Source organism: Cibotium barometz, chromosome 18 (genome assembly GCF_041138505.1).
Source record: "Cibotium barometz isolate CiBa-2024 chromosome 18, ASM4113850v1, whole genome shotgun sequence".
Taxonomy (NCBI): Eukaryota; Viridiplantae; Streptophyta; class Polypodiopsida; order Cyatheales; family Cibotiaceae; genus Cibotium; species Cibotium barometz.
This window is the reverse complement of record NC_141063.1, coordinates 34628001-34772179: the sequence shown is the minus strand read 5'-3', so window position 1 is coordinate 34772179 and position 144179 is coordinate 34628001. Positions and strand designations below refer to the sequence as shown.

The 144179-nt window shown below is 42.5% G+C and overlaps 4 protein-coding genes and 1 pseudogene across 5 annotated transcripts in view; 1 reads left to right on the top strand and 4 right to left on the bottom strand.

The window, feature by feature from the left end:
• The window catches only part of LOC147629244 (protein trichome birefringence-like 26), a 7149-nt gene extending 1043 nt beyond the window's left edge, over positions 1-6106 (bottom strand). The window contains exons 1-4 of one of the 2 annotated variants that reach the window (XM_086812501.1): positions 5824-6106; positions 4809-5132; positions 4158-4435; positions 1-98 (exon numbers count right to left, since the gene is read on the bottom strand). The exon at positions 1-98 is cut by the window's left edge and continues 1043 nt beyond it. In XM_086812501.1, the coding sequence (XP_086668627.1) occupies positions 1-98; positions 4158-4435; positions 4809-5132; positions 5824-5833 (710 nt within the window). In that variant the 5' untranslated portion in view covers positions 5834-6106. Of the gene's footprint in view, positions 99-4157; positions 4450-4808; positions 5133-5823 lie in introns of both variants that reach the window. The other variant, XM_086812502.1, reaches the window with a different exon arrangement.
• A 4156-nt stretch (positions 6107-10262) lies between these two features.
• LOC147629243 (linamarin synthase 2-like) lies at positions 10263-12192 on the bottom strand. The gene is made up of 2 exons (XM_086812500.1): positions 11617-12192; positions 10263-11519 (listed from the first exon to the last, which is right to left on the bottom strand). Exons 1-2 carry the CDS (start codon positions 12110-12112, stop codon positions 10612-10614), a joined length of 1404 nt encoding a protein of 467 aa, XP_086668626.1. The 5' UTR covers positions 12113-12192; the 3' UTR covers positions 10263-10611.
• A 3700-nt stretch (positions 12193-15892) lies between these two features.
• LOC147629242 (anthocyanidin 3-O-glucosyltransferase-like) lies at positions 15893-16611 on the bottom strand (annotated as a pseudogene).
• A 29360-nt stretch (positions 16612-45971) lies between these two features.
• Positions 45972-49823, top strand: LOC147629241 (putative inactive receptor kinase At3g08680). Its single transcript, XM_086812499.1, has 2 exons — positions 45972-48611; positions 48893-49823. The coding sequence occupies exons 1-2, from the start codon at positions 47201-47203 to the stop codon at positions 49627-49629; spliced, it is 2148 nt and encodes a 715-aa protein (XP_086668625.1). The 5' UTR covers positions 45972-47200; the 3' UTR covers positions 49630-49823.
• A 21584-nt stretch (positions 49824-71407) lies between these two features.
• Positions 71408-138255, bottom strand: LOC147629240 (AP-2 complex subunit alpha-1-like). The gene is made up of 27 exons (XM_086812497.1): positions 137924-138255; positions 111861-111992; positions 102509-102634; positions 79427-79489; positions 79231-79328; positions 78906-79113; positions 78689-78760; positions 78502-78594; positions 78285-78386; positions 78083-78180; positions 77262-77343; positions 77014-77102; positions 76714-76819; positions 76527-76592; positions 75952-76058; positions 75708-75812; positions 75491-75611; positions 75231-75407; positions 74781-75002; positions 74536-74616; positions 73153-73317; positions 72923-73009; positions 72684-72809; positions 72438-72518; positions 72198-72266; positions 72031-72110; positions 71408-71943 (listed from the first exon to the last, which is right to left on the bottom strand). Exons 1-27 carry the CDS (start codon positions 138053-138055, stop codon positions 71826-71828), a joined length of 3006 nt encoding a protein of 1001 aa, XP_086668623.1. The 5' UTR covers positions 138056-138255; the 3' UTR covers positions 71408-71825.
• Positions 138256-144179: the final 5924 nt, after the last annotated feature.

Below are 144179 nucleotides of genomic sequence, written 5' to 3'. Positions count from 1 at the left end.
GGAGCCCATAAAACCGCCAATGTGAAGTTGTAAGATCGGAAATACCAATGAACAGTCCGATCCATACCATCCGTATAAATGTTCTCAGGAATTTCAACCTGCACTTGCCAACAGAAGGTAAGTTAGCTCTCTTGCACTAATTGATGGCATCACAAACCGTGTAATCTACACCTTCCCACACTACATGACCTTGCCCCTGTTGTGACATGATTGCTGAAGCTGAATAGATTTACACTAAGCAAAACATAGATTAACGCTAATCAACTATGATACACAATAGAGAAGACCATACAGACATAAACAAGTATATATTGCCAAAACAAGAATATATACAATGATGCCACAGATCGTAAGTACTGTGTGTGCTGATGAGATGCCTCTGTTGCTGCCTGGGACTCTGTCACTCTGGCCTGCAATCCTATCTCACACTTAGGATTGACTCTCGACCTGCCTATTTATAGGTGTTTTCAAGTCTGGTTGGCTTATCTTCTGTTGGTCGGCCAGTTGGATAGCCCATGTCTATATTCAATGCATCTATCTGCTGCCCACACGTGACACACAGCTGATCCATGGGCGCCTAGCTGCCCAAGAACACTGTCCATCAGCCCAAACTCAGCCTCTAAAACTGCAGACCATGTCCATTAGGGCATGCACATAACATCCCCTTTGGCTACTAAACTTGGCACTTGATGGACCTTAGTTCCACTCCCATCAGAATTTGTCACTCCCGGTTTGTGGCACTGCCCTGTGGGAAGGATCTTGGAAACTAGAATTACTTTGACACTTCAACTTTAACTTTGATTCTTAACACCTTCCACTTTTGATCTCCACTTCCAAGTCTTGCTGAAGAACTCCCCATCTGATCCACTGCTGTCCCCAGGCCTGCTATCCCTAAGCCCTTAACACAGGGGCGGGTGACCTTCACAAGAACTGATCATGCCTGTTGCTAGGCCTTTGGAACTGATCTAAGAGCTTAATGATGTACTAGTTCTGCATACATACCCTCAAGGAATGCGTCCTCTAGCTTTGCCTGTTGCAAACCACTCCATCTGCTACCCTGCTACATTCTATTGCTAGAATTGTGCACCTTCCTTGGGACTATGCTTAGTGGCTAAGCTTGAATGCTCTGATACCAATGTTGCATGCGCGGAAGCCTTTGGTGTACTGATCCACAACCCTAAGCTTGATTAAAAACAAGATGCTAATTTAAGCATGATTAAGACAAAGGAGAGATAAGAAGAGAGTTTTTCTTGTATTTCATATGGTACAAAAAGGTGACTTTGTCTGTACATGGTTGGGTCCTTGTGGATGGCAAAGTCACGCAACAGCAGCACGGACACCACCCTAGGACACTGAGCAACGTTGACCGATAGGCTCCCATCTCCCAACCGTTGCTCCCCCCAAAAAAACCAGCCGGAGGAGATATCTATGACAAGGTGCCACCACACTCTATATATGGCTCTTTGACTTCCCATGCTCTTGCATATAGAATAATCCACCACAACTTCCAATCATGCGATAACCCGAGAGTAGCTACGAGAATTGCCACCTCCAACAACAGTGGAGGGGTGACTTCTGGTCCCTACACGACTTCTACTCATGACTTCAATGATGAAATGATAAGAATATTGAATTATGAGTGATGCTTATATATATGCTGAGAGGGGCTATGGGCTACTGTCAGCTTGCTCTGGACAAAGCATTCATGAAATAGCTGCACTTATCTTTAATGCTGCCCATGCTGTTGTCCAACCTATGATGCTTGGTCGACTGGTTGTTTGGATGCTCCAAAAGGTTGCCGACTACATCCATGCCCTCCATGATGCTGGTGTTGATGATGATGATGATGATGATGTTGATGGTGATGATGTTGCTACTGATAATGATGGTACTGATGTTTTATGTTGATGATAATACTATTGATGATGGTGACTTTGAAGATGACCTAAATGCTGTCCTAACTGCTTATCCCAATCAAGGATTATGCTCTTCATGCCGGAAATTAGCCATGGCACGAGCATGCGCATGACAAACTGCTAGATAATCTCCTCACCCCTCTCTATCCTATATACTCTTGTAGAGATTGATGTTGGTGGACCATGTTTTCTCCCAAGAATCCAAAGAGCTCTCTCACATCTGCCAAAACTCCATGTTCTACACACGTGTACTTGCCGCAAATGTACGTGAAGAAAAAACACACACACCTTTGTGGTCAAGGACTAGGCGAAGGTTTCATCACTTCGTGCTTACATCAAAGGGGTGTGTCTTTCTCGTATGGAACGCCAGAGATTTGCACATGGAACCAAGTCTCTCTAGATGCTTCTAACCTCCAACTCAGGGGTGAGCCTAATTGGGTCTATGGTTGGGCACTGAGCTAGATGCCACTATCCTTATTTTTCATTATTGGCTAACCATAGGAGATTTATACGATGTGGTCCTACCATTGGGAAGTAGCGAATCTGCATGTACCAATAAAACCCTTTGAAGGACAAAAAGTAAGAACCATATGGAGCATCACAACCAAGTCAATCACACACCAATCCCAAAAAGTACTCTGAAGGAAGTAAGAGACAACTTGGGCAACATATAATGAACAACTAAGGAAAAAAATTAAAAATATATGTGAAAACTGTGATGTATTTCCTATTGAGTTCGTGATGGTGTTTCTCTTGTGAGAGCAATAGACAATTAGATTGAGTTATTGCCAAGAAGTCATGCCATCTCCCAAGACCTTGATCAATTTAGCAAAGGGAAGAGGACAAGATAGTTAGGCAATTACAAGAGTATCTTAAAAGGGGGGAAATTCAGCCAAGTAAGTCTCCACAGGGTGCACCCACTCTTTTGTGAAGAAAAAAGCAATTGTATACATTAGTAGGTTGAAATATTTTGGTGATCTTATGTCAATGTGTTGAGTGTGCATCCAAGAGTTAGGAATGCAATAGTCTTGGTGACATAACTCCCTTGGGACATAGGTTCCTAAGGTTACTCTTTGGGGTAATGTAACAAGGGTTCACTCTTGGGTAGATGGAACCTCCCTATCATTAAATGACGATCAAGTTCGCAAATGGCTTTTGGTAAGATATATATACATGTACCCCTTTATGGCTAGAAGAAGAGATCTAAGTGATTTTCTGTGGACTTGTGTCAAGCATATCTCTATGCTTGTTTAATAAGTTCTCTTAAGCACGTTTAGGATGTTTAAACACTTGTTTAAGTCTCTCTTAGTGATTGGCATAAGTTGCTTCCTTATTGATTGATTCTTGCTTAGTGGATCTAATCTTGCTTAGTGTTAGAGATTAGGCTATGTACGGCACCTATTTATTAGGTGGCCTATATCTGTGAATTCCCATGTCCACCTGATATTCTTTCAACTTGCAATTTTTAGCTTGCACAAAACGTGGAGAGGGTTACTATGAGAGTATATGGCTATACTTAGATGAATCTAGGAACATGCTCAAATTCACCCTATAAGAAAGTGCAATTTATAACCTCATGGTAGTCATCCACAAGACAATAAACCATCAACTCCATCATGCATAGTATGGACTAGATGTAAATTTCCATGTCCACTTGATGTTCTTTCAACCTGCGATTTTTAGCTTGCACAAAACGTGGAGAGGGTTACTATGAGAGTATAGGGCTATACTTAGATGAATCCAAGAACATGCCCAATTCACCTTATAATAAAGTGCAATTCATAACCTCATGGTGGTCATCCGCAAGACAAAAAACCATCAACTCTATCATGCATAGTATGGACTAGATACTACAATATCCCCACTAACGTTATCAGTGCCCAATAGTGGGTGTAGAACTTGGTATCATTATATGCTCCCACACACACACCCCCCACATGCACACACACATAAGAGCATACATTCATACAAAGGTCTGTGTACTATGAGAGTATAGAGCCACCAAAGTGGCCCTCTGCACCAGCAGGTATGCCCGCCAAACAGCTCCGTTCCGAGAGAAGCATGTGTAAAAAAAGCCCTGCTTTTTGGCTTAACATCTCCAAACAGCAGGGTCAAGCTCTATTCATGCCATATCTTTGAGGACACAACATTGGCATATTTTCCAGCCAGAAGAATATGTAACAAATCATATTATACTATTTGCTCTATGCAATATGCCAGTGCAGATTGAATGGATGTTACCTGGGCAAGAGAGCACAGAAAAGATTGAAAATGGTTCCGGGCTATAGAATCTCCGATGAAAGCCCAAGACTTCCCCGTGACAAGTGTCAAGTAGGCCCTGGCATCAAACAAAGGCAGCTCACAATCATTGGGTTTCCATCTCCAATACATATAGTCATGATCTGGCCTTCCATTCTTTATACAATTCTGATGCTCCTGGATGAACCAACATGTGGTATTTGTGTAAGCCGGCCCAGAAGGGTGTGGGATCCAGTCTCCTCTCCATATGTTGCAACCTCCTAAATTTTCAAATCTGATAAAGTCGTTAGATCAGAGCCCACTTTGCCTCCTTTGCTCAGGATTAGAATCCTCAGAAAATAGATTAAGAAGAGGGTAAAGCAGCATTGCCTAATTGTTTCCATTCATCATGATTAAAGCACTAAGTCCAGCATTTATAATCGAGAAAAGGGTAGAGCTGCATTGCCTAGTTGCCTCCATTACTCGGGATTAAACAGAAAACAGTATGGAAAACTTGCTTGAGAAGAGGGTAGAGCTGCATTGCCTAATTGCCCCCGTTAATCAGGGTCAAAACAGTAGAGGTTAATCAGGGACAAAACACTTAAAAACCTTGTTAAAAACAGGAGATTAGGAAGAGGACAGAGCTGCACTTACCTACAGAGAAGTCTATAAGCTTTGTAACATCTGGTGTGGGCGGAGGTGGGGTTACCTCATAGGGGAGATTGAATGGGGTTTCTGGGTACTCTTTTGCTTTGTAGTTGACTGGAGTGTTGGAGGAGAAAATGCGAGTAAAAATGAAGGGGAGGACGAGCACTAGACAGGCTGCCCAGAGAAACTTCTTCTGGTAGAGAAGCCTCCATAATGCCGAATCTGTTATTGGTGGGGGACGCCCATCCAACCCAACTGGTGCATAATTGCCTGGATATCTGTGATGGGTTGTCATCCTCTTCTTATCCGATCCACAATAATGTAGATTGTCTATAAAAGTTAACTTGCAAATGAGTTTTCCTCAGTGATCAAAAAGATTGCGAGCTCTGTAAAGTGAGCTTTAATGATTGATCCTACAAGTGGGTCGACACAGAAATAACGAAATCTGTGGATTCTGTGTGCTTTGGAGAAGGGTTTTGACAAAAATTGAAGTGGGTTGTAGCAGAACCTGAAGAATGCTATCTCTAATTGAAGCAGTGCTTAACAGTAATGAAGACATCTGAAGTGGGTGCTATCAGAGATTGCTCTCTAACTAAGGAGTTTGACAGAGATTAGGAAATCTAAGGTGGGTTCTGGGAGAGACTGGCTGTGATTGAAGTGGGCTTTATGAGAGATTAAGAAATCTGAAGTGGGTTACAAAAGAAGTTGACCTCTTAATCTGATGGGGTACAAGGCTTTGCAAGTATGATGAGTATGGCATAGGAAGCCTATTTAATTGCTGAAACGGGAGGCTGGTGATAGATTGATGCTCTAGGAAAGCAGGAGATGGGGCATCATGATAAGAGTGTAAAGGTGATGGTGATGGGGTGAAAGCGTGGAAACAGAGAGTGCTAAAGATAGGGAGCTTGCAAAATGTACGATCATACAATTTTTATTTTATTTTATTTTGGCTATGGTGTGGTGAAGCCAAAACACACACACACACACACACACAGAGGGGGGGTGGGACGAGGACTCTCACCTGCCTGCATTCTTTGTATTTACTAGAATTCCCACCATGGCTATGAAAGACATCGTGCGAAGGTGCCAGACTCCAGTCTTGCTCTCGCGTGCGCACACACAGAGACGGACTGTCGGTGGTGGTGGGGAGCAGCTGTAGAGAACCCTTGAGCCTTGTGTCAATATAAAAAAGCTACTATATATTTTTAAAACAATTAAAAAAGAAGGGCAAATTCTGCCTTCACACGACAGCAGGGCAGGCCAAGAGATTCTGCCCCCCACACCTTCACACAAGAGCGCTCACTTGTATGATCTGTTTTTTAGTATTTGAAATCAATTGTAAGTTCGCTTCAAAATGCTTTCTGAAATTATATATTTCATGGTCTCAATTTAAGGTATTTGTTTTTTAAAATTATTATTTTCTTTAAATACTAATTTTAATTTTTAAGGTGTTTGTGTTTTATTTATAAAAAAAATCCGAGTCAAGAGAGAGTACCAAGTGCATGCATGCCCTCTCCAAACCTCTATCATCATCGCCAAGCCAGTAGACCAACACCGAAGTGTGGGGAATGGGACTTGAACCCAAGATCTCTTGATTAACGTGTAAAGCACTATGCCAGCACTCCTTTGTGCGTGTGTGCGTGCATGCGTGCGTGCGTGAGAGAGAGAGAGAGCCGCTACCAAATCAACGAAGAGACTTGAACCTAGGTGGGTCCATGTCATCCCAAGGGTAATCCCACTAGCCCACAATGGGTGGTAGAAAGGTAGTGAGAGACGAAGAGAGAGAGAGAGAGAGAGGAAGAGAGAGATGCAAGTGTAGCTATGATCAACCTCCCCTTTCACTACCTCTACACAAGTGTTGCAAAATTACCATTTATGGTAGATTACACGACATTACATTCTTGAGAAAATATACTCTCTACACATTAAAAAACTCATTCTCTCAATGGCATATTGCCTATAAATTATTTGAAGGTGAGAAAAGTATTCCCTTTGGATTACATTCTTAAGAAAAAATACTCTCTACACATTTAAAAACTCATTCTCTCAGTGGCATATTCCCTACAAATTATTTGAAGGTGAGAAAATGAACAAACTAGGGGACCTATTTGACATCCTTATTCTCAACTTTGAAAAAGATTGTACTTAGTGCTTTTTGGGAGACCTATGAAATATTAAATTTTTAGTTTTTCTTAAAATCTTTTTCATTTGCCCATATATGAGAGGGCAACTAAAGAATTTTATCCTTCCTTCAAGAAGGTAAACTTTCCAACAAACCTTCCTACAAACGATTGGGCCATATTCGATAAAACTAATGTTGCAACCATGATGATTCAAATTAAGAGGTTGGGAGTTCAAACCCTACACCTTAATGAAAAAACAAAAGAGAGAAAATTACAAGCTCTTTCTAGTTTTGCAATCTAGCTAGCCACCTCTCAAATGCAAGAATCTATCTAGTTTTACAATCTAGTTAGCCCACCTTTCAAGTGTAAGAACCTTGATTGCAACAGTACCTTGTCCAAGTCTCTCATTAATCAAGGGACACACACTCTCTCTCTCTCTCTCTCTCTCTCTCTCTCTCTCTCTCTGTGCATACATGCGTGTGTGAGAGAGAGAGAGAGAGAGAGAGAGAGAGAGAGAGAGAGAGAGAGTGTGTGTGTGTGTGTTGGTGCACGTGCACACACATGTTTATAGAAGTTTATGTATTGGGCTCCTAGGTGAAAGATTTTGTGCTCAAGTCATATAAATCATATACCACTCGCTTGATTGTGGCATTGAAATCATCATCATTGTCATCTCTCTCTCTCTCTCTCTCTCTCTCTCTCTCTCTCTCTCTCTCTCTACACGTGCATGCATGTGTGTGTGTGTGTGTGTGTGTGTGTGTGTGTGTGTGTGAGAGAGAGAGAGAGAGAGAGAGAGAGAGAGAGCGTGTGTGTGATGCGTGCACGCGCATACATGTTTATAGAATGTATTGGGCTCCTAGAAGAAAGATTTTGTGCTCAAGTCACATTCCCTACACTTTGGTGTCACCATATAAATCATATACCACTCGCTTGACTATGGCATTGAAATCAACATTGAAATCAACATCATTGTCATCTCTCTCTCTCTCTCTCTCTCTCTCTCTCTCTCTCTCTCTCTACGAACAAAGACACGTCACTTTTGGAGAAACTCTTCTCTTGTCTCATTGTCATTTGTAATGCTCCTAGCATCTTACACAATTTGAAATGGCTTGTTTCCACTCACAAGATTCTTACCTTTAATTTAGTCTTTTAGAATGTTTCTCGTACCTTACACTATTTAAAGTGGCTCCTTTCCACTCTCAAAATTCTACTTTGCCTTTTTATTCATGCAATCACATTCACAGTCTTAACCTTTCTTACCACCCTCACAAAGTCCTACCTTACTTCATACGCCATGCAACCACAAAGTAAAGTCATAAAATTCAATTTTCTTTAATCGCCAACAGTTTCCTTAAAAATTGATATTCTTTTCTTTATTTTAGGTAGATATCCAAACGTTATATACTAGGTAGATATCCAAACGTTATATACTAGGTGCATATTAATTGATATCCAAACGTTATATACTAGGTGCATATTAATTGATGGAATAAGATATTCTTTTCTTTATTTTAGGTAGATATCCAAACGTTATATACTAGGTGCATATTAATTGATGGAATAAGATCACTTATGCTCCTTCCCCATTTCCCTCTTGGCATAAACTTTGTATAATAGGTGCAGATTAATTAGTTAAACCAATGTCATCATGTATAATGCCCCCCCCCCCTTGCGTGAGCGGCATCCCCACACTCTCTCTTTCCCTTGCTTTCCTTTTGGCCTCCACCATCCACATTCTCTGCATTGGTCCTAGTTCATTCAACCTTATGAAAATAGCTTGGACCATATAGTGTTGTGATGGTTGAGAGAGAGAGAGAGGTTTTTCTTTAATTGATGCATAGAAAGTTGATCAACTCTCTGAGTAAAACTTTTTTTGTTAGGTTAATTGGGAGGTGTTTTTAGGGCCTTTTATGTCTAGAAAGAGAAGTGGTGCTAATGAGAAAACATCATCAATTATCATTATAATAAGATGGAATTATTATTGAGGTTAGGCTCAACATGGATGTACAATGGCGTGGATGAATTGCACCAGCAATATACTCCAGGTTCACCGCTTGGTGAGGAGCTATTGGTTGTGTAACCAAGCTCTGAAACTAGCTCTGAAAAGCACAACATGTGGCCATGCCAATGAGAAGAGTATCAAGGCAAATGGCAGGAAGTCGAGGCAAGAACAAATGTGAACATCAATGGCAAGTGCCGACAGTCTTGCTGGCAAACTTGTGAATAACCTAGGCAAGGAGAGGGGTACCTTTAAAATTTAAGGTTATTAATTAATGACCATGAATAGTGGGCATTAGTTAAAACACAAGTAGAATTGTGTGAATAGCATACACAAATAGGATTGGATGAGCTGTGACATTTCAATTATGATTGCATCCCTTAAAGTTCATCTTTTTAATTTACAATGTCAAATGTTTTGTGTTCTTCCATAACATTTCCCAAATCATAGGATATACTTCATGCTCCACTCTTTTTTCGTAGCACTTGTTGGAAATTAGGGGCCACTTCCTAGGAGGTCACCCACCCAGTAGTGTTCACGCCACTGCGCACTTAACCTCCACCACTCTAATCCATTCCAAACCATGAAAATTGGTGGTGGAGGGATGAGAATGGCCCTAGTCTTCTATTATTTATAGATGATCCCATTGCTTAGGAATCTATGCATGTGGGATGTAGGTGGCCAGGCCACAACCTTCCAACACCAAAGGCTCTGATGATACGAGGCTTAGTGGCTTCTTGCACTGTCAGTGATGTCACAATTGGTACCCTTAGGGTTTATCTACATAGCCGTCTTTTTGGCACGTGATTACACTCAGCATGCTAGCAAGCTTGTCCATCTACTCATACACGTATTCGGCCTTCATTCAGCTCCATCAAGAGGAATTGGTAAGTCAACGAGCTCCGCTAACTGTTAACATCCCAACATGCCCTCCCTGGCTTTGATACCATGTTGGAAATTGGAGGCCACTTCTTAGGAGTTCACCCATCTAGTAGTGTTCATGCTACTGCGCACTTAACCTCCACCACTCTAATCCCTTCCAAGCCATGAAAATTGATGTAGGAGGAATGAGAACGGCCCTAGTCTTCTATTACTTATAGATGATCCCATTGCTTAGGACTCTATGCATGTGGGATGTAGGCGGCCAGGCCACGACCTTCCAACAACACTCCATTGTGGTCTCGTACACTTTTTCCCAATTGTGCTTGGCTCTCCAAATCTTCTCAAGTAAAATCCAATAGTCTCGCACACAATTCTCTCTCTCTCTCTCTCTCGCTCTCTCTCGTGCACATGCATGCGCATGTTCACACGCAAACACACACACACTCTTAAACCTACCTCTCTATAGCCATGGTCCCAATGCTTTGTTCATACAACAAGGGAGAAAAGATCTATACATTATGTATAAAAGTAATCACCAAGATGACATTATTCATGCTTAATCATGAAGAACACAATTCCCCAATGACTTTACTTGTAAACTATACATTGTTCTTTAAAAAACTCAAGCTAGAGTATGCATGCCTATTTGAAGTACTATATGTATAGGTTGGCTGAATCACCTTCTATTAGAGTCCTATTATATATAGTAGTCTTCATTTAGTCGACTTCTTTCAAGGGATGTCATTAATAATCGATTCATTCGAAGATCACAATGTCATGAAACCTTTGGATCTCATTCGAGATGTTATATGAAGGAGCCTTGAGAGAGTGTAAAAAGATCAGACACGAGATGCTGAAAATTCTTTTTGGAGCTTCCATTGGGACCACAAGTGTGTTTGGCAAGGGCTTGGAGCTTGGCCATGTTGAGATGGTACATAGGTGAGCTCATTATGGTGGTGATGGCAGATGCCACATGATTAGGGGTGAGGGAGCATCGACGATTAGTAAGCCCTGGGGCAATTTTAATGCCAGCTTGCCAGTGCTCTACTAGGAGATTGCAATTGAGGAGTTGATCTCCATACAGGGGCCAACAAAGTACAGGGATCCCCATGCAAATGCTCTCTAGGGTGGAACCCCAACCACAATGGGTTAGAAAAGCGGCAATAGCCGGGTGTCTTAAGATGCGACGTTGTTGAGCCCATGTGACCACAAGCCCTTGGCCTTCGGCCCTAGTCTTCTCCTTGAATCCCGGTGGAAAAGGGTCAAGGCTACCGGACACCGAATCCTCTCTAAGCGCCCATATGAATGGTCGCTTAGTTTGCTGGAGTCCACCGGCTATAGCCCAGACCTCTTGTTCCTGGAGATTTGTTAGAGTGCCAAAAGCTATGTATATAACTGAATTGGGCTCTTGCTTATCTAGCCATTGGTCACACGCATCATCATTATCATGTTCCTCTTCTTTGTTGCCTAGTAGAATGAGAGGGCCAATCGGCTGTATTTTAAGCGTCTTTGAAAGGGCTTGGATCACCCAGCTCTCAAGATCTTCAAAAGAGGCCACCAGCAACCGTTCAGCATCTGCAACTCTTGCAATCTGGCGCATGAAGTACTGAAACTCGTAGTCGGAGCTATCCTCGACCTGCAGGAAAGAAGGGAAATCTGTGCGGGGGGTGGGAGGGAGACCTGGGATGCAGGAGATCACATCGCAACTGCCCTCTGCAAACAAATGTTGAACTTCAAGTTATGAGCATGCAGGCATATAATCCAGCTACAGAAAACGATGCAAAAGGATGTAAACGAATGGCAAACCCACCTTTGAATGGAAGAAGGCCTTGGGCTACAAGCATGGGCTGGTGAAACAGAACAGAGAATTCCGTTGTAGAAGAGGTTAGGAAACACACTCTAGGCAATTTGAACTTGTCGGCCACATCTTGCACCCACCCCAAGTGCGAATCTGATAGAATACATGTGATCGGGGGAGATGCCGAGTCAGCTCTGATTGTGTCCACGAGGGCTTCCAGCGGCGACCTCAGCATCTCCACGTGGCGCAAATACGTGGGGATGTCGTTCACGCAGACGCTGTACTGCTGTGGAAGCCCGTCGTGGAGGAGGGCAACGCGGATGTGAAGGCCCTTCTTGAGGAGGTCTTGGATGATGTGGTGAGATTTGGGTTGGATGCGAGGGGTGGTGACAAAGGTAATGGTGAAACCCTCACTGGCGAGAAGCTCACACAGGTGAAGGAAAGGGATCGTGTGGCCATGAAAAGGGCATGGAATGGCCACAACATGGGGGGAAGCTTCAGAGCCCATCCTCACACACACACACACGTCTCTCTCTCTCTCTCCCTCCCCCTCTGTATGCTGTGTATCCACTTACAACCAGGCTTGACGAAAAATGAGGGGGACGAGGAGTAGCTTTATGAGCATTAAGAGCCCACGCTCTCCTCGTTCCCCTCACTAGACTTGTGTGGACTCGTTCCTTTCTAACGTCCCCCTCTGTGTGGACTCGTTCCTTTCGTTGATGCTGATGGAATATCCCGTGACGTTCACGGCCTGCGTAGTCTTGGTGTCGGCCATTGGGTTGTTGAACTTGTTAGTCGCGCCCTAGAGAATCTTGAGCGTGCCCAACTCATGCCAATTTCCCACTGCCAAAGTACCTTGGCTGAATGTGCTTATTGCATCTGTACCATGCTATGGAAGCAAATATATCTCATTCTCACAAATGATATGACCAAGTTTTCTAAGAGCCGTGTCCCGCTAACGCATGTAGCGCATAGAATTCATGCATTGTAAAAGAGGTCCAAAAAAAGGTGAGGGGTTTCCCACAAGCTTTAGCTGAGGGTAATTTTCTGCTACACAGGATTATTAGATGGTGTAATTGTCAGAGGGTGCAAGCAGAGAAAGTGATTGGTGCAAAGCTCTCATGTGCTGCTAAAACTTAGAAATTTCAAGACTCTTACAATGCATAGAGAGATTGAGAATGCGCTACAAGTGCTGCACTATGGGACACTGGTACTGTAGAGCTCTAATCCAAAAACTAACTGTGCCACTTCAGGCACGGCGGCTAGAAGCTCACTTCAGGCACGGCGGCTAGAAGCTCATGGCCAAGTTGAATTAAATGGTTTTGGTCAAGTTAACTTCCCTCGTGCGAGAAAAGTCTATAATCTAAATAGTGTTATTTATTAGACTTATGCCAAAATTCTTAGTATATTTGTTGTAGCCTATGGGTGCCAACTAAGTATGTAACCCCTATGTCGAAAGGAGAGTGTAATAAGTAACCAATGTCGACCCCCCTTAAGGTGGGGGCCTGCATCTTTGAATCATAGACACAAACAACAACTTTTGCATACAAGCGACAAGCAACCTTTAACTATGTGTGCCTCCTACTCTCTCTCTCTCTCTCGGTGGTGTGCCGATAGTCGAATGCGTGTAGGCTCTAAAACCAAGACACTGCTCTGATACCCATGTGGATGAAGGTGTAGATGCTCTGTACACACACACAGACACACATGCACACATAATCAAATCAAGCTCGAAGAACGAGAGAGAGAGAGACTAAAAGCGAAACTAGAAAGTACTCAATGATAATGATATGAAATGAGTGGAGTACGTGAGTACAAATAGCCCTAGGGCTGATGTGCGGCTAACACAGAGAAGAGGGTGCTCACACAGGGAAAAAACACTGCCAACACAGGGTAAAAAGTGCTCGTGTGTAGGGTTGTTCACACCAAGGACTTCCAAGCTAACACCTCTCTCTCCTCGTGGTACTGTGCAAAGAGGGGAGAAGGAGGTTAAATCTCTCTCTCTCTCTCTCTCTCTCTCTCTCTCTCTCTCTCTCTCTCTCTCTCTCTAGCGTAGTGATTTATCGCACTCTCAAGGGCACCCAACTCTCTTAGGATTTGCATGGATGGGGTATGTACATGCATCTCTCTCTCTCTCTCTCTCTCTCTCTCTCTCTCTCTCTCTCTCTCTCTCTCTCTCTCTCTCTCAATTTCCTATAGAAGAGCTAGGGGACTGTAGGAGGTCTACTCTTTGTGGCTCTCTCTTAGGCTGAGAACTCCATGAGGGGGGTTACCGATGTAGTGGGGGACAGAGTGATGGTAGAGTGGAGGTGACAAAGGTGAGTGATGAGGAGAGGCAAAGGCATAGGAGGAGGGCACAAGGGCACGTAGAGACATGGAGGATAGTAAGGGACACAACAAAAGAGGGTAGATGTGTTGTGGGGGGGACGGGCCTATAGGCATGAGAGGAGGGGGTTTGTTGGAAGACCCGTGAATAACCTAGACAAGGAGAGGGGCACTTTAAAACTTTAAGGTTATTATTTAATGACTATGAATAGTGGGCATTAGTTAAAACACAAGTGGAATTGTGTGAATAGCATACACAAATAGGATTGGATGAGTTGTGACATTTTAATTATGGTTGCATCCCTTAAAGTTCATCTTTTTAATTTACAATGTCAAATGTTTTGTGTTCTTCCGTAACATTTCTTAAATCATAGGATATACTTCATGCTACACTCTTTTTTCATAGTACTTGCTAGAAATTAGGGGCCACTTCCTAGGAGGTCACGCGTCCTAGTAGTGTTCATGCCACTGCGCACTTAACGTCCACCACTCTGATCCCTTCCAAGCCATGAAAATTGGTGGAGGGATGAGAATGTCCCTAGTCTTCTATTATTGCTTAGGAATCTATGCATGTGGGATGTAGGCAACCAGGCACGACCTTCCAACACCCTCCCTCGATGGCCAGGACGTAGGGTACCCAAAGGATTTGTAGCACTTGTTAGAAATTAGGGGCCACTTCCTGGGAGGTCACCCATCCTAGTAGTGTTCATGCCACTGCACGCTTAACCTCCACCACTATGATCCCTTCCAAGCCATGAAAATTGGTGGAGGGATGAGAATGGCCCTAGTCTTCTATTATTGCTTAGGACTCTATGCATGTGGGATGTAAGCAACCAAGCACGACCTTCCAACACCCTCCCTCGATAGCCAGGACGTAGAGTACTCAGAGGCTCTGATGATACGGGACTCAGAGGCTACTCACACTGTCAGTGATGTCACAGTTGGTACCCTTAGGGTTTACCCACACAAGCTTCTTTTTGGCTTGTGATTACACCCCCCATGTCAGCAAGCTTGTCCATCTGCTCACACACGTATTCGGCCTTTGTTCAGCTCCATTGAGAGGAATTGGTAAGTCGACCAGCTCCGCTAACAACATCCCAACATGCCCTCCGTGGCTCTAATACCATGTTGGAAATCGGGGGCCCCTTCCCGAGAGGTCATCCATCCCAGTAGTGTTCACGCCCCCACTGCGCACTTAACCTCCACCACTCAAATCCCTTCCAAGCCATGAAAATTGATGGAGGAGGGATGAGAATGGCCCTAGTCTTCTTCTATTACTTATAGATGATCCCATTGCTTATTAGGACTCTATGCACGTGGGATGTAGGTGGCCAAGCCATGATCTTCCAGCAGCACTCCATAGTGGTCTCTTTACACTTTTTCCCAATTGTGCTTGGCTCGCCAAATCTTATCAAGGTAAAATCCACTAGTCTCGTACACAATTACTTTTTCCTCTCTCTCTCTCTCTCTCTCTCTCTCTCGTGTGCGTGTGCACATGCATGCGCATGTGCACATGTATGTGCATGCACACACGCACGTATGCAAACACACACAATCTTAAACCTACCTGTCTATATCCATGGTCCTAATGCTTTCTTTACACAACAAGAGAGAAAAGATCTATACATTATGTATAAAAGTAATCACCAAGATGACATTGTTCATGCATAATCATGAAGAACACAATTCCCCAATGACTTTACTTGTTGCGAACAATACATTGTTTTTTTAAAAACTCAAGTTAGAGTATGCATGCCTTTTTGAGGTACTATATGTAGGTTGGTTGAATCACCTTCTATTAGAGTCCTATTATATAGTAGTCTTCATTTAGTCATCTTCTTTTGAGGGATGCCATTAATAATTGATTCATTTGAAGATCACACTGTCATGAAACCTGAGGATCTCATTCAAGACGTTATATGAAGGAGCCTTGAGAAAGTGTAAAAAGATCATACACGAGATGCTAAAAAATCATTTTGGAGCTTCCATTGGGGCCACAAGTGTGTTTGGAAAGGGCTTGGAGCTTGGTCATGTTGAGATGGTACATAGGTGAGCTCATTATGGTGGTGATGGTAGATGCCACATGATTAGGGGTGAGGGAGCATCAACGATTAGTAAACCCTGGGGTAATTTTAACACCAGCTTCCCATTACTCTGCTAGGAGGTTGCAATTGAGGAGTTGATCTCCATATAGGGGCTAACAAAGTAGTGGGATCCCCATGCAAATGCCCTCTAGGGTGGAACCCTAACCACAATGGGTTAAAAAAGCGGCAATAGCGGGGTGTCTTAAGATGCGACATGCTGGGCCCATGTGACCACAAGCCCTTGGCCTTCGGCCATAGTCTTCTCCTTGAATCTGGGTGGAAAAGGGCCAAGGCTACCGGAAACGGAATCCTCTCAAAGCGCCCATATGAATGGTCACTCAGTTTCCTGGAGTCCACCAGCTACAGCCCAGACCTCTTCTTCCTGGCGATTTGTTAGAGTGCCAAAAGCTATGTATATAACTGAATTGGGCTCTTGCTTATTTAGCCATTGGTCACACGCATCATCATTATCAGCTTCCTCTTCTTTGTTGCCTAGTAGAACAAGAGGGCCAATGGGCTGTATTTTAAGCGTGATCGCCCAGCTCTCAAGATGTTCAAAAGAGGCCACCAGCAACCGTTCTTTTGTTACTTGTACCATTTTCCCACTTCTTGCCAAAGTAACTTGGCTCAATGTGCTTATTGCACCTTTACCATGCTATGGAAGCAATGTCTGAATGTGCCCATGCTATGGAAGCAAATATATCTCATTCTCACAAATGATATGACCAAGTTTTCTAATCAAAAAACTAATTGTGCCACTTCATGCACGGCAATTAAACTAAATGTAGTTTCACACTTGAAGATGTGAAACTACAATGATAAATGTGAAACGTATATTGATGCCTCACCTCATGGATCCCTTGTTTCTTTTATTTGATTACTATAGAAATAATTTAAGAATTCAAGGAATTAAACACAATTTCTTTGAACTTAAATTCATACATATCTTTTTAAAGTATCCCATAAGACTGGTAGGGACACAAAATCACTTGTCTTTAACCTCTCTCTCTCTCTCTCTCTCTCTCTAATAAGGGGATGAAGAACAATATATAGTGAAACTTCTTTCAATGATTCAAATTTGGGGGCTCATGCACACCGCATTACTTTTTAGTGAAACATATTATAGGCACAACAATCCACTTTTGTAAGAGTTGGTCTACTACCCATACTTTAAAAGTGAGGTGACCTTTTCTTTAATCATGTGTATGTCATCCCCTATCATTTGTTGACCGTGAAAGAGCCTCTTTCTCTCTCTTGTTTACTTAAGTTGTATCCATGCTCATTTGCAAGGGTTCTAAAGAATTATAGTATGTAGGATTAACTCGCATATAATCAATATTCTTCAGATTATATGTTTGTTTGAAAAGATATGCAACCTCCATCTTGACAAACTCTCTCCCCCCCCCCCCCCCCTCTCTCTCTCTCTCTCTCTCTCTCTCTCTCTCTCTCTCCCTCCACATTTTTCACTTACACAACACTACTTTGTAACATTGACATTCACGTGGTTATTTTGTTTCTTTATGTACTTTACTTTGTCTCTTTTCTAGGACACATAACTACTTTATGGATGTATTTTAACACTTTTTGACCTCTTTACACTTTTTTATCTTTTTATAAATGTTAATATATTTCTTTTTTTTTTCTTTTTTTCTTTTCTTCTTCTTCTTCTTCTTCTTCTTCTTCTTCTTCTTCTTCTTCTTCTTCTCTCTCTCTCTCTCTCTCTCTCTCTCTCTCTCTCTCTCTCTCTTCGTGTGTGTGTGCATGCATGTGTGGGCACACATGTGCTAATGTCTAACTTATGCAAGCCAAAATATATTCTATTTGTCTTATCCTTTTCCATTTAGTATCGTGACATTTAATTATATATTTATCTTATCATTTTACCTTTAGTGATGTGAATAGATCATACATGTTCCCCTTGCCTAGCTACTACGACATGAATTAGTGGACGTGTGTGTGTGTGCACACGTGCGTATGTATGTGCATTCGTGTGTGTGTGTGTGTGTGTGTGCGTGTCAGAATTTGGGTTTGCATTTTAGGAGAGAGAGGATATTTTCTTGACATTATGTTTTTGAAGTGAGGCATGGTAGTTCTCCAATTTGAGCTTAAGGGGAGACATCGGGTATGTGGTCACGAGGTGGCAAGAGTCCACATATATATAGTTCATGGTTGATTCTAGAGAACGATGTGCATTGAGGTTGGGGGTGTCGCTTTATATATATGTAACATAGCAAGTTCGTGCACACACGCACACACACACACACACACACACACATATGTATGTAACATCTATGTAATTCATGGCTCAATGGTTGATTCTAGAGAATGGTGAATGCATTGGGGTTGGAGGATGCCACTTTATATATATGTAACACACACACACACACCCACACAATTAAGGGACTCGCATGCCATGTATATGCAGATACATGCAAGATGTGATAAACTAGATTCTTCTTCTTCTTTTTAAATGTTCGTACATAGTTTTAAAAAAAAATCAAGGTACTTACATGCTATATACATGCCTGAAAGGATTACATATCGACTATTTTAAGTAATTAATTTATGTGAATTTATAGAGGGGGTTCAATTTAAAATCCAAATATGTATATTGATAAAAGGGGAGTAAACAATTGTCTAGAAATGTACAAATTAAAAAAATAGTGGCTTCCTGAATGCATGTACTAACCATTTCATAGGTTGACACATGACCTCTATTAAGGCACTTTGCCATCTTACCCGCTCGACCGGCCACCTAACTTTTGTAAGTTGGTGCTTGACTTTATAAAGCAGCCTTACCCACGAGCTTAATGCCAAACATAGAAGTCATTAACTTTGTGTACATACTTGCTTTTGACTAGAACAACTAGCCCAAGACTATTTTAACCTTTTCTTCATCTAGTGTGAAAGCTAGTCATTTGTATATAAGTCATTTTTTACATTGAGCAATGGACATCCATTACCTTGTAATAGAATAATTGTGAGCTCTCCTTCTTCTCCCTACCCTCTTGCTTGCGTTCTATTAAATCTTGATTGCTTGGTGGATCCTTGCTAGATAGGTTTGATTATAGGATTATCCCTCTCATTAGCTTCTTCCCCATCTTCCTTTTGTGAAAGAGAACCATGGCAAAGGCTATCTCCTTGCCTCCATTTAGGCAAAGGAAGGCCTACCTTCACCCCCTTAACAACAAAGGACCATTTTGATGTGACAACAAAGTGAGGACGTGACAGATAAGATAGCATAACCTCACGGGAAGTTGCGTTTATGGATCTATGGCAAAGTCCCAAATGACACTTGATTTGGAAAGGTTAAGGTAATCTCTTGACTTAAAAAGTTGACGGGAAAAACCCTAGGGATTAGCTCTATTTATTTGTCCATTTCAATCTATTCAAATCACCCAATATTGCTTGGTGTTAATTAGGAGGTCACATGGAGCCTTGGTGGATGTGTTAAGTTATTGTATTTTATAATTTGTTTTGAAGTTTGTTTGCATTGGGGATTTATAATTGCATATCTTAGAAGGGAAAAAACTTGGTTTCTTGGTGGTTTAAATGATTTGAGGCCCATAAGGCTTAGATCTCATCGCATTGAATCAAGAAATAGCCTAGCATTTGTGATTAGGAGTGGAAGCTCCATTAGGTGTGGATTAGAGTGGGATTATTCAGGTATTTTATATTTACTCATGCACATTAGAAGAATAAGAATGTAAAATTAACCAAAAAAACTCTTAATCACTTATATCAATATTTTAAACTAGTTTTAGGAACCTTAATTGCCTCTCATCTAGTCAAAGAAACCATGAAAAATCTCAAAAATTAGGCAAACACACCTATTTGAATAGGAAACATGAGTTCACTATCACATACTATATTAGATGTGAATAATAAACGTGAAGGCATAAGCACAAGCTATAACAAATGTGGGCGTGAGCTATAATAGAGGAGGATGTGAGCTATAGCAAACAAAGCATGAGCTATAATAGACGTGAGGAGATGTGAGTCAATGAGGATGTGAGAATGAGTCAATGAGGATGTGAGAATGAGTCAAAGGTAGGTGAACCTAATATTGTATCGGCCAATTAAACCTACTTAAACCTACCTTGAAGACTTGAAAGGACACATCTACCATATCCTATCAAGATTTAATCTTTACTTGCCTCCATTTCTAAGAAACATTCTTGTCCCCTTATAATTATTGGAGCTGAATAATTGCTCACCAACCCTGACTAAGGCATGAGGCTCGACACACTACTTTGAATCCGTGCGTGAGCATGCTTATTTCATAAAAGAAATAATTTAGTAACCTTTTTTAGAAAAAAATCCATGAGTCCAACTAAATGTGAGACATGAGACATGAAACGTGAATCCATAAAAATCATGACCAATCATGAGACGTGTGATGAGCTGTGAGTCTAGCTCATTGAACCCTCATGAGTCGTTTCATAAAAATATGGGAGTCATGTGTCGTGAGACTAGCTAGCCATGTGAAATGTGAGACTCGTGAAGAATAGGTCTAGATCACCAAATGGTGAGATGTGAATCATTTCATATAAAATTATAACATGAGCCAAGTAGCCGTGAGACATGAAACTTTGTGTGAGCCAAGTTGCTCTGAATTAACATGAGACGTGAGTCAACTAGGACATGTACCACCTCAAACCTTACGGTTCCACACGAGTAACCACATAAAGTGTCTTCATCTAGCAAGTTTGGCATATGATAAGTGCCATATGAAACTAAGTAGCCCAACCCCATGGGGAAAGAAACACCAAACCCTGAGATAAAGGGTTTTGTACAACCTTTCCCTTACATGCCATAGGAAACCATATTGCCTATCCCCATGGGATAAATCCTAAGATAAAGGGATTTATGAAACCTTTCTCTTACATTCCATTGCCATGTGAATATGTAGAAGACATGTTAGGGATGTCATTTGGAATGAGAAGGAGGGTTCCCAAAAACATACCACCTAGAGGCTCAGAATTAGGCAAACCAATGCTAATCCATATCTTAGGATGATAACCAAATTTGATGGAATTGGAGATCCAATTCAATACCTAGAGAAGTTTAATCAAGTTTGTGAAGCCATGGGAAGGATTGATGATCCCACCAAGGTTTTCTCATTTGTACTTTGCTTTGAAGGCAAAGTAGGCCAATGGTTTAGGACACTAAACCCACTTGAAAAGGCTAGCTATGAGGTCTTGAGACATATCTTCATTGTCAAATTCTCACCAATGGAGCTAGATGGAGCCCTAAAGCACAAATCTATAACCTCAAGCATAAGAGAAAGGAGAGACAATGTGGGACTACATTGCTAGAACTAAGTATCTCCATATGCATGAAAGACTAGATAAATTATCGCTCGTGCGATGATCAATCTTAAGAAAGAGGCTTCATAGCCATCTCTACAAGTCTAGACACTACATCTTTGATTAGTGTTGTTGTGAGGCAATAGACCTAGTAGACAATCTACAAGATAGGGATACAAATTTTATCCACCCAAACCAAGAGATAGGGGATGAATCATCCAAAGCTTCAATGGCTAAGGGTGCATGAGGATTCCTAGAGTCAAGGACATGAGCATGGAAGATTCGGCAAAAAATCTACTTGAATAGGCCAACAAAACGGTAGGGCCAGCCCCAAAGGTGACCTCAAGGCCTGGCTCCTCAAGTTGGACACCCACACTTATTTCCATGGAGGGATATGGTTTGGTATAAAATTTGCCATTTTAACCCCATTTTTGGCAGTTAGCTAGGTGGACGACTCTGGTGGGCCCCCATCAAAAATTATTTTATTGCAAGAGTTGTGGACAAAAAGTGACTAAGATTCAAGAGAGACAATTTTTTAGTGCTTTGTAATAATGTCCAAGCTACGACGCGGACACTAGCCACTTAAGGATGGTTAATAAGGTGGATGACTTTCACGGGATCCTTCAGCAAATTTTTTACTAAGTCAAAGTCATTATGAGTGATTGGCATCAACAAATCTATTGATTTTCATCACTTTGTAATTTTTCTTGTCCGAGCCATTTTTAACACATAGTGAACATCTCATGATTTTTTTTGCTCTAAGGAGCTGCACATGATGTAAATAAGGAATGATTGAGCTAGGTATAATGCCGACATAAAAGTTCACATGCATACGAGTAGTCTAGCACACAATAGATTAGAGATTTACACTATGGCCTACCTGTGCTTGGGTGCCTAGAGATTTAGTAAGTTTATATAAAAGATAATTCAACTAATGAGAATGGACACTTCCCTTGTGTGAGATTGAGAGATCTTGTGTGCTTCTTCTCCTCTTCTCATTATCCTCTTGTGTGAGTGAGTGGGTGAGAGTGAAAGTTTTCCCTTGTTTATAGGTTATTTATCTCCACCACCATGGCTACTATGCTATGAGGGGTTTTCCCTTGGATAATTATTGGAGTGACAGCAATGGGAGCTATCAAAGAGAGCTAGCTACACATGCATGGGCCTCCCTTGGAAAGCTAAAAATGGATTCACCGAGCCATCCACATGATAAAAGGTAAGCATTTCTCATTGAATCTTGGTTCTACACTTTAGAGAGAATACCATCTCTACTGGTGACCCATTGTTTTGTTCAAAGATAGGATTGACATTGGTGCTGCCATTGTCAAGGAAGCATGGTGTGGTCTTAGCCTTCTTGACATTTCATTAGGAATCTCTATTCTTTGAGCTCATTGTGTGGAGAAGGAAAAAAATAAAGGACACGGTTGGTTCACTCATTGATTTGAGTGGGTTTTTTGAGTTCACTATGTGGAGAAAGAAAAAAAAAACGACACGGTTGGTTCACTCGTTGATTTGACTGGGTTTTTTTTTGGGTTTTTTCAAGTTGGTTTTATGTTTTTGAGTAGTATAAAAGTTTAATTTGTAGATTTTACATGAGATTTAGGGTTTTTTTGGGTTGTTTTTTTGATTGGATTATGGTAGAAAAATAACTATGTTGAGCTCTCTGTAAAGAAATGTATAGTGTTGTGTGGTTTCCAATTAAGCTTTAATTATGGTCATTAAGGAAAAACAAATAATTAGCATTGTATTCTTAGGTTAATTGGGATTAGATTAGTATATTTTATTTATTGATTTTATTAGGATAAGAGATTAGTGTTAATCTTTCACTAATCACAATCATCGTCTCACTGTATAATCTCTTTCCACTGGATAATATCTTGTGATTTCGAACTCTGATTTCAAAGCCTAGACCATAGTTGGAATCAAGAGATTGAGCGCTAAAACCCTAGGGGTTCAATTTGGGTCAATAAAGGCTAATTTTTTTATTTTAAATTCCTAATCCTAATTAGTAAAGCACATCATGTTAAACTAGGTTGCGTTAGCTTCGATTTCAGACTGCAATTTCAAACCCAAGATTGAAAATCAAGACCATCGCTGAAATCGGGAGATCAAGCACTAAAACCCTAGGGGTTCAATTTGGCTGATAATTGCTTTAAAAATCTATTTTTAGAGTCCTAATTCTGTTTAGTGAAGCACATCATGTTACAATAGGATGCATTATCTTTGCATTGGTGTAATTAGATCTAATTTTTGATTTAGTGTTTACATTCTAGGGGTAGATTCAGCTTACTACTACACTCTACAAAGAATAACAAGAAGCTTAATCTGCTTGGTTTTAGCCATAATCAAGGGGTTTTTTTACTTGATCTTTTACTACTTTTGTAAAATCTATTCTTCCAAGCATAATTGTGATGATTTTCTTTCATTCATTTCCAATGATGATGGCATCCATAAGATGCTTCATGGTTGGTCATTAATTTCTTGAGACCTACTAACTTGTGTATTAAGTGTAAACGGTATTGATGTATGGGCTACAAGCCAGCAAGAGGGAGTCTACATCCTAAGATTAAGCTGAAAAACTGGTAAAAGTATTTTCTATCCTTATCTCGAAGTGGATATTTTGGCTTAGGAAGCTTAGTCTTCCTTGGCTTGCAATCCATCTCCTTTAGTGTATGCGAGTGGTTTCATTTGCATGCACATGTTGTGTTTGATGTGATGTGTTGTCTAGTTACACTTTCTGTGACTACCACACTTATACTAGCATACCACAAGTAAAGCAGAGACCAAGTGATGGTTTTGGAAGATTGAAAGAGGTCATGGAAGATCATCCAAAGAGTCCTCTCAGGCTTAAGCAAAGCTTTGGAAAAAGCCTTTCCATGAGTAACTAAGTCTTCTTTTATATACAAAACAAGGAACATAATCTTATGATCATGTACCATACAACTATGACGATACTATAGTTTTACACATTACTAAATGTAAACATTTTATTGCAAAGGGCAACATAATTTGTAGAATTTGGATGTAAACATGCAAAAGTGAAGGCTGCAATGTTTGCACATAATAGTACAGGTGTGATTACAGACATTGACATTTGGCATAATCATATTTGTTATGTCCATATTCAGTGGGTTAGCTGAAAAATATACAGGCCTAAAGCATTGTTACATGTTTCCTAAAGTTGAAAGTGGACAGAATGCACAAAGTATGCGAAGCATGCCAATTGGGAAAATAGTCTAGCATGCATTTTCACATGATAGAAATGTGAGTCAAAGACCTCTAGATGTTATACATTTTGACGTTTGGGGACTAACAAAGACGACATCAATCTGAGGATGCCACTATTATGTATCTTTTATTGAGATGATCACACTAAGAAGGTCTAGGTATACTTCATGAAAGAGAAAAGTGAAGTGTTAACACACTTTCGGAGCTTTAAGGAAATGGTTGATAAAGACAAAGGTATGCACGCAAAGTGCCTAAGATTAAATGGTGGGGGTGAATATTTAGAGAGAGCATGGGATAAAGAGGTAGTTTACATGTAAGCACACTCTGAGGAAAAAGAGGGTTGTAGAAAGGAAGAACGTGAATGTTACAAAAGTTGCCTGAAACAAGAAAGGAACATTCCTCATTATTTTTGCACTAAAAAGAAGTAACAACTATAGATTATATTATGAACAGAACCCACATGGCATGATGCCTGAACAGAAGTTTATTGGAAGAAAACTAGCTTTGGCACACTTCAAAGTGTTTGGATGCATTTCATATATACATGTACTAGATGAGGTGAGAAGTAAACTAGATCCCAAGGCAGAAAAATCTATCTTTATTGGATATTCCCCTGAGCAGAAAGGTTATAGATGCTTTTATTGGATATTCCCTTGCATGGAGATGCGAGTGAGTAAGGATGTCATTTTTTATGAAATGAGTAGCTGGTATACACTAATGAAGGATTCTATAAAGGTTGACGTAAACAATAATGTGACTACAACAAATGAAGAGCAGCAAGCACATGTGCTTAGTGGACATGGAGAGTCATGTAGTAGCAATGGGCCTACTGTTATACCTTGGTCAAGAAGGTTGAGGTAGAATTCCAAGAAATATTATAAATTGTTTTGTGGTATTATAGGAGTTTAAACTTCAACAAATTCACATGTATCATGAAAGGGAAAGAAGAAGATGGATCAACCTTTCATAATGCTAGATGTTTTAGCAAGTCATTCATGTGTTGAAGGAATAGTGGCTCAAAACATAGCCTTGATGTGGAGTTTAGGATCCCGACTATTGTTACACTTGGTGTACAAAGAGCCAAAACATTGTTGAGAACGCCTCTAGGTGTATGCAAGACTACTACGGTTAGATATCTAGTAGACAGAATGAGATATGATGGGTATACAACCCTATCATTATGTTTATATGGTCAAAGCAATATAAGAGATAGAGCCCACATGTTTTGAGAAGGCACTTAGACATAAGCATTGGGAAGATGCCAAGGATGAAGATACAACTTCTTGGATACAAATGAGACATGGGAGGATGCCATGGATGAAGATACAACTGCTTGGATATAAATGATACATGGGAGTTGGTGTCTTTACCTAAGGATAAGAAGGTAATTGGATACAAGTGGGTCTATAAGAAGCCAAATTCAAATGGGTCTATGACCATGCACAAGGCAAGATTGGTAGCCAAAGAATGTGCACATACCTATGCCATTATGTTATTTACATCAAATAGATGTAAAGAAGGCATTTCGGCATGGAGATTTACAGGGGGAGGTTTACATGGTGTAGCCACCATGCAAAACAGGCACCTAGAGCATGGCGGCTACATCTAAGAAATGGTCTTTACATTAGATGGATGTAAAGAATACATTTCTACATGGTGATTTATTAGAGAAGATTTACATGGTGCAGCCACCATGTAAAACATGCACCTAGATCATGGTGATTGCATCTAAGAAATAGTCTTTACATCAGATGGATATAAATCATGCATTTCTTCATGGTGATTTATAGGAGGACACTAGGCACATCTAGGTTTTGTTTCCAAGTTGTGTAAAGCCTTGTATGGCTTAAAAACAAGAATCTAGTGCATGGTCAAATAAAAGGAGAGTATCTTGTCACTATTGGATTTCATATATCTATAACATTTCATTATATGTGAAAAATACTAACAAAGGTAATGTTTTAGTAGTCATCTATGTTGATGACTTGATTATCATAGGTGACAGTGATGTTGACATTCATGAGATGAAGATGCTCCTTAAGAGAATTAAGGATTTAGGTGAGCTACAATACTTTATAGGTATGGAGGTGATTAGATCACATGTATGCTTGGACATGATGTCCAAGAATAGGATTCAAGCTATAAACCAATCTAAGTGCCATTGGAGTAGAACATAAAATTGGTTATAGATAGAGGTGTCTTTTTTATAACTCTACTATGCATAGGTGTATTATAAAGAATTTGATTTACATGACTACCACTAGGCCAGATTTAAACTATGTTGCTGGGTTGGTAAGTTAGTTTATGTAGGCCTCGACGAAGCCACACTTGGATGCGGTTAGGAGGATACTCAGATACATAAAGTCCATAGTACACTATGGAATTTTCTAAGAGGATAGATCATAGGTACAAGTATATGGATATATAGATGAAAATTATGCTGATAGTGTCTCAGATAAGAGATCCAATAGTAGCAGCTTTCTGTTTTCTTTTGGGAGTGCTACAGTTAGCTAAAGCAGCAACAATAAGAAACCAATGGTTTCTTTATCAAGCATAGAGGCTGCGTCCAGGGGCACTACTATGGAGGAATGTGAGATAACTTAGTTGCAAAAGTTACTGTGGCAGATATGGGAGAGCTCATGTGGATAGGGTTGTAATTATCATTCATTGTAATAACATGAGTAGCATATAATTGGCTAGTAACCCGATGTATCTTGCTGGGACGCGAAGTACATTGAGGTGCATTATCACTTTGTGAGGGAGAAGGTTCTAGCATGTAGATGTGGCATATGTTAACATAGAGGATCAGAAAATTGACATCTTCACAAAGACATTCATACAGAGAAGCTGTGTAGGTTCACGAGCTTACTTGGAGTGCAAGGTATAGAGTTGAGGTCGAGGGGGAGTGTTGAGATATCGAGCTCAACTAGCGTGGATAGGTGACATGCCAAGATAAAATCCCCGTACTTATGTCACTGGATTGGTTGGTGAAATTACATCGCCAATTTTTTACAGGCTATGTGATAGCCACTTTGGGGTACTAGAGTTATGGCATAGTTATAGCACTAACTCATGTAGTCATGTTCATAATGGACTAACTATTTTTATGTTATAGTAGGAGAGTACTTTCCCTTACAGTTTATACTCTTATCTTTATGTTATGGTTATAGAGAAGAGAATTGAATAGAATAAAATTTAGCCATCCATCTCTCGTTCACTTGCCTTCTCTTGTGTGTGTGTATGTTTACTTGCAAGGAGCTCAAGTTCACCCTCTCCCCTACATTCTTCTCATTAACCATCTGGTCACACTTGGCCACATCCAATGTCTCAATTACAAAATTTTTATACCCGAGTGCTCACCCACAATGACTACTTCTCATAAAGGTTGGCTTACAAAATAGAGCACATCTGTCACCCAAAGTAATAACACGAGGATGATCCATTGAGAAAATGCTTTTCCAATACCCCCCCCCTCAATGTCCACCCATAGGTGAATTACCTCTTTGGGCCATTGGTGCTTTAGAAAACTTCTCCCCATAGCCTTTATGAAAATGTGTACACAATTCTTTGTTGTCTGGCACTAGACAAGCTCCACCTCTCCATACATGATAAGATCACACACATAATCATAATGTATATCGATGTTCTTCGTGTGAGCATAAAACACCATGTTTTTTTAATTAGAGTGGAGATCAAAGTAGTAATAGACACATAGATACTGCAAGCAAGAAGAGATAGATGGAAGCACACAACAGTTAAAGTAGATTGATGAGAATGAGTGAAGTATAAGTGAAGTGACATGATAAGGTCATGTACACACGCTCATAAGAGTGCGTACATACGCTTAGGGAAAAAAACCTCCTAAAGCAAGAAAAAGTTCCTTGGCTCATTATTACCCTACACCCACACATCACTATATATAAATGGCTACAAATCCCCCCCTGTACTTATTCTTCTTCTTTTGGCACTTCGAGTCATCTTTTAGATGAGATCTCTTTTGAAGATGTTTTAGTTTGATCATTTGCTGGCTCCTCTGACTGACTTGAGGGTTTGAATAGGAGTGATTCTATCCAAGTCTTCTCCAAGAGTTTAAACTAACTTATCATAGGATTGCACAGTGCCCATACATTGTAAGAAATGATTCTCACTTTCAATATCAAGGTGGGGGCTTGGCCTAATCCTCAAAGGCTTGTTCCTACTTTTACCCAGTTTCTTTTTTGCTCTTCTTATTTTCTTATAAAGGATATCTTCGCAGTCACTTCCACTTGAAGCTTTATCAAATGCGGGATTCATCATAAACACATTAGCTTCCATGTTTTCATCCTTCCAAAATTGGGTTCCAATTTTCTAGGGTACTACATCCATGGTTGCCAATGATTGCATCCAGTTTTCACAGTAAGTTGGATTTGGAATGGACACTATCTCATGGTTATGTTTATCAAATTTTGTTATAATTTGTGTCTAGGTATCCATTTATAACATGTGTTTTTTCCAGCAAAAATCTTCTTCTCGAGACGATTAATATTTTCTTTGCACATAAGACATACAATGTAGACAATAACTCCTTAACACCGAAATAAATCAAAGTAATAACTTGTTGAAGAGATCTTCAAAAGAGTTGAAAAATTGTCGAAGAAGATGACCGAGGTAATAATTTCTTGATGTCGAGCTTTGCGTAAAAACCACCTCTTTTGCTAGATTTTTTAAAAATAAAAAATTTTGGTGCTAAGATTTTAGATGCGCACAAATTTAGATTTTTGATGCCCATAACTAAGATTTGAAACCCCCTTTTAAGAAGTGAAAAAGATTTATTTTAAGCTTTTTAAGCTTTAACTTTTAAAGCTTTAGAACTAAGCTTTTATCAAAGCTTTAGTAAACCTTGAAGTTGAAGTTTATGAATCTTTATAAAAGGGCTTCACCAAAACGAACGACGTCTGACGGCCCTCAAACTGTGCACAACAAAAATTCAAGAAAATCAAAATTATGCATCGTGAATTTGGAGAGAAAAAAGAAGAAGAAAAACGTCTGCAAAGGAGACGCCGTCGCCCAGGAAAAGAGAGAGAGATGGCAATTAACAATGTTAAAGCAATTTGAAATAATTTGATAAAATTCCAAAACTAATTTCTCCCTCTCTTGAAATAGGCACACAGAGTCTTTTTCCCATGAGGGTGATTGGAAAATCCTTGATTTGAAAGATTAATATGAGCCCTCCATTATACAAATTGAGCTGAGTGTAGGTTTAGTAATTCTGAAATTAGACCAAGAATCACTTGAATAAGACGATTTCATCTATAGGGATGGATTATGGAGAGGATTAGAATTGCGGAAGGTGGTTTTGTGGTTTTCACAAACACACTAATGGTTTTCTACCTTGCTTTACCCTTTGGACAATGGATTGATGGTGTCCAGTGGTTTAAAAAAAGTCTTCTTACATAACCATAAATGTATTATTCAAATTAAATCACCAAAATCACCAAAATCACCTCTACCATTGTCTCTTTCACCTCTTTGTCGACAAGTCTTTAACCGGCTTCAAGAATATTTCAATTAATCCAAAGCTCTCATACCACTATCAGTGGACCTTTTGTACTTCTTGAAGAAATAATTAAAAACTCACAAATTCATCAAAGACTAAAGCATATACTTGTATCAAATTGATATGAAAGAGCAAAATATAGCATAAACAAGAGAGATAGAACAACATCACCATCAAGACAAGATTGGGTGTAATCTCCCCCCTTATGCATGTAGCTCCACTTCCACTACATGAGTATTTTTTAGAATTGTATTTAATAAATAGCCCAAGGAGCTATAGTTGTGCATACAAAATTGGGCTTTGCTTTTACACTTTTCAAAAATAGCTCAAGCACTAGAGCTTGTTCACACACTAAGTGTAAATAATCAAAACTCTTCTAGCATATGTCCTAGGAATATAGCAACGCCATGCAATTTGTACAAACATTTGGCACGTGGCCAAAAAGAAAAACTCATAAAATAAACTTGTTCTCATTCACATATATAATAACCTTGTGCATATTTGCATATTCTATTAAGCTGATTTCTGCATACATTAAATCAAGCATATTTTTCTATGATTATTATGCATCAAAAATCTGATAAAATATATACCTGTAACAAATCTAGACCTGAAGACCATAGGATTGAGATTATACCTCGTAGCATGCCTCCTTTTAGAGCATGTTACAGAACGAATGTCATAGAAAAAAATGAGATTCAGAGATACATAGAAGTCTTGCTAGAGCGAAAGCTAATTTAAACTAGAAATTCAACACTTCTTGTGAAAAGAATAATGATACTTATCATATGTACATTGACTAAAGAGCCATCAACAAGATCACCATAAATAATAGGTACCTTATTCCTAGAGTCAACGATGACCTTTTAGATAAGTTGAGAGCTGCTAGCATCTTTAGCAAGATCAAGGCTATCATCATTTGAGAATGGCTGAGGAAGATGTGTATGCAACTACTTTTCTTATGTAGTTTGGTCATTATGAGTTTTGGTGATGTCGTTTGGACTCACCAATTCTCCAGTGACCTTTAGAAAAAAGATGAATAGATTCTTTCTAAATATTTATTTCATAATCTTGGTACTAGATTAAATTTCACTACTACTACTTTCCATCCCAAAGCTAATGGTCAAATTGACATAGCAAATAGCACTATTCTTGATTTGTTATGAGCCTATGTTTCTAGTCAATCAAAGTAGTGGGATAAGAACTTACACATTTAACACCATATTAGATAATTTCGGAGAAATCCCATTCCCATTTGAAAAAATGGGATCATGGGTGAACCTATCCAATTTTTTGTCAAAACCCCCTCATGTAACATATTGCTGGAAATATATTTAAGAGTAGAATCTAAATCTATAATCTCCGATAAATTTGGAATTAATATGTTCAAGATATGGAAAAAACTATTGAAAAGTTGATTCCCAAAGGGAGAGATTTTTCCCAAATTATCTAATATTGACTTATTTTGTAATTTGCTTACAACACTCCACACATTTTGCAAAGTAGTGGGATAACTACTTACACATTTTGCAATTTGCTATTAGTAGATCACCATTTGAGGTAGTTTATGGCAAGTTCCTTCCTACACCCATTACTCATCTTTCACATATAGTAGAGACTATTGTTTAGTTTACTAGAGATTTCTAGAGCATTTATGAGCAAGTTTGCTTAGCTATCAAGAAAAATCAATAGGAATACACTTATTAAGCAAATAAGAAATGTAAACATGTCATATATAATAAGGGAGAGTATGTTCTTTTAAGGATAGAAAAGAGGTGACTAATGAGTGTTGAGATCAATCTAGTTGTGAAGTTAGCGCCCAAGTTTTACGGCCCTTTGAAAAGAATTAATGATGTGGCTTATAGATTAGAGCTCCCTTAAATTAGAACATCTTTTCATATCAACCTTTTAAGACCATTTAGAGGAACACTCCTAGCTCATCCTATTCATGATTCCCGACCACACTTAGTAGATGTTATGTAAGCAATTTCAACCTGAGGCCATATTTAATCATGACAAAACCACAACTAGGAATGGTAATGTATGCATTGTATATTTTGTAACCTTCAAGAACCATCCTCAAGAGGATGCCTTTTGGATGCATAAAAGGTTTTCCATAGTTGCCTAGAACTCATCACCTCCTCTTATAACCAAACAAGAAGCAACTAAGGTGCAAACGAGAGGGATGTTAGCACACTACCCTTCATGACCATTGGGGATGCCTAGGACGTCATTTTGTCATGTGTATGGCTTATGAGTGATTTTTTTATTTTTGAATGTATGGCATATGTAAGAGTGGGGCCAAACTAAGTGTTATGAGTGATACTATGTGAAACACCACAATCGTCAAGTGTACATTTGGGCCTAAATCATCGCTCGTTAGTGTGTGATTTATATTTAAAGCTTTATGTAGCATTCTCTTTGTGTGTAATAAATGACGTATTCATAGATTTGTGTAGCACTGAGGTGATTATCTGTGTTAGTAGAAGAAAGAGAGGCATAGTGATGCTAAGTGTATGTGTACTGTGATGATGATCTCGATAATATATGTGGGACACTTATTGGATGTCCAATGGTATTTTTGATGGTGGTGTGACTGCCATGATTATTTTTTTGGCCATGCACCATTATTTTTACATATTATTTTATCCTCTTTTTGCGACGCTATATTTGTATTAGCGTATGTGAACTAGATTCTTAGTTTTACACAACTTATGTGTGAACAACTCTATTTTTAAAAAGTGCAAGGCCAATTTTGTATGAGATAGTATTTTTTAGCTCCAAGGGCTAATTTTTGAATACATATCCAAATACTCATGTCCTGAAGGGAGCTACATGCATGAGGAGGAGACTCAACCCAAGGGCTAATTTTTTAATACATATCCAAATACTCATGTCGTGAAGGGAGCTACATGCATGGAGGGGAGATTTAACCCAATCTTGAGTAGATGGTGATGTTTAATTTTCTAATTATTATCACCACAAAAGAGTGGTATAAACTTAGGCTAAAAGTTTTAATTCCCACAATAACCCCATGGGCATGGGTCAATACACATACTACATGAGGATGGGAAACCACAACACTATCCATTCCTACAAAAGTTAGCCTTAGAGGCAGTAGCAATTGATGGTTGCACTAGCTCCACCGAGCCAATACCTGCCTTGCTAGCTCCACCTAGCCAATACCTGCCTTGCTAGCTCCAATGGCAACACCCATGCTTGCTAATGCACCTTACCTTGGGAAATATGTGCTCCAAAGGGGAGATGGCACAGAGTAGGTTTCACTGAGAGCGGGTTTTTTTTTACGACCACTCTCTCTCTATATCCATGTCTTCTCTTTCCTCTCCCCTCCTCCTCCCTACTCCTAGCAGCCCAACCAAGCCCAGCCCACCTCCTCCCCCCCTTCATACTCTCTCTCCCCCTCCAATCCACTGCAACCAACATGCTCTCCCTCTACACACTCTATCTCTCTCCGTGTCTTTCTCTTCCTCCTTCAACACGCATCCTCATGCTCTCTCTCCCCCTCCAACCTGCTACAACCAACACGCTCTCCCTCTCTTTCTCTTCCTCCTTCAACATGCACTCTCACGCTCTCTCCACCTTTGTCTATCCCTCTCCCTCTCTCTCTCATTGCCACCATACACTATCTCCCCCTATCTCCCTATCTCTCTCTCTCTCTCTCTCTCTCTCTCTCTCCACACTCTATTTCTCTCCCTCTCTTTCTCATCCTCCTTAAACATGCACCCTCATGCTCTCTCCACCTGTCTATCCCCCTCCCTCTCTCTCTTTCTCCCTCTACACATGCTATCTCTCTCCCTCCTTCAACACGCACCCTCATGCTCTCTCCACCTTTGTCTATCCCTATACCTCTCTCTCTCATAGCCATCATATGCTCTCTCCCCCTGTCTATCCCTATACCTCTCTCTCTCTCATAGACATTGTATGCCCTCTCCCTCTCTCTCTCCATGCCCTCCCTCCCTCTCTCCTCTCTCTTTCTCCCTCTCTCACGGTCCCTCTACACACACACACACACACACACACACTCTCGCTCTCTCCCTCTACACACACACACTCTCTCTCTATTTCCTTTCGCCCTTCAAAACGCACCCTCATGCTCTCTCCACCTCTATCTATCCCTCTCCCTCTTCCTCTCCCATTCCCTCTCCCTCTCCTCTATATGCCCTCCCTCTCGCCCTCTCTATATTTATGTATGTAGGGAGAGCGAGAGAGGGAGAGAGAGGGAGGGGGAAATAGGATTGATCCCACCAATCTCTCTCTGGCTTTCTTGTTAACTAGCCTTCCCCCTCGTTTTCTTATCCCCCCCATCCTTTGCTCTCTCCATCTTCCTTATACTCTCTCTCTCTCTCTCTCTCTCTCTCTCTCTCTCTCTCTCTCTCTCTCTCTCTCTTCCCCCTCTTCCTTATGAGTATGCTCTCTATCTCTCACTCGTACGATTATGCTCTCTCTCTCTCTCTCTCTCTCTCTCTCTCTCTCTCTCTCTCTCTCTTCCTTATGATTATGCTCTCTATCTCTCACTATCTCTCTACGTCTCGTTCTATTTGCTCACGAATGATACCATACTTGCTCAAAAAAAATCATGTGCATAATGAATTTTTCCTTAGTAAAGAAAAACTCCATTCAAACGAGAGTTCTCTAACTAGAAAGAGCAAATTTATAACTTTAAGGAGAGGACTGAAATTGAAGGAAAAAAACAAATGAAGCATACTTGCTCAAAGAAATTCATGTACCACTCCTTTTTTCTGCTTGGCCATGCAAGAATTACCTCTCATTGACTGGCTGCATGTAGAAAGGAACACCATTCCTTTAAATGGTTTGCCCATGCAAGGATTACCTCTCATTTTTTAGGTGCATGAAAAAATGAACACCACTCTTTTATTGGGTGTGCATAAAGTGTCTCTCGTTATTCACAAAAGAAAAAGTGATTTCCCTTTTCAATATTAAATTAATCAAAGCTCGATACTGCCACACTAATTCAAAAAAGAATAAGAAAATTCTCTTTATTCGACAAAGTAAAATTGAATTCCATTCTATTCGATAATTGAATAAAAGTTAACTATCGCCAAACAGTTCACAAGGTTGTTTTTTGAAAGAAACATAATCGCCAATCGTAATCTTCATTAACATCATAAAAAACTTCTATTTTCCTCCTGAAAAAGATGGTTACAAGACATGGCTTTCACAAAATGAAGAACATTTATGACACTATTCTTAAATAGAAAAGAACCATCCTTGAAGGCATGAGATGAGGCCATTTTCAAGGATAGATACACATAAATGATCACTCGACACCATATGCTTACACTGGCATTGACCTTCTGGCACTCACAATCTTGACAAGTTCTTCCTTCTTCAGATGTGGCTGGTGTATGAACATGTTATTGTTTGCATCAAGCCCAAGTACACATAGGTAGACAAAATACATGTGCTTACATGCAACAAATGGACGTCCACCACCTGCTCTCATTTGAAAATCTAGACATGTACACCATGGTAGCTTTGCAATTGTCATATCATACCTCTCACCTTGCATCCTTGAAGAGTAAATCTCTAATACAAACACCTCATGTTCCTTTTACTTCACAACTCTTTATGCAATTATTGAAGCTGACAAAGTGAGAGCATTGTCACATCATACCTCTCACCTTGCATCCTTGAAGAGTAAATCTCTAATACAAACACCTCATGTTCCTTTTACTTCACAACTCTTTATGCAATTATTGAAGCTGACAGTGAGAGCATTGTCTATCCTCTTTGTTGCTATTTGTGACACTTCTGTCCTGTACCTCGGGGTTCTGCTTGTTGTTATGTTCTCTTCTTGAAAAATCTCCTTTTGTAGAAAAAATCCCGCTCCTTCTAGAGCTTGCACCTCATTGATCATAAGGTTTGTGCCCTTTTGAACTGGCCAGACACTGGGAGGCTTTATGGGTGCATTTGTGATGTTGGTTAAGTATTTAAACAAAGACGTCAATTGAAGTTAAACATTCAACCTGGAAGCTTTATGTTTATTGGTGATAGAGGACCTGATGTTGTTCGGAGAGGACCTGATGTTGTTCGGAGAGAAGCCAAGGGAGGCTTTCCTCTTTTTTATTCCTTCTTTCTTGCTTCTCTATTCGCAAAGAATCCATATGTTAGTGATGGAGTATTGTATAGAAAAATTCATAAAACAATTTCTTGACTTACCTGTGTAGGTACCTTAACTGCTAGAGATTACAGTGAGGTATACAAGTCATCCTCATTCCCACTACCTTTGCCCTCCTAACCATCATCATCCTCATCCTCTTCTTCATCTTTGCCGGAGTCACCCTTGAGATCCTCCTCTTTGTCTTCATCACTTTCATTGATTCTTTCTCTTGCTCTTCTTTGGCCTGAATAGGTATTTCCTTACCATTTCCCTTCTCGCTTCAAAGACTTGCTCCCTAAACATCAATGTCGTCCTGTATTAGTGGTCGATAAGCCTTGTGTATGAAGAATACTTCTATTAAGAAGACTACATTAAATTTTCTACCTGTTTCGTCCTTCTTGTCCTCAATGCATGAGCGTATAACTTCTCCTCCTCTTTTAGAAAGTGATCTTTATGGAAGTCAAGGAAGAGTGGAAAACTTCTATATATTGTAGACGACCACACATCTTGCTTTTATGCTTGTGAGTACATGGTGTTCACATGCTCAATGTCACATCATTCCTTTAAAATTTGTGTGGCGAGTGTGGAATGGTCTTACTTGCAATACAACTTTGTATCCATTTGTGAAATAATAGTTTAAAAACATTATTCATCTAACCATAATGTAATCAATTTAATGCTACCTAAGTTGTTAAGGTACTAGGCATTGCACCTATAAACACATCTTGTCGTAAGCTTGACATCCAGATGAGAGTCAATGCTCTAGTTTGGTCAACCTTCACTGCGCACGCCTTAAACAAATTCTCTCTATGTTGGCATTTTAACTTGAAGATATCCATAGCAAAGGTGGTTGGTATGACTACTCTGTAGTACGTGTCTTTATATATCTGACTGATAGACATCCGTACTCCACTATTTGATGCCACATCGCCTCCCTCCGCAGCTAGTCACATGGAATTGCATTGTTCCAGCTATCATGCATTAAATGCAATTCAATAACAATTACAAATTATTCATATTTATGTCACATTCAATAACAATAACTTACACTTAGGTACTCTGAAAGACGCAAGCCTTTGTGCGTCTCCTAAAATCATAACGCCTAACACATTTTTCTTCTCAGAAGGTGGCAAGGTCGAAGAAGCTAAGTTGTACAACCTCTCCTAGTTCAAGCAATCAGGCTTCTCCTCCTAATTCATTTGAGATAGTAATCTTCACAAAAAGAGAAAGAAGAAAATAAAATTTAGGGTTTATTTATCGGACTAAACACAATAAAGATTTATAGTACATTATACCTGAAGAACTCTTCTCCTTCTTCAAGACTAGCGATCACCACATATCTCTGGGTAGTTTTCCTCAGCTTTGGATTAAGCTTGTAGTATGCAGCCCTCCACCGTTCCTTGAATCCTTTCGAGGAAGATGATCTTTCGATATCTCAAATTCTCTTGTTAGTGCCAAGTACTCATCCTCTTGGAACACGATATGATATATGCATGCAGCATGAGTTTATATATGAGTCAAACCATTGAAAATATGGTGGAGTTTTATGATTATATTGTGGTTACCTAGATCACTATTTGTGTTGACTAGCTCTTCTTTGGGTCTTGAAGTACTTCTCATTCCACGTCTTATTCAACTTTGAATCTTGTTGAAGTATTGTCTCCTTGTTGGATTGTCCCAATGCTCATATCAACACAATCTTGTCAATGGGAGAGGAAGGAACATATCCAACCTCATTCATCCTAACACAGCAAATTATTAATATTGGATCACCAAAAATGTATATACATAGAGATACATGACATGCTTAAAACATGCATACCTATTCAATCTAGCAACAACAAGAGAGAGCACCTCCCCCTCTGCCCCCCCTCCTTCGAACTCCAAGAGAACCATGTCCACAACTAGGTGGTAGTCCTCTCTATGTTTAAATGCTACATTTTAAACCTCAAAATCTCAGGACATTCATTGCTCATAAATTTCAAGAACATTTAGACAAGTGATTGATTTAAACGCATACTTCTATTTATATTCTCCATCCACGCAACTAACCGCTGGTTTCCATCCTAAACGTGTAGAACATTTACTTTGAGAGGAATGACCACTCTATATCTTTGATTAGGTTCTCAAAGTCCTCGTTTTTCTTATTCCATATGTCATCCCAATATGCCTTGTCAGCTTTCGTTATGTCTCTCATAGGCAGCTTTGATGACTTCAATGAGCATATAAACTTCGCCTTGTTCCTCGCATATCCATAATTAAAAAACTTCTTCCTCTTGGTCCTGCTCCAATGTGTTTTGGGCGGGGCGGTCTCCTCTCTTCTTTTTTGTCCTTTGGCTAGTTGCAAATTTTTCATGCTCTTTTCCCCTTTGTCTCTTTGACTTCTTTTTTTGTTCTCTTGTACCTAATATTCCTCATCATCAAGCACCACATGCTTCTTCTCCTAGCATTTGTGAGAAGTAGTACATCTCAAAGAAACTTGCTTCCATTTGCAAGCTCTCATAACTTTCACAATGGCTAAGTCTCTTTCCCAACCCTGGACCTCTTGTGCAACGTCATCTTTCTCCATTTATACCTACATAACAATGTACCATAGAATGTCACAGATTGACAAAGCAAGATAGACAAAAAAAACATAAGAACATAATACTTCTCTTACCAAATTTTTTGTAACATATACACATTGATTGGAGGTGCCACCTAGATATTGCACATGGCCAAACAATTGCAAGCATATTCACATTAATTGATGAGGGGCCACTTAGCGATTGCACAAGTAATATTGGTGTTAAATTCTACACTATAAGTATTGAATCCATTGCATATAGAATTATGTCACTCTTGTGGTTTTAAATTTCAGAGTGTTATTTGACTTTGGAAGAATAATAATGGTGCTTGGAAATCCTATTGAGATAGGAAGGGAATTTAGAAATAATATAGTCCTTGATGAATTTGGGCGCCTTCGTGAGTGGCAAGGTGTGTGTACCACAAATGACACATTCACAATTCAAGGCATTACTTCTAACTTTGGGTGCCATGCTATTATATAACGAGGCTTCCCACATGTGGATCTATTTTTGGGTTAAGTGAAAATGAAGTCCTAGCATGGAACGGCATAGAAAGTGAGCCTTGATGTCTAGTACTTCTAAGTTAGCGGTCTCTCTCCCTCATCATTTCTTTATATCTTTTTTATGCATTTCTTATTGCCATGTTTGCGATGTAGATGGGGACAAGTAACATATCTTTGACCTAGCTAGTATTTTCCTTGACAATAATGGCACCTTGGTTGTCATTGGAACAATGGCGTAAGTTATAAATCTAGTGGCAAAAGCACAAGTACATGGCTACATAATGGTTAGTCTCTTGAATGTTCGGTGTAGGACTCAAGTAGAGTGAGTGTATGGAACTTTGGTGAGCTCAACTCTTGAAAATGTTTGGTGTGCTTAGAGCATGTGCATTTCATTGGTTTCCTATTTATTGACACGTGACCTACGTTAAAGGTCTATACTCTCATTTGTGCGACCTTCACAAGCATGGTGGTGGCAAGAATTCATCCTCCACCACCCATGATTGATTTTATTATATCGATAATAGTGTCCAAGATAGCTGGGTGAGGCCAAGAGATGGATGCCCTTGGCGAGGTATGAATTAGCATGTTGTGCTTATTTTATGTTTAGAATTGAAGGATCTTGCTATAATTTGGCTATTGGAATTGATTGCTTACAGGAGGCTATTAACGTGGAAGAGAGTCATGGGAATTCATTGTAAAGTCATGTTCAAAAGTGGGAAATGTAGTTGTTGAAATATATTCAGGAGCAAGAGATTTTGCTCTAGTGGCCCGTTAAGGGCATACGTGTTATATGTGTGGAGCGTGATGAGGCTATTGTAAATGCCATTCTATATACATTGGCTTCTAAATATCACAACAAATTAATTTGTATATCTTGCATTCCTTTTGATCTCATGTATTTGAAAAATATAAGGTAGATGACATGTTTCATAGCATTCCGACATGTTCATTGCTATTTGAAAAGATAAAGATGAGAGAGAGAGAGAGAGAGAGAGAGAGAGAGAGAGAGAGAGAGAGAGAGAGAGAGAGAGAGAGAGAAGGGGGGGAATAGAGTTGAAGGGACAGAGAGAGGGAGGCCATGGACAAAGAGAGGGAGGGGGATAGAAGACAAAGGGAGAGAGGACAAAGAGAGGGAGAGGGATAGAAGACAAAGGGAGAGAGTATGGTGGAAATGAGGGAGAGAGAGGGAGAAGGATACATAGATGTGAAGAGAGCATGCATGAGAGTGCGTGTACAAGGAGGAAGAGAGAGAGAGAGTGTGTGTGTGTAGAGGAAGAGGGAGAGGGAGAGAGAGTGTGTGTAAAGAGAGAGGGATAGGGAAGATAGAGACATGAGAGTAGGCAATAGAGGCATTGTAGAGGAGAAGAGAAATGAGAGTAGCACAGTAGATAAATGAGCATAAGGTAGGTGGAGAAAGAGAGAGGGAGAAGGATAGACAAAGGTGGAGAGAGCACACGTGAGGGTGTGGAGAGAGAGAGAGAGAGAGAGAGAGGGAGAGAGAGTGTTGAGGGAGAGGGCGAGGGCGAGGGAGAGGGTGAGGGTGAGGGAGAGAGAGAGATAGAGACACACAGAGAGAGGGATATGGAGAAGGAGTTGGCTGTAGTGGGTTGTAAATGGGGAGATGGGGGGAGGAAAAAAAAACTTGCTCCAAAGCCCACCCGGAAGAAACTTGCTTCGTGCTTACACTCCTCCAAAGGGGATTCTTAAGAGTCCTAAAATTACCCCTATTGCCTTTGGTATTACTATAGCAATAACTACCCATTCCTCGAGTGACACCCATAAACCACTTGATCCTGACAGAAATCCCTAAGGGGGAGGAAGAGGGAATAGTAGGGGACACTAACTACCTAGAATCACTAGAGGCTCAAAGTCCCCTAAGTTAAATACTAAGCCACTACATTCAAGATGGCGATAGTTTTTACTCTCTCTCTATATATATTGTTGTAGTGTAGTCGCATCGAATAGGGTTTACCCTATATGGGCATTGATGTACCTCCCCCTATTCGACGACCGACTGCAGTACAATAATATATATATATATATATGTATATGTATATGTATATATATATACATATATACATATATATGTATACATGTATACATATATATATATACATGTATACATATATATGTATACATGTATACATATATATGTATATATATATCTATATATATATATATGTATATATGTATATATATATATATGTTATATAGATATATACACACACACACACACACACACACACATATATATATATATATGTATACATATATCTATATAACATATATATGTATATATACATATATATCTATATGTATATATATATCTATATAACATATATATATATATATATATATATATATATATATACATACATACATACATACATACATACATACATACATACATACATACATACATACATACATACATACATATATATATATATATTGTTGTACTGCAGTCGTCGAATGTGGCGAGGGACATCAATGCCGTATGTCATTACAATGCTATCACTATAAAGGACCCCAAGGATAGTGGAGTGTCCTATCAAGAAGGCTATGGTTCCGCACTAACTAACCTATAATCTTTAGTACTAATCTATACAGAATGTGGCATTGACCATATGTACGAGGTTCATTGACAATGGGAGCACTATGGCAGTTGCTGTGCGAGGAATCCAGTTTTTCATGCTCGCACAAAGCACATTGAGGTGCACTATCATTATGTCAGGGAGACATGCTTACAGGGGAAATCAGCTTGGCTTATGTACCAACACAAAACAACTTGGTAGATTTGTTCACAAAGGCTCTCCCACGAGAGAAGTTTGAAGCTTTTCGCAAAGCTTTAAACTTACTTACCTTTGGGGACTATTCTGGGCTCCCTATCATAGTCCAAAGAGCTTGGCACATCTCTGTACTTCTAGTGCTAGCTCACTCCTTGTTCACATCATCACTCTCAAGGGGGATTTATAGCCATATTTAGTAGTGATGTATGTGAACACACTAGAATCAAGCCAGGGCACTTTTTCCCTCTTTAGGAGGTTTTCCCCCCTGTGCTAGTATACTCCCATCTTGGGATATACTTATCTTTTTTGTACACCACACATTCATTATCTATCTATCTATCATCTCATTGTATGCTCTCTCGAGCTTCTCCACACTGTGTGTGTGCGTGCGCACGTGCGCATTCCTGCTGCAACCCTATTTCCAACATAGAAACCACTGCACACGTTGGTAGTAAGTTGAAGATTTGTTGCAAATTAGGGCCTTTGTTGATGTTGAAAGCAAGCTTGATAGGATAGGTCTCCTTTGCATAGGGGTGGAAACTTAAGGGAGTTAAAGTGTTCTTGAACAATGCGTTGAGGTGGTGAATCCTATAATCTTTGCATAGGGGGATAGTGACTAAGGGTGTTGGAGTGTTCTCTTTAGTAGACACTCATCAATAATGAGTCGTATAGGTGGTGAATGCCACAAACTTAGGGGTCCTACAAGGGCAGCAACTAAGTGTTCTTGAGTAGACACTTAAGAAATAAAAACATTGTAAGGGATATCTTTGCATAGAGATTCCCATAGTGCGAGCACTAGTAGGTGTTATGGATTAAGGTGTGGTGGGGCAAGAAATTGGCCTCAAGGGTGAGGTATTGTAGTAGGACAGCATGATGGTGCGGTGTGGGACATTGCAGAGCGTAGTGCCCTAAGTCCCAAACAATTACAACATTGAGCAAAAAGCACCGAGGAAAAAGGAGGCTACTCATGATCTATTTGATGTGTAGAGATACCATCACTCCATTCTATGAGAACAGATATGCTGAGCATGGTTGTGCAATGCTTGTGCTTGTGTATGTGCCATCTTGAAAAAGTAGTAATTCATTATTTTGCAAGATGCAATAAAGTGGTAGCACACCACATGCTTGAGGGAGTGAGGTCGTGGTACCATTGTCATGCTTGCTCTTCCAAAACCCCCTTCCTAAAGGTGTCTCACCATGCCTTGGCACATCTATTTGTTCAAAGGAAGAGTAGTGCATTTGCAATAGGTTTAGGCCAACAATTAGGGGTCTAGAAGTGATTGTGGGGTGCACAAAACCTTTAGGTAGAACACCACTCTTGGAGAGGAAATCATGAGAGTTTCTCCCTCTAGATCATGTGTAGACATTGAGGGAATGGTCGTAAGTTGAGTACATGGCCCCCTGTGGTTCGAAGAGAAGGGATGGTTTGATGCCTTCTCCTCTAAACATATATCTTCTCCAAGACTATGTTTGTACAAGAGGAGTTTCCTTAGCTGGAGTTTGCCAAACAATTTTTGCTTGCTAGGACCTTGGGTTCCAATAAATCAACTTAATCTCCAACACAATAAACCTTTGAGATTATTCTTTTTTGAATAATCAATCAACCATCGATTATATTACTTACAAGTTTTTACTACCTTTTTCTTTTTCCAAACTTGATTAATTAGTACTCATTTAATAATGTGTTGATGAAATGTATCATGACAGTTCATTGGTGCCTACTATCTTGAATGCATTACCGGATTCGTATGAAGGTTTTGCTTCTACTATCAAACTCCATAATGAAAGGCAATCCAAATGCCTTGAAGTTTGAGGAGTTGGTTTCTATACTCTTGCAAGAAGAGAAATCCAGGTAAAATAAATCTGTTATAGATCAGGTTTTTGCTGCCAATCAACAAAGAGGCAAAGGTAAATCCTTTCCTTAGGGTAGCTACAAGCCAAAATTAGAGTCATCGGGAAAGCTTGCAGACAAGGAAGGTGACAAGCCAAAGAAAAAGAGAAAATGAAAATATTGCAAGAAACCTGGTCACTACATTAATGAGTGCAGAAAATGGCTGGCCCGAAGGAGAAAAAGAAAGACTCAGGTATGGCTGTAGCTAATGCATCATCATCCAATGCAGAAAACAAAGAATTTGCAAACTATGCACATGATTATTGGGCTTTCATTATGTAATGCAATTATGAACCTTCGTATAAGGATATATGCATGGCTGTTAATACAAATGTACATGTCTTGTATTTTGATATTGGTGCTAGTAAGCACGTTACTTCTCATCGCAGTTTATTCTCATCACTTGAATATGCTCCATAAGGAAACACTGTAACATGTGCAAACAAACCCTCATATCTTGTAAAAGGAGTTGGTAAAATTGTTCTCACTATTGCAAATTATGGAACAATCACACTTTCAGATGTATTATATGTACCAGGGATCAAGAAGAACTTGTTATCTGTCTCTGTCATTACTAAGGCTGGCTTAGTGGTTCAGTTTGAGGCTGGCAGATGTATTGTTCATGATCATAGTGATGGCAAGACAATTGTTGCTTCTAGTACTTTGTCTCATGGCCTTTACATGCTAGATGCATTTGAAAGACAAAGGCATGCTGCATGTACAGTTTCTTCCACAAAGGTAATGGGTGATGCTAAGCTGTGGCATGTACGCTTTGGTTACTTGAACTTTGGCAGTTTGTTGTGTTTGCATAAACACGATATGGTGTCTAAGCTGCCACATCTTGAAGCCCCTATATCACATGTTTGTGAGGGCTGTATTCTTGGCAACTGCTCCTTAAAGTCCTTGATTTTGTAAAGAAACTGTCCATGGACTCTCCCTCATCCATATGCTCTAACTCTAATTGCTTGCATATATAAGCAACACGTGCTTCATTACATACTTGGTACAATGATGCAAGTGTATCCCAAGCATGTTTAGCAGTTTTGCATGACTGAATGTGAGAAATGATACTCCTCTTAACTGACAAAGAAAGCGATGCATGTGCTTGCGCATCACTTCCATCCCACTTTGTTAGGAGGTATGTTATGCTGTGGTAATGCACCATGTGAAATTAAGTCCTTGTCTGCAGATGTGCCTTCTACATCATCTTGATTAGAAGAACCAGGAGTTTCTCAATGCCGACTAGCCTATCACATCATCAACTTCGAAGATATGTTCGACACATCTTTTTATATCCGCGTTGAGTGTATGTAATAGATTTTGGGATATCTTCGAGCTTACAACTCCTCAAACTTCAAGACATTTGGATTGCCTTTCATCACATGAGTCTGATGGTAGAAGCCAAACCTTGATACGAATCCGGTAACGCATTCAAGAGAATAGGCGCCAATGAACTGTCATGATATATTTCATCAACATTGGCCAACTGCTCCTTAAAATCCTTGATTTTTGTTAAAAAAATTATCCACGGAGTCTCCCTCCTCCATATGCTCTGACTCTAATTGCTTGCGTATATAAGCAACATGTACTTCATTACATACCTGGTGCAATGACACAAGTGCATCCCAAGCATGTTTAGCAGTCTTGCATGACCAAATATGAGAAATGATACTCCTCTTAACTGACAAAGCAAGCAACGCATGTGCTTGCACATCTCTTTCATCCCTCTTTGTTTGTTCTTGTGTAGGAAGTATGCTATGCTGTGGTAATGCACCATGTGAACCTGAATCCGTGTCTGCTGCAAACGTGCCTTCTGCATCATGTTCATTAGAAGAATCAAGATGTTTCTCAATGTTGACTAGCCCATCGCATCATCAACTTCGAAGATATGTTCGACACATCTTTTTGTATCGGCGTCGAGTGCATGTAATAGATTTTGGGATATCTTCACGGTTACGCTTTCTCTCTTTGATGCATGCTTGCTTGCTAGTGGATATTGTGTGAGTGTAGGAGTTCTTGATACCTTTGTTGATCCCTACCCTATGGGAATTGTCATGTTGACCCATTTGAAGGTGCTCCAATACTAACCCATATGCCATGCCCTTGCCGTTGTATTTTTTTTAAAAGCCATATTTACGATTTATACCATACAACGTACTTTTATAACGTGTTGGTTAATTAATTAATTAAAAAAATATTTTGCCTACACATTTTTGGCAACTATCAATCCTAACATTATTTCGCTACTTGCATCGTAACTAATTGTTTAGAGACTCTTCAAGAAAATAGGTGATGAAAAACAAAGGCAAGCTCATATCTCTATGTTATATAAAGGAAGAGTTTCATGAAACTTCCACATGGCAAGAATTTGGAAGTTCAGTAGACAATTTGGAGGTTCAAGGAGAGGTAGGCTCCTATCACTTTAGAAATTTGGAAAATGTCAAACTGGGAATTATATACGAGCACGGCACACTTTAGCCCACTAGTATTTATTATAATAGTACTGAATCAGTTGTATAATAAAATAACCTTGTATACTTACATGATATAATATAATACATTAAATTATAATCAAATTTATTTTTAATAAGATGAGCAGGCTGTTTAGAGAAATTCGTTAATCTAATAAAATATATATTCTGTTGTTTGTACCATAAATTGATCAAAGATTAACGAAAAGGCAGCGTTCTAATCAAATGCATTCTGTGCGACGACAAGCCCAGCGATGCCTTCGAGGCAGTGCCGACCTCGCTTCCTTCTTTTTCTCATTCTCGTGTTGGGCGGAGTCCTGGACGGCACCTTTGGTTTTGTTAAATTAAACTTTCTCCTTTTTAGACTTTGTCTAACCCAGCTTAGATTGGCTAAGCTTAGCTCAGTCATCTGTGTTTGATTAAATGTCGGTGATTTCCCTTCTCTGATGTTTTCGCCACAATGATGACAAAGATGGGCTCAGCTCATTATGCTATGTTAATTAGGGCAAATGCCATTATTTTATATGTGAACTGGGCAAAGTAAGGCCCATTGTTTTGATCACAAGGGGTTTCCCTAAGCTTATACATAGTTTAATTTTGCCTAAATTAGTTGTAAATTCAAAAACTGACCTCTGCTACATAACTTCTCTCACTGCCCACTGCATAGTTTAGCCCATTTGATTTGTGAAAGCTTAAGTTGCAACCCCAAACTCATCAGAACTTTGCTCAGGCTTAGCAAATCTGTAAAGCAATGCTCTCCAAAAAGAGAGTATTGCTCATGAATGAAAGGGCCAAAGCACCACATGGGCGGTCATGGAGAACCATAGATTTGTTTCATCTAATATGGTCGATTTGGATCGAAGTTTCAATTATCAGCATGGGTGTGAGAGGTGATCAAGCAGATCATCAAGGGTTGATTAACTTCATGAATGCAGTGGATGATGGGCATGTACTAGTAAAAAGCTGGCAAGGGGATGATCCATGCAATTTGAATTGGGTTGGAGTGCAATGCAACAAAGGGAGGGTTTGGAATTTGATCCTAGAATCCCAACAGTTGAAGGGCACCATCCCTGATGATGCTTTGAGTAAGCTTGACAAGCTCAGAAAGCTCAGCTTGAAAGATAACGCCCTTGCTGGCAAGCTTCCCAGTTTGAGTAGCCCTTTCTTGAGGGCAATTTGGCTGCAAGACAATGCGTTTGAAGGCCCTATCTTTGACATCTTTTCCACAACTCCGCGTCTCAATGTGCTCAGCCTCTCAAACAACAATCTTACTGGCTCAATACCCAACTCCCTTGCCTCTCTTGCCGACCTGCGCGAGCTTAGCCTCCAGAACAACTCGCTCAGCGGTAGTATTCCAGCTTTTGATCAGCCAACTCTGAAGGTTTTCAATGTGTCTGATAACCAGCTTAGCGGAGAGATACCAGGTACAAATACCATGCAGCACTCCTTCAATGGATCATCTTTCTTGCACAACCCAGGTCTTTGTGGGATTCCTTTGAACGTAACTTGCAGGGGGGATCAGAAGAAAAAGAAAGGGTCGTTGGTAGCAAGGGACATTGTGGGTATCGTAGTGGGAGATTTTGCAGTATTGATGCTGATAACGCTAGCCTTCCTCTGGCACTATAGGAGGAAATCTAAAGCCATGGTGACAAACGATAAAGGGAAGAAGAAGAAGAAGAAAGGGGGACAAAGTGCAAACAGATCAGAGAATAAGAAGAGCAAGGTGGTAGAGAACAAAGGAGAACAAGCTCAAGACCGTGACCAGGAGTCAATGAAGGACTTGTCAACTACAACGAGTGAAAGCCCTGAACGGTATGACATGGAGAAGAGCAAGATAGTGCTCGTCAGTGATGAGCTGAGATCGAAAGATGCCTTTGAGCTTGAAGACTTGCTAAGGGCATCCGCTGAGCTGCTTGGCAAAGGGGGCTTGGGGACATCATACAAGGCCATCCTGGAGGAGAGAGGACTTACTGTGGTTGTGAAGAGGCTGGGAAAGGGCTTCAATGCTTGTGAGAAAAAAGAATTTGAGCAGCAAACACAGCTCTTAGGAGGCCTCCATCATCCCAACTTGGTGCCCATCCTAGCCTACTATTATGCCAAGGATGAGAAGCTTCTTGTCTACTCCTACATGCCAAAATCCAGCCTCTTCACCTTTCTTCATGGTGAGTTTATGTGATCTATGCTGGTGCCATGATAGCTTCTTGTAAGTTTTCTAGGTTAAGGATGCTGATGTATGCATCTTGGTTGCTGTGTGATGTATGTAATCAGTAAGTTAGGGTTTTCTAGGCCATGAATGCTTGTGTTCAACTAGATAAGGTTAAATAAGGTTTGGATGAAAACCATGGTTCAGCACAACAATCAGGGTTTCTAAGCTATGGATAGTAATGATGGTTTATAAACAGCAAAGTAGGGCTTTCTAAGAGTGTACCAATGGAACCTGCAGGAAAACGCAGAAGAGACCAGGCTTCACTAGACTGGAGGTCTCGCCTAAAGGTTGCACGTGAAGTTGCCCAAGGTTTGGTGTACCTGCATAGGGAGTGCAAGTACCAGAAGCTGCCCCATGGCAACATAAAGTCCAGTAACATACTGTTTAACAAGGCCATGGAAGCGTGCCTCACAGACTACGGACTAGCCCCTCTTCTTCATAACAACCTCTCACTAAACTCTTATCACATAGTGGCCTGCACTGCCCCAGAGTTCATCTCCTCGCACAAGCTCACCTACAAAACTGATGTTTTTTGTTATGGAGTCCTCCTTCTTGAGCTTCTCACAGGCAAGCTGCCCTCACACTATGGCAAAGGAGAAAATCAACATGCTGCTGTGGACCTCCCTGCCTATGTGAAATCCGCAACACAGACAGAGTGGAGTACAGAGGTTTTTGATGTGGCCATGGGTCCTGCAATCGCAAACCCTGCAGATCTGGAAGGGATGATGTCCTTGCTAAAGCTTGCAATGGACTGTGTGGTAGTGTCCCCCGATCAACGGCCCAAAATGAGCCACGTCTACAAGCAGATCCAAGAAATCAAGGATGCGTCTGATTCCTTTCCCCTCCACAGCTCGGATGAGTTAGCTCCACCTGCCATGTCCTCGGAGTCCACCGGGGAACTAAAGAGTACCCCAGAATCTACCACTGCTCTACGAGGAAGTACTCCTGAGTCCATCTCCCAAGTCCATCTCTGACTGATTTCATTATCCACTGAAGTGAGCATTGCTTGCTTGCACAATCAAGCTATCCTTTGGCATGACAAATGAGCCTTAAAATGATACCTTACCCACCATGCCACCCTATTCTTTCCATCATCAACATCAATTTTTAGTACACATTCAATTTGTGAAGAAAACGGTTTTGTGCTAATAGAGTGGAGTTTGCAATCGATTCAGGTCATTATGGAAACCATCTTCATGCACCTTTCTATGGGTCCCATGAGCCTCATCACTATGAATACATCTAAAGATTACCTGATGGGCCTCTGCAGAAGGGAGCTGCAAGGCACAGAAGCTGCCCCACGGCAACGTTAAAGTCCATTGATATCTTGTATGAAAACGCCATGGAAGCTCATCCTCCTGCAGCACCTCGTTAAACCCTAGCCGCATAGAGGCCTCATCTCCTTCTTGCAACCTCGACAGCAAAAAAAGAAAAGAAAAGAAATTGTCAGCTATGACGCCGTCCTGCGTGAGCTTCTCGCTGCCCTCACATTATGGTGGCCAGGGCGGGGGTTATATCAGTCCTGCGCTCCCCGATCCTGCAGGTTGTGATCTCCCTGCGCAAGCTTGCCAAGGACTAGCAGCGTCTCTTGATCCGACGGCTTGAAGTAGAGAAAGAAATGTACATTTAACTCGTTTATAGGAGTTGCTATGAAGTTTTGAAGGTCATTGGTGACCTTATAAGAGCCCTTTTGTGTGCAAATCTTCAGCCCCCATTCAAGGAGGAAGAGCTAGTTTATTCATTCCCTAAGAGCCCTTTTGTGTGCAATCTTCAGCCTAGTTTTGGCACCTTCCCCCCATTCAAGGAGGAAGAGCTAGTTTTGGCACCTGCACGCATCCCTATTCGGAAACCACCGACTCGTCCAAAGAGACCCAGACGGAGCAATGACAATTTGCAGAAGTTGTTGGGGGGGTTAAAAAGTAGAAAAGCATTGAGAGAATTTTCGAGAGAGACGCAAAGTGAAACATACTTTTCATCCAAAGCACAACCTAAGTCCAAGAATGCCCTTAAGCATTATCACAAAAGGGTTCTTGGTAAACCCACCACCCAACCATAGCTCCTTGTAGCACCCACAAGCATGAGGCTACACGTGTCCCATACAATTGGATCCCACTCTCCAAGGTCATCGCTTGATCTAGGTCTTAATCTCCTAGAAGTCCTTACAAGTGGAGATCATCCATTATGTGGAATCCATCACGTATATAGTCTTGGAGTCTATAATAAAAAAAGCTTAAGTCAATTTAGATTGAGCCTTATAATTGTTAAATTAGCATCATTAATCAATCTAGTTATGTACTTTAATCACATAACATATTCTCTTTTGCTTTAAATTATAACCTCCTTATCAATGTACATTGTTATGGCCCCTTGGGTCATAACACCTAGCATGTATATTTGAGGCTAGGTTTATGCCTAGGGAAACCTAAATGGGGTGGGAACAAATAGGTTATAAGTGACTTATGGTGGGCACTTATGGACGTGAAATGGTGTGCAATCCTATAATGATTAATAAGTGAGCAATTAATCTATTATTGTATCCCTAGGCCTATATATTTGATTTGAGGGCTCATAAGTGACTATCCTTCCAAGGGGGATCATGAACGACCTAAGCGAGAACTAGACCTTGGATCTAGCCGACTCCTCAAATGGGTGGGTAGTGGTGGCATGCGACACCATAGATTTGGTGCAGGACAAGGTCGTGGTGTTGGTGCTCCATGGAGCTATGGTTGGGAAGTGAGCTACCAACAACCAATTTATGTGTTTGTTCTTGTGTGTTTTGATGCAAGGGATGCTCTTGGAGATTAGGTGGCAGTTTTAGTTGGTGCTAGAGTGAAGTTCATAAAAATGAAATCCACATAGAGAAACATTACCATTTGCCAAGAAACTATCCTTCTTAGAACAATCCCTTCATATTTTGATAAACATTACCATCTGCTAAGAAACTATCCTTCTTAAAACAATCCCTTCATATTAACAACTAAATTATTCCAAGATTCTCAACAAGAACCTTGTGAGGTTCTCACGAGGGATGAATTGCAACCAAATGAGCTCACATACGAAACAATCTCTAGCCCTTGGCATTCATTTTAGCCTATTGACTTGAAAGACAAGGCCAATCATCACCATCACCAGGGAGAAATCTTGTGTAGTCTTGTAGCTCTCAAATCACATCAAGTGTTCTAAGTCAATCACATGGCATTTATGTTTTTTGAAAAATCATTTTCCACAAAATCCAAAGCTCAGTGGAATACCTAGATGTCGAGCACATGGGCTCTCATGAAATACAAAAGAGGATAAAGCGAGCACACCATCCCAAATCATTACAAATGAAGAATTTATATTTTTTCTAAATTCCTCCCTAAAAATTTAATCCTCTTAATATTATGGGCTTCCTCGACCCGGACCTTGTGCCATTCTTGGCTCAAACAAGTAGTCTGAATACGCCTTCACATAATAAGTAAAATCATACCAAATCTTAGTGAAACATAATATATTCACAAAACTAATCCAATTCAAGGCATCCATAACCTTATTGCATGAGTTTTTTAGTAATGTTTCTCAAAGTCAAAGTCTTGTAATAACTTTAGCCATCATGCTTTCAGATAATGTACTAGATTTACTCAAGCAAAGATATACCTACACATACCACAAAACAATATGTCTCGACCTCTATGGTAGCATAAAGCTCCTTACCATGTGTAGTGGTCCCATGCATCATTGAGCTTAACTTACAAAACCTAGAGGAAGCTATCCATACTCAAATAAGGCATAATTAATGGCATGCATACTCAAACAAGGCTCCACCTATGCACAATTAATGTCATCCATTTGAACTAAAAACTTACTTAGATCCACAATGTGCAGTGTAGACACTTGGTCATGCTATGCTTCAAATCCTTAAAGTAAGCATTCACTTACTTGTGGAAAGTATGGTATGTACTTGATATGATTGTATAAAATGCCCACTTTGAAGAGGTAACAAAATTAATGTAAAGCTTTGATTGTTGTATGAAACTTGAAAAGACTTCACCTTTATGATAGTTTTGAATAATTTCTCATTCAATGACTACCTAAGCTTTTATATGTACACCATCAATCTTGATAATATGATCACTTAAAGAACTCACACTTACTTAAAAATCAATTCTTTCCCTAATAGTCTCCAAAACAATCCTCAAGTGATTAAGGTGCTATATTGGAGTCTTACCCTCACTAATGATATCATCTAAGAAGATAATGATAATTTTCTTCATAGACAAGTGATATCAATTTTCATCATCCTTGTTTATCATGAGAAGAGACTAACTTCTCCCTGATAACTATGATGCAATTCCTTTGGCACCTTAGTCTTCTATTCTACCAAATGGTCTTGATGAATTAATGCATTCAATGGGATTCCTTCTTTAAATGCTTTATTTTGTAAATGAAGTCCTTCCACCAAATGGTCTTGATTTACATCGTACATCCCGATCATTCTTTGATTTTAATGGAATTTCTTCTTTAAATGCTTTATATTGTAACCAAATGGTGAAATAATGTAATGGAATTCCTTTTTAATGGAATTTCTTCTTTAAATGCTTTATATTGTAACCAACTGGTGAAATAATGTAATGGAATTCCTTTTTTAAATGCTTTGTATTGTATAGAAAGTCCCTTCCACCAAATGGTGAAATAATTTATACCATTGATACTTGGTATAGAATATAGTGCTCAATAAACAACAATGCCATGATAAGTATAATGTATGCATAACTACCAAAACTTCTCCTTCTTGCCCATGAAAATTATTAATGCTTCACTATGATATTTGCTTAATTTAAATTCACCCACTTTGTTTATTATATATACCATCAAAATTTTGAATTTCTTAATATTTTTTGTAGTTTCCTTGTTGCTTTTCTTCAACTTTCTTCTTTGGCTTATCTTGCCCTTTGTGATTGGGTTTTGTCTGTCTTGTAAGTGGCTTATTTGCCCTCCTTTGGTTGGCTTTGTTGGTGAGCAGCATTGGTGTGTCTGTAGGGTTTTTCGGGTATTCCCCATCCTCTTTTGATTTGGTATTCACTTTTTTGTGCCAATTGTCTCATCTCTCTCTCTCTCTCTCTCTCTCTCTCTCTCTCTCTCTCTCTCTCTCTCTCTCAACCTCTAGGTGATATGTTGTTACAACCCCCCTCCCATTTCAAATGCCATCCTAGGCATGTCTTCTACATATTCATGGAAAAGAGGTGGAATGCAAGGGAGTGTTTGCACTATCTATTCTTACTATTGGGTGTTTTTTTGTGGAATCCTCATCCTTAATGGTATAATACAAGAAACATGTCCCGAATACTATAACTATGGTTATTGGACTACTTGTTAGCCATGGCCAGCTAGGGGAAAATCCAACTCACGATTGACACTAAATGTTTTTTAAACATTATGGCATCAGACATGGTTTAAGCACTTCCTGATGTGACAGACAAACCTTGAGGTTCCCAATATACCGCTTTTGACCCATGGACACATGGAAGCTAACATGCTAGAGCCGCTAGAGGCCGAGGCAGAGTTGGAGTATCCATAGAAGGGTGGCGCACGCGGCCCCACTAAGGGAGCCAATCAGAGTGACTCCTCACATGGGAGTCACAACATCTTCCGACCTATTAAGAATGGCTAAAGAAATAGGTAAGGGTTTGCTAGGGAGTTAGGTACCGTACTAGAAGGGTGGCGCACGAGGCCCCACTAAGGGAGCCAATCATAGTGACTCCTCACATGGGAGTCACAACACCTACCGACCTATTAAGAATGGTTAAAGGAATAGGTAGGGGTTTGCTAGGGAGTTAGGCATCGTACTATTACCACAAAGGGAAACACTAGTCAACAAGCCCATGCATGTGGCCAAACTGATGTAGAAATTCCTAGGTGATAGTGTAAAACTTGTGGGCCCCTTAGCGACTAAACAAAAATCTTTGCATTCTCTCTTACATTAGAAGGGAAAGCACACCAATGGTATCGATCTCTTAAGCCTAACGATAGGATTAACTTTACATAGCTTAAGAATGTGTTCATACCAAATTTTACATGAAGCGGAGACAAGTGGAGCCCTGTAGCTCAACTGTACAACATTAAGCAAGAAGAGCACAAATCTATGAGAGATTATGTCTCGCGTGTGAAAAACCTAAATTCAAGGTTTCCACCTCGAGAAAGGTTAACAGATGAGTAATTGTTACCTTGCTTCTATATGGGAGTGAGAGATACCAAAATGCACAACTATTTGTTATTTGCTATGCCAATATTGCTTGATTGTTGCCAATTAGCCATCGACTTCAAGGACAATATGCTCAAATTGCCTTAGCCTGATGACACGTTCAATCCGTCCCTTCATAGTTTCTTCACGTGTTGAAGTCAAACAATCATGATAACCTCGAAGAGATAAATTAAGGATATGGCCTTAGAGGAGCTAAGTACTGCGTAACTAGACAAAATAAATCTAAGGGAGGTAAGGGATGACCAACATCTATACCTGAGATGGGAGTTGGTATGGTTTTCAATATTCCAACAAAATCAGATGAGCATTGAGTGTCCTCAGTGAGGCCTCACCCCCTAATGTACTGTGCACATTATATGCAAATTGGGAACCATGATATCAACATGTGGGGGGTTTCTTTATTGTGAGAAATTTCTCGCAGAGTGATTTTTTAGAATCGGACGAGTGGATTCCAAAAATATTCCCTTCCTCCATTTCCTCCATCGAGCGAGAGAGAGAGAGAGAGAGAGAGAGAGAGAGAGAGAGAGAGAGAGAGAGAGAGAGAGAGAGAGAAACATGTCAACCTTACATCCTCTAAATTGAGGTTGTTGCTACCAACAAGTGAAAATAAAAACAAGTTCATTTACATACAACTTCCAAATACAACTCTTTAGTCATAACTATTGTTCAGTCTTGGTATGCAAGATACTAATAAGAAGTACACAACCTTGTTGACTTCCATGGGCTTCACTTATCCTCCGGGGTGAATGCATAAAGTAAGCGACGAACGACGTTCATTCCCTTCTGCACTTCCTTAAGAAACATATGCTTGAATGCATTATCAATCAAACCATGGGCTCGCCATATCGCAATTAAGCCCACCACTTTGGTCTTCACTTGAGAAATACCATCATCACTACCAGGAAGTGTTAAGGATGTGAGACTTTTCCATGCTTGTGCACCATCTACAGTCTTTTTCTTGACCTCCGCATTGGTGGCCTCCCTCGCGATATGCCCAACAACAACTTCAATGCTAACACTTAATGCGGCCATCACAAGAATAATGTAGGAGGGTTGTGGGTGGTGTACTCTACTAGCAACGCTTAGCTAAATGGTAATTGACAAAGTGCTATGGAGCTTGTCTCTATATTTATAGGAGTGGGAGAGGTGCATAAAGAGCTTTTCCTTGTAATTTTGCAACCAAAAAAATAATCTTTCTTCTTTTTTAATGACAATAATAAAGACATCTTTTCTCATTTTCTAGATCATAATAATAAAGGCATCCTTCCATTTTTTGGGGAAGAGCATGTATTTTTTTGGTTTGTTACTTATAATTTCAGAAAAGCTTTCTTGCCTGCTTAAAGGCTTCATGTGATTTGTGGCCCATAATGCTTCTCTATCTCCCTCATTCTTCCCCTCTCATTTCCCTAAGATTTCTAAGCCTTTAATTCTTATAACGCGATTACCACTCATCAATAGAAGACCATGTTCTACAATACAATACTTACTAAAAAATGCAATGGACTAACAATATTCAACAAAACTCAACTTTAATCTCATAATGCAATATGAGAAGCTTAACAAACTTTGTGTAGAAGCGGGATCGCAAATTTTGTACACATTCCCTCCATCGAGAGAGAGAGAGAGAGAGAGAGAGAGAGAGAGAGAGAGAGAGAGAGAGAGAGAGAGAGAGAGATTGCACTCTACAAAATGAGGTTACAGAAGTCCCAAAATATGAAATAATAAAATTTGGCATGTGAAATTCCATGCATTCAATGGTCTAAATTAGGGCGGGTTGTCCTACGAGACAAGGCATTGTAGAGCTCCAAGTCCAAAAGGATAGGTTGGTGGACAAACATATTCTCATTCTGGCTCAAGGACAAGAACACTCAAATATATGAAGTACATGTGCTTGCATACAAGGTAAGGCTTCTTCTTGGATTCTGTATTTGTAAAATTTGGACATGTACAACATGGTTCATCTTTCACATACACATTGTATTTTCTAGTGTGTGCATCATCCCTGTGCAATTCGATCTTAAAAACTTCATGCTTGTGATCTAGCCTTTGCACTTCTTCTACCAGCCTAGCTTTCATTTTTAAAGCGGCCTTTATTTTTTTTTCGCTTTCTCTGATATCGACATGTAGTACTTGACTCTTATGCCATTTTGCATTCTTGAGCCACCTGCCTATGTGTTCGTAGTGGACCATATGGTGGTTCTTTATTACTTATTGTTTATTAATGACCTTGTAGCCCCGCCGCTACTAGGTGGGGTGGGCATGACACCTTTTGCATTCCTTCTCTCCACCTGGTATCCACCTTCCTATAATGAATAGACCTCCTTGTTTGTGAGGTCATTTTCCATAGCAACTGGCCATATCTTAGGTGGCATATTGGGCTTTGGGTTTATGTTGGCATCCACAATATAGTAATAAAGCACATGATCAAGGCAAAACCACATCCATTTTCTAATGAGACCATTTGGGTGCTTACGATACCCTTTAAATGATGGTGCAGGCACACCTTTTGCAGATCCGGCTATGTGTTTCCCACACCTCTTACCACCACGAGGAGTTCTGCTACTACACATGTGACCTTGCTACCAATGCATGTCCTTCAAATTGCCAACATTGCTTCATTCACCATGTACTTAATCACACTAAACTCTGTGGCTCTTGTTGTTCTTTGAGGAGTAGTGGTTGTATCATGCTCCTTAAAATTGATCTTCCCCCGGTTGCCTCCTTACATATTTGTGATCTGTACATGTGCAGTATACTCAGGATGATGTGTTGCTTCATCATCAATATCAATGACCACATGGGCTGGTCTCTTGTGACATGCAGTTTCTTCGTCATCGATTAGGGGGGTAGGCACCTTATACATGGGTGTTCCTTCGATTGCCTAATTGACTATTTGGACCACTTGGGCTAGGCTTGTAGACAACCGTTCCATTAGTTTCTCTAAGCTTGGTCCTCTCCATATGTGCTTTCCTTGAGAGTAAGAGACTGCCTTAGTGCTTTGCAAAATTTCATTTTCCATATCAGTAGTACATGCATCATAAAGAGAAATCTTGTGTCTATATCCTTTCCCTGCAATCCAACTCCCATGCTTGCTCTCTACTAGGTTTGTTCTTGGGTTATTTGGACCATCATTACTTCTCTCTATTGTTGTCATTGACTAAACCCCAATGTGCTATGCACACCTCCCCCAGCTCAACTGAAAAGATGCAGAGGGGAAGAGAGCTTGAGCTCTTGCAAGCACACACACACACACTCACAAAACCCTAATAGAGAACACACAAGGTGAGAGGCTGAAAATCTTCTTCTTCTCTACTCAACACTCAACACACCATATACAAGAATAAGAGTACACGCAATATGAAAGGTACTCAACCAATAAATACACGGGTTCTCTATAGTGTGAACCCGACTAAATGAGCTGGCGCTATAACTATGCTAGTCTCTAGAATGGCTGTCACACAGCCTGTCATCCCACTGGCCGCATATCACCCAAGATCTCACCAACCATGCCAGTGGTGTAAGTGTGGGGCCTATCCCCCAGGCGGGTCATCAGTGTCCACCGCCTCACTAGATGAGCTCGATATCTCAACACTCCCCCTCGAGCTCAACTCCATCTCATGTACACCAAGCGAAGCCCTGAATCTGCGAAGCTTCTCTGTACCCAATGCTTTGGTGAAGATGTCAGCTACCTGATCCTCTGTGCTGACATAAACAAGGTCAAGATCTCCTGCCAAGACCTTCTCTCTGACGAAGTGGTAGTGGACCTCTATGTGCTTCGTATGAGCATGAAAGACTGGGTTCCTGGCCAACTGTATACTGCTAATGTTGTCACAGAAAATGACTTGTCTATCCACTGATAGACCCAAATCTGCAAGTAGCTTTCTCAACCAAGCTACCTCACATGCTACCATAGCAGCTCCTCTGTACTCGGCCTCTGTACTCGGCCTCTGTACTCGAAAGAGCAACCGTAGGCTGCTTCTTGCTGCTCCAAGTCACAGCAGCACTCCCCAAAGAAAACATGAATCCACTGGTAGATCGTCTATCTGAGATACTACAAGCCCAATCAGCATCTGTGTAACCATGTACACATATCTCTGTCCCAGTCTCATAGAATAGTCCACAATGCAAAGTAGACTTCACATACCTCAGTATGCGTCTCACTGCATCCAAATGCGGTTTCCGTGGAACCTGCATAAACTGACTCACCAACCCAACAGCATAGCTCAAATCTGGTCTGGTGATCGTCATGTATATCAAACTTCCTACTATGCGCCTGTACATAGTAGGGTCCTCCAAGATCTCTCCTGAATCTGCACTCAACTTGCCATTCTGATCCAATGGCACAGAAATAGGCTTACAGCCTGTCATACCATACTTGGACAACATGTCCAAGCCATACTGTCTCTGCAGTAATCCAATACCATGTGGTGACCTAATCACCTCAATGCCCAAGAAATATCTGAGCTCCCCCAGATCCTTCATCTCGAACTTCTGTCTAAGCAAGAACTTTACATCAAGGATCTTTGCATCATGGTCCCCCGTAATGATCAAGTCATCTACGTAGATGACAACAAGCACAACTCCTCTATCACCATGTCTCACATAAAGCGAGAAATCTGCATTGGCTACATGAAAGCCAATAGTGACAAGATATTCAGAAATCTTGTCAGACCATGCTCTTGGTGCTTGCTTTAAGCCATACAAGGCTTTCTTCAACCTGCAAACATGCTCGGGGTGACCCACATCCTCATAACCAGGTGGCTACAACATATACACCTCTTCTTGCAAATCCCCATGCAAGAATGCATTCTTTACATCCATCTGATGTAAAGACCATTGTTTTGACGCAGCCACTGCTATCACAACTCTCACCATTGCCATCTTGGCAACTAGGCTGAAAGTTTCCTCATAATCAATCCCATATGTCTGCGCATATCCTTTGGCTACCAATCTAGCCTTGTACCTGTTTATGCTTCCATCACTGTTATGTTTAACTTTGTACACCCACTTGCATCCAATGGCTTTCTTGCCTTCAGGCAATTGCACTAAATCCCAAGTTTCATTTCCATATAGTGCATCCATCTCCTCATCCAAAGCTTTCTCCCAACACACATTTCCAATAGCCTCATCAATGCATGTGGGCTCAACAACCTGCACAACCTTTGCCATATATGCATAGTGATGTGCCACATAACCATCATATGTAAATCTCTGCACAGGGTTCTTCACTCTCCCTGATCTTCGCAGCTTTTCATTCATGGCCTCCATAGCCTTCTTTACACAAGTGTTCTCATAGCTGGGATCCCAAGCTCCTCATCAAGGCTCATATCTCAGCCACTAGACTCTCCATCAACATGAGAATGCCCTGCAAAAATGTCAGGCATACCAAGGGGCTCAACCACTTTCTCTTTTCCTTTACGTGATGTACTAATCACATTTGCAGGACTGGTATTATGACGCAACCTGCCACTCCATGGTCTATCAATAGACCCACTAGATGAGGACTCTCCTGGTCCACTCAAAGACTGTGATTGCTGCCCTGCATTCTGTGCAACCACACTTCCACTCACATCAGCCCCAACAGCTTCTTTTTCAGCAGCATACCAGCTGCTCATCTCATCGAAGACAACATCCCTGCTTACCCTCAACTCACGTGTAGCAGGGTTATAACACCTGTATCCCTTTTGCAAGGGAATATCCAATAAACACACATTTTTCAGCTTTCGGATCCAGCTTAGTTCTCAGCTCATCTGGCACATGCACATATGTAATGCATCCAAAGACTTTCAGATGATACAAATCTAGTTTTTTGCCAGTAAACCTCTCCTCTGTGGAGTTACATCATGTATGGCTGTAGTTGGAGTCCTGTTCATGATGTATACTGCTGTAGAAACAGCCTCAGCCCAATAGCTATGCGGCATATTTTTCTCTTCCATCAATGCTCGTGCAATCTCAGCAATGTGCCTGTTTTTCCGCTCAGCAACTCCATTTTGCTGCGGAGTGTATCTGCATGTGAACTATCTCCGAATACCATTCTTCTTCAAAAATTCAGAGAACTCATTGGAGAAGTACTCTCCCCCTCCATCTGACCTTAGGCACTTTACATATTTCCCTGTTTGCTTTTCAACCAAAACTCTGAAATTCTGAAAGTGAGTGAACACCTCACTCTTCTCCTTCATGAAATATACCCACACTTTCCTTGTGTGGTCATCAATGAAAGTCACATAATACCTGCAGCCTCCCATAGATATGGTCTTCGTAGGACCCCATACATCCGAATGCACAACATCTAGTGCATTTCTGCTCACATATCTGTTACGTGGAAACACATGCTTTGTTTGCTTCCCAAATTAGCATGCTTCACATATTTTGTGCATACCTTCCACTTTAAATTTTGGCAGCCCTGTCACAATTCCTTTTGTCTGCATAGACTTCAATCTCTGCACATTTACATGTCCAATCCTTTTATGCCAAATGTCTGTGTCTACAACAATTCCTGAACCATTTGCAAACATTGCAGCACTCATTTCAAGCATGTCTACATTCAACGTAAACATTCTGCCCACTCTGTTGCCTTTTGCAACCAACCTGCACTTGTCTTTGAAATCTTCAACATAACACCTATCAGGGTTAAACCGAACCTGCAAACCCTGCTCAATCATCTGGCCAACGAAAACCAGATTCTTTGTTATGTTCGGTACGTGAAGTACATCTGCAAGGTACTTCACTTTGCCATCCTGCATAGACAATGGCACATCTCCAATGTGGGCAATTGGATGAGCAGTGTCATCCCCTGGTTCCACAAAACCTGGTCTTTTCGGGTTTTTCATCTCCTTGAACCACTCCCCATGACTCGTCATGTGGTTCGAAGCGCCTGAATCCACATACCATACATTATCTTTTTGTGCTGCATCAACATTTTCAGACATGGCATTCACGACATGCTGCATAACAAACAACCTTTCATTATCCTCATTATTTCTGCTTGAGGATGCATAGTTGTTTTGCTGCACTTTCTCATTTTGCATGTCAGCCTGCTTCTTATAACATTCTGACTACACATGTCCAAGCTTACCACAATAATAGCATTCACGTGCATCATTATATTGCCTTTGCCAATTTCCACGGCCTCTTTGACTCCCCCTGCCTCTGAATTTGCCTCTTCCACCTGCGTGTTGTTGTTGTTGTTGGTTGTTGATTCTGGGACTGTTGTTGTTGTTGCTGCTGCTGGCCATAATTCTGATTACCCCTCCTTGACCACGTCCACGGCCTCCTCTACCTCGTCCTCTTCCTGAACTCGTGTAGAAGGCCTGTTGCTCTGAACTGTTTTGCTTTGTGAAGGCTGCTGGTCCACCCAAGCTCTTCTCTTCGCTCGATAATCAGCATAGACACCAAATCTGTAAAGTTGGGAATGTTTTCCCGAGTCTGAATAGACGTCTTGAACGCCTTGTATTGTGGCCCGAGACCACGTAGACAGACTTCCACCTTGTCATCATCATCTACTGACACACCAATAGATGCAAGGGATTCCACAATACCCTTTATCTTCACCGTATAGTCATTCACAGATATGCTCTTTTTCTCCACAGTATGAAGTTCATTCTTCAACTGTATCTTACGTGCCTTGGTATTTGTTTCATAGAGCTTTACCAAGTTGTCCCACGCCTCCTTGGGGGACTTGGCATCCTGAATGTGCCCAATCATGGTGTCCTGTATACTAATGGATAGCCAATACATAACCTTCCTGGCTCCTTGGTTCCAGTCTTTAAACTCTTTCACATCTGTAGAGCAGTCGGATTTATATCCGGTATCTCTGGTGCCTCTTCATGCTGCTCACCTTCTATGTAGTCCCAATAGCCTATTCCCATCAGGAAATTCGTCAACCTGAACCTCCAAGCATGGAAGTTATTCTTATCCAGCTTCTCAGCCACAATCTGTGTTATGCCATCATTAGACATCTTGCCAAACACACAATTTTACCAGAAACTGCACTCTGGTTTTTCTGCACAAACTGCTGTATTTTCTGCACAGCGGTACTGTAGTACTCTCAAATGTCACAACCAGTGACTTCAATGTGCATACATACACCCAATGGCAACTGTAGACCTCTTTGCAGCACCCACAGTGTCTGCACAGTCAATCTGTCTTCCTGCAGTTCTTAAAACAGAGTTCTGCAAAGAATCGATGACTTACCCGCAGTGCTCGAAATCGCCTGCTTTCTGAAAAACGGAGGTCCAGACGCGCCCGAAATGCGTTTTCGGCCCAGAATTTTGTCCAATAGGACAATATAGTTGCCCTATAGCTTTACTCCCGCGAAGAAAGCTCCTCAATCAGAGATCGTTGCCGGTGCCTCCCGTAGAGCTCCCGACAAGGGTGTAGTCACCAACACAAATAGGGAAGACTAGTTGAAGCTCTTAACCTCGTACCGCTTCCTGTGGTTCTCTTGCTTGCAGCTCATCCCTTAGCACAAACCAGGCTCTGATACCATGAAAAGATGCAGGGGGGAAGAGAGCTTGAGCTCTTGCAAGCACACACACACTCACAAAACCCTAATAGAGAACACACAAGGTGAGAGGCTGAAAATCTTCTTCTTCTCTACTCAACACTCAACACACCATATACAAGAATAAGAGTACACACAATATGAAAGGTACTCAACCAATACATACACGGGTTCTCTATAGTGTGAACCCGACTAAATGAGCTGGCGCTATAACTATGCCAGTCTCTAGAATGGCTGTCACACAGCTTTGTCATCCCACTGGCCGCATATCACCCAAGATCTCACCAACCATGCCAGTGGTGTAAGTGTGGGGCCTATCCCCCCCAGGCGGGTCATCAGTGTCCACCGCCTCACTAGATGAGCTCGATATCTCAACATCAACCAAGAGTCCATTTGTTGAAAGATTTCTATCCATCACATGAACATTGTGCCATCATTGATGTATTAATTGATCCTCTACTGATGTAGCTTCACTAGTAGGAGCCATGCACCACTTCTCACACATTTATTTGTGCTCAACTTGAGATGTGGTGCACACATACTTTGATGTGTGGACAACCATACTCTACTCCTAATGAAATAGGCAAGACCTTTCCTATCTATCAGGACATTATTTTTGCAACCCACCATTGTGAACGCATGCCGAACCATATTCCAATTAGCATGTGCCTCGTCTACCATGAAACCAAAGAAATCTTCCTTTTCACAACCATAGTTTTCCATCACCTCATTGATACAATCCCAAAATAGCCATTGGGCCTCTATATCCTCCTCTTTCATTTCACATGTTGTAATTGTTAGAAGATATGCATGCTACGTGAAAACTCAAGTCATTTACAATAAGTCATTTACAATGTAACACAGTTGAAATCCTTTGACTACATTTATTATGACATTTGTAATATTCTACCTTGGGTCGTACACATGACAAGACATGGTCACCCAATCTGATGTTCATCGGGTGTGGTCGAATTGTATCCATGCGTGTCATAGGTCCCCAGAGCCAATACATCGCATTTGATTCACCAAATCCAATCCAAAAGCGGGTCCAATAGTGTACATCTTTAAAACAAAGCACTTCTCACGTGCGGACTCTTACCACATATGTCCCCCATGGTTCCTTATATGATGCCCTTATCATGGGCACAACATCCCAAACTTGTGAAGCCGCTATTCCCACCTGCACCATTTGGTATAGCTCCCCATATGCAGCCACTTTACTTCCATCATCAACCTCGTTGTCGTGCCCTCTTTGATATGTAATCTATCTTGTAATGACAATAAATTATTGATTTTCACATTATTTTGATGCAATTTTGTACACTTAACTTGGTGCTATGACATTGTTTTTTGGTATAGCTCCCCATATGCAGCCACTTTACTTCCATCATCAACCTCGTTGTCGTGCCCTCTTTGATATGTAATCTATCTTGTAATGACAATAAATTATTGATTTTCACATTATTTTGATGCAATTTTGTACACTTAACTTGGTGCTATGACATTGTTTTTTGGTATTGGTGTAACATTTAAGATTATTGACTTAACAATAGAGAGAAATGGAGCAAGATGGAGAGATATGGAGAGGGACACACACACACACACACACACACACACACACACACATTGAGTGAAAGAGAGAAAGTTTGAGTGTGAGGGAGACTATGTTGTTGTCTTTGTATGCCGTAAGTCACGTGCATAGCCATTTGATATTTTTATATGCTTTCAAATGTTATTTTTATATTATATTTTTGAGACCTTATAAATTGAATAGAGATTTTCATGTTCCATTGCTCTTATTTGAGGGATACATCCCATCCCACCCACCCCTTATTTTTCTATATTGTTATAGATTGGATAAAAAACTCTATTTTCATGGATTCATCCAACAATCCCTCTAATAATATGACATTTACAAGCATCTTAATTAAAGGTCTTGCATCTTTCATGCACCTTAAAGAAAAATGTCCAAGATTAGATGCCCTTTTGGAGGCATGGACAACAATGTCTGATGTGTAGGAGCTCTACAAGAAGCTCACAATATAGAAGGTGGTAGACCTTGTAGACAAGAACATGGTAGAGGTGAAAGCGGCACCAGCATTGGGATGTGGAGAGCATTTGGCATCATTGAAGAGGCAAAAGAGGCTCCTTTTAAAAGAGGCAAAAGAGGCTCCTTTTAAAAGAGGCAAAAGAGGCTTCTTTTAAAAGAGGCAAAAGAGGCTCCTTTTAAAAGAGAAGTTTCCACTTTCATTACAAATTTGGGGTAGTCGGAGTAGTCCAAGATGATATTTAAGGTCCCACATGCTTTCATGTATTGTTGCTTGTGTTGTTCATCTCGTAGGTGTTTGTCATAATATGTTGTAGTCTTGTAATTTTTCTTTGGAATATAATGGAAGTTTCATCTTTTTATGGTGTCTTTGTAAAAAAGTAACAATGAAATTATAATAAATTGAGGGAAGATGGAGAGAGAAAGATGATAACTATCCCAATAGTATTACAAGGTCTCAAATGCTTTCTTGTATTGTTGTGCTGGTGCATAACATCTCATAGGTGGTGGTCAAAATATGTAAAAGTATTAGAATATATTAGAAGTTTCATCTTTGTATGGTGTCTTTTTTTAAAAACATGCTATGAAATTAGAGTAAATTGAGAGAGAGAGAGAGAGAGAGAGAGAGAGAGAGAGAGAGAGAGAGAGTAGAGAAAGAGATAAAGAGTAGAGAGAGAAACCCCTTGCCTTAAAACCAAAAAGCGTTCGCCAAAAAAATACACCTCAACATGTGTACGTTTCCATGTCAGCAATAAAAACTTCAATTGCCTCCTATGCAACAACAACCATTAGCTTTACCAGCACCACCTGGGCAACGGAATGCTATAGGGGCAAGTGTGTGAAATATGCAAATCCAAATGCCAGGAATTTATAGAGTACCTAAAGTGCCTATACCACCACAACCACAGGCACCTAGAGTAATGAATATATGATCATTTAAAAGAAGGAGATTCTATATGGGAGCCTCGACAAGTCATGGAGGAGTTAGATAACACTTGGGAGGTAACCCTAGAATATTTTCTAATACAAGTGAACACTCCAGTACTAGTGTTCCAAACTATAGTGCAACAATGGAAGGGAAAGGAGCTGAGCTATGTCTCCACCATGGATCCATGTTGCAATGCTATCACTGCCAAGGACCTCACCGTGTGGCTAAGTGTCCTCACAAGGTCAATACAATAAACCCGCAAACTACCCAAATAAGTACACACCCAAGGTTGAGTTGTGTTGTGAAATGCAAAATTGACCACCTGATTAAGGAGTACTGTCTTTGTAGAAGCACATGAGAGACTTCGACGAGACCACTAACCTAGCCATGGGACTCTGATTGATTGGGGTGAAATCAAGGGTGGTGGGGCAATACTTCTTAACGTCATGACATGTGCACAAGCACGAAAGGCCCCAAGAAATGACAAAGAATCTCAAGCTAAGTCTTTTACTCATACATCAAGAAGAATAAGGGCTAAGAAAGCAAAGCAAGGAGACTCTATCATGGTGATACTACAGGATGGTTCTGATGAGGAAATAATCGACACAATATCCTGAGTTAACAAGCCAAGAGAATGTGCTGACAAGAATGAAGGAAATCGTGATACATAAGAAAAAGTCGAACCAGCCCTTGAACCCAAAACACCAAGAGGGGTGGGTGAGTACCCAAATGCACAAAAGGAGAGAGAGAAACTGGAGGTCAAATGCACCCTAGTTCAAGAAATCCAAAAAAAGTTTAAGGAATGGTTGCAAGCCAGTCATGCCATTGAAATAGTCTACCCTGGGTGAAACATTGTAGAAATCAAAACATTTGAATGTGCCAGAGACTATGCAAGAACATAGCAAGGGTGATACTGACCCTAAAGAAGAGGGAAAGAACGATTTGTTCTCAAGGACATTTGAGGAATGAGGATACTATCCCCTATATAACTCGATAAATCCCAACCCCAAGCCTTACGATAATGATGTTGATCAAGTCTAGTGGGCAGGGTTGACAATGTTTCTCTAGCTGCACAAATAAAAATGCCAATTGGAACCTAGTTAAAGGGAAACCCCCAACTATGAGCTAGTATGAAAGACTGGGTGGAAAGGAGAATGCAAGCCAATCCACCAATCAAGGAAGAATTACCTTTGCCTCTGTTGATTTGCCTCTGTGGAGGAATATTTAGAATTGGTTAAAGGAAGGGAGGACCTACCAGAATTAGCTCAAATTCTGGACAACCGATGGGAAAGTATTATGAGACTAATGATACGAATGCAACACTTCTAGCGGTGCATAAGGGTTATCAAGCTCTTGAAATCCTTGATGGTGGAGAAAAAGTGAGCATCATCATGAACAATGTTGGAAAAAGTGGAGAAAACCATCCTTAGAGCGATCAAACCTCATTGTGAAAATGGTAGATGGTACCATGTCATGACCTATGGGGGTTTTATAAAACCTGAAGATGAAAATCTTCTCATTACTACCATATGTTTGTGATTATAAACTTTTTTGGACACACAAATTCGTACTTTGTGATACCAGGTAGACCTTTTATGAGGACTATTAAGCTAGTTCACATCTTGGTATACGGATCACATTTATCTATGAAAGGACTCACCAATCTTGAAAATAAATGTGCATACATGGAAAACTCATGCCATCATGGATGGAGGGTTGTTTGGAAATGATTATGATACCATGGAAAGAATAGCCTCGGTATAGTTATGTGCAACCAATGGACAATCAAGAGAATCATAGGAAGAGGACATATTGTATGCCTCACTTCCTAATGAGGATTTTTATGAAAGTTGGATGCATGTACTGGCAGTAACCAATGTCATGGGAAAGACTGGGACAAAGTATGTGGAGCCAAATTGGGAGAATGAAGATATAGTCCCACACTGCACATAATGAGACCATCTATGATGGACGAATCATGGGGAAAGATGGGGGTACCATGACACAAGCTAAGGTTGGCCCATGGTATAACCCATCACTTGGAAACCCTCAACCTTAAAAGTCCATAGCGTGTGGGTTAGCCCTTGGGGAGAGCCCTTGGGGAGGCTAGTTGTGTGTGTGGGGGGGGGGGGGGGGTGAGGGTCAGTCTTGCTTAGGTGAGGCTTTTGACATAATACCATGTCGTGCCAAGACATCATTGCAAACTACCATATAGCTATGTTAATCATTCCATGGTGATCCCCACTCATTTTACCAATCACAGGGTGTAAACTACCTAATTTTGAAGGGTACATTCCACTTCCACAACCAACGAAGGCCTCGCATGAAGAACATCTACATCGCATCTCCCCTTTCATGCCATCTCGACAAGCTACCTACCAAGTCACCATAGTGCGTATAATGAAACCGTCTATGATGGACGAATCATGGGGAGGCTCTTTAAAAGAGCAAGATTCTAAAAATTATTGTGGGGAAGAGGCTTCGGATTCAGCTACAAGAAGGCTGAAGTTTTGAAGATGGATGAAGAAGAAACGTTATCGTGCTAAACCACAACGATATTCTTAGAAGAAAACCCACAGATGCTTAATGGCTAAAATACATCAAGGCCACAGAAATTCATGAGAAGCTCTCTAAGAATTAGGGAGAAGAGTTAAGCCGGACAATGTTGCAAGAACCTCTAAAACATGGCATTGGCAAAGGAGTTAGTGTCCAAAAATCACTAATGATAGTAAGGTAAAACTTATATTGGAGTTGCCACCATCTACCAATTACAGAGGGGTGCAATGGTTTATGGGTCATGTAGGCTATTGCCAAAGATTTATTATGTTCTATGCTCATATAGTGTCCAAAAATGAGTGATAATATTAACATAAAACTTATATTAGCATTCTTGCTAATCACTATTTTAAAAATAGATTTCTCAGAGATCTGCCGACTCACAAGGTTAACAACAACATAGCCAAATTCTCATATCTCTGAGACCCAAAGCTGGAGAAATCTTGCTGAGTGGCAAATGATTATGCAAGTGAAGCCTGCATATAGGTACAACATGGTAGACATGCATAAGGTGTACAAAGTTGCGACACAAGGACTTCACCCGTTATCTTAGCAAGCATGGTATCAAGATAGTGGACCCTTACACCATGACCAAGGTGCTTAGGATTCCCCTGCCACAGAGATGCAAGTTCAAGAGCCTGAAAATGTACCAGTGGATCTAGCAACGCTACAATGGGGCATGGCAGAACATTCGATAGTTTTGGTAGAAACAAAAGATTGATGGCCAAGCTAGGGAAGCGTACCACACAACAAGAACAGGTGAAGATGAGGGGGCAACAGTAGAAACCGAGAGTGTAGACCACCCCAAAGACGTTCCTACCCTTTCCTACAACAACACAAGCTGAGGAGGATCCTGTATGCAAGTGACAATGTACTAGGAAGCCAGCCACTACACCACAAAATTACAATAGAACCAAGCACAATGGAGCTATCACCCACACAAGCTGTGGTCAAAGAGGTGGTGGACCATGGTGTCAATAATAGAAACAAAGCTTTACAAAAGGATGCAAGGCCCCCTAAGAGAAAGCCAAGTAGCTTGTTGACCAAGGCCTTTTGAAGACTTAACAAGCGAGGCAATTCAAGAGCGATATGCAAGTTCCCCATGACACTTGGTTTGAGCCTTTGCCGATTAGTTGGCATGAGGAGCATCCATAAATGGCACTACCGCCGTTGCTAAGGAATAGCTTGTCCGCCTAGCCACATTCCGTCTTGAGTACATTGTGTTTGGCCTCTTTTCTTTGATTCACTAATGAGGCTACTAAGGAGTTTGTAACGAGTTGCATACTAACAAAAACCTCCCAAAAATCATGTACTTTTATTAATTTTGCAGCAATTTCATCTTTTTGATTGCATTTATTATCTCTTGTTACCCTTGAACCCGTCAATTTTACCTTTGTTTTGTTAATTTTGTATTTTCCTTCTTATTAAAAAAAAGATAAAACAAAAATACTCATTTGAGCCCTTGGCCTAAGGAATCGGATGAAACAAACCCCACCATTGCGTCCATAGAATGTACAAATTGGCAACATTTATGCTTGATTTTGGTGCTTGGATTGAAGAGGTGAATTTTTTTTGGTTTTTTTGGGTTTTGTTTTTTTTGCATAAAAAAGGAATCAAGCATGCTGAATTGAAGTTTCAATCGGTGGAATTAGTCAAAGATAACACCTTCATCATGTTTGCAGCATTGGAATTCTTCAATTTGGTTGTGTGCGCACAAAATTCAGTGTGATGATTTGGAGGATTGCATTGCACGGCTGTTGGTGGTAAGCAAAATTTTGGGGTTTTTTTTTGGGGCTTACTAAGGTGATTAATGCTAATCAATAGTAGGCGCTAACCCCTCCATGCGAAGGCTGGAATGGAAGCGTGATCTAGCCAGCCATGATTGACTACTAGCGAGGTAAGCATGATGGGGGGACAATCTTAGTCGTCTAATAGACTTGGCTTTGTGGTGCCTCATCCGAGAGCATTGTGTTGCTAATGACCCCACAATCCACATCACATCATGGGAGCATTTGCAGCCTAAAGCAATCATTGTAGCTAAAGAAGAGAAGGTTTAAAATGGCATGCTCTCCCTCATCAGGGCTCTACAGGGAGGCCAACTTGGTTTTTGTCATCCTAATTATTAATGCACTAGTTTTGCAACCTTGTCACAAAATTATATGAGGTGGTCCTAGGTGGTTTCACGACCCTGCTACTCTTGATACCACCTCCCTTAAGCTTGAATCCTCCACTTGAGCTTGTTTTGCCACCCCCTTGGAGGTCATTCTACAAGACGAGTGCTTAGAGATAAATACTCCGAGGTAAGTGCATTTGTGGCTTAACCTGATCACTCTCACGCACCAGAAAAGCCTCGCATTAATTGCACTAACCATTACAATATATATCAAAGGCTTTGAAATCATTCGATTCATCACACATGACTACCAAAAAATGAACAGTTGTTGACCCTTGAAATGATCCTTAATTAGGCACTTCTCTTGACAAAACTTGCTATCTGAAATTGAATAATGTAATTTACACAACCTCAAAAAAATTAATTGGATAGCATTCAAAGAAACCCTGTTCTACTGATGTAAAAATGACAGCTCCAGCTCTCTGCGTTGTAGCAAACCGAGCATAAAGAATGTAGAGCTAGAAGCTCCAAGTGGAGAAAAAACTCCTTATTTTACATGGCAAACTGGACCAGCATCACTGAAGAGAAGACTACGTTGCAATTGGGCTTTATCGTGATCCATGTCATAATGATGATTGTGAAGTTCCTGCCAGTTAGGTGATCGAGAGTGGCATCCCAAAGCACTCTCTTGTGCAAATGCTTGCTTGGCTTCCAATAATGGTGTGTCATGGAACTTGTGGCATTTAACAGCATACAGAATCAAAACAATAAAGTCCATTTTCTCAAAGCAGACCTACAAGTGCAGCAGCTGGACCAGTTAGCCCTGAAGATACAGGCCCTGGAAGCTGTTGAGATGGTAGAGAATCATCAAGAAGTTGCTCCTTGATAAACTCCTTCAGCCTATACAAATTTCGAGTATATGTAAATCAAAACAACCGTGACAAGTTCTTGCCTGAATTCAAGAGGTTTAAGGAGCCCAACACTTACTCGAATGATGTAGTGGAATCTGAAGAAGCAACTGTTAGGCGGAGTTGCGTCCGATCTGAAGGATCTGTTTCAACTCTTACCTGGATACAGAAGAACACAAATTTCAAGTCATATCAACATAAAATCTTAAGTTAAACAAACTGACCCCAAAGCACTGCAGTCCCTACCAGACAAAGTGTTTTCCGGGCCTCTGAAGAAAATATTGTTCCGGCCACAATATTGTTTGGGTTTGGGTCCTGTACAGGCACAAAAGAGGCATCCAAAGTGAATCTGAAAGGATCCCTTACAGATGTTTTCACCTTAAGCACTACAGCATGGTCTGACCACATCTTAACACTGTTCAAAACCTTAACACCAATCTCTACAGTCATGGCAACAAGAATGCAGGTTGTAGCACCATTACTAACCAGACCAGAGGCAACCGCAATGTGTATACTGTTGAATAATCCACCCATTTCAAGAATGGGTAATGGTTTCACACCGCGAACCTGTTCATGACCATCATCCATCAAAAAATACTCCATACACAGGCGTATAGTCAATACTTTCTCTACTTGTTTGACATGACTCGTGGCCTCTTGACTATCTTCAGTTAGCAAATGCACTTTCAAAAAACGAAGAAGAAAGAGGGATAGACATTCGTCAAAACAGACCACTTCTTGAAGCTTTAGAGGAGGACCCGTTAAGGGTCTCCATTGATTTACAAAATCAGCTGGAGAGAGAGGTGCCCCTTGAAGAAACTTGCTCAACACAACTGGCAGCCGCAATTTCACATTAACCTGATATTAAACAAGTCTTTATCAGTAATATCACCATTCATTTCATCTAGAGTTGTTGCTGCTTTAACAAAGCTCAAATGTCTGACATGTTTTGTTTTTGCTCTCACACGTACCGGCACAATTGAAAAGCTATAAGAGAAATCAAGAACCGCCATGTCTCTGCTTGCTTGCAAATTTACTATCTCAAGGGGACACTGCACCTGCAAAGCATTCCATGTTCCACGTTACATCACTTGAGAATCTTCAATCCTCACATCTGTATAGAAAAACACTATAGCTATGGTTAAGAAATCCAAATCTTTTGTATCGAAGGACCTGTAATTACTAGTTTTCAAAAACCAACCTGTGCTCTGGGAGGAATAGTATCAGGAACTGGAGATAATTGCATCTTCAAATGAGCTGGGGGTAGTATGACAGCTCTGACACTATTGAGCGCTGCAACATGTTTGTTGCCCAAGAAAAGAGTAACACGTCCTTGATGACCCCGCCACTCTGCCTTAAGACCTATCTGAGGAACAGTGTGCAACACACATTAGCATCTACGGTAAAAGATAGAAGTATCACGAATGATTCATTTGAGACTTGAAACACCCTCATTTTGAAAGAGTTTATATTAACCACACTTCGTTATGTGTATGTTTGCATGAATGGAAGGGGCAATGCATGGTGATAACTCTTTCAAATCATGCAAGCTTTTGTACTGTTTCATGAAAGCAGGTTTCCTTTGTGGCATGGATAATCAAGATAGATGTAATGCTTCTACCTACCAGGTTCCAAACACCCTGCACACAGTGTTGTTTGCAATAGACATTATACAATTACTGCTCTAGAATCTGGAAAGAAAACACTTCTCACCCCTATCCAATCTACCGTCAGAGCATTTAAGCCTCAGCATGCTCTCGGCCCTCCCGCCTCTTCTATCACAGCATTCAAGCCTCAGTGTATACCTTATCTGCATTGCACATGTGTTATGTAACTATATCTAATGCGAGCTAAGAGCATTTCTGAGACTTGGCTGTATTTGTGATTAAATCAGAGTAATTAAGCCCAGGCCCCACGGTAGACTTCATACATAAATGTAACTTTGAAAACAGCAAATTTTTATTTCCAAATAATATATATCGCTCAATATAATGTTCTCTATTTATTGCAAATATTTGGGAGCTGACAACATTTAACATTTATTTTCAGGTCATAATAGACACCTACCATATGTACGAGTTTAAATTGACCTTGGAAATGATGTTATAGAAGAAAGACAAGGTGGAAGGAAGTTACAAAGGTAGGCCTAAGCTCTTCCTCACCTCAACATGACCCAATGAATCCCCAGGTGTGCTGCTCGTGAGCCTTTTCAGTTCTTCCTAACTAGCATCCAGCATAGATATGGTCACCTAGAAGCATCTATCCTGATACCACATGTAAAGTAAGGAGCACAAAGTGTCCTGTATAAAAGAAGAAAGATTATAGCGATTTTTTTGTACGACGTGGTTTCAGGTCATCTGAAACTTGTGAAAATGACCATCCGCTATTGTATGCCAAGAATCCAGATGACACTAAGTATAGATGCCATCACATAATATAGAACTGATGGCACACATCCAAACTCAAAAGTACATAGTAGAGTTAAGAGGGAAATTTCCCCAATTAAGGGAAATTTAAAATAATAACATTGTAGTTGTGCAACCAAATGCATAGCACTCGCAGGCGTTCGAGAAAGCAAAATGACCTGGATGTATGGATCTTCATATAAAACTCCACTATCCTTTGCACAGAGTGCATGGAACCAATCCTTTAAGCTGCCAATTGGCTGCATATCAGAGAATGTTCAGCAGATGAAAAATGTTAGCCTTCAGAGGTAGGCATATAAAACATAATAAAATGTGCTCAAGTGAGATCTCATGCATGCTCAAATCAATGCACATCATGAAGACATGTGCCAGCATTTGCTAGCAAAGTAAGTCTAAGCTTTACCTGCACTGATGGTGTAGATTCCAACAATGCTAAAGCTGAAGAATCTACCAAGGGGGCTTCCAAAGCTAGAGTAGACATTGTTGAAGCAGTTGAAACCGGGGCCGCCTCGATTGCGAGTGGTTCTAAAAGGCCTCCCAAAAGATCTGCAGTGGCAGGTGCCGCTTGTTGAGGAGCCGGTTGTGGCTGTGCCATTGTAGGCACTGTCAACGCTAGTTCACCGTTCTGCATACATTGAGAAGGCACGGTTACATGAAAATGCCACATGCTTTAGGACATGCCCGCAATATGGATGAAAAAGACAAAACTAACAATTAAAGACATCCTGTGCTTTACTTCAGTTCCCATTTTTCATTTGCCAACTTACTTATTTGATATAGTCAAACTTTTCATGCTAAAATTATATTTCTTTCCTCGAACCTGGCAGCCTTAATGATCACCCGTGATACATACCATCTCCCGTGGTGCAGAATAAGATCTAGTAAGTGCTCCAGGAAACACCGAGCCATTCGAAGGGGGCTGGTTTACCACAACCAAAGCATTTGAACTTTGTTGCTGAACACGCAATCTTGTAGCACTTAACTCGGCAGCATCCCCTTCTGCGTCTTCCGTCCTCTTCAAAAGTGCTGACTGTAATTCCAACACATGGCATCAAACAAGTGGAACAAATGTCAAGCTCCATACATGTTAAAACTTTATTAAGGGACCCAAACCTGGCGCTCTGGGAACTTGGGCATTTCAGCCATTATGTCAACCATGTTGGGCCCTTTCCTGCTTAATGCAAAGTATTCTACTGCACGTTGCTGTACCTCGGCATCAATGTTGCCTTCAAATCTGCCATATAGAAACTTTTTAAGCGACTTATTTGTACCATTCAATTGAACATAAAGAGGCACACCAATGCTTACTTGCAGAAAACACCATACTTACTTTTTAAATACCCTCCAGATTTGTTCTTTCAAATCTGGATCAGGAGGCTGTGAATGCAAGAGTATTTTGATATACGCTGAGAGAAGAAGTGCTTTTGTAGCAGTTCTGGAGCATATAACAAGAGGATAAGAAACTGATGAAGACAAAATGTATAATGTACGTGTGTACACGCATTGTGTGTATTGTTGAGTGCGTTTTTCAAATCAGATCTTGGGAGGAAAAAAAACGGGTTTAAGAAACATACGACACAGTCGGAAACTTGTCATGAATAATCAAAAAGATTTCCTTTGGACTGCAGCCAGGGGACCTGGCCAAGAGGTGGCTGTATTCTCCAAGCAAGTAGCCACCAACCTGCACTTGGACAAAGATAAATCCCTTCAGAAAATTTTACCACATAAATCAAACTTGTTCAGGCTGCTATAGCACTTCTGAATATAACCAGCTAGCAAGCAGAGTAATAAAGCATCATCTTCACAAAAAGCTACACACACACACACACACACACACACACACACACAGAGAGAGAGAGAGAGAGAGAGAGAGAGAGAGAGGCACAGACACAAGTGCATGCGCGCACACCCCCACCCACGCACACTTGCACACCCATATGCATGCCTGCACACTGGCAGACACACATGCACAAACCCGTGAGTGAATGCACACATGCACACAGAGAGATGTCCCTTCTATATCACAAAAAGCAAAGCTACTTCCTGCCAGTGTTGCCTTTTAATTTGACAATCGATAAGTAACTGTAAATAACTGTTTTTCTGCTTGTACACACGAGCTTCACTCTCTTTATCGCATAAGAAATTTTACCTTCACCATGGTTTCATGAACAGCTGGTTTACTCAGATAATCCTGTGCTTTCAATGCAGCATATGCCTGTTGCAAGTAGTGTAATACTCATCAGCTAAATTCCAGCTGCTCGATCCTCTGTCTGCAAAGCATTCCTATGTAGAATGATACTGTAAACATATATGACGAGTGTCTCAAGGCAATTTACCTGGAGGTCATCATTATTGGTCACAAACTGCACCACCCTGTACCATATATCATCACTGATGAAGTCTCCTGCCTTGTCTATGAGTTGAAGGATCACATCTACATACCTTGGCAGTAATAAAATTGGAGAAAGTAATGAAGTGTCAGCATAGGAGAGAAACACGGGTGCAGAGTAGTCCTTAGCATAAAACAATCCACCTTCCTTGCGAGACTTAGACACAAGACTTGAACACAGACTCATGTAAGAAATTCTCAAATGTGCACATATTTGGAAATGCATCCAACTCCCTTGGCTCAATACCATAAAAGATCGGGGGCAAACTTCTCAGCAAGTATTGCAGCCTTCAAAGCAAGCTCTTCTCGTATTCCAAAGTCAGCTGTTGTAAGGTACTACACAGCCAAGTGCAATCAATAAGAGCCTACAAAAGCCCGCATTCTGAACCCAACTTCTCAGGGAAAACCAAGGAAGGCTTCACCATCCTGCTTCAGCCAGTAAAATACAAAAAACAAATAACTTTTTGGTATGCAAAGAGCAGGTTCTCAAGATACCTGCAGCAGCTCCTCCACTATATCTTTAGCATTAGTGACATCGCACATTCCATACAATAAGTCCAGAGCTCTTCTCCGAATACTGTGACCATAACAAGTAAACGTAAATCTACTTGTAAGCAAGGACTCTCAAACCACTCTGCAGAAAAGCTTTCAAAGAGAGACACTATCATGGGCCGTTCTTAAGGACTTTATTTAAGGGGCAGTGAAACTTTGTGAACAACTCCTTCGAGAGCTGAGGTACTTTGACCAGCCACCGTACTTATTGTTCAAACCAATCCAGAAGCTCAAAACTAGTGACCAATCTGGAAGCTTGACAGAAGGATGCCTTAACCCACATTTTTTTGAGAAGGCATCTGTTATTGTCACACATCCCAATCAATCATTTACAACCCTCCCTTATAGAGAGAACATCCTCACTGTTAGTTCAACACTTTCTAATCGCTAGTAATCCAAGGATAGCTTTTCTATGTGGATCATACACTAATCGAGCACCATATTTTTACTTTTAAAAATGCTTTGTGGCTTTTGATATATTTAATCTTAGTGACACTATATTAAGTCTGCATATAGAACCGTCCCCGTCCGCACAAGGGGCAAAAACTTGGACCGGAAAGATTGCCCTTCTACCCCCCAAAGCCGGCAGCTATGATGGACCGCCTGTTGACAGGGGGCGGTTCTGTATCCAGCCTGAAAATTGTGACATTACAAGCTCAAATGTTGGGAGGTTTTTGCAGAATTGGTATGCATAAGAAAAACAGGATTTATTCACATCCTGTTTATAGCTAGCACTTTTATTGACTTGCAAGCTGGCAGTGCACCTGATATCAGGATCCTTCAATGAAGTAATAATCTGAGCTTGGTGTCGTTTGATACTCTCTTGAACATCCGTAACCAGCAACATTCTAGTCATGTTCTCCTGCAACGAATAGAAAAAGTTTAGTAGAAAAGAGAAGTTTTAAAACTCTTTCAGATACTAGTTTGTGAAACAAAATGCCAAATATACCGGCGAATTTAACTCACAAGGCCAAGGTATCGGATATTGGGCTCTCGAACAGCTATGAACTTTCCAAGAATAGCCACACATTGTGACATCATCTCCTTCTCCGCATCCAGATGCATAACCTTCATTTTCATCCCAACCAAAACAGTCCCTTCATCCACAGACTCATGTGCAAAAATGTGCAAGCAAGCAAGCACGTTGAGACTCATCAAAACTGCCAACGCTTCAGAAAACTACCAGTGCCAGAGCTTCAAAAAGCACTGCATGCGCAGCATTGTTCTTGTTCACATTTTTTACAACATCAGTTCCCATAAGGACACGATGAAGAACCTGAAAAGGCAGAAAGGTAATAAGCATTCAAAACATATGCAAGGACTATCCTTGAAAGTGGAAAACATAAATAAATTTGAGGTGTTTAACCAACCTCAAACAAAGATCTCCTTGTATTTGGATCTTCAATTGTGGGGAAATACTGGAGGGCTCTCATTGTTTTTACCTGATTATGAGGGGAAAAGCAAGAGGACAAATTTATGTACTGCAAAATATAATAGAAAGACCATAGCAGTAGCCGGAAATTCCATCAGAATGCATTCATCTACAGCAGAAGAAACAACTACTCCACTATCAAAAGGAGAACCAACCTGCAGCCAAGGGGATGGGATACCATAATAAGTATACTCCTGTGGAATATCTTGACCCCTTGTAAGGCGCTCCAGTGTTTTAACGCATTTTGGGACACAATTCCAATACCCATCAGGATTATTGGCCACCAAAGCAATAAGAAGACTCATCACAGCCGTTAAGACCCCTAATTCGCGCTCATCAAGGAGCTGGGCCATACGATCTGACCTGTTAAAAACCACAAACATTGACTTACAAAATTTTGCACAGATGACGGTGGATCTCCACCAAAACAAATGACACAAAGCAAAGAATTTACTGGGGGAATGTTTCTCTGCTACTTACCATCCATCTACGTTTACCACATCCGGGTTCTTTCTAAATAGACGAAGTAAACAAAGAGCCGCTTTTTTCCTCACAACTGGTCTGCAGGAACTAGATATCTACAGATACCAACAGATTAAAAATCATTGATACCAGGGCCAACAAAATAGAGCTAAAAGATTGAGAGCTTGTACTGTCACAAATCTACAATGCATACCAGCAATTTTTGGACATCAGGTGCCAGAGATTCAGAGAAATCTTTCCCACCAATGTTGCCAACCTAAACATCAAAAAAAGTGAGTGAGCCATCTGGCATGACATGTTTACTACTATCATTTCTACTCTTCGGAACGTTTTTAAAAAAATCATGGTGGTGATGGCTGCAGCGGCAGGTCGCCGTTTTTTTTTACCATATCGTAAAGAATCAATACGTACAATGCAAGCAAAAACAAGTACAACAAAAACCATCTTCCAAAGAAAACCGTGCATACTTGGGACTAGTAAACCTCTTTGCTCATATGAACCACCCTAAGGATCACACTAACTTTGAAACACAATCTCTTGAGGCATAGCCATCTTTACCTGATTCAGGGATCAAAGCTGTCTTTTCACCTTCTCTGTGTTTCTATCATGAGGATGCAATCCTCCTTTATGCTAAGGGAGTTCAATCCCCCAACTATCTTTCCCTCAATGGCTTAGACAATGAGTGTACTAAGTATAGCATAATAGGTTTTCTCCATCTCTGGACTTACCAGACTCACTACTTGAACATCATGTGATATCCTTTCTCTCAAAACTCTTGATGTCAAACAACACACAACTCACATCTCTTATAACTGAAGTTACCGTAACAATATTGAGTCAACTGTCAAGAAAGCAGGACCATTTGTAATAAAATCGCTGCTCACAAGTGCTTTCTGTTGCTGCCCACATATGCAGACGTCCATGTTATTACCTATTCCTGATCTAAATTTGTGTGAATTTCAATGCACAGGCTCCCATACTGATGTATGGCCTGTTCTGTACTAAAACTTGCTGGCTCCTCTCTTTCTTTCTTTTTTTTCCTGAGAAAAAGATCCTTCTATTAGTTAACAAAAAAAACCAGATACAAACTCACCTCCATGTACAGGGCGAGAAGGATCAAAGAACAAGCGGAGGACAGAGATGCACTTCTCCTCTGGCTGGCCGCTCTATGAGGAGAAGGCTATCTCATACAAGGGGAGGGGCAGGGAATAACCACACAGGTGGTCTGTAGTGCCAAGTGGGCTCACCACCTCTATCTATGAGAAAACGGGCAGGCCACCAGAGCCTCAAGAAGGCTTCCTGCTGCTTCCGCATAGGTTAGAGCCACCCTAAAACTTCCCCCACTAGCCGCGGAGGGTATGAATGATGTCGAGCCAACTGCTCCTGATGGACTCCGTAGGCGGAGTGTGGGTGCCTTCGATGACTTCACTGCATTGAGCTCTCTAGATGTGCCAAGCAAGGTGAGAGGCCTGAAGGGTCAGCCCCCCACCTTCCTCCTCACATAAGCCGTGACACGCTCAGCCTTAGTGGCCAAAGCGATAATGTCCCATGAAATGATATGGGTCGAGGCCCTGTCCATCGTGAAAATGCAGAGAACCCGCTGCCAAACCTACTGAGCCTTCGGGCAATCCCAAAGACAATGTCGCTGAGACTCCTGAGGGTGGCCGCACCTCGAACAAGCTACCGGTTGACCGCCAATGGCCAGCCACGTGCCAACCGCCAAACTCCTGTTTGTCAGCAGCCAAAGAAAGAGGGTAATCTTTCAAGGCCGAAAACTATCCCACAACCTCTTCCAAAAATCTGAGAGAAACCGCTCTGAGAGGCCCTGTGTGACTGCCAGTGTGCTGCTGCTGCCGGTGTGCCCTCAACGTCAGGCATTTGGATCCTGCGGCCTAGCCATGCGGTGTATGCAAAGAACGGGGTACCCAACGTCTCCTCCCTGTTAGCAAGATCACGCCAAGTCTACTCCCTCGGGTCCTACTAGAGGCGCGTGAGGGGCTAGCTCTCCCAAATCCATAAACGCCACTCTCTCCCCCTGGCCACCTTGGCCGAAGGGGGGTCAATGTGCCACTCATGTGCCTAAAATCCGATCACCCTCACCCTCTGTAAGGTGCATCCACTGAAGTCATCCAAAGGGGGCTCTAACCCCTCTAATCTACAATGGGGTCCAATCGAAAAAGTGAGCAAAGTCCAGCTCTCATTTGCGCCATGAATTGCCAAGAGAATATCATGCCTAGTAAACACACCTAGCCAGTACGACAAGGGGGTCCGAGAAAGGGGGGGGGGGGGAGTCGGGTAAGGGGTAGGGGTAGGGATAGGGGTAGGGGTCAACCACGGTCCACTCCTGAGGAATAGGAGAGTCAATGTTGAAGCTCAGTCTGTCTTTGCCTCGGATCCCAGGCAGGCATCTCTCCTGAGCCTCACAGGGAAGCTATCTGAATGCAAGCCAATCTCCAAGAGATCTGGCAAGTCCTATGCTCAACGCTCCCCAAGATACATGCGGACGGGCCCCCAGCATGTGGCCACTAGGTAAACGGATCAGGGGGTTGCATATCAGTGGGCTGCCGAAGGTGCTCCTCCGAGGCTACCGAAATCGACTACTGAAGGCCTCACCTAAGGCAATCCCAAGCTCGGAGTAGGCTGGCGAAAAAATCTATCCTCAAAGATTGGGCTAAAGCCACAGGGCTGCATCTCTGTGAAGATCCATCTTGTGCTGTGCAGCCAGGGACACCTAGAGCTCAAAGTACGGGCTGAAATCCTGGCCAAAAGGAAGTCTTTCCAAGGCTCACCACCTAGGAGAAGTCCTCTAACAATCAACTTGTAAAACAGGGAACGGCTCTGAATGGCGGGGTCAATGATGCCTGGGCCCCTCTGTGTCGCGGGTGAATGATCACTCTCCAAGCCACCTTGTCCCGGGCAGGCCTCCCATAACTGTCGGCCCAAAAAAAGTTTCAGATCAACAATTGTACTTGACCAATGCAGGCTCAGGAGAAGGCCCAATAAGAAGTAATATACCACATGGTGGCAAAAAGGACCTCGTTCGCCGCCACTACCTGGCCAGCTAAGGAAAGCCTCGTAGAACTCCAGTACAAAAGCTTCTTCCGAATGATTAAGAAGAAGAGCAACTAGCTGCTGCTCTGGGGAGATATTGATGCCCACCTGGCATTTAAGGTAGCGGACAGGAGTGCCCCTCGGGATCCACTCAAAAGCCTCAACTAGATGCGAAGTTAGGGCGGGTGGAGAGCCTACCCAAAAACCACACGACTTGTGTCAGTTGATTTGCACTCCTGATGTGCGAGAGAAGATCTTTATCGCCTCTGCCAATCTCTAGAGATTCCCCACATCTCCGGATAAGTATGCTGTCATTTGCAAACTCTAAGTCCAGCAGCTCCTCTTGAGTACAAATGGGTGGACGCAATCCCTAGGGCCCCGTCTCCTGAGCTGAGAGAAAACTGCTCATGGCCTCGACGACAAATACGAACAAGTATTGTAACATGTAGTGGAAGTATTCGTAATTAAGAATCCTGTCACACAAGTCTCACACTGCCTTACGTATCCTGAGTTTCGCGAGTTTAGCAACCCACTTTTATGACTTCAAACTTTAAGAGATTTAGAGAGAGAGAGAGAGAGAGAGAGAGAGAGAGAGAAACTGTAGACCGTATGGGGTCCCAAATACCCACTGAAGGGTCCCCTATCCCGTTACCGGAATAGTATTTGCTTTATTACTTTGAAGAGAATGACTTTGGACTGACGATAAGCCAAACACAAGATCAGGAAGGACCAAGAGTCGGGCTGAACTATACACGGCTGAAGAAGCACCAATAATGACGGATCTCGAGCCAATGCACTCTTCCCAATGGAATGAGGAAAGGCTGCAAATCTAAGGCTGAGGTATGGGCTGATTGGGACTGTTTCCAGGCTGTGAATGAATGCTGAAATGGATATGAATGCTGAGTTTTATCTTCCCCAAAGTGGCCAAAGCAAAACGATGAGTTGTATGCGGGCTGAATGCAGTTAGATGCTGAAAACGCAAGGCTGATGATGTACAACAACAGTCCTACAACAGTATTCAGCCCTACAGACCTGCGTTTGCAGATTCCCAGCAGTTTCAGCCTTGATTCATCAGTCTACATCAATATCCAGCAATCAGTGCATAATCCAGGCATACACCAATCATCTGGTAAAGGTATTCTTTCATTCATAAGCATTTACAGCATTCTAGCGTAGCTTAGAACAGTCCACCGCCTTCCTTTCTCAGCCTCAGGTGTGCAGCCCTTCCTCGTGCCCTTGGGAAGAGTGCATAGGCTCGAGATCAGTTCATTGAGGTGGTTCTACAGCCGTGTACAGTTCAGCCAAGCTTCAGATCCTCCGAGATCTTGCGTTTGGCTTATCTACAATCCATAGTCATTCTCTCTAAAGTAATAAAGCAAATACTATCTCATTATCGGGATAGGGGGCCCTTCAGTGGGTAATTTGGGACCCAATCTTGTGTACAGTTCTCATATCTCTTTAAAGTTTGAAGTATTAAAGTGGATTGCTAAACTCATGAAACTCAAGATACAGAAGACGGTGTGAGTATTTGTGTGATAGGATCCTTCCAATACAAAGACTTCCGTTGCATATTACATTGGTATGAGATTCAACTTGTCAACACACAACGTATCCTAGCGTGGGGGCATCCTTGGATGGTCAGATTGCGTTCCAGCACGACCACCGACTTCAGCATCATGTCTACAAAAGAGAGTACTCATCAATCGGAAGACGTCTCCCCCGAAGGAGACCATGTTCTTCCGCCTACAGCAGACACCATAGCTCTTCTTAGAGCTCAAAACCAGCTGGTCATGGAGCGTCTCCAACTCTTGGAGGCAACAGCAACACGTCCTCCTCCGCCTCCAACAGCACCCGACTACATCTCCCTCTTCTTTCAGATGGAACAACAAAGGAGAGAGGATGAGGCCCGAAGGAAAGAAGAAAAAGCAGAAAGACAGGACTATGAGGAAGCCCAGTGCAGGATCGACGAAGACCGGCGTCAGGCTGAACTCGCCGCTCGGGAACACCAACGTGAGCTTGATCGAGAACGTATGTTACTCGAGCACCAACGGGAAAAGGAGGCCATACACTTGAGGTATCAACAGCTCTCTTCAGTCTCCCCAGTCAGGTGTCACCAGCCTGCAGTTCGTAGCAGCATCCACCACCGTCATTCGCGATCAACCAAACTTCAGTAAGTATGATGGTAAGTGTGATCATTCATCAGTTAATCAATTTATTCATCAGTTTAATGCTCATTTTCCATTAGCTAGAATCACAGACCCACAAGATAAAGTCCACTTAGCGGCTCCCATCTCACTGGTGAGGCAGTCACTTGGTGGCAGCATTGGTCTAGTATTCCTACAAACCAGGCCACAGGTGTCACAGCCTTTGATTGGGACATCTTTGTCCATGACCTGAAGACCAGATTTTTTCGTCCATGACCTAAAGACCAGATTTCTCCCGCCCCAGTACATGACCGGTCTGGAAGATGAGTTCTATGGACTCAGACACAACGGATCCCCAGTGCTTCAGTTTTCCGGTAAGGTTATTACTTTAGCACAGCAGTTAGGGTTATCTGCGCAGGCTAAGATGGAGCAATTCATTCGTGGATTGGACTCTAACATTTGGTTCGCAGTTCATAACTTTGAACCAAGTACATATGACCGAGCTCTGACTCTCGCTCAAAATGAAGAAATGAAGATGAACGAAGGCAAGCCCAAGCAGTCATCACAGTCCAGTACCAAACCCCAACAGAGAAGGGTAATTCGTCTTCTAAAGACACTAAGACAGACAACAGTCCTAGCTCTAGTTTAGGGGGTTAAGGAATCCAAGCCTAAGAAAACCCCTGAGGAAAAGGCTCAAGCAGGCATTATTGGAGGCTATCTTCCTCCAAAGGAGCAAAGACAGTATCAGTTAGAAAACCGATGTTTTTTCTATCATACCATTGGGCATGGTAAGAAGGATTGTCCAAAAAGGCAAGCGGAGCAAGCCTCCAAAGAGCCTTCTACCACAGTTGCCGCAGTACCCCCCGCTCCTCCAGACCCGCCTGCTACCACCAATGCGGTTCAGATCTTACCTTCTATGCATCCCATGCCATCCGTGGTACTTGATGCTAAGCAGGAGGGTGAGGCAACAACCACACAGAAAAGCCTAATCCGAGCTTATGGCTCTGCCAAGGGCAGACAGTTCATCATCCTTTTTGACATGGGCAATTCTAAGGACGCCATCTCTCCCCAGTTGGCTACCAACATGAGTTGTACCTTAGTGCCCTATCATTTGGAGGTAGATGGGTTTACACCTGGTCTCCGCACTCACATATCTCAACAGGCACAACAGTTTTCTTTTCAAGTTCAAAAGACCTCGCTCCAGCGACATTTCATTGTCTCTCCTCTTTTGGGATGTGACATGATCTTAGGAACCCAGGGGTTTCGTCAGTATGAACCTATTCCCAATTGGGGGCAGGACACCTTTATCATCTCTAAAGGTTTTCCTGAGCCTGTCTTGATTCGGGGGGATAGAAGCATTCTTGGCGTTCCTATGATTTCTCATCTCCAGGCCCGACGAGCTATGTGCAAGGGAGCAGAAGGAGCATTGATTGATACTCACACAGCTTCTATCTCATCGATAACCACTGTCTCATCTTCTTCAGTCCCTCAGTTGGCAAATCTCCTTTCTCATTCAGACATTTTTAAGGATGATCTCCCACCCAGTATCCCACAGTTAACAGAAACTTATAGCAAGTTTCCCTCTTGTCTTTCCAAGACTTTCATGGGCAAGCTAGAACAACAGTCAGTTCGCAAACATTTGAAACATGTTCCTTATGGACGCATTTTCACAGTCATCACAGACCACCAAGCATTAAGTGGCTCCCGACGATGCCAAGTGCCCAGTGGAGTGCTCAGCACACTAGATAGGGTCAGCTCTTCCAACAGGTTGGAGGAATGATTAAGTACATCCCTGGTCACCATAACCCAATAGCAAATGTTCTTAGTAGAAAGACCAACATCCATACCAGTCAAGAGTCTACCATTCTCAACATTTCTGGAAAAGACTTAGAAGATCAATATGTCGATTCCGCAGAGTTTCCTCAATTTTGAGTCTGGCCATTATTCAGTTCACAAACAGGCAAATAAGTCTAGACAAGATATCCACTTCAAGGAAGGGGATAGGGTCTATCAGTGCATCATGAACCAAAGATTGAAACAAGTGGGCAAACATTGTCCCAAGCTTTCATTCCGTAGTTTTGGCCCTTTTTCAACACTTAGGAAGTTAAGTGATGTCTCTATGAAGTTAAAGTTGCCTACCAATTGGACTATGCATGATGTTTTTCATGTTTCTTGGCTAAAACCATATGTTGGTCCAGAAGTGTTTGATGTTTCAGATGAACAGCATCCAGATGTGGTAGATGAAGCAGAAGTTATTGAGCCTGAGCAGATCCTTCTTCATCGATGGAAGCATGGTTCCGGTCGATGGATACATCAGTTCAATACGAAATTCCGAGATCGAGGTACCCACGAAGCTGTATGGCTAGACGACAAGTTCTTCCAGGAGTACCCCCAGTTGTGGTAGACTACTTGGAAGCCATGAACCTGCCGCCCAAGCTAAGCAGGAGGGAATGTCACATGCACTCTGCACTCAAGTGCATGGTGACAAACTGGCTCATCATCAGCAGTGCAACATTTGTACATTATTAGAACCCAGTAGAATGATATTTGTCGTATGCCGTGACCCCATTGTACATCCTCAGTCCAGGATAAGTCAAGCATGAGCTACGTAGGTCATTCCTCAGCCTTAGCGGGTCAGTCAGTCAGTCAAGTCCCTTAACCCACTTGGAGAGAATCATTCATGCATGTAGAGTCAGTAAAAGCCTTAGGGTTTGCATCAGAAAGCACTCTGCATCCTGCATAATATGCATTCATATGCATGTGCATCATTTAGAACATCCCAGAAACCTCAGGGAATTTACTAGGATTTATTTGGTATTTTTTTCATATTTTATGGTATTTATTTAGCATTTAATTTCATTTATAAATATAAACTTTATTAAATAAATGACCAGCCAACTTGACCAACCCCTAGTTAGTATAAATAGGCTTGCATAGGGTTTAGTTCAGCATTCAGTCTGCAGTGTGCTAAGAGCTTTCCTCCTTAGCCCTAGGAGTACCCTTGCCTTCAGCCCTAGACTAATCCAACAACCTTGGAGCTTCTGTGTTTGCTTCTCCAGCCTTGAGAACGTGCATTTTTGCGTCAACAGCAAGCACCTCTGCGTTTTCTGCATAGATCACAGCCGGCCTGTGTTCAGTTCACTGCAGCCCTGTGTTTACAGTTCTACAGCAGACCAGCCTTGCGTTTTCAGTTCTACAACAGTCCTACAACAGTATTCAGCCCTACAGACCTGCGTTTGCAGATTCCCAGCAGTTTCAGCCTTGATTCATCAGTCTACATCAGTATCCAGCAATCAGTGCATCATCCAGGCATACACCAGTCATCTGGTAAAGGTATTCTATCATTCATAAGCATTTACAGCATTCTAGCATAGCTTAGAACAGTCCACCGCCTTCCTTTCTCAGCCTCAAGTGTGCAGCCCTTCCTCGTGCCCTTGGGAAGAGTGCATAGGCTCGGGATCAGTTCATTGAGGTGGTTCTACAGCCGTGTACAGTTCAGCCAAGCTTCAGATCCTCCGAGATCTTGCGTTTGGCTTATCTACAGTCCACAGTCATTCTCTCTAAAGTAATAAAGCAAATACTATCTCGTTATCGGGATAGGGGGCCCTTCAGTGGGTAATTCGGGACCCAATATGGTGTACAGTTCTCATATCTCTCTCTCTCATATCTCTTTAAAGTTTGAAGTATTAAAGTGGATTGCTAAACTCACGAAACTCAGGATACAGAAGACGGTGTAAGCATTTGTGTGACAAGATCCTTCCAATACAAAGACTTCCGTTGCATATTACAATTATGATATGATGGAATGAATGGTGCAAAGCAAGCCTATTTATATTGGTCAATTGGCACTTAATGCTCGCCAACTGTAGCATATATTGCTACACGACTTGTCTATCATGGATAATGATATTAAATGCTATAAAATATGCAAAAAAATGCAATATAAATGCTAATAAATATCCTAAAAATACTAGATTCTATTTCAAGGCTTCTGCTATGGTCTATATGCAATGGATGAATGATATGCAATATGCAGAGCGGTTACTAATGCAAACCCTAAGATTTCTACTGATTCTACATGCATGAATGATTCTCTCTAAGTGGGTTAAGGGACTTGACTGACTCACTCACTCACTATAGCTGAGGAATGACCTACGCAGCTCGTGCCTGACATATCCTCGACTGAGGATTACAATGGGATCACGGCATACGACAAATATCATCTTAAAGGATACTAATATTGTACAATGTTGCACTGATGATGATTAGCCATCTTGTCACCATGCACTACAGTGCAGAGTGCATGTGACATTCCCCCCTCCTCTGCTTTGCGGCAGGTTCGTGGCTTCCAAGTAGTCCGCCAACAACTGGGGGTACTCTTGAAAGAACTCCTAGCCAAACGGCTTCGTGGATATCTTGATCTCAGAACTTTGTATACAATAACTGACGTATTCGTCAACCGGAACCATGCTTCCAACGATGAAGAAGGATCTGCTCAAGCTCAATGGCCCTACAAAGTCCATAGAAATGTCGATGAAAGGTCTGTCGGGGATAGGCAAAGGTTGAAGTAACTCAGCCGTCTTTGTATGTGGAACCTTAACTTTTTGACAAATCTTACAAGCTTGAACATGTGAATATACATCACACCTCATTTTTGGCCAATAAAAGGACCGTTCTAATTTCTTGAGGGTACTTTTGATACCTCTATGTCCTCCAACTAAGGATGGACATCATGGAGAACAGCTAGTCGCTTTTCCCGAATGACAGAGAGGCGTTTCTTGAAGAACAACCAACCGTTCTGCACTGATGAATAATGGCCAGGCTCAGAAGTGAGAACCGATTTGTATTGAGTACCAAACTCACGGAAGTCGACATACTGGTCTTTCATGCTATCTAAGTCTTTCCCTGTGATTTCAAGAATGGTAGACTCCTGCACTGCCTGGATGCTGGCCTTTCGACTAAGAGCATCTGCAACTGGGTTATGCTTACCAAGATGTACTCGATCATTCCTCCAAATTGTTGGAAGAGCTGACTCCATCTGGCTTGCAGATCAAGACTTGACAAAGACCTAAGAACGGATCTCTTGGGTGGTCTTAGAGATGACACAATCCAAGATCTCTTGAACCTTTGAGGAGTCCAATCGAATCTCATTGGAACCGATGATATAGCCCAAGTATTGAATCTCTTTAATGTCGAATATAGGCTTTTTGGCATTTATGTAGGTCCATTATCTCGTAAAAGTTGTAAGACTTTCTCCACATCTTTCTCATGCTGCTCCATAGTGGCTGAGAAGACAAGTATGTCATCAAGAAATATGAAAACACACTTACCAATGAGGACTGAAAATCCTAGACATCATTTTATTGAAGGTTGCGGGTGCATTGGTAAGCCCAAAAGGCATGACTACGAACTCATAGTGACCACGCTCTGTCCGGACAGTTGTTTTTGGAATGTCAGCTTCGAAAATGCCGACCTGATGGTAACCACTCTTGAGGTCGATCTTAGTGAAAACTTTTGCACCATCTAAACGCTCCAAAATGTACTCAATCCTTGGCATAGGAAACTTATTCTTAATAGTGAGTTTATTCAATGCCCTGTAGTCTACACAAAGGCGTGCAGACTTATCCTTCTTTTGGACAAATAGGATGGGTGCAATAAATTGTGAGGAAGAAGGCCAAACAAATCCGGCTCGGAGGAGCTTAGATAACTGTCTTTCTAACTTGCCCTCTAAAGTCTTGGAAAGACGTAGGGGAACCTGCTAGGAGGTTCTGATCCAAGGACCAAATCGATATGATAGTCCTCAAGACGTGATGGAGGGAGCCTGGGCGAGAGATTGTCCCTAAGCATAATATCCTAATGTCTAGACAGGAGTTCTGTTGACTGTAGAACTGAAGATGAGATAGCTGCTACCAATGAGGTAGAGACTGTCTAAGCACAAACATAAAGTAATGCGCCTTCCGCTCCCTTGCAGATAGCTCCTTGGGCCTATAGATGAGAAATCAATGGGATGCCAAGAATGCTTCTATCCCCACGAATCATGACAGGCTTAGGAAAACCTTTCAAGATAGTAAAATTGTCCTAGCCCCAATCGGGAATAGGCTCATATTGACGAAACCACTGGATTTCTAAGATCATGTCACACCCCAAAAGAGGCGAGAGAATGAAATCTCGTTGGAATGAGGCCTTTTGAACTTCAAAGGCAAACTGTTGTGCCTTCTCAGATATGTGGGTACGGAGACCAGGTGTGAACCCGTCCACATTCAAATGATATGACACTAATGTGCAACTCATCTTGTTAGCCAACTGGGGAGAGATGGCGTCCTCAGAACTGCCCATGTCAAATAGGACTACAAACTGTAGGCCCTTGGCAAAGCCATAAGCACGGATGAGGCATTTCTCCATTTGTAGTAGTAGGCGAGACTGAAGGAGCATGAGATGCTGTCGCAACTGTGACAGAAGGTGCTTTGGAGGCTTGCTCCACTTGCCATTTGTGGCAATCCTTCTTACTATGGCCGATGGTATGACAAAAAAAGCATCTGTTTTTTTATTGGTATTTCCTTTGCTCCTCTGGAGAAAGGTAGCCTCCAGTAATGTCTACTTTAGCCTTTTCCTCGAGGGTTTTCTTAGGCTTGGATTCCTTATCCTTCTTACCCCTGAACTAGAGCTATTACTATCGTCCTTCGCATCTTTAGAAGATGCATTACCTTTCCCTGGCTGCGCAACAAATTGCTACTATTGGGGTTTGGTACTAGACTGTGACGACTGCTTAGGCTTGCCTCTGTTCATCTTCATTTCTTCATTTTGAGCCAAAGTCCAAGCCCGATCATAGGTACTCGGTTCAAAGTTACGAACTGTGAACCGGATAGTAGAATCTAATCCACGAATGAATTGATCCATCTTGGCCTACTCAGATAACCCTAACTGTTGTGCTAAAGTTATAACCTTTCCGAAAAACTAAAGCACGGGTGACCCGTTCTGTCTAAGTTCATAGAACTTATCTACAAGGCTAGTCATATACTGGGGAGAGAGAAATCTGATCTTTAGGTCATGGAAAAACGTATCCCAAGGAAAAACTGGGACACCTGTGGTCTGCTCTGTATGAAGACTAGGCCAATGCTTCCACCAAGTGACTGCCTCACTCGTAAGGTGGAGAGCCACTACGTGAACTCTATCTTGAGGATCTGTAATCCTAGCTAAAGCAAAATGAGCAGTAAATTAATGAATGAATTGATTAACTGCTAAATTTACTAAAATTTGGTTGAGTTTGAATGACGGTAGTCGATGTCGTGGCTGGTGGCACCTATGGCTGGGGAAACTAAAGAGAGGTGCTGATACCTCAAATGTATGGCCTCCTTTTACCTTTGGTACTCGAGTAATATACATTCTCGATCGAGCTCTCATTAGTGCTCCTAAGCGGCAAGTTCAACCTGACACCGTCTTCTTCGATCCTACATTGGGCTACTTCATAGTCCCATCTATCTGCTTTTTCTTGTTGCTTTCTTGCTTCAGCTTCAACTTTTTCTTCTCTCCATCGAACCTCGTCTTCTCTTCTTTGTTGTTCCATCTGAAAGAAGAGGGAGATGTACTCGGGGACTACTGGAGGCGGAGGTCGTGCTGTTGTTGTCTCCAAAAGTTGGAGACGTTCCCTAAGAAGCTGGTTCTGAGCTCTGAGTAGAGCTATGGTATCTGCGGTAGGCGGAAGAGTAAGGTCTCCTTCAGGGGAGACATCTTCCGGCTGATGTGTACTCTCCTCTCTGTAGACATGATGCTGAAGTCGGTGGTCGTGCCGGAACGCAATCTGACCATCCAAGGATGCCCTCACGCGAGGATGCGGTGTGTGTGGACAAGCTGAATCTAATACCAATGTAACATGCAACGGAAGTATTTGTAATTAAGGATCCTATCACACAAATCTCACACCGCCTTCTGTATCCTAAGTTTCGCGAGTTTAGCAACCCACTTTTATGATTTCAAACTTTAAGAGATTTAGAGAGAGAGAGAGAGAGAGAGAGAGAGAGAGAGAGAGAGAAAGCTAGCTATATTAACATCTACTAGAGGCCGAACTTGACCTATGAGACAAATCAATGTGCAACTGTCGATGTCTTCTAGATGTCCAGAAAAAAAAAAAGGACAAAATGAACATGAAATAAACTATGAAAGTACTGAGCTAGTGGGGGGGGTGTGATGGATGGAGCACTACTGCTAGAGGCTTAGTATGCAACCTATATGCGCAGGATATACAAGAATGCAATGCAGATCTGTCTAGCTCCAACCAATACCATAATGAGAAATGAAATGAAATAATATATTAACGTCTTCAGAAGGCCAAAATGACCTATGAGACCAAAAAGGTTACAACAATTGGTGGATCTGATACAATGTCTGTGTAAGGAAAGCTAAAAACAACTAAACAACTAACTGAAACTGAAACAACTATGAGGAAAAGTACGGTACTAGGAGCTCCTAATGGATAACATCTGGGAGGAAAACTCCAGCAACAAAGGTAAGCATCATACACATCACTATCCAAAGATGTCTCTCATCGGTCGATGGCGGATATCCTCAATGTCCTCCATGGTGAGTACTCTGACTGGACGTCTCCCATGCCGTGCTAGTATGGTCCTGATCCTCTCTTGTAGTCTCCGCCGATGTCGAGATGGGCCTCTCATCTTGGGGCGCCTGGACCGCCCCAGCTCTATAGCCCGATCAATTAGTACACCATATGGGTCCCAAATTACCCACTGAAGGGCCCCCTATCCCGTTACCAGAATAGTATTTGCTTTATTACTTTGAAGAGAATGACTTTGGACTGACGATAAGCCAAACGCAAGATCTCGAAGGACCAAGAGTCGAGCTAAACTGTGCTAGTACCAAGATATGAATCAATTCTTTGTTGCTCACGAAAATCTCACAAAGTACTCAAGAACGAGATATTCACAAAGATGCACGGTCTTCTAAGCTTCTTTCTCCAAAAGAGAAGAGGCGGCGGTCGGAAGTATTCGTATTGGAGGATCCTGACACACAAATGCTCACACCGTCTTCTGTATCCTAAGTTTCGCGAGTTTAGCAATCCACTTTAATGACTTCAAACTTTAAAGAGATGTAGAGAGAGAGAGATGAGAACTATACACCGTATGGGGTCCCGAATTACCCACTGAAGGGCCCCCTATCCCGGTACCGAGATAGTATTTGCTTTATGATCTTTAAAGAGACTGACGGTGTGACTGACGATAAGCCAAACGCAAGACCTCTGAAGACCAAGTGTTGGGCTGAACTATACACTGTTGTAGAAGCACCAAAGATGTCCAATCTCGAGCCTATGCACTCTTTCCAATGGAATGAGAAGGAGATGCAAAGCTGAGGCTGCGAGAGGGGCTGTTTGGGACTGTTCTAGACTGAGTATGAATGCTAAAAATGAATATGAATGCTGCGTTTACCTTCACCAAGTGGCTGGAGCAAAACGATGAATAGATGAATGTGAAAACTGTATGGATGCAGAAAACGCAAGGCTAAATGCTGACTGAATGTTGAAACTCCTTTGTTTGCTGATGTAGGGATTGAATGCTCATGCGTTGATGCGCCTAGGGCTGTAGAAGGAAAACGCTGAGAGAATAGGACTGATGTGACCGCTCCCTACAGGAGGCCTACAAATCGGAAGATAATATACACATATTTAGAACACTTAATTTAACTGTTATTAAACAATGGAAACAACATGAGCAACACAAATACTGGAAATACTGAAAATACAAATGACACCAGCACTTTGGAAGGGCCAGCCCCCCCATCAATACTTTTTGTATTTCTTGGAGTATTTATATTTGTACAAGTGTCACGGGCCTGACAGGCCAGATTTCTCCACAAGGGAGTGAAAACAACCAAATAAAACTGGTTCAAGTGGATGAAGAGACGTTGGTCGGAGTAGCCCCAAATCACAGGCTCATTCCCACCTTCACTAGGTGGACACCTGCCTCTCACTGGTCTTCCGGGACCATGCACCAACAGGCGCGCCCGTACTAACGCAGGATAAGGAGTACACTGCGGAGGGAAACGTGGCCTGGTTTTCCCCAATGAGCTTTGCTCCCAAATTCCCAAGTGAGTCTAACCTTCACTGGCTCTCAGAAGCTCTGAGAGCACGCTTAACAATACCACACAGGGAAATATACTAGCCACACCACGAAGAATTTCTTGAACATGGTCAGCATATACATGCCATGCTCCTGCACTACACAACTTAAAAGCATTCTCTGAATTTAAATTTGCAAATTTCAGATTTATACAAATGAGAAAAATATGAGAGCACTTGGTACGGTGAGTACAATCCAGATACAACCGGTACAATTTGTAGCACGTACAATCAAGCACGTCAAGAACTTCACATGTGTGCAAGTACATCAGGTACTGTTTGTACAACCGGTACAGTGAGTTCAATAGGCAGGTACAACAGGTACATATCGACAGCCAACAGGTACACGTGGGCAGCCAATAGTTGCAGGTACAGCAGATACTGGTCAGGTACACGTGGGCAGCCAGCAGTTACACATGGGCAGCCAACAATTGCAGGTACAGCAGGTTCTGGTCAGGTGGTACAGCAAGTACACATGGGCTGCAGGTAGGCGGGTACTGCAGGTGCTACAACAGGCATGGGCAGCCCTGCAAGCAAGTACAACTACAGGTACAGCAAGCGTGGGCAGCCCTGCACGCAGGTATAGCAACAGGTGCAGCAGGCATGGGCAGCCTTGCAGGCAAGTACAACTGCAAGTACTGCAAGCGCGGGCAGCCGTGCAAGCAGGTACAGCTGCAGGTACTGAATGGAGGATACCAGGCGATGGTGAGAGAGGGATTGCAGGCGATAGAGAAGAGAGACTACAAGCGATGGAGAGAAAAGATATCTAGCCACCACCCACATGGGGAATAAAATACCAATGTTTCATGCAATACCTTTTTCAGAGGTTATAAAGCCTTTATACCAATTTATTACTATGGGCACCATCAAAAAGAAATGTCCAGCCCCTTTTTTAAATGTGTGTGAACACATTAGCTTATAAACATTAAAGTTAACCATAGTTTATGGATTTTACCTTTAAAAGGGCCAAAATGGAAATACTTACCACCTGTTCACACGCCACACCACCAAGTCAACAAACAGCATTCCACGGTACACTGGGGGCGTCCCCGTCCAATGTACTGGCACGGCATAATAGGCAGACACACGCAAACAAGTCATGCAAAAACAAATTTATGCATGCAGGCATAAATGCATGTGCACAAATAATGGACGAAATCTCCCTTTCATGAAACTTGTACAAGAGATTCCTATTGGGCACAAAACTGGCGTGACAAATATAAATAAATATATCCTGGTCTTCCTACGGAGTGACAGTCCCATAGGTAAGACACCATCCTGGCCATACACGGGTGGCACCAACAGGCTCCCATCCATACAGCACGAAGGAAATCACACACAGGTGACACGAAACTGGTTCCCATCCATGTGACGCAGCACTAGTTGCACACGGGTGGCACTGATCTAGCTCCTGTCCATGTGACACCATAAGACTAGCCCTTTCACATGGGACACTGGCCTGGCCCCATGTGAACATGGCACAAATCTGGCCACTCTATGGAGTGGCAGTCCCATAGAAGTGGCTCCAGAAATGGAGATGGACCAAATGGTGACAGCTGAAACTGCAATCGCTTATGCTCCTAGTGCTGAGGATGACAAGCACTCAAATGCTCAATGCTGATTTATAATTGAATGAATGAATGATTATGCAAGAACTCTATTTATATGGACACAAGGAGTCAGTCGGCTGGCTACTGAGCTGGCCGACTGCTCATGTCCAACATAAATGCCTAAATGATGTGTAAAATGCTGAAAATGATGGAAAAAATACCAGAAAAAATCTTAGTAAATATCCTGATAAATACTAGATGATATCTGGGGTGTTTGCCATGGTTTAGATGCAATGGATGAGTGATGTGCAATATGCATAATGCTTTCTGCTGCAAACCCTAAGGTTTTTAGGGACTGTATATGCATGAATGCGTCTCTTTAAGTGGGTTAAGGGACTTAGACTGACTGACTGACTTGCGATGGCTGAGAATGACCTACGTAGCTCGTGCCTGACTTATCCTGGACTGAGGATTACAATGGGGTCATGGCGTACGACAAATATCATCCTGAATGGAACTAATACTGTACAATGTTGCACTGATGATGATGAGCCAGCTTGTCACCATGCACTATAGCGCAGAGTGCATGTGACATTCCCTCCTACTTAGCTTGGCGGCAGGTTCATGGCTTCCAAGTAGTCCGCCAACAACTGGGGGTACTCGTGAAAGAACTCCTCATCTAGCCATCCGGCTTCGTGGGTACCTTGATCTTGAAATTTCGTATAGAATTGACGTGTCCGTCGATCGGAACCATGCTTCCAACGATGAAGAAGGATCTCCTCGGGCTCAATGACTTCTGCTTTGTCTACCACGTCTGGCAACTGTTCATCTGAAACATCAACAAACACTTCTCGTCCAACATATGGTTTTAGCCAAGAAATATGAAAAACATCATGCATTGTCCAACTGGTAGGCAACTTTAACTTCATGGAGACATCACTTAACTTCCTAACTATTGGAAAAGGTCCAAAACTACGGAATGAAAGCTTGGGACAACGTTTGCCCACTTGTTTCAATCTTGGGACAACGTTTGCCCACTTGTTTCAATCTTTGTTTCATGATACGCAGATAGACCCAATCCCCTTTCCTTGAAGTGGATATCTCGTCTAAACTTACTTGCCTGTCTGTGAACTAAATAATGGCCAGGCTCAAAATTGAGAACCAAACTAGGTTAAGTACCAAACTCTGCGGAATCGACATACTGATCTTCTATGCTAATTAAGTCTTTTCCAAAGATGTTGAGAATGGTAGACTCCTGAATGGTCTGGATGCTAGTCTTTCTACTAAGAATATTTTCTACTAGGATATGCTGACCAGGGATGTACTGGATCATTTCTCCAACCTGGTGGAAGAGCTGACAATGTCTAGTGTGCTGATCACTCCACTGGGCACTTTGCATCGTCGGGAGCCACTTAAGTGCTTCTCCAACCTGGTGGGAGAGCTCACCCTGTCTAGTGTGCTGATCACTCCACTGGGCACTTGGCATCGTCGGGAGCCACTTAAGTGCTTGGTGGTTTGTGGTGACTGTGAAAATGCGTCCATAAGGAACCGGTTTCAAAAGTTTGAGAATTGACTGCTGTTCTAGCTTGCCTTTGAAAATCTTGGAAAGACAAAAGGAAAACTTGCTAGGAGGTTCTGCCCTTGGGACCAAATCAATATGATGATCCACAGGACGAGAGGGTGGGATACTGGGTGGGAGATCATCCTTAAAAATGTATGAATGAGAAAGGAGATCTGCCAACTGAGGGAGTGAAGAAGATGAGACAGTGGTTATCGATGAGATAGAAGCTGTCTAAGCATAAATCAATGCTCATGCTGCTCCCTTGCGGATAGCTCGTCATGCTTGGAGATGAGAAATCATAGGAATGCCAAGAATGCTCCTATCTCCCCGAATCATGATAGGCTCAGGACAACCTTTAGAGATAATAAAGGTGTCCTGCCCCCAATTGGGAATAGGTTCATACTGACGAAACCACTGGATTCCTAAGATCATGTCATATCCCAAAAGAGGAGAGACAATGAAATCTCGTTGGAATGAGGCCTTTTGAACTTGAAAAGACTGTTGTGCCCGTTGAGAAACCCGTCTACCTCCAAATGATAGGGCACTAAGGTACAGCTCATGTTGGTAGCCAGTTGGGGAGAGATGGCGTCCTCAGAACTGCCCATGTCAAAATGGCGGGCCTTGGCAGGCCATAAACTCGGATCAAGCTTTTCTGTGTGATTGTCGCCTCACCCTCCTGCTTAGCATCAAGTACCACGGATGGCATGGGATGCATAGAAGGTAAGATCTAAACCGCATTGGTGGTAGCAGGCGGGTCTGGAGGAGCGGGGGATACTACCGCAAAAGGCTCTTTGGAGGCTTGCTCTGCTTGCCTTTTTGGACAATCCTTCTTACCATGCCCAATGGTATGACAGAAAAAACATCGGTTTTCTGACAATGGAGGAAGATAGCCTCCAATGATGTTTGCTTTAGCCTTTTCATGGGGGGTTTTCTTCGGCTTAGATTCTTTATCTTTCTTACCCTCTAAACTGGAGCTATTACTGTCATCCTTCTTAGCATCTTTACAAGATGCATTACCTTTCCCTGGCTGTGCATTGAATTGCTACTACTGGGGTTTGGTACTAGACTGGGATGACTGCTTGGGCTTGCCTCCGTTCATCTTCATTTCTTCATTCTGAGAGCGAGAGTCAAAGCCCGGTCATATGTACTGGGTTCAAAGTTACGAACTGTGAACCGAATGTTAGGATCCAATCCACGAATGAATTGCTCCATCTTGGCCTGCGTAGATAGCCCTAACTGCTGTGCTAAAGTAATAACCTTGCCGGAAAACTGAAGCACTGAGAATCCGTTCTGTCTGAGTCGATAGAACTCATCTGCCAGACCGGTCATGTACTGGAGCGGGAGGAATCTGGTCTTCAAGTCATGGACAAATGTATCCCAGCTAAAAGCTGTGACACCTATGGTCTGGTCAGTATAAAGATTAGACCAATGCTGCCACCAAGTGACTACCTCACAAGTGAGATGGGGAGCTAATAAATAAACTGATTAACTGCTAAATGATCACACTTACCATCATACTTACTTAAATTCGGTTGACTGCGAATGATGGTAAGGTAGTTGATGCTGCGGACTGCTAGTTGGTGGCACCTGAGACGGGGATGCTGAAGAGAGGTGCTGGTATCTAAGATGAATGGCCTCCTTTTCCCTTTGGTGCTCAAGTAACATACGTTCTCAATCGAGCTCTCGTTGGTGCTCCCAACAGGCGAGTCTAGCCTGACGCCGGTCTTCGTCGATCCTGCGATGGACTTCCTCATAGTCTTATCTTTCTACTTTTTCTGGTTGTTTTCTTGCTTCTACTTCTGCTTTTTCTTCTCTCCTTCGGGCCTCGTCTTCTCTTCTGTATGAATGTATCTTGAGTATGCAAAGAGTATAGTTGCTTCGTACTCAATTTTAGGTAGAATGCAGCCATGGAGTCCTCCCGAGGGGTGAAGACCAGAAGAGGCCGAAGCTTGCCTAAGGATAAAAATCCCAAGGACTAGAAGAACTCTTAGATGAGAACGGAGGGGATGAGTCAAGAATGGAGAGTCGGAGCCGAAAGGGAGACGGGGTGGAGGGATTGAAGAGGCGCAGGGAAGAGGAGAAGGGAAGCAAGGGAGAAGGGAGGGTGGAGGGGAAGCACCTCACAGGAGAGGGCAAGGAAGAGGGCAGGGGCGAAGAGGGAAGTGCAAGAAAAGGGGGGGGGGGGGGGGGGGCGGCTAAGGCGATGAGCTAGGGCGAGGAGTCGCAGGCGCGAAAGAGGGGGTGCAAGTGGCGGCAGCGCGCGCGAGAGAGGGGACAAAGGCGAGGGCAGCGCAGGAGAGGGGGGGCCACAAGCAAGGACAGGTCAAAGGGAGAAGAGGGACGCAGGCGCAAAAAGGGGGGCAAGAGGGGACGCAGGCTGATCGAAGGGAGCAAAGGCAACGAAAGGGGGTGCAAAGGGAGGAGAAGGGGCGAAGGTAGGGAGCAGCGCGAAGGGAGGAGAGGCGAATGCAACGCAGTTCGAGGACTCACAGCTCCTGCCGAACTCTTGCGGGTTGTCTATGTATTCCTCAGGTGCCTCCTCTCTTTCTCTTCTATACACCTAGATGAATCCACAAACATGCCCAAATTCATCGTATAAGAAAGTGCAATTTATAACCTCATGGTAGTCATCCACAAGACAATAAACCATCAACTCCGTCATGCATAGTATGGACTAGATACTACGACATCCCCACTAACATCATCAATGCCCATAATGGGTATAGAACTTGGTATCAATATATGTCCCCCCCCCCCCCCCCCCCCCCACACACACACACACACACACATAAGAGCATATATGCATACAAAGGACTGTGTAGTGAGTTTCGGAGATGCAAAGCAGACTCAACCATAATGAAGCCTAGCACTAAGAATCATAACAAATAGAAAGAATTATTACAACAAAAAGGTAGTTGATAGGCATATGCATCACTAAAGATAGAAAGAATTAACACAATATCAACTAGCTGCAACTTGAACGAAAACTTCACAATGTATAATTTGCATGTCCGCTAATAAAGCATAAAGATATACCAAGATAAATCCAGGAACATGCCCAAATTCACCTTATAAGAAAGTGCAATTTATAACATCATGGTAGTCATCCACAAGACAATAAACCATCAACTCCATCATGCATAGTATGAACTAGATACTACGACATCCCCACTAACATCATCACTGCCCAATAGTGGGTGTAGGACTTGGTATCAATATATGCTCCCACACACACCACCCCCACGCGCATACACACACACACACACATAAGAGCATATATTCATACAAAGGTCTGTGTAGTGAGTTTCTGCCATAGCTTCAGAGATGCAGAGCAGACTCAGCCATAATGAAGCCTAGCACTAAGGATCATAACAAATAGAAAGAATCATTACAATAAAAACGTAGTTGATAAGGCATATGCACCACTAAAGATCGAAAGAATTAACACAATATCAACTGGTTGCAACTTGGATGAAAACTTCAGAATGTGAAATTTGCATGTCCGCTAATACAGCATAAAGATATACCTAGATGAATTCGCAAACATTCCCAAATTCACCTTATAAGAAAGTGCAATTTATAACCGCATGGTAGTCATCCACAAGAAAATAAACCATCAACTCCATCATGCATAATATGGACTAGATACTATGATATCCCCACTCTTTCTCTTCTACTTTACCTTACACTATTGATTGCCAAGTATTAGTAGTAGCATACTCTGCTTACAAATAATTGTACACATGGAATGTTCAGGTTATTTCCCAAGCTTAACAGAAACCAAAGTGAAATCTTGACTCCAATGAAATTCTACTCACAAAGCTCAAATCATCGATTCCATCATGCATAGCATAGACTACATGCTATGACATCCCCACTCACCATATCAGTAGCCAAGAGTAGGTGCAAGTTCATGCATAAGATGTCACCTTAGTAGTCGATAAACCATCAAACTGAGTTTCTCTCACTTCTCCGGAGCAGACTCAGACATGATGAAACTAGCACTAAAGAACGTCCACACACGCATGCGTGCGCACACACACACAGTAACAGGCTCTGTTTAAAAATACCTTTATTGACTTCAGCAATTAAGGATGGTTTCATGTTTGTGAGGATTGTGCATGCATCAAGTCAGTTGCTTAGGTTGTCTTAGTTAAATAAATAAAGGGTATGGCAATGCTCACAGGAATTGACTTCATGTAACTAGAGTGAGTGCATTCTTTGGGTTAGGAAAGCGCCAGCTTTCCAAGGATGGCACCCGTTCTTGTACACTCAATCATCACCTTGCCCACCACTAATGGGCCATGGCCTTGCATTGATGGTCCTTCAAAAACCATATCTAGATACTCATGTGAGTCAGTTTAGCAATGGACACGGAGTTTACAGTTTGCGGATATAGATGGGGAGAAAGTGTCAAGTAATATCAGCCCTAGACCCAGGCAGACAAGTGAGTAGTAGAAGGGCAGACGAGGCAGGAGGATACAGGCTGTGTAACACTGACCAGGTAGAGTGGGTCCTAAAAAGGCAGACAATCCCCAAGCAGTTAACAGTGCCTAGTCAGCTGCATTTGAGAAACCAACCCTAACTGGATGACCCTCACACTTCAGTAGCAATAAGACAGAAGCGATCCCTCAGCAGAAGTACTCGAATCAGCATCCATCTCTGCCCCAGCCCTTGTCCCTATCCCCTTAAGCAGCTATGAAAAAGGATGCCTTGCACTTTGACTAAAGGTTCTACCAAGAAATGTAAAAATAAATCACATTCTGACCGGTCCAATAACATTAGATTTCATGTCCAAAAACAAAAAATGTTTAGAAAGGCTGACCAATTGAGCTTCTATTACCATTGTCAGAGCTAAGCATTGATTGGTCTCATTGCGCCCAATAATATCATTTCTGACTGTGTTGATTGCTAGCCTCAAAAAATCGTGATTCTCATTCAGAAGACAAGATGTTACTATGTATCCAACCTGCACACATGAAACACACATCCTCATTAAAAAGATACCTTGACACTTGCATTCAAACTTTTAATGGGAAAACAAACATTAGAGAGCATCAAGTAGTGTACCTCTTTTGTCAAAGTAAGCATCTATATCTTTAACCAACTGCCACAGCAGCCACACACACTATATTATATTGACACCCATTGGGTCAGCCAGGAGGGGATTGAGCCCAAGACCTACATGCACACACCCTAAACCCCGATCGCTGGACTACACTCCCATGGGCTCAAGAAGTGTGCCTTTTTAACACTTATTACATCTCTATAAATGTTTGAAGTAGCACACGTGTTAAACAGAAAAACAAAAAGCATTCTGATTGAGTTCGATTCGCCCACAGCTTCGGACAGACTGAGTACAGCCCAGGCCTTCTTTGTGAGGTCGCAGCACAGCTTCGACCCAGCGCCCGATCCTTTGGTTGGAGCCTCAAGCTTTCCTATGATAGTCTGCTTTCCAAGCCTCAAGAAGGAATACCTTCCTCTCCTCCCGGTGATAGGTGGTGCTATCAGGAGGGTGATAGAAACCCCCCCCCCCCCCACTGCCGCTTCAGTTCTTGCGCGGACAGCTGGGATTCCATCCCTTCGTATCTGCATCTCCTCCCTAGACTCAGTGCCTCACATCATTTTTCTCCCTAGTCTGCGAGGGGATCCGATTTTGCAGAGAGTTGAGTACTCTAGCCTCCCAGGCCAATATTTCATTTGTCACTAGATGGGACACCTCATTAGAGACTGCCCTCACCGGCAGTCCAAGAGCGCCCACCCCCCCCCTTCTCTCATGGCATACATGCCCATCTAGCATGGCTTCGCCCCAGGACCAACACTGTTTACTCTCCATTGAAACCCACGCTTCTAACCACTCTTAGCTATGTGGATTGTCTCATGGAACATCTAAGGGTTGGGGGGCCCACAGTGCTTCCAAAGGCGTGGTGTCCTTAGAGAGGAGCTCCACAGAGCAACAGATGGTGGACCCATTCACATTCTCTTCTTACAAGAGCACCATCTTTCAAAGGAACGGACCCGCCACTGCAGAAAGATCTTGAAGGCAAGGTTGTTAGAGGCGTCAGAGGCGTTTGGTACGAGGCGGGTATGGTACGCACCTTGAAAGACTCGTATTTTTTTAGAGACGTTAGAGGCGTGTTAGAGGCGTCTGTTATATATATATATATATATATATATATATGAAAGTTGAGAGAGAGAGAGAGAGAGAGAGAGAGAGAGAGAGAGAGAGCCTAGAGTGTGTATGTATGAGCCTTGAGGGAGGGAGAGAGAGGGTGTGTATAAGAGAGGGAGAGAGAGTGTGTGTGTGAAAGAAAGAAAGCTGTATTAAACGTCTGCAAAAGGCCAAAATGACCTATGAGACCAAAATAGTCCATCCTCATCATCTGGATACATCATCAAGATTCAAGGGTACAAAGTAAAATGAAATGAACCGGTAGAGTATAGAGAGAGCTCCAAAAGTGGGTATAAAAAACATCATCGTCCTAGTGTGTTTGAAGTTTGAACTTTGAACTTTGGGTCTTGAGAAAGGCTCAAGGGAGGGAGGGAGAAAGAAGAAAGAAAGAAAGATATATTAACGTCTACAAGAGGCCAAAGTCGGCCTATGAGACAAAAAATAATACAACTGTGTTCTTCCGGTCATCAGAAGAAAAGAAAGAAAAGAAAAAGTGTGCATGTGTCTGGATACAACTGTGAATCATCATGGATCGGTGGAGCCCATATACAAACAATATAAGGGGGGGTGGGGATGTGGATGGAGTGCTAAGGCAAGATGCATCTCTATATGCTGAAGGGGTAGTACAAGCATGCTATGCAGATCTATGGCTAACACCATCCAGTGCCATAAGAGGGATATAAGATATCATACATCGCCGATGCTGAGGCTGTGAATGGCGTGAGAGGGGCTGCCTTGGGCCCTTAAAGCCCCCGTCTAAAGACTCACACCAACAAAAAAAAACAAAAAGCAAAAAAAAAAGCTTTTTTGTTGGGTGAACGCCTCGATCAGTCAGTTGAACGCCTCGAACTGTTAGAGGCGCGCCTCATAACAACTATGCTTGGAGGGAAGGAGTTATGCCTTCTGGTCCCACTCTTTTGGCCCCTCCGGGAACCAAAAGAGCAGCTTTTGCTGGCAGTGGTAAACTCAAGCACCATCGTCGTTGGACGGGCTCCATGGGTTACCATCAAGATAGGGGAGGACTATGTTGGCTTCCTGAATGTCTACGTGCCGAACGTGGCAGCCAGCAGAGCCATCTTTTCGAGTACAATCCGTCAGTCCCTGCTACCGCAAGCAGATTTCTTGTGTATGGGCGAGGACTTTAACATGCTGGAGTCGACCGATGACACACTCAAAGGTGGCATGGCCACTATAGCAGGTGCAGAGTACTCAACATGGAGGAGTTGATCTTGGCCCTCATGGGACAAGATCCTTGGCATCTTCCAGAGGTCAGACGTAGTCCCGAGAGTCTGTGTTTCTCCAGATCTAACAGGAGGAACACCAGCCCTAACCTATCCAAACTTGATTGGTTCTATGTTGGCGAGTGGGCTTGTAGGCGTGGCGGCATGATTGGTATTTTGGTTGGCACTACTTTTTCCGACCACGCACCAGTTATGCTCTCCCTGGATAGTTGTACGGCCACCGGATGATGATGACGAAGAAGATGATAAGCTCCAATGATCTCTACACCCTTGGTCGATGGATTCAAGAGGGATCCATGCTTCTTTTATACTTGTAGGAGGCCCTGCTTTTTGACAAAAGCGGGTCTAGCTTTGGTTTTCGTTTTAGCTTTTTGGTTCAGCTTAGTCCCCTCTTTCCAACGGTGACCTTGGCTCGCGGTCAACCAAGTTTGACTTTCTGCTTTCCTTGCTTTTTGACAAAACTGGTGCTTTTTCATGAGCCAACTTCAAGATCCATATTATCATGCTTTTATCAATCTGTCCATGTGTCCGGGCATGAGTTCCATCATGTGAAAAAGAGATAGGAGGACCAAATAGTTACATTCCCTCCCTCTTATATCGCAATTGTCCTCAATTGTGGAATACATATGTTCCTAGTACTAGCCCCATCTGCTGATCTTGTGCATCTGGTCTTTCCTCATATATGTCGTGCCTTCTGCTTTTCTAGCAACATCTCTATGCCTTATCTTTGACCGATATCCTTGTTCTTGATGGGACATCTTCAAGGCCTATCACATATGTTAGATTTAATAAATGCATACTTACCTTCTGCAAAAACTAGACACAAGCTAGTCAGCAAATAAGTATGCATCATTTGCATCTACTGAGTACTCTAGGTACTGGCTAGGTAGTATGGAGCCCAATGGACTATCACATGCTATAAATCCAAGCATTGTCCACACATCAAAAACAACACACAAAGTCAAAGAAATTCAAACATACATCAATATGCAATGCACAAGTAAAGATCCTCCTGTTCATGGATTGTCCTATATGGTTGCATCGAAAACCATGCTGAGCTATCTGGCTCCCGAGGAAAACCACTCAAACTATCGCTCAAGGCCATCTGGTCACTAGGACCGCCGAGAGTTTTTCAATAGTCATCTGGGCCATCTGGTCGCTTTCACCGCCCGACTATGAAATCTAATACAGTCATCTGGACCATCTGGTTGCAATGACAGCCCGACTGTGAAATCCAATAGTGTCATCTAGGCCATCTCGTCGCAATGACCGCCTGACTGTGAAGTCCAAGATATCTGGCATCGTTGTCGTCCAATGGGTCATCTTGTCGGAATGTGCAGCAAAAAAGAGAGAAAAATTAGAGAGCAACAAACTGCAAAAGAGCAAGAGAGGAGAGACGGTGTCGAACTCAACTATATACAAGAGTATATCCGGTATAGAGCTATGGGGGGACAAGGGCCCCAATATATATGGGCTGGGGCTGCAGTCGCGGCCCTGTCTAAACCAGGCCGACAATCCCAAAATGTCCCATGACTAGATAAAAAACCAGCTGGCCAGCCCACGACCATGAGAAAATTGGTCGGCCACCGGCACAAAACAAAGGGCCCCACCTGAGCAGCCAAATCCTACAGGCCAACAGGGAAAAAACATCACCCCCACGGGCCACGACTGGAAAAAATGGAAAAATGGACAATGGAGAAAAAACGGAGAAAACTTAACACAAGCAGGCACACCCACATCACTAGCCCTCACTCCCTACAGTGTAATATGGTACAATAGGAGACGACTGCTAACACTCTCTCTCAGCTCTTGGATGTGAAACCAACCCCAGTGCGCTGGAGTGCAGACGGAGTAGCTGCTAAGATAGAGGCTTCGTGAAGAGGTCCGCCACATTGTCCTCCGTTGAACAAAAAACTAGCAAGATGTCACCATCCAAAATCTTCTCTCAAACAAAGTGATATTGTATCCCTATATGCTTGGTCCGGGCATAGAAGACCAAGTTCCAAGCAATAGTTGTACAGCTCTGGCTGTTGCATTGAATGACTATTGGTTCCTTCTGTGGAAATCCAATCTCGCCAAGTAACCTCCGCAGCCACACCACCTCGCAAGCAGCACCACAAGTAGCCCAATACTCTACCTCAGTGGAAGACAAGGCAACAGTTGGCTGCTTCTTGCTACTCCAAGAAATCCCTCCTGAGCCAAGGGTAAAGCCGTATCCTGAAGTATCTAATTGTGCAACAAATGCTAGCACCTTAGATGCATCATATTCCCCATGAAAGGCATTAAACTTGAGAGACTTATCACCTGCCTTAAACTCCTTGAATTTTTGGCATGTGACTCATGCTCTTCCCTCTTCCCCTTCCCCTTATCCAACGGGACAGCCCTCTCTGCATGGGCTTCATGAGCAACCAAAGGTATTTCACGAGGCACGGTGGCATGTGCTCTATGAACCTGTGGCCCAGATGCATGTGACCTCCTTGGATGATGCAATGTCTCACCACGAGACAACTCAATGGAAAAAGTTCTTCGGCTTGCACGCCGACCACTCTCACCATAAGATACATGCTTTGAATCCACTTGGCCATCATGCCTTCCACTGGCTCCAACATGCACATACATGTTTCCTCCTATCCCATGCGGAGTAGATGCATACACAGTGTGTGTAGCAAATACCACCACCGGATGAGAGAATGAGTCGGATACAGGCAGCAACGAATGAGGGAACAAAGTCAGGTTCGCTGCAGTCCACTGGTGATAGGAGTCAGGTTCGCTTCAGTACGTCGGGTGAGAGGAGAGATTCGCTTCGATTTGCCGGGTGAGAGAGGAGTAAGGTTCGCTTCGTCTGCCAAAAGAGAGAGAGAGAGAGAGAGAGAGAGAGAGAGTTGGCGAAGGTTCTTTCCTCAACACCTTCCTCTACATGGCCCCCGTCCAGCATACTTACGTGTGCCTATTCTTCATGGCAAGTTTCATTTACACAAGACGTTCTTCCAAATGAACTTTGGGCACCCACACTAATTCTTGCCCCTTGCCAAAAGTTTAATGAATGTGAACTCATAGCCTTATAAATGCAAATATTAGCATAGTTATAAATATAACATTAGAAAATGGGTTAAAAAAGAATACTTACCACCTGTTCACATGATACACCAACGCGTCAACAGGCACGCACAACCACAGTACACAAGGCGTGGAGGACTAGCACGACATAGCAGGCAGCCACACCAAAACAAGTCACGCGAAAACAAATCCAACATACAAAGATGAATGCACGTGCACATGTAATGGACAAAATCTCCCTTTCATGAAACTTGTACAAGACATTCTGGTCGGGCATGGATCTAGCGCGACAGAATGTGAAAACCTTGGCCTTCCTATGGAGTGACAGTCCCATAGGCAAGACGCGGTACAAACACGGATCCTTCCATGAAGTGACACTCCCATGGTAAGACATCGTCCTAGCCATACACGAGTGGCACGATACAAGCTCCCATCCATATGACACGATCCTAGTCACACACGGGTGGCACAAGACTGGCTCACGTCCATGTGACACGAAGTAACTAACCCTTTCACATGAGACACCGGCCTCGCCTCATGTGAACATGGCACAAATCTGGCCACTCTCTGGAGTGACAGCCCCATAGAAGTGGTACCAGAAATGGAGATGGCCCAAATGAGCCGCCAAATGGTAACAGTCACATAGTCTCTCCTATCAAGGTAAGACCGAGTGTAGAGAGGCCAGCACTTTGTCACCACCATGGCTCCTATCAAGGATAAAAGATAACATGGAGCCTTTTATAACTTTAAGACCCTTTAACACACACATGAAAGACAAAGGATTATTAAATCTCATTTTGGGGGACATCTTGGATAGAGAACCCAATAGACAACATAAAAACATCTAGAAGGCCCACTCATAGTCTTCCTCATCGAGGGAGACTTGGGCGGTTGCTACATTAATTTCTTCGATCGGCTCCTCTACTTCAACTATCAGATTTGCATGGTGCTTCACCTGCTCTTTCGTTGGTTTCTTTATGTCCCAGCCGATTGCAATATCTGCACCTCAGCTTCTTATTATTTACCTTCCAGTTTTGAACCCCTGAAAAAACCTTACCGTACTCAAGGTTGCTGCTGGATGACTGTCTTTCTTTAATCCTCTTTTTTGATCATCAAAGCCACCATGTCTTCAAATGTTGTTGAAGCTAAACGCAGGACTTCAAGTGATTGCTAAAACTGAGTAACATCCTGCATACTCTTTGTGAGGAATGCCATTTTGTCTTCATCATCCAGCTCACAGTTTAGACTAGTGAGCTGTCGGACGAGTGAGTAAAACTTAATTCTTCATTATCATTCATCTTGAGATCATAAAATTTAAGCTTAAGAAATACTTTTGAGTTTGTAATCTTATTGCCAAAAATACCTTCCAGCTTTTCCCAACGCAACCAACATTTGCATCAGTAGTACTTTCACTTGTCAAGAGATTCCCACGAAGTGGATTCCCCACGTGATAAACAAAGATGCAATTACTCCTTATGGGAGGAGTATGGGAGGTCATTTCCTGCGATGAAGGTGCTCCCACAACATCGGGCACGGAATTGAAATTGTGGAAGCAAAACAACCAGAGAGCCATCATGATTATATGCCTCGGGCTTGTAGACTTAGACTCATTGGTACATCATGGTGGTGCAAGCTTTTTCAAAGGATGTGCTTCAGGACAAAGGTGGAAAGCAAAAGAGCTTAGTAGGTGCAGAGCAGGAGTGACGCAGGTGTTGTGGAACTAATGGCGGCTAGGAGATGGGCAACCACTTGAAGGCGGAGCTGCAGGTGGTGGCACAGCTGGCAAAGGAGCACAAGGCGGCGAGCTGGAGACAGTTGGCAGTGGAGGAGTGGAGGAGCTCAATCGGTGGTGGAGTGGAGAAGCTTAGTGTTGAGCAGGCGGAAAGGCTGGCAGCGGTGGTTCTTTCAACAGTCGCACTACCTGAAGATGCCACTGCGGCCAACGGGCTGGGTGGAGGCGGCACCCTCCCCACTAGTGCCACCCGAGTATGGTGGCAATACTGGCGGTAGGCGGCAGCATTTCAGGTGGCGGACAACCTTGCTCTGATACCAATTGTCAGCTCAATTAGGGTTAGCAGGGAGGTTGCTATGGAGGCCTAAATGGATACATGGTGATGAGAGTAGTAAAGAGTGAGTGAGAGATGTAACAAACTGAAATGAGAGGAGCTCAGTTATTGCACGACTCAATAGTTCTTTGATTGATGATTATGCTTCAAAGAGTACAATGCTTTTTATGCACGTTTGGAGCCTTATCTTTTGACACGACACACTAGGGCAATGACACGTGGCGAGTGCCCATGACATCACTGCTTATCACATACATACATAAGTGGCTACAAGTGGTGAGTCACACGCAGTTACACAAATACTCACATAAGTGAGAGTTTACACACGTATAAGGGATGTTCACACATGGACACAGGTGGGTACACAAACAGAGACTCCGAATACCCAACATGCCCTGCATTCTTGTAGGTGTGTCACATTAGGGAATCATCTGTGGCTACCAGTCAGTAACAATCAATCCCAATTGTGCTTCCACATGCTGTAGCCAGGCATTCTACAGTGCACAGCATGATAGAACTTTGTGCAAGTGTAATCGTTAAACCCTTCTGCTCTCAAGTAGTCCACACATGCAAGACCTTGGTATGGGTGGTTCACAGGATAGGTGTGAACTGTAATGAAAAGCATTTAAAGAATATTTGTATTGTGCCTTATATATTGCATAGGAGAACAAAGTCCAATGACTAAGAACCATCTCCTCTCTTGCGGCTTGCAGTGTCGCAGTACAAGCCCTTGAGCTGTTGCTTTCAATTGCCGTGTAAGGGGAAACATGCAGAGGTGGTGTCGAGCATAATCACACCTTCCCAATCTTTCTTTGATCCCTCTAGCTCCATGCCCCTTAATAAAACCCTGTCACCACACCTTAGCCACACTTGCATATGGGGATTTGGTGGTTGTTTGGCATTCTCCCATATGTGACAACATATCGACTATAGATATGTGCCACCATACAAGGATGCAAACACCGCGAAATAGTAAGGGGCTATCCTCCTTATTCTTTGGAAATAGTTGGACGAGGATTGTCCTTCATGAGAAGTAGACTTTTGAACACCTCCCAAATAACTTCTTCATCGTGCTCTCTTGATAATTGCTTGTCCCAAAGCATCACCATGCTCTTCTAATGCATCCATAGCATACTCCATGGTGTTTTGCTCTTGATCTTACATTCCCTCACCCTCCAATTCGCATGGGTTATCAACATCCATTCTCATTGTCTCTCCTTACATTGAGTGGAGTCAATTCGATCAAACTCTTCTAGGCCTTTGTAGTAATGCTTTGCCTAGAAGTTTGCTTGAGAATGAGAAATTGCGAGAGGATACTACGTACTATTCTATTTTGTGAATATGTGTGTTTGACCACTTGAAATCAAGACATGACTAATGATTCATGCCAAATTTTGGTATAGTGCTACTGGAAAATAGTTCTTCTCTATCATTAAACCATAATAATCTCATTGTGCACATCAAAAAATGCTTTTAAACCAATTTTTGATATCCGTAAGAACTAAGTTTCCAAGCATATCGCCTATACAAGAGAGGCCATTATGATAAATTTTTGCCAAACACGAACCTAATAACTTCAGATTTAAGATCAGATTGAACGTAAGGTACTCCAAATAACAATGGAAGAACAATCCGCAAAACTTAAATGTCTTCACCTACTTGTTTCTCTGCATATTTTGGAGCTGAAATGAGAGAGACAGTCTCCATGTGACCAAAATCCACGTCATAGCCAAGCATGTAAATGTACAGCATCTTCCACACATATTTCTTCTTTTCATATGGAGTCAATCCCTATCAGTTCATCACAAGTTTTTTAATAGACTTTATTACTATAAATATACAATTCTTAACAATAATCAATGATCAAATAGAAAAACTGTGTTTAGAAAGAAATTCTGGAAACAAGCATAGGCAACGAGCACAAAGTTAGCAAAAGAGAACTTGAATTCTTTGTCAAATTTTGCCACAATATAGCCAATTATTTTTTAAGTTTTATGGATATATTATCGTATTCATGCCATTTCTCTATGACCAACAAACAAAATTTAAGTGCACACTCACAACAAACCTCACACTGAGTAAAAGTATCAATACAAAGAATGTGATAAACGCATCCTTGTAAGATTATTGTGCTTGTTAACATAAAAACAAGTCTCATTGTTTCCAATGACTTTAGAATCCTAGGTTAACCCTAACGCTAATCTTAGGTTAGCACACACCCCTAGCCCTAATCCTAGGCCTGTCGCGATGTACCATACTTCCCCTCTTCTGTTCAATTCATGTCCTCATGAATGCATAAGGAGACAAGACTATGTAAGCAAATCCCTAGATCCGGACATCCATCAATAGTATCTACTCAAGTCTACCAACAAGCTGTCTACTGCTCATGCTCTTGCTTCATAAGCTATGAAGCGGTTGGCCATGCTTAACAGCAATGATGGTAAGTGTGGTCTCCACTTGAGATCTTTTCTCTTCCTTAGTGATAGAAGGAAGCCTCCACTTCCAAGAAAGCCTATGCTCTGATACCAATGTAACTCGCGGCGGGTGCCCGGGAAACTAGGGCCTTTGACACACTTGTTGATACCATCAATGCATATTAAAACACTTCAACATGGCCATAGCCTTAACACATCCATCATCACTTTGCATAAAACATAAAAGCTGGACAAAACATCCACAAATGCTGAAAATCCACATAGAGACTGGAATAGGCCGACCCCCCCCCCCCCCCCCCCTTGGAGTATTTTATTACCCAAGGAGAATAATATCAAATACAAGCTTTGAGGGCCTTACTCTCCCCACGGGAGATGCCGGATTATCCATATACAAATGCCATAACACAGCCCAACATGAGGCAACCAAGCCGGAACATAGGCTGTAGAAATGCCGAGCCAACAACATAATCGCCCAGCCCGGCCAGCTGCGCTACTAGCCAGGTCTCCGCCGCTGCCGCGTTCTTGGCGCAGCCACTCCTGCTACGGCCGCCGCCGCCTAGCCCATCGGCTCTATTCGCCGCCGCCCGCCCCTCGACTCTGTACTACGGCTCCCAGACGCTGCGACCACCGTTGGCATCCATCATCACTTTGCATAAAACATAAAAGCTGGACAAAACATCCACAAATGCTGAAAATCCACATAGAGACTGGAATAGGCCGACCCCCCCCCCCCCCCCCCCCCCTTGGAGTATTTTATTACCCAAGGAGAATAATATCAAATACAAGCTTTGAGGGCCTTACTCTCCCCACGGGAGATGCCGGATTATCCATATACAAATGCCATAACACAGCCCAATATGAGGCAACCAAGCCGGAACATAGGCTGTAGAAATGCCGAGCCAACAACATAATCGCCCAGCCCGGCCAGCTGCGCTACTAGCCAGGTCTCCGCCGCTGCCGCGTTCTTGGCGCAGCCACTCCTGCTACGGCCGCCGCCGCCTAGCCCATCGGCTCTATTCGCCGCCGCCCGCCCCTCGACTCTGTGCTACGGCTCCCAGACGCTGCGACCACCGTTGGCACTCCACCTCGACCTGCGCTGGCAGCCCGCCTCAGCCTGCGCTTGCCTACCCCGACACCTGCACCTAGACTGACTCCTGCAATACAAGTCCCTTCCGTCCGTACTGCACTCGCCTGCAGCACTTTTCATGTGAGTAAAAATATGCATTAAAATAAACAAATTTTGCAGACACTTCTGTGCAGGTCAGATTCAAAGAAAAAAAAACTGCAGGTGATACAGGGTTCAAGAAATTTGGGGGATTTCTCAATTTGAGGCCAAATTGAAAAATTGGACATATTGCTTTGCTTGCAATTTGGAGATTTTCCAATTTGAGGTTAAAATCAGCAAATTGAGCCTCTTTCAGTTGCAAAAATTTGGGCCTTTTGTGAAAATTGGCCAATTAAATGCACATTGAAGCTATTGGAGTGCATTAAAATTGGGGCTTTTCATATTGGAGCATGTAATTGGGCATTACAGCTGTGATTTGTCGCATATGTATACACATTGTGTGTAATTGGACAATTTGGTGCAGGTTTACACTTACTTCAGTTTGCAGACAAACATTTGCACAGGACATTTGGTTGCCTGGCAATGCACATTGGTGTTTGGTTTGCTTGCAGGTATATTTTGTTGACATGGCTCAAAATGCTAATCGTGTGTGGTGATGACACACGCCCGCTTACCATACAGTCAACCACGCCTCAAAGGGGAGGTACTCAAAGAGCTCGTGATGTAGAACCTGCTCCCACACAAAAGCAGAAGAGATGGGACTCTAGAGATGCACAGGCCATGTCATTGATAGCCCTTTCAGTGAAAAGGACTATTATTCCGCACATTCGTTCTTGCAAGACATCGAAGCTTGCATGGGACACATTGGAAGCAATGTATCAGGTACGCAACGAGGCAAGAGTTGCCTACTTGAAGAGGCAATTGGATCTTCTTTCTATGGATGAGGGTGACTCCATGGGGCAGATCATCTCACCAAAGTGAAAGATTTGCAGGAACAATTGCTCAACATTGATGAGGTTATCCCAGACAGACAGATGGTCACCAATACTCTTCATTCTTTACCACCTTCCTACTTGGGCTTTCACACCTCTCTCAACCTCTCAATGAGAGGAGGTGGTGATCCCGTCACTTTTGAAGAGCTGGTGGATTTACTCTTGCAGGAAGAGCAAACAAGAGCAAATTTATCAAGCAACCGTGGTGGAGACAAGGCATTTGCAGCCAAGGATAAGGGTAAAGCAAAGAGCTTTAAGCATGGGGGACAACACTCTAGCAAGGCTGGTCATGGACAGCCCTCTTCTGGTGGTGAACCGTGAAAAGTCTGACAAAGGGGATGCAAACAAGCCCAAAAAGAAGGGCAAATGTCACTACTACCAAAAGCCTGGACACTACATCAGTGAATGTAGGAAGCGGATTGCAAAAGAGAAAAGGAAAGAAGCAAGCAATGCGGTAGCAGACTCTTCTGATGACAAAGCACAGCAATCAGCTAATGTAATCCAGGAAGAGTACACTTTTTTGGTCACATGCACTAGTGGCACACCAAGTGCTTCAGACAATGATATGTCTTGCATTGCATCTGACAGACAGATCACTTCATGCAAAAATGTATTTCAGCACTTGGTTTATGCTTCAAATGGCCGCACTGTATCATGTGCAGATCATACCACATATCCAATAAAGGGAATTGGCAATGTCATACTTATTGCAGCCAATGGTGCCAATATATGTATGAAAAATGTATTGTATGTTCCAGGGATAAAGAAAAATCTACTCTCCGTCTCAGCCATAAACGACCAAGGTTTAAAGGTTGAATTTGAAGATGGGAAGTGTTTGGTAAAAGACCCATCAAAGGGTTATGAAATAGTCACTTCTGGAACACGATACAAAGGCTTGTATAAGTTGGACAGCTATGACAAGCGTACTTATGATGCAAATGCAGTGGCTGCCCACACTCCTGATATGCATGACGCAGAGCTATGGCATGCTCGTTTTGGGCATGTAAATTTTCAGAGTTTAATGCTTTTGCAGAAGCATCGTATGGTTGATAATATGCCGCCTCTTGAGTCTCCACCAAGACATGTATGTGAGGGGTGTATTTTGGGAAAGATGCAACGAAAACCATTCCCCAAAGATGAAGCTGTTAGAGCTGAAAGTAAATTACAGCTCATTCATAGTGATGTATGTGGTCCAATGCGGACACCATCCATAGGGGGGCATCTTTACTTCGTCACATTCATTGATGACTACTCCAGGTTTGCCTGGGCTTACCCCTTGAAAGCGAAAGCAGATGTGTTTACATGCTTTCGACACTTTGTAGCAATGGCTGAAAATATGTGTGGATGTAAAGTCCAAACACTCCGCTCAGATAGAGGTGGAGAACACATGTCAAATGCATTCAAGGATTATATGCTTCAAAAGAGCATCAAACACCAATGTACTGTGCCTTATACACCGCAACAGAATGGTGTAGCTGAAAGGAAAAATAGATCTCTCATGGAGATGGCAAGATGCATGGTGAAAGCACAAAAGTTGCCTCACAAATTTTGGATGGAAGCTATAATGTGTGCAACTCATGTGTTGAACAGGTGTCCAACAAAAGCTTTGAAAACCATAACACCATTTGAGGCTTGGTATAGCCGAAAGCCAATAGTGGATTATATGCGTACATTTGGGTGTTTGGCATATGCACATGTGCCAGAACAACTCCGAACAAAGCTAGATGACAAAGCAATGAAATGCATTTTTGTGGGCTACAGCAATGAGAGCAAAGGATACCGTCTTTATAATCCAACTACACAAAGGATTTTTGTCGGTAGAGATGTGGTATTGGCTGAAAATTCAGAACAGCCCATGTACAGCTTGTATAAAAGTAATGATACATCATACAAGCATACAGGACATGTTTGATGGACTATTACCCATTGCAATTAGAGGGGATTCAGATCAGCCAGCCCCTACACAAAAAAATCCTCATGTAGAACATGTGGAACAGCCAGCCATTCAGCCCCCTTCTATGGAAGAAGTGGAAGATCTTGTCAGGGAAGAGCAAACAGCCATAGACACAGCCAAGTCAGTGCCGAGATGGTTGCTGAAAACTTTGCAAGAAAGCAAACTTGCAGCTCCACTCACAGGTAGAACAAGGGCTAGTTCCAGCCATGCTTTGAATATACATCGTGGGGAGTCTGCATTAGTAATGGGTGGTCTCAGAAGAGCCTTCTTCTTATGAAGAAGCACATGAGAATGAACATTGGGTGCAAGCTATGCATGCTGAAATCTCTTCTATCATAAAGAACAATACTTGGGATCTTGTGGAATTGCCTAAAGGCAAGCATGTCATTGGAACAAAGTGGGTGTACAAAGTCAAAAGAAAGTCTGATGGTACTATTGACAGGTACAAAGCAAGACTTGTGGCTAAAGGCTACTCCCAGAAAAAAGGGAATAGATTATGAAGAGACTTTTGCTCCTACTTCGAGAATGACCACAATAAGATCAGTGATTGCATTGGCTGCACATAAAGGATGGAAAGTGCATCAATTGGACATCAAAACTGCATTCTTAAATGGGGATTTATAGGAGGAAGTATATGTAAATCAGTGTGACATGTGAGAGCTTATGACCGTCGTAAACACAACCTTAGTCTAACTAAACTGCACTTAATGATGTTTAAGAGATAGACAGATATGTGTCAATGCAATGCAGCTATATTATATGAATGAATGCGGTTACAATGAGATCCAAATGGATCTGTACTGCTGAATATGCTGCCTATATGCTGAATATGCGGGATGAACTGCTGTCCACTCTTTCCCTTGTCTCCTGGGAAGGAAACGCTGAAGGGAGGCTTTGGAACAGATGCTGAATGCTGATGGGATGATGAAACGCAGACCTGATGGCTGAACTGAGCTGAATGTTGCTGCGTTTGCTGAAGATGATGCTGATGGAGATGCGTTTGCTGATTACGAATGCTGAGGATGATGCGTTTATCTAACTGCTGAGATGAGGGCTGAAACGCAGATGATCCAGATGAGGATGCGCTTCACTGATGAGCCTCTATGGCTGAATGGGGAGGCGCCTTTATATATACGTGTGAGAGCTGCTGGTCGGCCAGATGGGCTGCAGTCGGCCAGTACTCAGATGCCCACGACTGCATTAAATGCTTGTCGGCTGCCCCATAAATGCCTATAAAAATGCCTATAAATGCCAATAAAATATCTGATGGCTCCTGATGATGCTAATGATGCCATATAATGATGCCATGTCACTGTACACCTGACTGGTGTGCACGTGACAATTAGCCCATTGGTTTTGTAGTTCCTAGTGAGGAGCATAAAGTATGCAGGTTACACAAAGCATTGTATGGGTTAAAGCAAGCTCCAAGGGCTTGGTATGATAAAATACATGCTCATCTAACCAGCCAAGGTTATGTGAATAGTCCAGCTGAAAGCACATTGCATGTGAAGAAAACCGATGCCGATATTGTAACACGCGGAAGCTCTGGGGGTCTTCTTTCAGCCCTAAACACTCTTGGAAACCATCTGATGCAAAATGTAAATATAGAGAGAGAGTAGAGAGAGAGAGATATGCTGGAAATTCAGTATATTCATATGGTACAAAAAGGTACCCTAATCTACAGCCATAGGCTACCTTACATAAAAGGTGGAACACACCAAAATCTCATAGTCTAGACCCACACCCAAAGTGAGAGTGAATGAGTTCAATGATGAGCATCCATGCTATTTATAGTCACTTGGGAATATTTGGGCTAGTGGCCGACTGCCCTCTTTTTGTCCATAATCACCACCGTCTGGTCCTCATGCAGCCGACAGCACTCCTCTGCTCCCGACAGCCTCCAACGCAGCCGACACTCCTCCTTCATGCTTTTGCTCCCAACGTACACTGCCAAATAGCACTTTGTGCTCCATGTCCTAGTTCTAATACTCTTTATCTGGCTGCCTGTTCTGGATCAACGTCTAAAGATTGTCCATGGCATTGACCATGCACATGACATCCCCCTCTGCTAAATTTGATGACGAGAATCCAACCTGCTCTTGGATGACTATCATCATCCCAATCTTTTCCCAAAGTCCCCCTGTCATCCATCCATCCCTGGCAATCCCTTTTTCGCTGAAAGCCCGGCCTGTTCTTCAATCCACTCTGTCTCAGACGAAGATCTATGCATCTGTTCCATCTAGTCCACAATCTATTCCTGCCCTGACTCTAAACACCGTCTTGGTCTTCATTCCTGAGAAATGAGTCTGGCACTCACACCACCCTTGGAGGGTAATCCTCCCTTGGGACCGTTGCCCGAGAACCTCTCTGGCTCACACGACTGCCATCCCCTCTGGCTCTGTGGAACACCACCAACAAACCTCCTGGGAGCTCTTCCCGATTCTGTGTTCCTTGCCTTGGGCTTCGTATCCATGTACTTTCCTGTACCTTGGACCTATACACCATCATATGGGACTGAATCAGTGTTTAGCTTTGCTGAGCTTGATGCTCTGATACCAATGTAACACGCGGAAGCTCTGGAGGTCTTCTTTCAGCCCTAAACACTCTTGGAAACCATCTAATGCAAAACGCAGATATAGAGAGAGAGTAGAGAGAGAGAGAGAGAGAGAGAGAGAGAGATATGCTGGAAATTCAGTATATTCATATGGTACAAAAAGGTACCCTAATCTACAGCCATAGGCTGTCTTACATAAAAGGTGGAACACACCAAAATCTCCTAGTCTAGACCCACACCCAAAGTGGGAGTGAATGAGTTCAATTATGAGCATCCATGCTATTTATAGTCACTTGGGAATATTTGGGCTGCTGGCCGACTGCCCTCTTTTTGTCCATAATCACCGTCGTCTGGTCCTCATGCAGCCGACAGCACTCCTCTGCTCCCGACAGCCTCCAACGCAGCCGACAGTCCTTCATGCTTTTGCTCCCATCCGTACACTGCCAAATAGCACTTTGTGCTCCATGTCCTAGTTCTAATACTCTTTATCTGGCTGCCTATTCTGGATCAGTGTCTGAAGATTGTCCATGGCATTGACCATGCACATGACAGATATTCTCAGTGTAATCTTGTATGTAGATGACATGCTCATTACAGGTACTAGCAAAGCACAAATTTCAGATTTCAAAGCTGATTTGAAAGCTGAATTTGATATGTCAGATTTGGGGCCTTTACACTACTATCTCGGCATACAGTTTATGCATACAGATGATGGCATTGTTATGCAGCAAACTAAGTACATAAAAAGTTTGCTAAAAAGGTTTCACATGGATGAATGTAAGCCCATTTCTACTCCAGTAGAACCAGGTGTACGGCTTACTATGCATGATATTGGAGAGCCTTTTGAGGCCGGCATTTACAGCCAGGCAGTGGGATGTCTCATTTACTTGTGTAACACGAGGCCAGACATATCTTTTGGGGTGTCTTTGTTGAGCAAATTCATGCACAGCCCAAGCACAAAGCATTGGCAAGCAGTCAAACGCATTTTTCGTTATCTTCAGGGTACCCTGGATCTTGGTTTGTTCTATCCCAGGGGGGGCAGCTTGCAGCTTTATGCATACACTGATTCAGATTGGGCTGGTGATTATGATACCAGGCAATCCACCAGTGGGAATTGTTTTTTTCTTGGCAGTTCATGCATATCTTGACTGAGTAAAAAGCAACCCACTGTTGCCACATCTACTTGTGAGGCTGAGTACAGGGCAGTCTTCACAGCTACAATAGATTGTGTATGGTTGAGGAGACTATTGGCTGATCTTCGTGAGTGTCAGCAGACACCCACCACCATTCTCACTGATAGCCAGAGTGCTATGGCCGTGGCACGAAATCCAATCTTTCATGCACGTACCAAGCACATTGAGATTCATTATCACTATGTCAGAGAGAGGCTACATGCAAGGGAAATCAGTTTATCTTACTGCCCTACACAAGATAATGTTGCAGATCTATTCACAAAGGCTTTACCTCGAGAAAAGTTTGAAGCTTTCCGCAAAGCTTTGGGCTTACTCTCATACAGAGAGTGATCTGCTACCTTGTACAGGTTCACACTTCCACTACACGGGAGATTTGTAGGCATATGCTCACTTATGGTAGTGCTATGTGTGAACAGGGCTTAACCAAGGGCACTTTTTCCCATGTGGTTTTTCCCCTTGGATATCAAGTGTGAAAGGACACTCTACCTATAATATTTTGTACTTCTATATTATATGGATGTGGCACACATGCAAGGGTTGACTTGCATTTTGTGGCTACCACACTTTTGGCTCTCTCTCTCCCTCTCATTTTCTGTGTGTGAGCTTCTCTATCTTGCACCTAATCCTAATGTGCAGGTTTGTGTGTGTGAGTGTGCGAGTCCAACACCAACACCGTAGGCGCTCATGTAGCTCTCGCCTGAAGAGTACCGCTATACCTCCAGATCCTCTCGATGTGCTCTGTCGTGTGGTCCCCGTTCCCCTGTGTGTAGACTCCCACTGATAACCCTCTACTTTGGGTAGCCCCCTCTCTGGGCTCTGGTGTGTCTCTGTGCGTAGTATGGTGTCCCGTCCCTCCATGACCTCCTCCATCCTCCCAGGATGTGTCCAAAGTGCTCCATTGCAGTTCCAAACTGCTATGTGTATCTGTGAATCTGGATCCTCCATAGCCAATGTCCCATAGGCCGCCTGGGGCTAATCGGTGGCCTTGCCATCGATGATGACATGACCATCGCGATAGAATGCTCTCTTGCCCTCTTTCCGGGCCTATAGGACTCTCGGCATGCATGATTTCCCGTGTTCTATCTGCATCCTCGTAAGGTCGTCATCTAAATAGATGGGATCTCCCTGTAATCCTCATAGAATTACCCTCTTTCTCATGAAGGTGGCCCACTCCGTCTCTCCTGCAAACTGTAGGATGAGGGATCGCTTGTGTGTTGAGTCTTTCCCGGCTCTCCATGCTTTGGTGAAGGGGAGAGGGTCCTCTTCCCTGTAGCCAAGCTTCGTGCATAGAAGCTGTCCATCTTTCTTGGAAGTGGAGTCGGGTGTCTCGGCTATACCTATGATTCGAATGTTGAGGCGGCGGGCCTGCCTCATCTTCTCCTCTTCAATGGTGGTGTGAATGATTTGGTGTTCTTCCCTTTGAGACTCCTCTCTCACTTCTTTACGGATATTCTTCTTCACCACTTTAACCCATCCTGATTGCTTGGCTTCGAGTTTCCCCTCCATGTCTTTTGTGATCTCCTTGTTGGAGATCTCTTCTTTGATGGCCGTGAGAGTGTTGCCATTGATCTCCCCTTCTTCCTTCTCAGTGTTCTTGACGGCTATCAGTTCCACTTTCAATGCATTCACCTCCTCCTTGAGTGCCGTGTTCTCTTGTTCAAGTTCCGTGACCCATACTTCAAGGGCCATGATGTGCCGGTGTAACTTGTTCTCCACCTCATTGAGGTTGGAATTGGATGTCTTCTTGTTCTCCTTGATTAGTGCCTTCATTGCCGTCTCGAGGGCCTCGAGCTTCTCTTGGAAACTTGGAGCCATTCCTCTGCAGTGCTTCCCATAGGCAGAGAGGAGCGAGAGGGAGCACAGTAGAGAGAGAGAGAGAGAGAGAGAGAGAGAGAGAGAGAGAGAGAGAGTTTCTGGTAGCGCAAGCACAGTGCGAGTAGGCCAGCACAGTGCGAGCAGGCCAGCACAGTGCAAGCACAGCAGGGGTGCGCAGCGCAAGCAGGGTAGCTCAGGCTGGTGGGTACGAATAGGCGCAGCACAGCGCGGACAGCGGCGCCAAGCGCATCACAGCCAGGGTGCGCAGCACGAGCGGGTGGATACGAACAGACAGAGACCACCAGCACGTAGCGCCAGCAAGGAGAGGGGCTTGCGCGACGTCACGCATGGACCACCATAGAGAGAGAGAGAGAGAGAGAGAGAGAGAGAGAGAGAGAGACGACTCAGAATTCAGTATATTCTACAGTACAAAAAGATTAATCTTGGCTAACCAACTGGCTACCCCATCAAAAAGGTGAGAACACCTAATCTAAAGTCTAACCTAGGACTCATCCCCCTAGTGGACTGAATGACTAACTATGAGCCAAGCCTTGCCTATTTATAGGCCTTGAAAGTATTGGTGGGATGGTCGACCTGCTGTTGGCCAGGTCCCCTGGACAAAGTCCCGGACTTGCTACAGTCAACAAAGATCTCTCCTCATGCACACTAGCTGACAGCCTCCTACGTAATCCCACCGCCTTCTTGCCCATGCCTAGCTACAATAGCTCCACATTCAGGTCCAAAACTGGTTCTATCTAGTTCTTTGTCTTGTTGCCCTTCAAGGATTAGACCTGGGAATCAGCCTACACATGACATCCCCCTCTGCTAAACTTGATGACGGGATTCCAAATTCTATTCTTGGATGACTATCATCCCATTGTCCATCCCTAGAGTCCCAAACCTGTCATCCTTCCCTTCCTAGCACCCTTTTGACAAAACAGGTATGGGTGCCCAAGATAAGATCCAATTCAAAACCAGATCTCACTAAATCAATCAGCGAGACCCAAATCCACTCCAAATCTGATAAAGATCTATGCATCTGTTCCATCCTGTCCGTCCCTAAACACTTTCTCTGGTCTTCTTTTCCTAAGTATTGAGTCTAGCACTCTCACTCCAACCCTTGGAGGATCATCCTCCCTTGGAACCGCTGCCTGAAAAAGAGAGAGAAAGAGAGAGAGAGAGAGAGCGAGAGAAAGAAAGAAAGAAAGAAAGAAAGAAAGATATATTAACGTCTACAAGAGGCCAAAGTCGGCCTATGAGACAAAAAATAATACAACTGTGTTCTTCCGGTCATCGGAAGAAAAGGAAAAGAAAGAAAAGAAAAAGTGTGCATGTGTCTGGATACAACTGTGAATCATCATGGATCGGTGGAGCCCATATGCAAACAATATAAAGGGGGGGGGATGTGGATGGAGTGCTAAGGCAAGATGCATCTCTATATGCTGAAGGGATAGTACAAGCATGCTATGCAAATCTATGTCTAACTCCATCCGGATAGCTGCTCTCTCTCGGTGACGGAGTCGGGGTGCTCTGTGTCCAGTCTGTCTAGATCTCCTCCTGGCTCTCAATTCCTCTGCTCTCTGTGCAGTCACCCCACGTGGTACTTCAGCTGGCACTGGCATAGCTCTCTGGAAGAAATCTGTGAGCTGGGATTGTCTCCCACCCCTAGTGGGAGCGGGTGTCTGGAGGAGTCTCTCTCGAGAACTATGAAGCTCTAGTAGTAGTCTGCCAAGCTATCGCTGGTCCGAGGCCTCCATCAACTGATGTAGTGAAGAGTGCTCCTCAAACAATCCTGCATAACTATCTCTGACCCCCTGGTGGGCTCTACATTTACATACAAAGTGATCCTAAGTCTCCACCTCCTCGCGGCACAATCTGCATATCCGCTCGGCTCTGGGAACCCGTGTCGCTCTCCCAGCCTCTATCTCTAGCTGATGTGATGAGACTCGTAGCTGTCCAATAGCAACGCGAGAGCTGTGGGGCATGTATACATCCATATACCGCGGTCGCTGTATAAACCCATCCCCTGAGATGCTCATAAAGTGGTCTCTGTAATACAGCATCTTCGGTGGTAGTGGGCTCTCTAATGCTGTCCATGTCTCCTGTATGTAGCGCTGCCATGTGTCCTATCTCATCACTCTGTTCCTCTCATTGAGAGAGAGGTAACCCCGTGGTGCAGGCTGATCATACTGAAAAGGTGGCAACCGCTCAATGTCTATCCCATGATGTGAGAACCACTGTAGCATCTGTGCATACCAAGATCCAGTGTGTCCAGCCTCGGCCAGCTGTCTGGATGCCTCAAAAGCTCGGCGGGATAATCTCTCCATGGGCATCTCCCTCATCCTGTATATAAAGGAGATCGTCTGGAACAATGCCTCCCTGCCATAGGTGGTGCAGCAAAGTTGCAAACTCAACTCGAACAATGTCGTGCAAACTCATCCTCGAGAGCATCAAGATGTGTGGTCTCTCCAGCTGTACCCATGTGGAGGCTGCAAGCCCTGGTGCCCAAACCGCTGTTGCATACATCAAGGCTGGTGTCACTAATGTATCAAAGAGCCACCCCTTCGTGCGGGGTTCCTGAAAATGTGCCTGATGACACTGACGCTCAAGGCCAGCAAGAGTTGCATACCCCCGGGTCACTTTGTCTCGGACTGCCTGAGCCATGGAGAAGCGTCCAGCTGAGCTAGTAAATGTGATGCCAAGGTAAACATAAGAGCTCACCACCTCGACACGCCCTCTTGCTAATGTGAGAGTAGTGTGGCTCCTGACTGCGGGTGAGGTGTGGAAGATCATAACCTTGGTTTTCCCAAGGTTCACTGTGAGACCCTGCTGTGCGCAGAAGTCATCAAGAGGCACAAGGTGTCTTTGAAGCCCAACCTGCATGTCAGATACCAAGACGATGTCATCAGCATAAAGCATAACATGGACAGTAATACCTGATAGCTCAACCCCAGAGCCTCCTCCCTGTGTGATGTAATCGACCACCTCATCAATATAGAGCCCAAAGAGCGTGGGGGAGAGCGGGCACCCCTGCTTCACACCAATGGTGCTAGCAACTGTGTCGGACAAGCCTCCTGGGCATCGGACTATCCCAAAGACCTGCTCATATAGCCTGTGTATGCCCCACATCATGTCTGAGGGTATGCCTAGTGTCTGTAGTTGCCGAAAGAGGCGCTCTCTGGGCACAGTATCAAATGCCTTGCGGAAATCCACAAAGCAACAATAGAGCTGTTGCCTCCGTGCCTTGGCCTGATCAATCAAGCACCTCAATGTAAAAAAGTGGTCGATGGTCGAGAAGGCTCGTCGAAAGCCTGCCTGGCCTACTCCTCTCAATCCCCCATCCTCTGCATGAGTGCTCAGCTCTGCCTCCAAAACTGCCCCGTATAGTTTGGCCAATATATGGCCAATCATGATGGTCCTGTAGTTCCCAGGGTCTAGTACATCTCCCGCTTTATGGATCGGCACAATAGTGTGCATCATCCACTCAGCCGGAAACCCCTCTGACAGAGCTCTGTTGAAGAGATGAGCAAGAAATGGTGCCAATGTATCAATAGCATAGATGAGATGCTCTCCCTGTAATCCTGTATGATCTGTCGCCCGTCCATGTTGGAGTCGGCATATGGCCCTCCTAACCATAGGTGGGGTGAAGAAGGTGGAGACTGTGGAGCATGGCTCTGTGGGCTCTGGTATAGGGGGCTGTGCAGGCACATCATAGAGTCTCTCTGCATATGTCTGCCAGGTCTGAGGATCGGTAATTGGTGTGGGAGGACGGGGCTCTCTGAGTCTCCTCCAAGCAGCAGCAGCATCTCTGCTCATGAGCATGTGATATGTGTCCCCGTACTGAGCCTCCTCATAAGCTCGCCGCTTACGACGGGTGAGAGTATACATCCTCCTGCCTGCCTGTCTCTGGGTTATCTCCCTGCAAGCCCTCTGCACTCGGAGACTCTCATCATCATACCATCGGTTCTGGGGCATGCTCCCAGATGTAGGTGGCTGTCCTGTCTGTATGTGGTATGGGAAACTCCTCGCGGCTGCGGAGTGCAGTACATGTGAGAGCTGGGAGGTGAGCATAGCCATGGGTGCCGATGGGTCCAAGGCAAATAGCTGATCATGAACATGATAGTCATACACATCGGCTAGGTCCTGAGTGAAGTGGAAAATAGTGCGTGGTGGCTGTATGATGGGTGGGTGGGTCTCCAGTAAGCTCCTGAAAGTGAGGGATAGATATGTATGATCCGCCCCAATGGGGCATGGTGGTACGGTAAAGTGAGACACCATATCTGCTGCCTCCCGGGATCCCATCACATAGTCCACTGTACTGCTGCCACCCCCCACTGGAAAGCAAGTCAACCCACCTGAATCTGGCCACTGAATCATCCCGTTATAAATAACGAGATGGTGTCGGGCCCCAAGCTCCAGCAAATGTTGCCCATATCCAGTGCTGTCAGCTCCTCCATCAACGGAGATCCGAGTGGTCCCTGTATCCTCTGTAACTAGCGGCTCTAGTCTCAAGGGATCCTCAAAGTCATAGATCTCGCACCCCATCAAGAAGACTTCTCCCAGTGTCAAATAGTGTAAGATCTCCTCAGATAAGGCAGAGTATGGAGACTCACTAGCCTCTCCTCCACCCGGCTCCTCGGTGGTGGCAAACCACGACCCCTTCGGAGGAAAGTAGCAGAGGGCGATATAAATCCATCTGGTCTCCAAGAGGCGTAAGCTAATCCACATGTATCTCACCTCCGAGTCTCATGCTACGACTCAAACATGCTCATGTAACCCATGTCTGAAAAGCACTGCAATACCTCCTGAACCTCGGGAGGTGGCCTATCTCATCCCCTGTCAGTGAGCTGACTCCCATTGATAACCCTCAACCCGTGGTAAGCCCCTCTCCAGGCTCTCATGTGTCTCTGTCATCAAGATGATATCCCGGCCCTCCATCACCACCTCAAGTCTCCCTGGATGTGTCCATAGGACTCCATTACAGTTCCAGACTGCTATGTGTATCTCTTTGTCTTCATGTTGTTTCCTCCGTGTCTCATAGGCCAGATGGCGCTATTCGACCCTCTTCCCATCAATGTAGATGTGACCATCCCTATAATGTGCCTTCTTCCCTTCTTTGCGTGCTGCCTTGATCTTCGGCATGCATAATCTTCTGTGCTCCAGCTGCATCCATGTGAGGTCATCATCGAAGTAGATGGGGTCCCCTGGCAAGCTCCTCAAGATAGCCCGTCTTCTCATAAAGCTCATCCTACTCTCCTCGTCCGAGAACTGTAGCACTAAGGCCTTGCCTTTGGTGGAGTCCTTTGGGCTTGTCCTCCATACTCTAGTGAATGGGAGCGGCTCATCCTCCTTTAGTCCCAGCTTGGTACTGTTCCGCCCGTCAATCTCGGGCGTGGAGGCAGTGCTCTCTGGTATCCCTGTGACTCGGATGCTTAGGCGCCGGATCCGTCGCATCTTCTCTTCATCAAGAGTAGACTGCATCATGTGTACATCTTCTTGTACCTCCTTCTTGATGTTCTTCTTCATCACTTGTACATCTTCTTGCACCTCCTTTTTGATGTTCTTCTTCATCACTTCTACCCATCCTTCACGGGCTGCCTCCATTTTCCCCTCGATTGTGTGGGTGAGGGTTTTGGTGATCTCTTCTTTGATTGCCTCTTTGTCCACCTCAAGAGACATCTAAGTATTCAGTATATTCTATAGTACAAAAATGTACATCTTGGCTAGCCAACTGGCTGCCCCATCAAAAAGGTGAGAGCACCTAATCTAAAGTCTAACCTAAGACTCAGCCCCCTAGTGGACTGAATGACTAACTATGAGCCAAGCCTTGCCTATTTATAGGCCTTGGAAGCATTGGTGGGCTGGCCGACCTACTGTCGGTCAGGTCTCCTGGACAAAGTCCCCGACTTGCTGCAGATCTCTCGTCATGCACACAAGCCAACAGCCTCCTAGGTAATCCCACCACCTTCTTGCCCATGCCTAGCTGCAATAGCTCCACTTTCACGTCCAAAACTGGTTCTTTACCTTGTTACCCATCAAGGATTAGACCTGGGAATTAGCTTGCACATGACATTTAAGGTTCCCTCATGCATCAATATCATTTGGCCTTCACGAGAGAGTGTGATGAATCATAAAACTTGTCACCCTACGAGTGACATGCCGATGCTCAAACAACCAAGAAAGTCTCTTCTCTTGTTACTCACAGTTACCAGAGGTTAACTATGCCAAAGCATAGTGTCTAAGACAAGAAACCCGCAAAGCCAATACACTCTAGCGTCCCGTACCGTCACTAGTAGGGGACCCGAAACAAGAATAATAGGCCAACACTTTAGATACCAAACACAAAGCATGAAGACACAAAACATGATTTCACAGCGGAAGAACAATACAATATAAAATAACACCGCACTAAGCCGGAATGGCCGGCCCCTCGTAGGAACTTCTTTATTGAGAGAAGCTTTTTACAAGATACCAAGGTGCAGGTGTGAACAACACCGGATCTTTCCACAAAGCATCAGCACAAATCTCTTGCCCGGATATCTATCCCGAGCCAAGACAAAACACAGCACCAAAACTGTCTCCAAAACAGTCCCATAAACAGTCCATGAATCAGCCCCAAAAGAAAGTCTCAAAGCTGTCCCAAAAACAGCTCCATAAAAAAAGCAGCCCTTGAATTTTCACAGGAACCTGTACCGCCTTTTGTACGGCTGTTGTACCATCTGTATAACCAGCATAGAGAGAAGAGTAAGTGATGTACAGCCTCTGTACGGCTGCAGCACCAATGTACGGGCTGCTGTGCATCTTGTCCAGCCTCTGCAGCAACTGGCTAAGAGAAAGCGAGAGAGAAAACTCCATACTACTACCGGCCAGATCAGCAGAGACAACATAGCATCGTAGACGGCCAGCTCCTGTACATGGGAGGAGAGAGAAGACTGCAGTCGGCCAGTGAGAGAGAGAAAAAGCTCCAAAGGGATGCGCCTTTTTCAAAACAGCCCAAATCCCTGCTTTAATAAAGTCGAATAGCTCTATTATTGAAGTGTTGTTCCCTTTTTGCCCAAAATAAGTGAACTTGGCCAAAAATATCAATTTTATGCTTTTCCTGGCTTGATGCCCAAGTTTTGGCCCAAAATATCAACTTTAGGTTTTTCCCAGGCTTGTAGCCCAAGTTTAAGCTAGGCGCCTCCTTTTGTTCACCTATCCATGCCCAAAATAATAATTATGTCCAACCCGTCTTTAATGATGTGTGAACACACCAACTTTTAAACATGATAAGCCACTTTAATGATAAAAATCCCATAGAGCTGATGCTACATAGCCATCTTTCAAGCCAAACTTTGCCAACAAATGCTTCAGCTTTCTTGTGGAAAACTCCCCGTTCACACCTTGGTTCCGCTCAGTGTCTGAAACATTGGTCCAGACTAGTGAAGGGACCAAATGGTGACACGTACTAACAGAGCACACCCCACATAAAACCCCCTGTTAAGCATGATTATCGGTGAAATGGCCAACTTTCCCCCCTACAACCCAGCCGTGAAGCAATCGAATTCCCCTCTAAACACTGAGGTCGTTAGAATTTGTGCATCTCTAGTACACATGCAATTTCCCACGTGTGCTTCCAACCAAAGGAGGCTTGTGGGCAGGAGAGGGAGCTGGTAGCAGCTCCATTTTCTGGTGCATGGGAACCATGAGTCGGAGTACCAAGCATTAAAATTTGGCAGGACATGGTCATCTTTGGTGTAGAAGAGATTATGGACAAGATCTATTCCGAGTTCATTGTTTGAGGCTTTTGGGACGTGATGTGTTCACAGTCCACTGTTGGGGATTATGGACGCAGTGTGTCTAGCACCTCATCATCTTATTCTTGGAATTCACTACACACTTGTGTGGGAATTCGGAGCCAAGCAAAGTTCCTTGCTGTTCGTGATGGCATTTTGTTTGGAGGAAACAGGTTGGCGGGTGCTCTCTCCGAGTTGATTCTGGTATCTACAATACCGGAGGGTCCATGGTTGCATCTTCATTAGCTTATCTTCTTCAGACTTTTGCACACTATGAGTTGCAGAGGAAGTGTTAGAATTTGTGCATCTCTGTGTATTCTCTATTTTATGGGATTTTATCTATTTTCAGAAAATCATGTGTCACAAAATTCCTTACAGCTTCTATTTTTCTACTATTCATGTGTGGCATGTGGAGCCTAACATGACATACATGTATGGCTGGTGTAGCCTGACATGGTGTGTCTGTGTGGCATATGGAGCCTTACATGACAGTACATGTATGGCTGGTGTAGCCTGACATGATAGTACATGTGTGGCTTGTGGGATCTGACATGGTGTACATGTATGGCCCATGGAGCCTGACATGATGAAATTCTCTAGGACTAGCTATCTTGGAGATCTTTTGTATTTATGTTCTGGGAAGGTTCCGGAAGGATCATGTGCCCTAGACATTTTATCGGATACAACTAAGCACATGGGTGTTTCTTTCAATATATTTGCACTCGTGTGTGTGCATGACTTTGATTTTATCTTTGGATGACTTGTCTTATTTGCCTGGACAATGCCTGAGATTTCTACCTGTGTTGTCCATGGGACCGGGGACGCCTGGGCACCCTGTGGACGTGTATGTGCACACCTGTTTGGGACTGATAGGTGGTCTACATGTGTTTTGCAAGTGGTAAGTATTCCCAAAAACTCAATTTACAGCTTTATGAGTTCAAATGTTAATAATTATGGGTGCAGGTTCACACTCACTTATAAGTAACCGGACAACTTATAAGTGAGTACACGTTGAGCAGGACTTATTTGATACACGTGGCGGCCAAGGACCAGGCACTAGACATTATTTGGACCTCCTTCATGTAGGCGCCCCTTTTTGGACCAGAAAAGCACGCGTGTGGGCTATTTTTAGCGGGGAAGCCTCTATTATTGACAAAAACTCCAGATTGGAGGGGGGAGCATGCTTTTCGGGGTGCATGAGGGCTGGTTGGCTGGTTTTCAGCCTGTTGGCAAGCTTCTACAGCCATCCATCGTCGCGAGTGAAGTTCACCGGATGCATGGGAGGTGCTGGCCGACTCCTTCTGCATGTTCGCCATTGCTGGCCGGCTGATTTACAGCTTGAACAGAGGCTGGACAGAGGTTAAAAACAGAGAGGAAGAGCTGGTCGTGGGCATCTAGACAATTTTCCTTCCGACCGGGGGTTTGCAGGCTTGCGTACAACTGCTGGTCGTTTTCTTCTGAGGCTACTGACGGCTGGTTGACTGCTGAAAACGGCCTTTGAGGGCTGGTCGACTTGCTCTATGAGCCAAACAAGAAGAAGATGATGATGTTGAGTTGTCCCGGGCTGATGTGGGAGTGCTATGGGCTGTCCATAGTTGTCCTACATGTGCTTGATGCCGAGAATGCTCACTTGTGCTGAGAATTGTCAGCAAATTCGGTTTATGTGATGTTTTCTTGTTTTCATATTGTATTGGAAGAAACAGGTGCAATCAGTGGTGAACCCTGGGCACCCTCAAAGTTGTATTGGAAGCAGACTCCTTTTTGGTAATCTAACCATAAGGGGGGGGGGGGGGGGGGGGGGGGGGGGGGGGGGTTCAGCCCATCTTCTAGCCCCTAGTGTGGTGTACTGTGCAAATTTGTCATCTTGTTTTATCTGGCATGCTTATGTGTATTTTCAGTTTTCATGATTGACTAGATTTTCCGTGTTCAGTTGCCCTTCCGTTTACATTGGTATCAGAGCCTGGCTTTCTACACAGTTGTGCCTAATATGATGCTGGATATGGTTGTAAGGAGTCATTATCCGTGAGAGAAGGTTGGGATTATGAGGCAGCCCTCGCCTTATTGTCGCGTCTCGAAAGAGGTTACCTTTGGTTTCAGCAGCAGTGAGCGTGTGGAAAGACTTCGTGGCACTTCTGTCTATGTAGGGGCACGGTTGCACCCTTGCAGTCTCTTCGGTATCATACTTGGGGAACTGGTAGAGAGCGATTCTGGGGCACAAAAAATTCTTTTCTTTCTGAAAAGCTGAAAGATACATTATGGCCAGCCAGTCTGATCATTCTGTGGAGGACTCTATCACCCGCATTCGCCACATGCGGGAGAAAGATAGAGACAGGGTTCATGTTAGGGCTTTGGCAAGGAACGATCCACCGTTATCGGCCAGGACTGAGAATCAGCAAGATATTGATGCCTTGATGAATGAGCTTGAAGAGCTCCGTGCTTTGCAAAGAGATCCTGATGTACAGAGGATCATAGAATCAAAGTCTCATGTCAAGGCTGATGTGGTCACTTTTGATGCAATTGCCCAACAGATGGGAATCGACAAACCTCGAGAGTTGGTTGTTGCTTATCTAAAAAGCCGTGGGTGGCGAAGTTTCCAATGATGAGGGCAAATGGGTCTTCACACGGCAACCTCACAAGCTATCCCGTGAAAGGAACTCCGATGATGTTGTGAGAGGGCATGCAGCCCACACCAGTGATGTGAAAGGGCATGTAAACCGCACCAGTGATGTAAGAGGGTATGCAGCCTGAGCAAGTGATGTAAGTGGGCATGCAGCCCAAGCAAGTGTTTTGAGGGGCTTGCAGCCCATGCAACAAATTTGAGGGGGCATGCAACCCGAGGAGATGATATACATCGACATGCAACTCGTGGGAATGATGAGGAGTTTTCAGCCCATTTGAGAGATGCACAAGATCTTTATGCATTGTCGGTGGTATCTCCACCTTCTAGGTATGTTCCTGCTCTTGTTTACTCATAGGGGTAGGGAAGTTTGTATTGATGCGGGTACTACTGGGAGTCCCATACCCGTTGTAAGCCATATATCTATTTCAAAGGCAATAAAGAAATCAGCTTGTTCTTACTTGGTCTTTGTACGTGATAATGTTAAGCATGATGCTGTAACTCCAGTGGATCAAGATAAGCTTGATTTCGCTCTCCTCCTAACCGATCTCCTTATAGGGTGAGTGCTGCCCAACAGGAGGAAATCATGACTCAAGTAAATGATTACTTGAGAAGGGGTTGATAAGGCCAAGTTCTTCGCCTTATTGTTCTCCAGTTTTACTTGTGAAGAAAAAGGATGGGACATACGGGATGTGTGTTGATTATAGGGCCCTTAACAAGATTACTATCAAGAACAGGTTTTCGATTCCTCGAATCGATGATATTCTTGATAAACTTGAGAGAGCTGCTTGTTTCAATCGCATTGATCTTAAGAGTGGTTACCATCAGATTCGAGTGGTACCTCAAGATGTGCACAAAACGGCTTTTCGAACATCATTTGGATTATATGAGTATTTGGTTGTGCTATTTGGACTTACAAATGCTCCCGACACTTTCAATAGAATGATGGATAGAATTTTTAAACCTCACCGCAAGTTCACAAGAACTTTCTTTGATGATATTATCATTTTCTCAAAGAGTGAGGCTGAACATAAAGAGCATCTTGCCATTCTTTTTGAAGAGCTAAGGAAACGTAAGCTTTTCATCAATGGAAAGAAGAGTGAATTCTTCTTGTCAGAAATTCACTATTTAGGGCATATTGTTTTCAAGGATAGAGTACGCATGGATCCCGCAAAGATTCAAGCAATCAAGGATTGGCCAGAATTGCAGGCTGTGCATCAAGTTAGGAGCTTTATTGGTTTATACTCGTACTATCGTCGATTCATTCAACACTTTGCTTTCTTAGCTTCACCGTTACATGATCTAACGAAGAAGAAAGTAGCATTTCGTTGGTCCGAACCCGAAAAGACCGCTTTTCAGAAGTTGAAGGATGCCATCGTATCAGGGCCAGTTCTTATTATTCCAGATTTGCATAGACCTTTTGTGGTCGAGTGTGATGCATGTGGAGATTGTTTGGGGGCTGTTTTGAACCAAGAGGGACATGCAGTGGCTTTTGAAAGCCGCCGCTTGCAACATGCGAAATTGTATTTGCAGGTTTATAAGAAAGAGTTGTTAGCCGTTATTCATGCACAACCTAAACTCTCGAAAAAGCATCTAAAGTGGGCAAACTTCTTGTCCATGTTCCATTTTCAGATTTTGCATATCCCGGGCAACAAGAATTTGGTGGCGGATGCTTTGTCACGCAAGCCACAAGTGCATGCCATAACTACCGCCTACCATCAGGACTTATCAGGGTGCCGGACATGTATGCTTTGGACACAGATTTTCAGCTTGCTTGGGCTTATTTGAATCATGGTACTGCTGTCCCATCTTATTCGATTAGAGATGGGTTTCTGATGATGCAGAATCGTATTTGTGTAGTGCGTGAATTATGCCAAAAGGTTATGGAAGAGTGTCATGCTCCACCATATGCTGGTCATCATGGTATTCTGGCTACTACACAGGCTTTGGAAAGATATTTCTTTTGGCCAGCTCTACGCAGGGATATTGAAGCTTATGTGCGAGAGTGCATAGTGTGTCACAAAGTCAAGTTTGACAGACACAAGACACCTGGTTTGCTTCAGCCCTTACCTATTCCACAAGAGCCATGGGAAAGCATCGCTATGGATCTGCCGAAATCGGCACATGGAAATGATGCTATATGGACTATTATACATCGTCTTAGCAAACAGGCACACTTTATTCCTGTGAGGAAAACAATCAAGCCAGAGCACATGGCAAAGTTGTTCTTAGCTTAGATTTTCAAACATCATGGCATGCCCAAGTCTATTGTGGGGGATAGAGATCCTCGGACTACCAGTTTATTTTGGCGGGCATTGTTTGATAATATGGGCACAAAGTTGAGTTTTTCATCAGCCTATCATCCTCAGACGGATGGTCAGAGTGAAATAGCAAATTCAGCTGTGCTTGACTTGCTCAAGTGTTATGTATCTAAGCAGAAGTCAAATTGGGAAAAGTATTTGCCATTGGTTGAATTTGCATACAATAACACAGTGCATTCTTCAACTAATAAGGCCCCATTTGAGATAGTCTATGGCAAGGTGGTACTTCCACCTATCTTACGAACAAAAGATGAAATCTTTGCAGCAGATGAGTATGTTCGTGATTTGGATACTGCGTTTGCACAGGTTCGGACAGCCATAGAAAGATCTCAAGCTAAGCAGAAAAAGACAGCTAACAAACACAGGCGAGAGGTGGTTTTCAAGAAAGGTGATTGGATATTACTAAAGTTTGAGAAAGCACGTCTTCGGAAGCGGCCAGGTAAGGAATGCCGGTTTCCTAAGCTTTCAAACAAGTATTACAGGCCATTCCAAATTTTGCAGAAAATAAATGAAGTGGCATATAGATTTGTGTTGCCCGATCACTGGAAAATACACAATGCCTTTCGTGTCAGTTTGCTGAGGCCTTATGTGGGACCACCTCCTATGGAACCAGTTTTGGAAGATCCACCAGAAGTGGATGAACTTGAGGAGGTATTGCAACTTGAGCAGATAGTTTTTCATAAAGAGCGCAAGCATGCAGGTGGCACGCACTGAACTTGAGGAGGTATTGCAACCTAAGCGGATAGTTTTTCCTAAAGAGTGCAAGCATGCAGAGTGCGCAGGTATCTTGTGACGTTTAAAAACTATTCGACTATGGATGCAAAATGGATGGACGAGGATTATTAGGGGATTATCGGAAACTTCTGAAGGCCTACTTGGAAGCTTTTCAGTTGTGGTCAACTGCTTAGAAGCCACGGGGAATGTCACAAAATTCCTTACAGCTTCTATTTTTCTACCATTCATGTGTGGCATGTGGAGCCTGACATGACATTCATGTATGGCTGGTGTAGCCTGACTTGTGTGTCTGTGTGGCATATGGAGCCTAACATGACAGTACATGTATGGTTGGTGTAGCCTGACATGATAGTACATGTGTGGCTTGTGGGGCCTGACATGGTATACATGTATGGCCCATGGAGCCTGACATGATGAAATTCTTTAGGACTAGCTATCTTGGAGATCTTTTGTATTTATGTTATGGGAAGGTTCCGAAAGGATCATGAGCCTAGGACATTTTATCGGATACAACTGAGCAGATGGGTGTTTCTTCCAATATATTTGCACTCATGTGTGTGCATGACTTTGATTTTATCTTTGGATGACTCGTCTTGTTTGGCTGGACAATGCCTGAGATTTCTGCCTATGTTGTCCATGGGGCCGGGGACGCCTGGGCACCCTGTGGACGTGTATGTGCACACCTGTTTGGGACTGACAGGTGGTCTACATGTGTTTTGCAGAAGGTGATAAGTATTCCCAAAAACTCAATTTACAGCTTTATGAGTTCACATGTTAATAATTATGGGTGCAGGTTCACACTCACTTATAAGTGAGAGTGAACCAGACAACTTATAAGTGAGAACACATTGAGCAGGACTTATTTAATACACGTGGCGGCCAAAGACCGGGCACTGGACATTATTTGGACCTCCTTCATGTAGGCGCCCCTTTTTGGACCAAAAAAGCACGCGTGTGGGCTATTTTCAGCGGGGAAGCCTCTATTATTGACAAAAACTCCAGACCAGGATCTAAGCAAAGATACAAATTCATCAATATAAATACAACATGTTTTGGCAATATACATAAGATTAGGTCTATCTCTCCTTCTCTATTGTGTCTTGCTAAGTTTTGATTAGCGTTAATCTCTCCATGTGCTTAGCATTGATCATATGTTTAAGTCTTTCCGCTACATCACTCATGTCTTGGCCATTCTCAATATTCTGAGATTCTTGGCTCCACCATTTCATCTATAAAATGCACCCTAGGTACTCTCTTCTCAATCGGTTAAAAAGGCATCCTTCCCACTGATCTAAAACTGTTGTAACACACGTCTCATTATTTCAAAATGTTTACTAACCACAACCATGATGATAATTATCCAAATCTCTGCTACATGGTGCATCAACTCACTGAGAAAGTGATCACGACTTTATCCTAACCTTTGATTAGAACTCTTTATGGTTTAGTTGAATGAAAATAGTGACAATTCTGCTCCAGCACCATAGCACCATGGAGATCAGGTTGGATCACAGGATCGGCCCTGATAAGCAAACAGCTGAACTGTTAAGGGTACCATTAAGGGTAGAGTTGAGAGTCAAAAAGTCTTGGGCGATCCTACCAGTAAGTCTTCAAACACATAGGAAGGCTAACAACATAAAGCTAAAGATCGATTGCATTTTTTTGTCAAACGCACTAGGAAATTCCTAGAGACATGGTTTGCCCGCCCATTTGTGTAATCTGCCAGCTGTACTGAGGAATTCTGAGAGGTGTGGTTCTCCAGCGCGAGCCGTTCCAAAATAATTTACGTGCCACGAGAAAAATCTGTAACATCCTTTGTTAGTCCAAGAGTTGAGACAGTATGTAGATAATCTAGCAACCGATCCAGTAAACCAACGCCGTTGATCTGGCAAATCCGGCTAACCAGGCCACTGATTACTGCCTGTAGCCCCACGTTGCTGGTGAAAGAACACAAGGACTTGATTGGATTTTTGAATGAGAGAGACGGGTTTTAACATTTGCAATACATGAAAGAACTTGATCGAAGTTTCATATGGATTCTAATGTTTGCCACAGAGAAAACGGCAGAACCTTGTGCCGAAGTTGGACCTATAGGCTATGTCTGATTCTAACGTTCGCCGTCTTTGCAGTACAGGGAAAAACAGGCGATGTTTGGAGTAACGAAAAGAGTTTGTCTGCAAAATACACTGTTTTTGCCGGGCGATCTGGCCTGAAAAGCGCGCAGAGAAAAACCGCCATGGAAATATCAGAGAGGGAAGAGCTGACCTTTTCATTCTTGAATCGAGTCCGGATATTGGCAAGCTCCTTGTCCACTCGCAGGCGCTCCTGCTCCTTGTTCTGGCAGTTCCGGATGTCGCTGATGAAGACGGACAGGCCCCTCATCCCTGAGAGAGACATCGCCAGAAGAAGAGTCCCTAATCCCTTCAGCACAGAGAAAACCCCTGAGATCTCAGCTAGGAGAAAAGATTGAAGAAGAGAGACAGTAAGAGCGAGATGAAGAAAAAAAAAACAGAAACAGAAAAAAAATGAAGTCAAAAAAATAAAAGATTCCCCGAAAGGACCCCCACAAAATACAAGGAAAGTGGACAACCCAAGTGGTGGACAAAATGAGAGGCTCCTGGGCCCAAGATAAGCAAAGGAGCCCAAAGGGGGGAGCCACTACCACAGCAACAAAAGGACACTCTTTTGCTCGTTGTTGCCAACAAATCTACACTCCTAAAGGTGTTTACAAACATCCCCCCTTTTCTCGAATGGTCGAGGAGATGGATCGGGGAGATGCCATGTCTACGAGAATGAGCCCGGGAAATCTCCCACTCAGTGTGTAAAGTAGCTAAGGGTGCCTTTTCTTGTTGCCGATCTGACCTAGGTTGTAAGTATTGAGTGTGCTATCTTATTTTAGCATTAATGGTTATGCCTTCCCCAATCGTACTCACTCATACGCTTATCCTATTAGAATTCATGTGCAACCACCCTCATCTATATATCCTCGCTTGTGAGTTGTGATTTGAAATCATCCATAACGTGTCTTTTGCTCATCTCCCCGCCCATAAGATGCAGATGCAAAGAATGCATATTACTCAAGTATGGTATATCCACATGCAAAGTATGCTCAATGTGGAGTTAATGTCTAAATGCTCTCTAAGGGCTAGAAATGGAATCGCATCTTACTTATCCTATGATCAACGAGGTCATTAGGCATGTCTATTTGACGTCTTTTTCTTTCATTCCTATGTGTTTTAAACACATTATTCTTATGCATATCACATTGTCACCACAAGTGAATGGGGGGTGGTCTTTGACACTTAAGTGGGACACTTTCTTAAGCAATTGAACAACCTTTAAGTCTACTAGAGATGCACATGTCTAACTTAGGTGGCATGGGCCAAAAAAGACACCATTATGGTCAATTGAATGATGCACTCATTCTATTCATCCATATGGCATCTTGGGCTTTGATTTGAGAGGTCTTTAGCCAAATGTCTTAACTTTCGATTCTTTAAACCACAAGGGACTTCTTGGGGCTTTGATTTGAGAGGTCTCTAGCCAAATGTCTTAACTTTCTAAGCTTTAAACTAATAAATGGTTCATATGCAATAAAGGAGTTCTTGCTAGGGTGATTCCTAAACCATTTATTCTCCATATGCATTTGAGGTTTCTTGTCACTTCTCAAGCTTTACGTGTATACATTCCCTCATATACTCAAATATCTTAACCTATGCCAAATAAACATCTTAAATATATTAACCTATCGCGTAATGATTCATACGCAATAAAGGGGTTCTTGCTTGGGTGATTGGTAAACCACATATGAACTTGAGGTTTCTGAGAGGTTTCTTGTCACATCTCGAGATATTAGTTTATCCATTTGCTCAAATATCCTAACCTATGCCAAATAAACATGTTTGTGTAGTCTTATTCATTAGAGGTATCTTACCTATGCCAAATAAATAGCTTTGTGTAGTCTAGTTCATTAGAGACATCTTTAACATTGCAAGGTGAAGGTAGATTGCACAAAACATTAACTATTGAAGTTTTGATTCATCAATCATTGCAATCACAACAAATACATTTACTTCCTTTCTTTGTTGTATAATAAAATAGTGCCTTGAGTTGTGATCTCAATGTGAGCTCTAGGTGCCATCGTAGATGATTCAACTTCAATCAATGTGAGCTTATTAACTTTTTATCTTCATAGATGGCACTAAGTACGCACTATTTTTTTCCCTCTCAAGTTTATATAAATTAATCATGCCACGTATTCTAAGCCACCATCCATGCAAGTCTTTGTTCATGATTCCTGTACATTTGATTGCTTTTTATTACCCACTTCCGGATTGTCTTCGTACCATTACTCATTTTGATCTTTCAAGTTTCAATGCCAAGCCTATAGACAAGTAATAAATTAGATACAAGATCCATTCAATAAAATGTTAATTTTTGTCGTGTCAAATGTTCCCCCTTTTAAACCATGTGGATTGGTCATTTAAATTTATGATAAAGATTTGTGAAGCACCATTAATAAGATGTCAAGTTTAATTCATAATGATAATTTCATCCATTCCCCATGCATAAATCTAGGGGCTTCTATTAATTTTCTTGAATATAGAAATGGTGGCATGGTCTTATAAGTTTGTTTTTTACTTCTTATTCCAAGGTAATAAATCTCACCTTTAAAAAAATCAAACCTTCTTTTTTAACTAGAAGATATACTATAGCAAAATATACAACATAAGTATATGTATCATTTTCATTGTTTTTTATTTTGATCAAGCAAAATTTTTAACATTTATCATTAATAATAAAGCATATTATATCAAAACTAGCCATTATGTATCTTTTTCACGACTAATGAAACCAAACATAGGCTTTGCAATAGTAGTGAGCACACATCTTTCTAGCCTAGATAACCTTGTCATAGTGCTTTTTGAATGCAAGTTCAATGTTAATGCTTATCTTGCTTCATTAACATATTGTGGATGTGTGTAGAGAATGTACACAATTTCTTTAAAAGAATATAACCAGTCTCTAGAAGATATGTATTAACACTGACCATGATATGCTTCAACTTTTAGTGAAGCTACACATAAACATAGATTCACACATAAATATAGCATAATTGGTCGTGCACAAAAAAATGACATTAAATGGCCAATCTAAATTGGATTTTCTTCAAGCTTGAACTACTAATGTGAGCCTTATAAATACAAGCTAGTTAATACTTGTGCAAGTATAAACACTTCCTTTGAGAAATATAACCAAATGATAATGTATCTCTACAAGATATGTAAAGCATATGATATGGGAATATCAATTCACGTAGCCTATTTGGTATAATGCTCAATGTGTCTCTACTAGAAGATATGCTTCAACTTTTAATGAAGCATGTTTTGGGAATATTGATTCACAAAGCTTATAAAGTAGTGTACAATTAACCCCATTTTGGGCTTAACCAAGGCACTCCCTACTACAAACAGGAGTTACATAATAAGTGTTATGTAATGGCACTATAAAAAGCATTGTATATATTATGAGAAAATCTGGCAAATGACCAAGCTTAGTAGATTATTAGAGTTAAGTTTGGGCACCCAAGTGTAAATAAGGGCTAGTTGTATATAAGTGAATTTCTCATAATGAAAGCACACAATCCCCCTTTGTGCCAATTGAGTCTTACTTATCTACTTGCTCTCTTGTGCTCTTTGTCTTGTGTGAGAGAGAGAGTTGAGAGTAGAGTGCATGAATCTTGGTACATGTGTCTCTTGTTTGTTTTGAGAGAGTGAGCAAGAGTGAGAGAGGTGAGTCCTTGCAGCAGCAGGGAGAACTTCTTGGAGGTGACAATAGGGAGGAGATTCAGGAAACTGGAGGTAGCAACCACTGGTGCTTGGAGGTCAAGGAGATCCTAATAAGGTAATAATCCCACGACAATCATAGTCTATTTTATTGTCTACTAGAACGAAAAACCATAGATTTTCATGTCGATAAAAATTCCCTAAAATTATGCCGTGATTTACGGGACTACATTGATAAAAATACGAAATCTTGTCCTCTTATACTTTAAAAAAAAATCGCTCCTATGAAAAAATAGAGTTTTTCATGACCATGACTAGTCAACTTTTTCATGCATGATTATCTCATATATATTGAATTTCTAAAGAAAATCACATCAAAATATTTTCATCATATGAGGATTTTGAGACGTTCACATGATCTAAACCGATTGATTAAGTTCATTACAAGTGATTTTGATATAAAAAGAGCAAAAAATTTTGGCATGAAAAACTAAGGTTTTTCATGGGCATAACTATCTCCTAGATATTCACATGTGAATTTCTTGATAAATTCACACGAGAATTATTTCATCAATTTGGAGTTCCAACAATACACACTTATATCCAAGAAGAGAGCTAGTTTGGTGTTCAATTTGTAGACAAAACCATACAAGCACTGAATAACTGCATATGTGACCAGACCATTACAATTGTTCCATGAGAAGATCCATTCATTCTAAGGCTGGTTTTTTCCCCAGCATTCCTTTGTGATGATGCTCACTCCCACTCCACCATGCAAGAGATACAAGTGTTGTGATAGATAGAAATGGTCGCATTTATGTCATCATTTTTGTAGTAATTCCCCAATTAATTAATTGGGATTTGTATAAATTTAGGAACGTTACTCTCTTCCCTTGATTGTTGTGAGGTCTCAACCTCTAGCTCATGTCATAGTTTAACCTATGGTTCTGAAATTCCTCAAACCCATTCTTTTATGTCCCTCCATAGGGTAGGATTGCTACAAATCAAGGTTCCAATAGGCATTTTCACCTCCAATGACAACAATGTTGCCAAGCTGGCTACAACCTCTAGCTCATGTCCTAGTTTAACATGTGGTTATGAAATTCCTTAAACCCATTCTTTTAATTTGCTACAAAGCAAGGGTCCAATAGGCATTTTCACCTCTAATGACAAGAATGTTTCTAGGCTGGCTACATCATGTTTCTAGGCTGGCTACATCTTGTGGTGCATATACTATCTCACTTTACCTAACCACATGTTCGATCCCATTTCAATCCCATCTTCGAGTATACACCTCATCTATTGCTTCAAACACTCTATTCAAGAGGTCATCTCCCAACCCATCCATGGAGCTAAGTTATTGCTCCTCCCCTTGTTCCTTGAATTGTCAGTGGAATGTCCAATACTCTTTTTTGCCTTATGCCCTTTTAGGGGTACGATGTCTCAAGAGTTTTACTACTCTTTAGCTTTTGTTCAGTTTTTCCCTTGGCTTCTCTAATCAAACCATCATTCGTTGTTTCAAGTTTCTCTTCTATTCACTCTTTTGTGATTACCAGAGCCAAGCTATACCATCCAAAAGCTACTTCATTGATTTAGGATATGGCCCCTTTGTGATATTATGGGATTCTCTTTATCATTGTCTAATGAATCCACCTCTATGGAGTTATTATCAATGGTGGTTATGTCTATTGGGCTATTTCTTGGTTGAAAGAGATACTGTGGATTCTTCTCCTTCACCTGATGAGGGTGTGTCTTAAACACCACATCATGGCTGAAATTATCTTCTTTGCCTCTGGGCATATAGTTGCTAACCCTTTAGCTCCATACTATACCCCAAGAAGATATATGTTGTTGCTCTTGGAATCTCACTCAGTTCTGGATGAGTCTTGAACATGCACACATAGCTACAATCAAATGTCTTGAAATATGCAACTGAGGGTTTCTTACCTAAATAAGCTTCTTGAAGTGTCATGCCCTTCATTGCCTTTGTGTAACTCTTATTAAGAATATACATTACAATGTTAACTGCCTTGGCCCAAAAAGAATATACATTGCAATGTTAACTACCACGACAATGTTGACTGCCTTGGCCTAAAAAGAATATAAATTACAATGTTAACTACCTTAGCCCAAAAAGAATTATGTAATACTTTGTCTTTGAGCATACTGCACATGAGCTGCGCAACTGTGCACTCTGCAATACCGTTCTGTTATGGAGTATAAGCAAACTATCAAATCTCTTTTGATCCCATGCTCCTTATAGTAGCAGGCGTTAAACTCACTTGATGTGAATTCTCCTCCTCAATCTGTTTTTAAAACTTCTTTAGCCACTTTCTTATCTTAGTCTCCACCAAGTTATGCCATATTTTGAATTTCCCAAAAGCTTCAACCTAATCCCAAAGAAAATATACCCATGTCCTCCTATTAAAATCAAGGTTAGAAGCATAATATGGATGATAGTCTAAGTCAATCTCCACAATAAACTTCTCATTATCAAAATCCCATAGTAGGAATAACCCCACCTAATGCATTGTTGGCATTTTACCATAAAGAGCTGTATGTATAAGCTCTAGAGGAGCCTTTGCACGATTCTTGCTTTCTTTTGAAAATGCATGCCAATGCTACTCACCCATCTTACAAACTTTACACAAATCTGGCACTCTAAAAATGCTAGTAGATGTATCACAATCCTAGACCTTTGCATCCCTTTTAAGACTATAAAGCTCAGGTGCTCA

Coding starts and splice junctions, on each gene's coding strand:
- LOC147629243 (XM_086812500.1), bottom strand. CDS start 12,112: ATGGGCTCTGAAGCTTCCCCCCATGTTGTGGCCATTCCATGCCCTTTT. Junction 11,520..11,616: donor AGGCCTTCTTCCATTCAAAG/GTGGGTTTGCCA, acceptor ATTTGTTTGCAG/AGGGCAGTTGCGATGTGATC.
- LOC147629241 (XM_086812499.1), top strand. CDS start 47,201: ATGCTCTCCAAAAAGAGAGTATTGCTCATGAATGAAAGGGCCAAAGCA. Junction 48,612..48,892: donor CCTCTTCACCTTTCTTCATG/GTGAGTTTATGT, acceptor TGGAACCTGCAG/GAAAACGCAGAAGAGACCAG.
- LOC147629240 (XM_086812497.1), bottom strand. CDS start 138,055: ATGTCTCTCTCAGGGATGAGGGGCCTGTCCGTCTTCATCAGCGACATC. Junction 111,993..137,923: donor CTCGATTCAAGAATGAAAAG/GTCAGCTCTTCC, acceptor ATGAACTGATAG/GGATTGACTCCATATGAAAA. Junction 72,810..72,922: donor ATAGCTTTTCAATTGTGCCG/GTACGTGTGAGA, acceptor GTTTAATATCAG/GTTAATGTGAAATTGCGGCT.